The sequence below is a fragment of the Thunnus thynnus genome, chromosome 11, assembly GCF_963924715.1.
Source record: "Thunnus thynnus chromosome 11, fThuThy2.1, whole genome shotgun sequence".
Lineage (NCBI taxonomy): Eukaryota > Metazoa > Chordata > Actinopteri > Scombriformes > Scombridae > Thunnus > Thunnus thynnus.
Genome location: NC_089527.1, coordinates 32,058,588 through 32,202,766, shown reverse-complemented (window position 1 = coordinate 32,202,766; position 144,179 = coordinate 32,058,588). Strand labels below are relative to the sequence as shown.

Below are 144,179 nucleotides of genomic sequence, written 5' to 3'. Positions count from 1 at the left end.
AACATGTCATCTCCTGAGTCAGGTGAGTAATGTCTGCTCATGATGAAAAAAGTTCTTTGTTTCTTCAAAGAAGGAACACAAACTACAGTTATACTGGAACTCAAGTTTAAGCCTTAAGAAATCAGAGAGGGAGGAGCGGCTGTGGGACTAGGATGAGGTGACCTTTGACCTCTGACCTCTCAGCGGTGGAATAACCTTTGACCATAGTAAGAAGGAAATGCAGAGAGCTGCAGATGTGACAACAGAGCTCCATTCTGCTGTCCAACAACTAAACACAGCACTCTGGTAGTATGTGTGTGTGTGTGTGTGTGTGTGTGTGTGTAAGCCTCTTTATCATTAATACAGTTTGCTTTGTCAGATCTGGGACAAAACAGAACAATAGAGCTGAAACACTAACAACACACAGACCATTCTGTATATTTTACTGTTTCCTGATCCGTTTCTCTCAGATTTAACCAGAAAATGTCCAGAAGAGATTCTGCTGCTGCAGTTATGGAACATTATTGATTACAATGTGAGTGAACACAAACGTAAGCAGAAACCAATCTGTGATTAGAGATCATGCAGGGATACATTTATAATACATCATGCAGGGATACATATATGATGATGACAGCTTGAGCTATTATTTAAAAATATATTTAGAATTTTACTATTTAACTATTTTTTAATTAATTAATTTATTTTTATTTTATTTTATCTTATTTTTATTATCTGATCATATGTTTTGCATGAAAAATTCATGAGTACCTATAGCTGTACATTAAATGTATGGGAGTAAAAAGTACACTGTTACCCTCTTAAATGTAGTAAAGGTATGAAGTAGAAGATTACCATATGGAAATAGAAATGGAAATAAGTACAAGTACTTTTACATATGTATTGCCATTTTTACACTTTTTTTTATATGTATTGAACAAATGAGATATAACATGTTAATTAGTGAGCTTTAGATGTGTTGGTAGATGGATTTTGTCACCTTTGGACAAAGCAAGGCTAGCTGTTTCGCACTGTTTCGCCCTGTCTCCTTTATTGAACAGATAGACATGAGAGTGGTATCAATCTTCTCATCTAACTCACAAGACAGTGACTAAGCATAATTCCCAAAATATTTAACTTTTTCTAGTTGCTTTCCACCACTGTTATTAGGAAAGCTATGACTAAATGTTAGGGCTGGACCATGTAAATGTTATGCCATGATAAACTGTCACATTTTTTTCAGTTTCAGTAAATATAAGTTCAAGATTTTTTCATACATCAATACATAACATTTCATTTTATTTGTTTATTGGCTTCCTTTTTATTTTTAGCTACCCCAGCAGTGTGGCTCGAGGGATGATGTTGGTCCACCACTTTGGTTCAGACTGAAATGTCTCGACTATTGGATCCATGTTCGCCTTTAGGATGAACTGTAATAACAATGATGATCCCTGAATGTTCCTATAATGCCACAGTACTGTCAAAACTGTAATATGTCCAATGGGTTTAAATACTTGTAAAACTACTTACATTCCCATGTAGTGCTAATTAGCAAATGTTAGCTTGCTACAGGCCCGGTGCCAGGTTGAAGTGATTGAGGGGGCTGTTAAACATTGCGAGGGGGCAATTTTAAAAAAAGAAATTTCATTGATTAAAGTATGCAATAGCCTCAGAAAGGCAAAATAACAACAGCAGGCTACTGTTTCAAAATCAAAGAATACATTTATTAATCAGAGCACTCACATGAACGTAGCACTAGAAGAGAGCTAAATATTTTTTTAATTAATGAACGATTCTCTGTCAAAATCAGGAGGATGCCATGTCTGTGGATTGCTACAATGGGGGGAAAATTGAAATTATGGAAATTATGGCTAAAAGTTCTATTTACAACCAGGAAAAGCAACCAGACTAAGAAACTGAACTAAGTGGCATGTTCTGTCTTTCCATCCATCTGTCTGTCTGTCCGTCTGTCTGTTAGTCCATGTGTCTGTCTGTCTGTCGATCTCAATTTCAGCACAGCCCAAGCATACACCTATGCAAACAGCCTAAAAACTAGCTATTTTTCTATATATACATAAAGCTTAAACAGAGGGGACAAAAGATACAACTGAGGGGGCTAAACCACCTCAAGCCCCCTCATGGCAGCAGGCCCGGCCTGCTAACACGCTAAACTAAGATTATGAACAAGGTAAACAACATCAGCATGTTAACATTGTCATTGTGAGAATGTTAGCATGCTGACGTTAGCATTAACCTCACAGAACCAGTAGTGTGGCTATAGATTCTGGATTCATTAGAGTCTCACCAGATAAAACCTATGGACTTTTATTTTGAAAGAAGCAGCTTTATTGGCCAAGTATGTTTGGACACAAGGATTATTTTAAATGTTTGGATAAGGAATTTGACTCTGGTTTCCAGTGGCTCTCAAAATACTTACGTACAAATGATACACATACAGCTGACCTACAAAACAAGGACAGCAAGTTAACAAAGATATAAACATCATGGCTGTGGGTTTTAGGCTGGTTAGTTAATTTTTAGTTACGTTCACTTGTTCGTTAAATACAATTAAAACACTTGATGGATACTTTATAGGTTGACTCCTACCAGGTTTTTCTTTCTTTTCTTAAGTTTGATTGACACTTAACTTAAAAAAAGGATCTCTCTAAGCTGCCAAAAATAATACAGAATAAAACTCTGTCTCTGTCTCTGTCCTCTGTCAGAGTCTATATCTGCTCATTGTGTGAATGTACAGTATGTGTGTGTGTGTGTGTGTGTTTGTGTGTGTGTTTGTGTGGGTGTGCAGTATGTGTGTATTTGTGTGCTAGACAATCAAACATCCCCTTAGTCTCTCCCACGGTCACCATGGGAACTGTAGACAGGAAGGACGAATTTGAACTTTAATTAGACATGGTATTTATACACACAAACACACATACTGTATGTCCTGATTCATATTTCACATTTGACCTCAGTGTTTGTCAGTCTGTGTTTCTTTTTGAACTCTCATGACTTCATCACTCAGATGATTTAGTAGAACTATAGTTTTTCCATCAGTGACCCTCAGCAGGCAGTATAGAGGCCAAACGGTCTGTCTGCAGAAGAAAAATCATGAAATCAATCTGTTTTGTTTATTTTAGCTGTGAAGCTCTGAGCTCAGCTATCCTGTGAAATTTCATGTTTTTATTTGTATTTTGTCTGTCTTGCCTTTTAAAACACATTTAAAGAGCAACTACACGCAAATCTTTTTTTTTGGGCAATAAACTTCTGTTTAGTCTCAGATATAATAAAACAACAACAACAGGCACAATGCGCCACCTAAAGGATGAATTTAAATACAATAATTTTGGAATATTTGTGCGTACATGAACGTTTGTCCCAAGACACGTCATCGTCTGCGGACAAAGGTGAATGCACCATCCTCAGATTGTTAGATTTGTCCACAGCCTTTGACACAGTTGACCTCTGACTGATAAACTCCAGCACTGGGTTGGCATATCTGGGACAGTTTTAAACTCCTATTTATCAAACAGACAATGTTTTCTTTCTATTGGTGAAAGTACTTCACCTTCCACTTCTGTAAAATCTGGAGTACCCCAGGGGTCCATCCTTGGACCAATCCTGTTCTCAGTGTATGCTCCCACTTGGTTACATCAGTTGCACGCATGGCATGCCATTCCACTTTTATACAGATGATACACAAATGTATAAGCTGGTGAAGCTTGACAACTCCATCAGCATTTCCACTTTAAAAAACAGATTGGGTCTGAAGAAGGCTGACTGCAAGTCAGAGTTGTTGCTGAAGTCAAAGCTCGAATCCAGTGATTTGGGTTCAACTTTCTCCAGACATGATTTGTTGGAGGGTGTCTCTATTTTGAGCTTTACACTCTAAACACACACAAACATTTAATTTAAAGTCTGTCTTAAAACAAAAGCAGGAGCCCAAATGAACATTGAAACATGTTTTTCTTGCTGTAATCATTCCTCCTGTTCATACCGACCATTAGAGGATCCCTTCATAATGCACTTACAATGTAAGTGATGGAGGACAAAATCCACAGTCCTCCTTCTGTGCAAAGTCCCTCTTTTTGTTACTATACTTCCACCGCAGCTCAACAGGGAAACACTGTCTGAGGAAACACAAAGAGGGAATTTGATGCTAAAAAGACTGTAAATGTGTCAGATATCCACTTGATCCACTAACTCAGACTGATGAAGCCTCATATAAGCTTCACATCAACTAAATGCATTTTTGCACTAAATGACTGTGTAGACACACTGTGGATTTTGGATCCTATCACTTACATTGAAAGCACATTTGAAGAGGCTCTTTTAATAGCCAGTATGTACAGGAGGAACGATTACAATGAGGAAAACCTCTTTTTCTAAATGTTGTTTTAAGACACACTTGAAAAATTGTGAACCCATCCTTTAAAAAATGATTATGATGAATTTTGTCAGATTTCCACCAAATCTCCATTTTTGTGAAAAGATTTGTCTCATCAGAAGAAGATTTCAGAGCGTCATGTTTCTATAAGAGACGGTCTGTCTCTGTCTAGGACTCTTGCCCCTGGACAGAACAGCTGTTTTGCTCCAGAGGCATTGTGGGTCTGTGTTGCTGTGGCAATGCCTCCAGTTACGCCAGCTGTTCTACCTCCCGATGTCAACATCGCTACTGGCAACCATGTTGAAAACAACAACAACAACAACATCATTTTGATCAACATCATCTCTACAGTGAGGATACAGTTTTTTCATATACGTACAGCCAGATGATTCAGTTCATTAGCTTAAATTCAGGACAATCAACGTGTTTGTGTGTTTGTGTGTTTGTGTGTGTGTGTGTGTGTGTGTGTGTGTGTTGCTCCAGTCATCAGGAACCTCTGACATTGGAAAACTCTTTTCTTCCGAATAGAAACCAGCTGCTGTTATCAGAGTGTCCCTCCAAGGGTGCCAAGCTGACAGGAAGTGACCTCACTACAGCTCTAGTCTCTTATTGGAGGTCAGGATTGCAGCTCTGACCATACTGTTCGTCCCATTCCTGCAATTCTGCCTCACTTCCTGTTTGTTTATTTTAGCCAGGAAAATAAACAGGATGGAGTTTCTGGAAACTGTTACCATGGAGATTCTACACACACAAACACACACACACACACACACACACACACACACACACTGAGTGCAGCTGTCAGCTGGTTGAGAGGACGGGTCCTTGTTGTTTGGTAGATGAATGAACAGAGACAGACAGTGGAGATGTTGTTGGGAGAGCATTCAGCAAGCATCACATTTAATCAGATGATCTGCTCCACCCTGTGTTATAAAGTTATAAAAATAAAACAAACTGAATGAGTTGTATGTCCAGTGTATATATTAGGAACATATATTAAGAATCAGCAGTGTGGAGTTTATAGAACTACAAACAAATATGTGTCTGTGTCTGGTTTTCTATTGATCTATAGAAAAATAAAGACTCTTCTTCATTGACATCTATTCTTTGCAAACCTTAGAAGAGTCTAAAGCTCCATTGGGACTGGATTTATGTCTGTAGGGAAGGATAGTGATGACATTACCTGCACTGGTCAGTGATTATAATCCAACATGCCAACTAACCGACATACCGAGCCCTGTACAATATCAGGAAGATCAGACCTACCTGTCTGAGCATGCAACACAACTCCTGGTACAGGCTCTCATAATATCACACAGTGACTACTGCAACTCCTTACTGGCAGGTCTCCCTGCATGCACTCTCAAACCTCTACAGATGATCCAGAATGCGGTGGTACGGCTGGTCTTCAATCAGCCTAAAGCAGCACATGTCACTCTTCTGTTTATATCCCTCCACTGGCTCCAGTCCCAGTGTTATGGGCGGGCCGTGAGGGGCCAGGCCCACCCCTCCAGGAATTTGGAACTCCCAGGAGAAACGTTGTTTTAATGCATGGGCTTGCTGGGGCCCAAGCCCTAGGCCCAATGACATGAAAGGGCCCACAAGGCTCAGGGAAAAAAATAAAATAAAATTCACAGGGAGGAAAAAAAAAACTCCTGCCTCGTATGTACGTTTTTTGTCCATTTGTGGTGTCTGAATTTCACACCTTTAGTTTCCTTTTTAATCTTTCTGTCGTCTCGTTCTGTTTCCAAGAAGCTTCTTTAACCCTGCAGAGTTTGCAGAAGTTACTGTTATTCAGATTTTTGTGTGATGCTGGAGCAGGAAGTTAACTAGCTGATGTTTCAGTTTAACCAGTGACTGTATTAAGTGGTGACTTTCAGGGGAATGTGTTGTGGTTGTCGTGGTGACAGCAGGTATTGAAAACATGAACAGAACATGTAAGTGTCCTCCTAAAAGTCTTAAATTATTGTATGTTCAACACAGTAAACATTTGTCTAGTCCTTTTTGTATCACATTATGTAAATTAAATGGTGTTGCCAACAAGTAACATTCACATTTACCGGGCCCGTCCATAAAAACCAAATGCCTGGCCAGTTACTCTCCTCTGGCGCCACGACTAACTGGCTCCCACTTGCTGCATCAAATTCAAAACCCTGATGCTCACTTACAAAACAGCAACCAAAACAGCTCCCGCCTACCTGAACTCCCTCATTCAGGTCTATAGTCCTTACCGCTCACTACGCTCTGCTAGTGAAAGGCACTTGATACCAAGCTAGAGACCAGCTCTTTTGTAAACACCTTCGCACCTGATGGACTGAAAAAAAAATGTCTGTTTTTATGCATTCTCTGCACTGCCGGTTGTCACCTACGACCTATCGGACCTGAACTTCGTTTACTTAAGCTACAACAACGCAACAACACAAGTAAGCTGGCACTTAATTGCATTGTTCTCTCCTGAATAGATCCTTACTTGTGTTGTATTAACTCTCATGTGTATGTCACTTTGGATTAAAGCATCTGCCAAATGAAAAAACATCTTATGCATCCAAAAGTCTACTAGAGTTTTATGAATACATTTTAGTTCAGCTTTTCATTCACTGAAGATGTGCATCCTTGTAGAGAGGGTTAATGAGAGGTTAATGGTGGCCATATTAAGTGCCATCTAATACCAACTAGTGGGGAGAAGAAGTGGGATATAAAACCCTCCAACAGCGAGCCTGCATCAATGCTGACTTACTGAGCATGTGCAACGCCTTTGTGTTCGTCATGGAAGACGCCCCGAACAAATATTAAGTTCCGTGTGACAACCTGCACAAACATAAACTCATAAACTGCTTAGACAAACATAGACACTTTTGATATTGTCACACAGATGTTAAAAACTTAAAGGTTACATTATATTTAGGATCAAATATACCATTCTCTAGTCTAGAACACAGTAGAAGTGTTCATTTGATTGTAAAGTGTTGTATATTTACAGTGACTGTTGCTAAAACCAAGCAGCTTATAAACATAAGAGTGCAAAACAAGATGCTTACAAAGAAAAGAAATGCAACCAAAGAGGCTTGGGAGTAATTTTAATATTATAATATTAGTATTTATTTTTCTCCATGGGCTCTGGCCTACTGTGGAGTGAATGTAATGAGTCTGCCACCTCGCTGCCCACACTGTTACTTTGTATGTATCCTATTATTATAATGTTTCTGACCTAAACATTTTCTTCACTATCCTCTCTGACATATTGATTAACAGGTTCATTATTAGGGAATTGGACCTTGAGAGTGTTGTATCACCCAAATAAGCCACAAAAAAATGGGAGAACCTAAAAAAAATAGAAGCAAAAATAGAACCAGCAAATTACTAAACAAACCAAGAAATTTCTGTCCTTATTTGAAAAAAAATGGTGGAGAAGATGTGAGTTACTTTTGTTGTGAATGTTTTATTTGTATATAAAACATATATATATACTAATATATTGTAAATTATTAGTTTTTTGGGCATGGGAGATGGAGGCTCATCTTTACCTGTACAAAAGCATCACTATGCAAAGAGTGTAGTGATGTGGTCCCAAGAAATGTATTCTCGTATTTTTGATCATAAAAACACCTTCTGGAAGATCTCCTTCTCTCATCTTGCAACAGCTGGTGGATGATGGCAATCGTTGCTGCTCCTGAACATTGACAGTAAATAAAGATTTATTCTAAGAATATAAATAACCATATGCAGTCAATGATCTCAACAGATACTGACTGGAAACCATGCCGTAGAGAGGGAAGTTCATCCCAAACTTGGCGCTGTATTTATACCCTACAATTTAATGAAGGGAACTTCATTCTGCTGTGAGTGTGACTTTAAACAGAGTGCACTCCATGATGAAGTGGGAGGGTCAGCTTTGGAAAAGGCCCTTCCTGTCAGTCTAGCCTCATTACTAGAGACGGCCTTAGATTGCAATGTCACAGCAACCCTCTCTCTCTGTTGTCCAATCAGAGGGAAGCTTTCCTCTGCTCCAGAAAATATAGGTGAGAGCTGTGTGTGTGTGTGTGTGTGTGTGTGTGTGTGTGTGCGTGTGCGTGTGTGTGTGTGTGTGTGTGTGTGTGTGTGTGTGTGTCCAGGATGTTTTTCTCTGACAAAGGTCAAGGACTAAACTCTTATTTTGACAAGAGGTGAGCCTTCGTTGCTTTTTTTTAATGTGTTTAAATAGGAGAGGTCTTGACAGAGAGGATGACAGGAAGAGGGAGAGACAGAAAGAGATGAGCCAACATCTGTCACCGGGGGCAAGGAGTGCCAAAACACCCCCGCCTCACTGACGAAAAGCAAAGAGGAAGTACGGTACAGTCGCATGGTTACAACCAAAACCAGCTGAGAGGAAGCAGCAGTCAGTGTGGTGACCTGTGACATCTTACTTGAATCACTTAGAAATTGTGACTAATACAAATTTTCCAACCACAAACACGTTTCCTCAGAAAACTAAAAGCACACAAAAACCAAAACCCCCAACCTCAACTGTATACAACTAATATACAGTCAGTGTTTTGAGAACATGAGTAACTGATTATTCACATATTCCTTATTTGTATGTCACTTTGGACAGAGACATCTGCTAAATGAATGATAATTATCATTTATCTGAACCTCAATGTAAAATATCAGCCTATTTTTGTGCTGTTTAGTTTGAATTTTGAGTTTTTTTTACACAACTTAAAAATCAAACACATGAAGTGGGTGTTCACACCAAACGTCCATGTGTTAAAACAACACAGAGGGCTGCTGTGGTGGGAGCATGTTGCCTCAGGTACTGGTGAGACGTGAAATACAGTCCAGTTGGTGGTATCAGATCAGTGAATTTGAAGGGTTGTAGGACGCCAAAACACTGCACTGCTGTTTGTAGCCCTCAGAGACAGGATTTAATAACTCTGTAAAGTTATCACAGCAGCAATTACTGGTATTTCATTTCTCATCATTTCTCAACATCAGTAATCCTCCAGGAATGTGTGTATGTATGTGTTTAGCCACTGCAGCGCCTTTCTGGATAATGTCACGTTGTAGCAAAAGTTGAGCAATGTTCAACATTTTTGTCAGACTATCCTGAGTTGCTTTGCCAGAGCTCTTTGCATCTGCACCTCCGCTGCATCAACAGACTGCCCCCACTCAAATGAATGAGCTGGGCTGCGTTTTTTAAATCAGCCCTGCATTACAACAGTACAAGGGGCTGCGGTGGTGAGGGCGTTTTGTTATACCAGTGAGGCAATGAAATAGATTCCAGGAAGGTGAGTTGGAGTTACAGATGAATGCATCACGGCATCAGACACCAAAACACCACATAGCACTTTGTAATACTCACAGACAGGATTTTACAACTCTGAAAATTATCAGGGTGATAACTGTTTTATCTTTGAATTAATGAGAGGACTACATTTTTTCACACAGAGCTGATGTCAATATGAACACCCCCTTAGGGTCAAGTAATGCTACAAAAGAACTAGTTCATACGATATGTCATCTGACCACATCATAAGGCAAAAGTATTGAAGGCTCAGTGAAAAGCTGGACATCACAAAGAAGGACGAGACATTCTAATCGTTTAAATACAGGGATTTTCAAGACAGTCTCTCCTAAAAGGCATTTATAGTCTTGCACTAATTTGTACTCAAGTGACAGAAGTAGGTGTGTAATGAATGAAAAAAGGAATTTGAGAGAGAAGTTCAATCACTGAATGAAGTGAGCATGAATGTCGGACTGTCGGTTTCAGAACGTTTCAGAAATTGTCAGCTGCAGCCCCCCCACACCTTTCTGATGTATGAATGGGGGCTTTCTGATGGATTACAACATCAATGGCCACTTTAGAGTCCACACCCATGCTAGTGTCTGTGTGAGCCTGTACTTAGCATGCTAACATGCTAACAATGACAATGCCAGCATGCTGATGTTTAGCAGGCATAATGTTCACCACTATCGAGGGGGAAATAATCGCACACTAAACCCTAATGAATTTATTATATAAGTGACATTTCGACCACACTTAGGCAAGTTCAAATCAAGTGTCAGATACAGCCTTTCACCTGGTACTAATCCATAGTCAGTAATCATGTTCACAATATTGGTTTAGCATGTTAGCATACTAGTATTTGCTAAATAGCACTAAACACAAAGTACAGTGGAGGCTGATGCGAATGTCAGTAGTTTTGCAGGTATTTGGTTTTAAACCAAAATATTGGACACATTAAAATGTTGACCTGATGATGGTGTTAAGGGATCACAAAGGTTATTAAAGTTCATCATGAAGGGGGCTTGCAACTGGCTGGTTCTGGTCTCAGAGGCACTAGCCAGAGGACACACCTGGCAGTGCCTCCTTATCACCTGTCATCTACAGTTCTGGGGGTTTGACTGGCTCTGGAGAGAATCCCCACAAATCAAACGTGCGTGATATTTGTTGTAACTGTTCTCAGATTCTGTCACTGTGGACATTACAGCATTCAGTGGCACGTGATATCTGCTGTGTGGCCATAGCTGAGAGTTTCATCTGTATATATTTTATTTAGTAAGTAAATGATATACAGACAAGTAATGTGTCTCAGTTTGGCTTTTATGCTCGCCCCCCTCTCTCTCTCTGTTGCAGTTTTTTTCTCTCCCTCACTTTTTTCTCTGACTTAATTTCTAGCCAAGTCATGAGGCTTTTAATTGTATATTGGGAGGATACATAGGGAGAGACACAGACTACATCTAACAGTGGGAGACCTTCTGTGTTGCTACCTTTCCAGAGTGAGCACTCATGGGGTGTAAAGAGGCAATTTCATCTGTCAGGTGAGGCACAGATTCCAAGGAGTCATCCTGAAATGAGACACCACCATGAGGTGACCATGAATGTTTGCAGTAAATTTCATGGAAGTCCATGAGAAAGTCATTTGGAAAACAGAAATCTGATCAATAAATGAGATGTTGCTCTGGACCAAAGTGTTCATCTTGGGGCTGTTTGTGTGTGTGTGTGTGTGTGTGTGTGTGTGTCATGTGACAGCCATGTTGCATCCAGGTCACCATGTGATTTTGTGACTCCTGAAGGACAAATAGCAAAAAGAGGTCAGTCTCTACACTACAGTCTGTCTTCAGTCATGGGTTTAAGGTCCTGGAGGTATGTAGGTCACATGATAGGAAGACACACACGGAATGACACAAAAATACATATTTCAACCATCGCTATCACTCTGTCTCTGATTTGGACATCAGGATTATCAAAACAAAGTGACTGAGGGACTGATACCATTCTTGTCCAGACTAGACTCTGTTCAGTCCAGAGACAAAATGATTAAATATGTGACATTTCATCAAGCTGTCAAATTTTACTTTATAGCATCTTTTTATACACCACATGCTACTGGTAAAGATGAAAATGTATTACAAGTCAGAGCAATAACTGATAACTGACTGATAATGTGGCCAGAAAATGCTACAATAAAAGCTTCACCAAAATATACCCAAAACCAAATAAGGCAAGATAAACAAAGCAAATTATCCTAGCAAAGCAGCGGTGGTAAGGTGGCGAGGCAAAACGTGCAACCATACATCAAGGTCAACATGTCACAGCAATTGCAGCACCAGCAAACAGGCAGGAAAGCATCCTAACATCTGTGCAGGGCTCAATATTAAAATGACAATACTACACGGTACTAAAATGAGAAAACAACACCAAAAAAGTATTTTGTATTGCATCAATGAGGATGAGAAAGTTTAGACTCCCTGGTAGCAGCAGCTGTTGATCACAATGCAGACTGCAGACAGCCGTCCAGTGGGTCAGTCCTGCTGCTAATATTGGAATCTCCCAAACCACTGCGGGACCAGAGGGACAGAGAGGAGTCTTCCTTCAGAGGAAGGCCAAAGTTGCTGAAATCCTCAACATCACTCACTTAAGGGCTAACTTTCTGTCCAAGAGAGATGTAATTTAAATTCAGCATCTGGCATCTGGCTTTCTTCTCTTCACACAGAGCTGTTGGTGAGCAACATATTGGTACTGGGAGACTTAGACCATCTACATGTGATCGCCGGCAGAGAGAGCGAAGTAGCAGAAAATAGCAACAGCATTTTGATGATGATGTCACATGAAAGCCACCTGTGAGGGATGAAAAGATACGGCACTTTCCTGCCTTCTTACCTTACCTTAACCATAGCGGTGACAGATCAGAAAACAGTTTTATTTTTGCAATGGTGATTTGTAACAGTTTTGGAAGGCACTGACAAATGATGTCTTCCCACTAAGAGTGTCATCATTTTGCAGGGCACTTACAAATTACATATTTTACCGTTTCATTTGGAGGACTTGATGGTTGGGAGGACAGTTTGAACTTGTAAACACAAACAACCCCACAACATTTCAAGATGAGCTGACTGATATGGCCAGAAGCCTGAACTGAAGTAGATAAGATTATTTCATGATGAACTACAGCTGTGTGCGTTAGACACCGCCTGACAACACACAACGAGACACAGCTTAGAGGACAGACAGGCTGAGAAAACGGACCTAAGAGAACAGTTCTAGCACATAGCATCACTCTACCTCCAGCAGAGGTGTTAATGAATCAGCAACAGTTGGAAACCAGTCAGAGAGCTGCGGGAGACGACACAGCTGTTAATGAGAGAGTGTGTGTGTGTGTGTGAGAGAGAGAGAGAGAGAGAGAGAGGGGGGGTGTTCTGCAGTTAAAAGCCAAGACATCACACTGCAGTCTCTGTCCTCTTAACACTGACATCATCATCAGTCTCTGTTCTCTTAACATTGACATCATCATTTCCCGTCCCAAATAAGATGAATGAGTGAGTATCTCACTCAATGGAAAGAAACTCTTCAGAAACTTTTCATTTCATGCATTTTGTTCCAATTCATTTTTGAGGATTTACTTGTGGGTCTACAGTGGTGATGTGATTTCAAAAAGGTTATTCTGTAAAACTAATTCTGTAAACTAAAGAAGTTATGCAAGTTGTCGCAAATATGTATATATTTGTTATAGATGATGCAAACTGAGGTAAAGACAAGTGATAAGACGATTGTGTGTCTAACTTCAGTGCTGATGCCTTTAGGTGATTGTAGATCTAACTTCAGTGTTGAAGTGAAATTTAGGTGTACCATGTACAGTATGTATACAGAGTATATGGAAAGATGGTAATGGAAAGAAGTGGTTGTGAATATAGACAAATTCGCTGTCGGTGAGGCAAATTGAGGCAAAGATGAGTGATTAGGCTGTTGTGGGTCTCACTTCAGTGTGGAGGTTAGTGGATTGTGGGTATAAATTAACAGTTTAGACAGATCAGACAGTCCAAAGATGTGCTCAGACTGAAAGCGAAGGTAATTCTAATGCAGTGCATTTGCATACAAAGTCAATTGTATTTTAAGTTTAGTCCTGAAATATTAGAAGATTGTTGGTCTGACATCACTGTTGATGCCATTTGACAGTTGTGGATCCAACTTCAGTGTGGGTCTCACTCAGACTACATGCAATGAAAAAAATACATTGACTTTGCATACAAAGTCAATAAGGAACTGTGAGAGATTGTGAATACATACAAATTTGCTCCAGGCAGCATGACCGGCAGCAAAGACACGTGATTAGTTGATTGTGGGTCTAACTTCAGTGGGGTCTTTTTTTTTTTAGATTTTATCTTGGGCATTTTTGAGAGTCAGGAAACATGGGTAGAGAGAGGTATGACATGCATAACTGGAATCAAAGTGTGGACGTTGCGGTTATACAGCATATATATGTTTTAACGAGTAGGCTATCAGGGCATCCTCTAACTTCAGCGCTGATGGCATTAGATGATTGTGGATCTAACTTTGGTTTGGATGCCATTAGATGATGGCTTTTATCTTCATTAAACTGCACATTCTGATCAGTAAATGAACACATTATACTGGTTTATAATGTTTTTGGCTTTAATGCTTTATGAGCTTGCTGTTAAATTGTCTGTCAACACAAATCCAACTTCATTCCAGCTGACACACGCACACACATACACAGGAGATTCATTAGGGATGATGTGAACCCGTTATAACTTTCTTCCTCCTGAAACCACACACACCCACCACAGGAGGTCACAGAGAGGAAGCCAACAGCTGAATCCAACACACACATACCCACACAGACACACACACACACAGACACACACAGACACACACACACACACACACACACACACGCATAACAGTCAGAACCAGATCTTTTCCTGTCTGGCAGGGGACCAGAAAGGGACAAGGTCTTATGTATGCATGTGTGTCTGTGTGTCTGTGTGTCTGTGTGTGTACTTGTCAGAGATAAGCAGGTCAGGGCCGCAGAGAGATAAAATTCAGGATGAGACCCCCCTCCACATACACACACACGTACATACACACCCTGGCTCTAACGGCTGTTTGAGCCAATCAGATTGTCTCTCAGCCTTCAGCTCGTTAACAGACTATCAGTTTCCCTCCAGGAGAGATTTTAACTGCAGCTCATTAACATAATTAATTGGTGCTCGTTAGCTTAATGAAGCTGCAGATTAACAGACAGAAGGAAGTCCTCTGTGTTCATTTAAGACTGCTCGTAGAGCTCATGTGTGATTCTGAGGTTTTAATTCACAGCCTGAAAAATAAACTCTGTGAGAGTGTTCAAAACAGTTTAATAACATGACAACAGAACCTGACAGCATATTGTCAGTGACTGTGGAAAAAGTAAACAATACGTCAATGATACAACACATGACAAAAGGATGTAGATAGTAATCTTAATCTTGCTGACTTGATGTTGTCTATTGAAGGACAGGTTCACAATTTTCATGTGTGTGATCCCCTTCAAATGTGCTTTCAATGGAAGTGATGGAGGACAAAATCCACAGTGTGTCCACACATTTAGTGCAAACATACATTTAAAGGTTGATCTGAAGCTTATATGAGGCTTCAGCAGTCTGAATTAGTCAGATAGTGAAGTTTCATATCAGCCTCAGATAAACTTTTAAATACATTTTTGCACAGAAGGAGGACTGTGGATTTTGTCCTCAATCACTTCCATTGTAAGTGCATCATGAAGGGATCTTCTAATGGTCAGTATGAACAAGAGGAATGATTACAGCAAGAAAAACATGTTTCATTTGTTCATTTGGGCCAGCAGCAAGGAGAGATAGAGTGTGCAGCTGCACAGCTATCTGCCGCTGCAGTCTGAGTTGCTGATTCTTGAATTTCATCAACTTGCTGCTGCGGCTCACTGTGGGACGATGGCAACCACTGAAACCACGCTGACGTAAATTATACAGAAATTCATTTGAGTTCCCTGGATGAGAAAAATCTTCAGAGAACACAAACCTCAATGAAGATAAAGGGTTTTTACGTTTCGGAGCAACATCAGCTCTGAAGTTGCATTATTCACTCTGGGACAATAAAAAAATATTTGTTAGCTAAACTTGCTATATCAGTTGTGTCGTATTGCTAACCACCTCCTCTGTTTTAAACTACAACCTGCTTTACTTAGCTACATGATGACATTAGAGAAGGTGGATCGCAGCATTCTGTATCATATGGTAAAGGAGGTTATTAGGATCAGTTGTAGCTGGGTGCCATGGTGAGGGAGTTCCTGCTGTTGCCCAATCAAAATACAGAACCCAAATGTCACCTGTAACAGAAGCAGCAGTAACCACTCACTGTCTGAAAGCAACTTTAGGATCACATACTGTAATTTTTAAATGGATAAAATATTGTCCAGAATGTGGTTTACGGAGGAGCGTCACACTTGTTAACTTTTATCCAGTTTATGAGTTCTTCCTGTCTGAATGTACTGTGTGACTTTATCAGTGGTAATAAACCACTGTAAATGCTTCTGAAATGTTCTGCTTTGTCAAACTGCTCTTAACCAACATCTGTGACAGCAGCATATTTGGTTATTGATGGAATATTTAGCACATTAGCAGCATGGTAGGTCAATGTCGGTCTGTCGGTCCACCAATTTGATGCAGACTGAAATGTCTCAGTAACTATTGATTGGATTGCCATGAAATGTTAGCATACTGATGTTTGCATTTTGCCCACACATTTATCTGCATCATTTATATCATATCAATTGTATTACATTCATGTACCGTGTACTGTAATTGTAGATGTATTGAATCATCTGAGTTGTACTGATGTGAACATACAGCAGAGTTGTGTAGCTGGGAGGAGGGACTTACTGTATAACCACCAAAAAACAGATATGCATCTTCAGCGCACATCTTGTAGAGTATACTGCCGGCAAATATGTTACAGGCTGTCATGTAATCTGTGGTGTTTAATCACACAAGAGACTTTTGATCCATGACTCCTGCCTGGGGGGAGACAGAGGCACTGTCTCCCCCCAGGCAGCACACACTTGACCCTGTGGTAGTGCTATTTTTTACATTACTGTATCAAAACAACCCTTGTCTTGGGTGGTTTTCTAGACTATGGGCTCTGGGTAAAGTTAACCCCATATTTTGAGCTACAATGATTAGTCAATGATTTGATTGGTCAATCAACAGATTTATCAGCTATCAATCAACTGTTTTGATGATCGAATAAGCGTCATTTTTTTAAGGAAATATACAAAAAATGTGATGATGTAATGTTTTTCTTCATCATTCCTAACTGAATATCTGTGCTTTTGGACTGTTGATTGGACAAAAAAAAAGCTGTCACCTTTGATTCTGAGATATTATAAGGGTCATTTTCACTATTCTGACATTTTATAGACAAAATGATTAAATTAACAAAATAATCAACACATGAATTGATAATGAAATCATCATTAGTTGCAGCTCTACCTGTATTGTGTCTGTGGCTCGGTGCTATATTGACCTACATTTGTAACAGAAGCGTTGTGTTAAGGTCAAACTCAGGGAACAAATGTCCCTTCCCTTTCTGTCGCTCCATAACCAGCGACCTTCACATCTAATCAGGCACACACTACTGCAAATATGAAGCATACATCCCAGAGCACATTATCAAACTCTGTCAAGGAAAAAACAAAACTGTCTGACAACGATGACACAGATGAGGTGGGGGGCTGTTGATAAGTGGAGGTGGAAGTATTCAGATCCTGAAAGGAGCAATACTGCAGTACAAGGAAAAGTCATACGCTGAAAAGGTACTTAAAATATCTAAAGTAAATCGGCTACTTTGGATTCAGAACAATGGCCCCTGCGAGGGCTATACTAGTATGTATGTTGTATTATTACTGATGCATTAATGTGTAAGTAAAAATTCACTGTTGCAGTCTGTCAAGTGTTAACTATTTTATATTGGGCATAGTTTAATGGATAATAGTACATCATATTTTATGAGCTCATCCTATATTTTGCGTGTGAAATGTAGTGGAGTGAAACGTGCAATATGTACTGTATATAGTAGTATCTATATTATATAATTTGGGGTGTAGAATCTTCTTCCTGTTGAACAGCAGTATAAGTCAGACTGCACTGGCTGACCCTCAGAGGGAAGAACAGGTTGTCAGCGGGAAGTTCACTTCCTGGGGAGCACAATGGCTCTTGTTCCAGACAGGACATGACATCACCACCTAGGACTCTGGGACAGGAAGGGGCTGATGTGGGTGAAACTTTGCATCTCCTCCTGTAAAGTGGTGGACAGAACATGTTATCTCTCCATCCATCTTGTAATCCACATCAACAGAGGAACCTGGAACAGTGAGGATTCAACATGTTCATTGTTGCGGCTCCTGCACTGCAAACATGGATAGATGTGTTGTACATCATCATGTCATGTATTCAAAGTAATCCTGTTTACATTCATTCACTTTGTGAACAAGAGAAACAATCACAGAAACATTTATGGAAATGGTTTTACAGTTTTGTGCAGACTAAACGGAACTAAAATGTCTAATTTTAAATTTAAAAAAAGCATTATTAAATAATCAGATCAATAAATCTAACATGTAATTGTAGTGATTGAATAAATCTAATATTTTATTGTTCTTGTGTTTTTAACGGAGTGCATTTCAATTTTATCATAGAAAACTGTTTAATATTAATTGTATTTAATTATTTCCGGTTCCCCCAGAATCAACTTCTTAATTTTATAATGCTGCTTTTCATCCTCACCTTCCAGCCAATCACATGGCTCTGAAAAAAAGAGGGGTAACAACTGGACACTTACTCCAAGCCACAGAAGTTTCATGATGACGACGTTTCATGTTTCATGTTAAATTTTGTAAATTCAGCAGGTCTGTAATTTTCCTTATTACTGTTTGTTCTATTTAACTTCTTATAGAACGGTGTTAAGACACAATTTCTCTAGAATTTAAGGTTTCTTCTCTTTTCTCTAACTTACTACAATATTTTTGAACGTGTAGGCGATGAGGATTCTGATATATCAGATGATGAATCTAGTATTGTTATAAAAATTATGATTGCACTGTGTATGGGTGTTGCTATTTTACATAGATCATGATGAATTGTTCCTGTCTTGTACTGCAACTCTGCAACATCAGCAGACTCATCAGCTAAGGAAAGTTAAAGGAAGTTCAGTTTTATATCTGTAAAGAGGAAGATGTAGAAATTAAAATTCGTTGGAGACAGGATGAGACATGTCATCTGGGAGTCAGTTGGGCAAGATGGCTCCTGTAAAGGAGAACTGAAAACAGACATGATGTTATCTATAAGTCTGTATTTTGATAGATTAAGAAAAGAACTGTAACGCCCACTTAAGGAGTATAAAGCCCTGTTGTAGGTGCTCTACTGGGAGCCTTTTTCTTTGTAACCTCATCCTGTGTGTTGCATTGTGAACATTGTGTTCTTGTACAAGAAAATAAATTCTGTTAAGTTTTGATACTTCGGCTCCAGTCTCTATTGTTTAATGGTCATTAAGAAGAAACTTTTTGAACAAGTATACTGTTTATGGTGTACTGTTTTTTGAAGTATGGCTTTTGTATTACTGCTTTACTCTATGTACTTTATTGAATCATTTATAGTTTTGGGATGTTTATCACCTTGGCAGGTTTGGAGCACACCTGCCATAGACCATAGAGCTTGTCAGCCTTTTGGTGTCACATGATGTATAAATATGGATGTGTTTTCTATTTTTAAATACATTCGGACCTGACGAAGATCCAAGTAGGATTGAAATGTTGTCATTAAACTTTGGTGGCTTGGAGTAAGTGTGCAGGCATTACGCCCCTTTTTTCATTGATGCTGTTTTCTGATAGCCTTGCACCTACGTGATGTGTGTCCTATTTAATTACTCTCTTTGAACTCCAACTTCATATTCACCATATGACATCTTCTCATGTCACTCAGCGAGACAGTGAATAAGCATATTTCCCAAAATGTAGCATAGGGCATGTAGAGATCTATGTTTCTTAGATAAATAATGTAAACTTCCATATCACTGAGCCCTTTTCTTGCAGCTCCGTGTTCATTCATCTTCAGAGACATGAAGGAAACATAAGCAGTGGAAGCTGACCGCCGACTGCTCTCCATGTGGTATCATCTGCAGCTGCTTTTAAACGTTTGAGCTGCAGAGTCTCCACGCTGTCTTGACAAAGCAGCATAAATCCTGCTCTGTTTAGTTAAAAGTGTGAAGGCTCAGTCATCATTCTCTGCTCGTCCAAACCATAAAAGACTGAAAATAATCCTGACTGAATACACAGACCAAGACAGAAACACAGCCATCATACCTTAACTGTTCACAGTGACAAAAGTTTGCTCAAGTTGTGAGTAGATCTGATAATGTAAATGTGATAGCAACGGCCTCAAGTCTGAATAAATGCCTGAGTCACTCTTGTGTAAAAGTCATGACAGAAACAAGATTAAGGTTTCTCTAACACTTTCAACACGACACGAGTCTGAACTGAACGCCGTCAGATGAACATAAAGACTGAACAAGGTCAAATATGTGGAGAGATATTAAAGGGCAGGTTCACAGTTTTTCAAGTGTGTCTTAAAACAACAGTCAGGAACCCAAATGAACATTGAAACATGTTTTTCTTGCTGTAATCATTCCTCCTGTTCATACTGACCATTAGAAGATCCCTTCATAATGACCTTACAATGTAAATGATGGGGGACAAAATCCACAGCTTCTGTGCAAAAATGTATTTAAAAGTTTATCTGACGCTAATATGAAGCTTCAGCGTTCAAATGGGTCAAATCAAACAGATATCTTTCAATGTTATAGTCTTTTTAGTGCCAAAGTCCCTCTTTTTGTTACTATACTTCCACCGCAGCTCAACAGGGAAACACGCTAATAATAATAATAATAATAATAATAATAATAATAATAATAATAATAGTAGCTTTATTTAGACAGCACCTTTAAAAACAGAGTTTACAAAGTGCTTTGACAGACACAGCAAAGGCAGTACAATACCAAAAGAAAGACACATTACATAGAAAGATATAACAAGTCCAACATTAAGAAGAAGACAGTAGAAGACAATGAAAAACCATAGAGATGATAAAAAGATTAACACAAAATCACATAAAAGCAAGTCTGTAGAAATGGGTTTTAAGAAGTGATTTAAAAGAAGAAATGACTATAAATGTGTCAGATATCCACTTGATATGACTAACTCAGACTGCTGAAGCCTCATAGAAGCTTCACATCAACTTTTAAATGACTGTGTGGACACACTGTGGATTTTGGCCTCCATCACTTACACTGAAAGCACATTTGAAGGATCTTTTAACAGTCAGTAGGAACAGGAGGAATGATTACAGCGAGGAAAACCTCTTTCACTGTTCATATGGACACCTGACTGTTGTTTTAAGACGCACTTGAAAAATTGTGAACCTGTCCTTTAAATGCACATCTTGTTCACCTGATTAAGATCACTCTAATAAGTTTCACACATAAGAATCATCTTTCATACTCAATGAAAATAAGCTATGAAACACAGTGAATGAGACAATTTTATTAGGTTGTTGAGGAGTTTCTTCTCATGTCAGATCAGTCTGTAAGATTTGTTTTTATCGACTGATCTTGCAGTGCAACACAAAAAACAACAGTAATCAAACCAGCTGTCTCCTATACTACATTTCTACTTTGATCCACACAAACTGCATGGATGAATATATGAATATCCAGCAAAGCACTTAACATTCAGCATGTGAGCAAATTAATTAAGGCTTCAACTGCAAAATAAGTTTGAAAATCCATCAGTGATGCAGCTTTAGAGAGCAGAAAACATTCTTCTTCCTTCAGATAATTAAACTTTTCAACTCACCGCTTTTCATCTTCTCTTGCACACCATGTGCCAAATATCACACAAACACATGGCTCTTAATGGATAGATGAAGCCAGCAATGTTATGTATTCCATGTCTGGAAAGGGCTTTAGTTCAGAGCATCATAAGTTAAACTGAGCTTGTCTTACCTGTTGACTTGAATAAAGACATACATGCTGTGATCATGTGATTATTGTTAATTTTTTAATAGTATATGAAGGTATTTGCGGATCTCATTTTAGCTCAGGAGACATTTGACTGCATACAGAAACATGAAGAGCTAAAGAGTCTAAGTGTGTGAGTCACATCCTCTGAAGTGATGGAAACATGACTCTGTGTGTGTGTGTGTGTGTGTGTGTGTGTGTGTGTGTGTGTGTGCGTGTGCGTGTGCGTGCGCGTGCGTGTGTGTCCGAAGGCATCATCCTCAGTAACAGCTTGTGTTGCCTGTGGGACAACACACACACACTATAAGTGCTGCAGGCCTGTAGCTCATTACTGATTCAACATATGGCCACACACACACACACACACACACACACAGAGTAAACAGTCTAATTCTTCCGATCTTGTTATTAATTATTGTTGTACTGAAAATAAGACAGACTGATGATATAAACTCTGACACAGTTCACTGGACCGAGTTTATTTATGTTGAGTTTCACAGTTGGGACTCCTGCGTTGTTCTGTGAGCTGTGAGTTCAGTTCAGTGTGAGCCGTTTTCTGCTAACAGTAGAGGGGTGTTTCTTACATCTATGAACATTCTCAGTTACTCGGGTTGTAGTAAGTATTGCGTATTGAGTAAGTATTGAGTCACAAGCAGCTAGATCTGCTGTTTCATCCCATAAGATGGTCCTCCTCTCATCATAGAGGCTTCCTCAGTTCCCCTGACTGGTGAGGAGTCCCAGACATTTTAACCTTCTTTTTTTAATTCAGTCTATTTTGGGCACTTTTTCCATGTTTCCTCCCAGTCTGTAATGTCCAGTCCTCTCACACTGCCGTTCTTGTCTCTCTAAAGGCCCTCGTACTTCGAAACAGAGGCAGGCGCACACTGTTTATACTGCACTGGGTGTCTACAGACGTTCACGCATGTGCTGTTGGTGTGTATGGTCATGCATGGTTATGCATGTGTACATCCGCAAGCCGTCTGCAGATGACAGAATTTTCATCATGTGGGCCCTAATGGCTATCATATAATTTGCACATAAAGGAGTAATTTGACATTTTGTGAAATATACGTATTCATTTTCTTCACAAGAGTTAGATTAGAAGATTGATATGAAGCTACAGCCAGTAGCCAGTTTACTTAGCTTAGCATAAAGACTGTAAACTAGAGGAAACAGCTGGCTGGATCTGGCAAAAAGTCACAAAATCTACCCACCAGCACCTCTAAATATCAGAGCTTGTCTCCATTGGGAGCTCAGGGATACCTTCCTCTACAGTGTATTCTGTGACACACACAGGCCTGTTGACAGCATATACCTCGTTTCTCTGTCGGACATAAGCTCTGTCACAAATTGACATTTTATCCAGTTTTAAGCCAGAACACATTTTTTAGAATCTTGTCATTTTATCTTCGTGTTTTAACCCAGTATAAGGTTTTTAGTCATCGGATGTTTGGATTTTTAACTACATAACCCGACAGATTGTTCTGAGCATTGTTAGCATTGGGAGCTAACTAAGCAGAGGTGGACCTGCCAGATGTTGAGATGAGCTACAGACGCGTAAGTTCCTGTGACCTCCCTGTCAGCAGATCCTATCATCGGAAACCAGTCATAGGACTTTTAAACTACACTTTTAGCCCTGTACTGGCCTCCTTTTTTTTTTAATCTCTGCTCCCCAGCCACCATATCCACAACAAATGGCCCCACTTACCTCCCCGTCCGGCTGTGTCAGCTGTGCCTGCCTGGCCAACAAATTAACAGGGCTGGAGGGAAAAATATCCACACTATACCAGATTCAGAAAGCTGAGAGGCTCATGGACACAATCATCTTCGGTCCTGCACAAACGGACACACCCTGTACCTGAGGCCACCGCCCCCTGCCCTGCCGCTGAAGATAATAGAGCTACATCTCCCCCAGACCCTGATAACACCACTTGCTGCCCCACTGCTAATGCCCCTCCTCAGGCTACTCTGCCCAATGACTCCTGGACACGGCTCAGAGCTAAGCCTAAGGCCCCAGCCAGCTCCACGCCATCCCACCCGGAACCCTGGTCCCTGGTGGGTGCTTGTGGGGGGAGGCACTCCTCCTGTGCACCTTCACACTATGATATCCAGCTGGAGAACAAATATGATGTCCTCGACCTTCATGATTCCCCCCCTTGGGCGCAGCCTTCTCTTCCATCTCCCCCGCTGTCCCATGGGCCCAGGAGCTCATTGACGCCTCGGATCTCTCCACCATCCATACCTGAGTGCTGTGCCCACAGCAGGGCTCGCCGCTCCATGCCCCTCTTCACACCAGCGCCGCAGAGGGTCTCCTCCATGGGTGAATTCTCCTCCACCGACCGCTCCCCTTCCAACCACACTCATTACTGCAGATTAGATCGTGAGGAACTTGAGACTGAAGGGGGCTCACACACTGTCGTTTCCTGGCGCCACCACTCTGGACATTATGGACAAATTTCCAGACATTATAAAATCCCACCCTGAGGCTCATAAAATCATTATCCATGCAGGTACCAATGACATTCCAAAACAGCAGTCTGAGTTATTAAAGCAGGACTTTTTACGTCTTTTTAACACTGTAAAACAGTCCCACTGTAGTGTCCTCATCTCTGGCCCAACCCCCACCTGTGGCCGGGGAATGGGGCGGTTCAGCAAGCTGTTCAGTCTCAACACCTGGCTCTCATCGGTCTATGACTCCCACAGCATGGGCTTTATAGACAATTTTAATGTTTTCTGGGACAGGAGGCATCTTTTCGGAGCGACAGGCTCCACTGAAACAAAACTGGCAGCTGTTTGCTCTCCGCTAACATTTCATATAGATTACAGCTTACAGCTCACACCACCACATCTATTGACTGCAACTGTCTACCTGAGCAGTCCACTAGAGATTGATGTCCCACAGGTCCTAGTCAATATTGCTTTAGTTCCACAGCTAACAGTAATACTTTCAATTCAGTAATTCCTGTCATTATCACTGCCAGACATGACACTAAACAACATAACATCAAGCGAACACATAAACCACTATCTGTTAATCCGTCCCACAAGGAAACTTTGCCAGTGACCCTGAACATGGCACTTTTAAACATCAGATCTCTTTCAAACAAGACATTGGTGTCGTCCACACCAATTACAACAAAATTATTATTTTAGGTGATTTTAACATGCATGTGGACAATCAATCAGCTGGTTTACTACTTGGTATATCCTTTTATTCTACTTTTATTTTCTTGATTGTTTTCCTTTTTATACCCTACTTTTTATTTCTGGTTTTACTCACTTCAATACATGTCTTTCTTTTTAGTATTTTATTATTTTATTTTATTATTTTATATTTGTTTTTTTTCCAAATATTTTATCATCTTTTTTTCACACTTCAATTCTGTATTATTATTTTATTCTGCCATTCTGAATTTTCATTCTACCTCTGGTGTTTCTTATTGCAAATTCATGACAGTTATGATAGCGTTCCCTCATTTCCAACCAGTCCTCTCAGCTCCTCAGATGCTATGCAGGACAGCTGATTCTGATGACAATTTGGGATTTTAGAGGTTATATGTGGGACTATTTCTTTGCCGGATGCAGTAACTTTGTCTTCATTGGTTGAATGACAGACAGTGAAGACTCCAGGAAATAGTACTGGCACACAACCCCCCCATAAAATCACAATATGTCCTTTAACACTTCAGTTTTTGTTTGGATTAAATAAACAAGACATAACATGTTAATTAGTAAGCTTTAGAGATACTGGTTGGCAGATTTTGTTGCCAGGCTAGCTGTTTCCATCAGTTTGCAGTCTTTATGCTAAGCTAAGCTAAGCAGTTGCTTGCAGTAGCTTCATATTTACTGTGCAGACGTGAGAGCGGATCCTCATCTAATGCAAGAAATCGTTTTCTTGCATAAGCATAATCCCCAAAATGTTGAACTGTTCCTTTAACACTGTTGTCCTGTGGAGGCTGCAGACAAATCTGTTCTACCTCTTCTTTTTCGCTGCCCGTGATGAGCATCACTAGCAGGTGTACTCTAGGTCAATACTTGGAAGCACACTACAGTTGTGTTTTTCCCCATTTTTAACTTCTTTTTCAAAATGATGTCACCTCAGGTCAGGGAAGTGACAAAACAGTCATGTGAGAGGTGTGAAGATCACACAAGATCAAGGTGTGAATTGGTCTGAAACCACATGTGAACAATGATGCACCATCTCCACTGCACAAACTGACTGCAAGCCCACTGGAAAGGAAGTGATGAAAAAAGGAGAAGCTGCATGTTGCTGTTTTCTTGTGTTTCTTCATTCTTCTCGTCCTCCAAAAATGACAGCTTTCTTTGTTGCCACTGAATTTTGTTGAAAACTTAGACAAAACACACTTACAGGCTGCATGTAACTGTGACTGACTATGAGATAGTTCAGCTAATGATTACAATGACAACAGAGCACACACACACACACACACACACACACACACACACACACACACACACACACACACACACACACACGCACACACACACACACACACACTCTGAGGCCTGATGGAACCAATTAGCAGACGTTATCATGGCCTGGAGACGTCACAAGCTGTTCAGAACCCCCCCCTCCTCTCACCCCCAGGGGTCTGTGTATATGTGTGTGTGTGTGTTTGTGTGTGTGCGTGTGTGTGTGCGTGCATGCATGCGTGTGTATGTGTCATTGCCTATACATCACTGCTAAAATATTTACAGTCCTCTGTGTTTTACAGTTTATATTACTGACCTACATTCATCTTTGTGTGTGTATTTGTGTGTGTGTGTGTGTGCGTGTGTGATGTCATGGCAAACTGTCAGTGACCTCAGCCACAGGAACATGTCCATATAAGGCTGTAAACACAGAGCGCTTCACAGTACTGTGCGTCTCCTCATGTTTAAAATCAGGCCGTTTTCTCTCTGAGTTCTGATCTGTTTACCACCATTGCCAGGAAACCACCTCTGCATCTATTTAAATGTGCTCAGGTAAAAACCAAAAACTATTTATGGTTGGAGCCACGTGAGCATGACTGAAGAGAAATGACCAGGTGTGACATTCAGTTGGACCTAATGATGTCATCATGCCATTTGTTGGAGTACAGTTGACCTTCAGACTGTACACTGAATGTACCATAGTTCATCTGCAACTGATCGCAGATGTGGTTCAGGTGGATTTGAGTACAGTCACTTGGTTCAGACCTGGGTTCAGAAAGTGCCAAAGAGCTTTTCTCTGATTCAGACTGAACTGTGTGAAGGTCTGCTACACAACAGCATTTAAAACAAAATCTGTTCATTTCAATAAGGGTGTTTATATGGACATAAGTAACCAGGTACTCAAAAACCAGGTTACATGGTTAATCATGGGGACGGGTTGACATGCACTGTAATAAAAACTGTAGTAACTAACCTGGTTACTATACATGCAGCAGATCAGTATCCACATTTCTCCCCTATAGCCCCAACCTTATTTTGGAAGCGTAACTGATTTTAACTGTATTAGTGATTTAACACGCCGCTTCCTGACTTTTTATTAATGTCAGAATTATTTTAAATACAAGGATGCATCAATCTGTGTAATGATCTCTCCTTTCATCCAGCTGCTCCGCTGTGCTTTCCCTATCTGCAGTCTTTAGGTATGAACTGATTATAAACTTAGTTACATGACAGAGAAATCTGCATTTTCCAGGAGAAATCTACGTAGGAAAACCAGATTTCTCTAGTCCCTTGCCACAAATACGGAAACCAGGTTTCTTGTTTGCATGACAGTTAAGAAATCAGCTTTCTCCAGAAAGATATATGATATAATCTGGTTGTGTGTGTGTGTGTGTGTGTGTGTGTGTGTGTGTGTGTGTGTGTGTGTGTGTGTGTGTGTGTGTGTGTGTGTGTACAGACAATAAATAGTAATTTCCTTGCATTTTCAGTAATGTCAGCAGCCCCACCCTTTCCCCATCTCTCTCTGACCCTGCACAGTCTCCTCCTCCTCCCACACACACATAGAGACACTCATACACATACACACGTTCTATAAGGTGAGGACTCTCAGTGATATAATGCATTCCAAAACCCTAAACTGAACCTAAACTTAATTCTAAGCTGAACCCTAAAATCAAATCTTAACCCTAAAACAGCCCTTTGAAGGTCAGTCTCAAAGTGAGGACCAGCTAAAATGTCCTCACTTTGCAACAATGTCCTCACCCACAAGATATCAAACTCCAATTGGTCCTCACAAAGATAGATGTAAACACCCACACTCACCCCACTCTGGGATCAAAGCTTTGTATCTGGATCTGATCAGCCTGATCTGTGATCAATAGATGTGAAGACAGCAGGGATCAGCTGTCTATTAGCATTCCACAGATAACACACACACACACACACACACACACACACATACATGTGGAGCCAAAGACTAACAAACCATTAAAGAACTGTAATCTGCTGTTTGTTGATGGTTGTAACTGATTTGGTTGTAGTGTAGTGATCATTAGTTTCACTTGTTTTCACCAAACTGATACATTCATTATACATCATTTTAGGTTTGATTTAGTTTCCATTCATTTTATTGATGATTTATAGTCACCTGGTTATAAGTGGATTGTGAATTAAATTGTTTACTGTGTTAAAGATTAGCAACAGCGTAACTAACCTAAACTGAACTCAACTAGACTCAACTAAAGAAAATGTAACTAAACAACTAAACTAAACTAAACTAAAATAAATTAGACAACTACATTGAACTAAACATCTAAACAAAATTTAATTAGACATTTAAAATCTGGTGAAAATAAATTCAACTAGAAAACCAAAATACATTAAAATAAACTAAAATATAAACAGTTAAACTTCAGTAAACCAAAGATCTGAGCAAAAATAAAGTAAAAAACTGAACCAAAAAAAAACCCAAACTAAAAATGAAGCTAATCAAACAACTCAAAGTAAATTAAGCAACTATATCTAAAACTAAAATAAACCAAACAACTAAAATAAATAATTGAACTAAACTGAGAAACTAAATTAAAATGAAAATAAACTAAACTAAGTTGAAGTTTCCATTAATATTTATTTAAAAAGCAGTGAAGAATCTGTTGCTGCGTCTAACAGTATTCAGCTTGTTTGGCTTGTGCAGAAAGCTAATGAAACTTCTAATTTATTATTAGTGGCTTTGTTTATTTTGAGATACTTTCTGTCCTGTTTCCTGTTTTCTGAATTTGTTTTTTAGTATCAGATCAGACAGATGTTGCCGCTGACATCTGTGAGTTTGTGTTTCTGTTGTCCTGATGACTGCACCATTGTAAAATGACTTGATGGAGGCTCATAAATGTTAGCTGCTAACGAAGGATACACCCTGGCTGCTGCATTGAGAGAGTTGTTTTATTAATGCCGTTGCTACACAGAATCACTCCTCCACATCTGTAGAAAGTTGAAGTGACACATCAGCGTTTAGGAAACTGTAAAAAAGAGAAAAACACTTTATATGTGACGGGATATGTGTTGTCCCCCCTATTCGACCATCTGACAAGCACTTCTGACAGAGGATACTGGCCCCTAAGGGCCAACTTGCACCAACGTTGCAGGACACAACACAACCACAGACGACAGTCAGTCACAGGCACCCAATGACCTAACAACAAGTAACTGTTTGTGAAGTGTCAGGACAGTGAGAGAACGAGAGAGGGAAATGAAAAAGAACAGAGGAAGTGTCAGAGCTGTTGGCTGTCAACAATTCCACATCTGAAATCTACTAGCTGAACTAGCTGCTTATAGTTCTAGCAGTGCTAGCAGGCGTACAGTCACTGTATTCACTCCAGTAACTTGCTTTCTTAGATCTCCTCTGAGGTCCCAAAATCTGAAAATGACTCACATCTACACTAAGGCTGAATTCCATTCCACCCCCTACACCCTCCCCCTACCTACTCTGACTCTGTTTGTGTGTTCGTGTGGAGGGTCCGCCACATTAAGTGTCATTCCAAGCCAACTATCGTTAAGTGGGAGTGGGTTATAAAGCCTTCCACCACCAAGTCTGCTTCGAAGCTGGCTTATTCACTACACTCCTTGAAGATGCAGTGCCTTTTGTGTCCGACATGGAGGAAACTCCTCATAGCCTACCTACAAATGTGAGTGCCGTGTGATTATTTCAGAAGGAGTATTAAGTTACCCTACCTCAGACACAAAGTTAATACTGTTGCACACACATCACGGAATTAGAGTTTATATTGTATTTTGACTCCAACAAGGGATTCCCAAAGTTTGCCAGTGTATACCTACCCCTAAATAAAGCTCCTTTTACACAGCCTGTTCAAGGCAGGAATGTTGCGCTGTTATTCTGCCTCGTGTGTTACACTTCATGCCTCTGACTCTGGAACGCCAGCATGCTATCTAAAATCACACACGGGGGCGGCATTATGCTGGCTTTGTTTGGTTCAGTGTAAAAAAAGCGGCATAATGACGGATTTTCTTCACAGCAATATTGCAGGATGTCTGTATAAAAGGGACTTATGAGTACCTTCCATAGCCATCAATGTGACTCATTTCTAATTACAGCAGATTTGTCCTTCACATCCATCATCAACACTGGGACAGTCTGGTTAGTCACAGCTGGTTTAACCTCCATTCTGTCTCTCCTGCTCTTCATCATCCCTATTTCAATAAGCTGAACTCAAAGTTTAATTGTTCTTATTGTTTGGTTCTGTTTTAACGATGACTGCACCAGCAATGTGACAGCAGACAGCAAACAGAAACTCCTCCTGTGCTGTTGTGAAATGCATCGGTCAGAAAAGGTTAGAGGGGACAGGAAGTTCACATCAACATCAACGCTGCCTGAAAAAATGCAGCCGTCTCATTCATTTACATGGGGGTAGTCAGTTGACGCATGTATGTGATTGCCCAACGCCGTGACTTGCCGGATGTCATCATGTGCAACAAAAGTTGAGCCTGGTTCAACTTTTTTTTGCCAGATGACCCTGAGTTGTTTTGTCAGAGCCCTCTCCGTTGCTAACACTGCTGCATTTACAGACTACTCCCATTCAAATGAATGAGGGGGCTGTGCTTGTCACGTAGGTCTGAAAGTGGCCTTAGGCAGAGCACTGCTTTAAGCTGAATGCTGACATGCTCACAGTGACAATGGGAATGTCATTAGTTTTGCAGGTATTTGGTCATAATCCAAAGTATTGGACAAAGTGAAAATTTGAGCTGATGATGATGCTAGATGAAAAGCCAGGATATCACCAAAGTTATTAGAATTCATTGTGGGGGGAACATAAATGTGTGTACAAAATTTCAGGGCAATCTATTCAATAGCTGTTGAGACATTTCACTCAAAACCAAAAATGTCAGCCTCATGGTGGTGCAACCAAAGTCATTAGGATTCATTGTCTTGGGACGATGAATGTGTGTATTGAATTCATTGTAATCCATCCAATAGTTGTGATATTTCAGTCAGAACCAAAGTGGTGGACCGACCGACCAACATTGCCATCCCTATAGCCATGATGCTAAAAATAAACCTCTTAAGCTATAACATAGACAATCCATGGTCTCTCATTGGCTGCCAGGAATCTGTTAAAATCAACCGTTTGACAGTCTATCTGATAAGAGCTCTATTAGCAGTTGTCTGGTAAAGCTAGCCTAACCATGTGTTAAACTGAACACAAACACACTTCACAAACATTCTTAATGTAAATTTGGTGAGGACATGGTATAAGAGATAAAATGGACTCCCAGGTGATCTGATATCAAACAATATTGGAGTCAGAGGGAGAAACATTACTCTGCTTTGTGGGTTGTTTTTTTTTTAAATTTTAAACAACATCAGGACACTCAGAGTGAGTGGGAGGGTGGGAACAGTAGCTGGTCAGATTCCAACATAATAACTGTAGAGCCATTAACAGGAAATACCAACAAACACAAGTATGTGTGTCCAGCAAGGAGTTCCGGTCCAACATTCACCCAAACAATCTGTCTGCTCCTTAGACTTTATATACAATGTATGGTCTGCAACACAACCGTCTTTCTGTCTGGAACTATTTTTATCAGAATGGTGAAATCAGTCTGATAGTTGATGTAGTAGTTACATAGTGATGAGCAGAAACTTTTGACATAAAGTGTTTTCTCTGCTGAACAGGACAACCTGTTCTTGAGACTTAATTGTTTTAAAGTTATAATCTTGAATATTTTAATTTAAATAAATGTGTGTTAAGTCACTATCTATCACTGGATGAGGTAACACATTGGTGATTGAGCCTATGACCCGCTGATGAAAGCTCTTGCATTTGCAGTGTTATGATTATTATGAACCAGGTGTCGTTGGCGACTTTCCATGCAAATCACAAGCGGCGCAGTTAGTGACGCGTTTTCCATCATGCAGTGGTTGATCTGCCAGAGAGGGTAGGCAGACCTAATGCAACAGACTCGCTCTTCAATTTGCTTGTGCTAGTGTGACATCACACAGTGACTAAGGGTGGAGCTGTAGAGAGGTGACCTCGCTGTCTCTGTCTCTCTCCTCTGCTCCACTCTGTCTATCTCTGTGTCAGGGATGTAGAAATACTTGCAGGTCTGTGAGTCTGATGGAGCTAAGTACAGTCGTCCGTGGTCTGGGAGATTGGGATTGAGACCCAGTGTGGGAACCCTACTTTGCAAAATAATTTATTGAAGAACACTTATCTTAACATTAATTTTAATATCCTAAAATTAGAAGTTACACCTATTTTGACTTTTATTCAAATACAAATACAGATAATTTTTCTGCCTCAACAAATACAGATACAAATACAAATACTGAACTCTCTGCACATCTCTAACAGCAACACTGTTTGGATCTCTGTGAGTGAGGTCGAGTGAGGTCCAAAAACACTTCTGCAATTACCGCTTAATGCCATATGGTGCTGCCAGAGAGAATGAAACAGAGATCTTTGAGATTGCCGCTTTAAAGGTTCTATTTGTAAGAATCAGAAATTCCTTCTCATTAGTGACACTGATGGCCATTAAGCTCGATCTCTGCTCACTCCGGTGTGAGACTATTGCAAGAGGTGATGTCTTTTCCCTCGCTTACACGTCTCATAAAAACATGAGCAGCGTATGTCCACACTCCCATACACAAACACACACACAAAGGCTCCTGTTATTCTCACCATTCATCCCACAAAAATATACGTTCAATCAACCACCTGAAACTGACTCGACCCACAAACACTGGTAGGCTCAGCAAGCTGTGGCCAGGAAGCAACAAGCTGTGGTTTCGTTGACATTTGCGCTTATCATCACATTTGAGATACTAAATTAGAATTTCCCACACTTACTGAGTTGCCTGTAACAGGCGGGGAAATTCTCATTTCACTTCCGTTCACTCGTTGGCAATAAAAAATGATTACTATCTATAAATTGCTTCACAATTCTTACATATAGAACCTTTCAGTTGAAGAAAGTTTGATTTCTCATGTTCTGTTATTCTTTGTTCTTTTTTCTTTTCTTTTTTACTGTTCACTGATAACTGATAACTTTCTTTGAAAAGACATACATATACTCCAAAGTAAAGTAAGTGCATTGAAAATTCAAACATATCCTTTCTTTTTTTTCTCAGTCTCTCTTTTATTTACTGATGACTGGTCGAATGTCTGGAATGAATCACAGAGAAGTTTGAGTTCTCCAGTAACTCTTTCAGGACAAATATTCTTTGTCTGAACTTCAACTGAGCACAGCTTAACAACAGCTGTTCAACATTTCAAACCACTTATAAAACATTGTTTACTGCATTCAGACCAACTCCGAATTAAAACAGCTTAAATCACACAAAGTAGCTCTTCTGTAGAATTCATTTGTAGTGAATATCTAAACAGAACAGCTGAAGGATCAGTTCAGATCTGACAAACTAAATGCCACCACAGCATGCTGATACATGATGATAAACTGATGCAGGTCTTATTACACTTAACTACTGAGCTGTATGTCTTTAAACTTTTATTCTATAATCATGTCTCTTGTGTCTCTCCTGACATTTGTCACATCTCTTTTGACAGCTGAGCTTTTTGGAAAGTTTTTTTGTTGTCTGGGTAACAAACAGACAAAATAACCAGAGTCTACAGCCACAGTCAGTCAGTAAGTGATGGAGACAAAATCCAGAGTCCTCCCTCTGTGCAAAAATGTATTTAAAAGTTTATCTGAAGCTAATATGAAGCTTACGACACTCAGTGCTTGTCCACCTCAGTCACTTTTACATACTATCTAGCTGGCAGGTGTCTGTTTGGTAATCAGTACAGATTAAGGGTTGAAACCTGTTAACTGTAGTTGTGTTATGTTGTTTGTGAATCGGTGCCCCAGTCACACAGACACATGAGATTTTTCAGGCAGAGAGCCTGATAAAAATATTGTGTATTTTAACATCTTTATGTGATTAAAGTTTGGGTTTTTCACCTCTCCTCTAGACTGTACTTGGCCATCCTCTGGTTTGGACCTAGGAACTGCCAAATCAGTCCCCGCCCATCTGGACTCCTTCTATGTTCAAGTTTGTGGGGGAATGTGCAAAGTGTGGTATAGATGGAGAGGAGGTTCAGGAGAATAGAATAGAATAGAATAGAGTAGAATAGAATAGAATTCCTTTATTGTCATTGTACTGGTGTATACAATGAAATTCAGGTGCACTGCCTGAGTGGAGCTCAATATACAAGATAAGAATAAAACCTGTTCTCACACACACTGACAGACGTGCATTCAAATCCAAACATGCGTACACATTTGCCTACATATGCATATAAAATATCAGTATTGCACGGTATGAATTTAATATATAAGTAGAAATAAAAAGTATTGCACAGAGTAAGTGGCAATAATTCAGTAGTAGTACAGTATTGTATAGTAGGAGTTGTCTATGGGGTTCAGTGTGGTGATGGCTTTGGAGTAAAAACTGTTCATTAGTCTTGTGGTGCACGCTTTGATTGACCTGTAGTGCTTTCCTGAGGGCAGAAGGGCAAACAGGTGATGGGTGGGGTGAGATGGGTCCTTTAAGATACAAGGGCAGGCCAACATATGTGTTGGTCATTTTCTGGCCTGTTTTGATGAGTCTCTGCAGAGCCTTCTTGGCTGCCCAAACTTAAATGGGGCATCACAGTTGGTTTCTTGTTTGTTTCCTTTAATTCTTTTTTATCTTTAATTTGGGAGTTTCCAGTTATTATTATTATTATTTTTTTTTTTTTTAATTTTCTCCAGTTTTGTGTTTCAATTTTGGCCAAGCTGATATTCACTCTAAATAAACTGCACTTGTACTCTGGTGCTGAAAAGAAAAAAAAGAAAATAAAGAACTTAGACTGTTGAGCAGTTTAAAGGCCCCTTTTGTTTTGCCTGCACCGCTCAACCAAGCTCACACTTATTTTCAGAGAGAAGTTGACACTTTTTCAATGGGAGTCAGTTGGAGCATCAAGTTGCCATGGTGTTGCACTCAAAGGTACTTCCATATTTACCTCTATGGTAGTTGCCGCTTGGTTTAGTGCAAATAAGTAAGTAAGTAAGTATGTTGTCAACATGCTGAAGTATACATGCTAAACTGAAATGATGAACATTATACCTGCTAAACATGAGGTGGCTGTAGCTCAGGAGGTAGAGTGGGTTGTCCACTTATCCAGTCTGCATGTTGAAGTGTCCTTGGGCAAGATACAGAACCATGATGTGTGTGAATGGTTAGCTCTCTCCCCCTCTGATGGGCAGGTTGGGACCTTACTACCATGCAAGTTAGCATTCACACACATTCAGTGTATGAATGGGTGAATGTGACACGTAGTTTAAAAGCACTGCTACGCTGAAGTGCAGCCTCACAGAGCTGCTAGCATGACTGTAGCCTCTTACTGATATTTCAACACAGTGCTGTTTCACAGTTGTACAGATTGAGCTATTTTGCTGAATGACCCTGAGTTTTGTGAGGATTTTCAGCCACAGTCCGTCTGGCCCCCACTGCTTCACTGCAGGAGTTTCATTGAATTTACTGTGAAGGCAGCATTTTTTTCACACATTGCTGATGTTGGTCTGAACGTGGCCCCAATTATAGTTTTAAGTGTCACTTTAGCTGAGCAGGATTGCAGACCACATGACATCTGTGACGTCACACTGTGCTTACACTGTAATACTGGAATTATATTCATAAATATCTTTATATATAAATTACCTTTAAGTATCTACCTTTTGATGTTCGTGTTAGCCCATGTCTACTGTCACATCTGTCACATCTGTACAAGCTGACAAACACACGGACTGTTATCTATGTTGTTTTTTTTGTTTGTTTGTTGTTTTTGAGGCAGTATATTTGTTGAGTATTTGAGTGTTTCAGCGCTCAGACAGATTACAGCGCCACTGACTCCATTCACACTTTAGTGATAACTGAAGAGGAAACACCCCACGTGTACTGACAGACACACACACACACACACACACACACACACACACACACACACACACACGCGTGCACACACACACACACACACACACTCGTGCGCTCAGTTTAGACACTGCGGGGGTTTAGAGGAAACACCGTTACACACACACACACACACACACACACTCACCCACGCGCGCGCAGATGGAGGGAGGGTCTCCGCGCGCTCAGCTCTCAGTTTCATTGACTTCATCCAAAAACTCAGTTGAACTCTAGTTTTTACTGATTTTTCGTCTCAGTTTCTTTTATTCAGTTTGTTCTCAGTTGACTTTTCAGTCTGTCAAAGAATACCAGAGCCTCGTGCGCTGGAACTGACGGACAGCCGGACGAGACATAAAGAGGAGCAACAGGAGGTTTCATCAGCCACTCACACCGGTAAAATAAGGATTAAGTTAACGGAGACTTTAGAAACTAACTTTGGCTCTTCGGTTCTGTCTGTCGGCTACTGATTCAACATCTGCCGATACTGTCTGGACCCACAGTCTGACCCAGGATATCAGCAGTCTGACCCGGGATATGAGCAGCCTGACCGGTACAGTAAACCACCCATTAGAGCTGAAACGATTAACGTTAGTCGGTTAACGTAATAGATTGGGAGATGAACAGAAAATCAATGCCTGAGTTAATAATGGAAAGTTTTCAGACGTATAAAACATTAATCAAACATGTGGTTTTTCTCTTTCTTAATGTTTTTGGGCAGTCGGTCAGACTGAAAAATAAGTTTGTAGACATTTTAAAGACAGATCCATTCATTGATGGATGGCTTGATGAAAATGTAATCCATAAATGAACTGAGAAGAAGGGTAATCATTAGCTGGTGCCCTGCTTTTCATCCAGTGAAGTAAAAGGAATACTATAAATGTTCCATTTCAAGTAAACGTCCCGCTATCAAACTTTCACTAACTGAAAATATAGTTCAGGAGAGTACAGTCTACAGGGCTGGGCCATGAGGTTTCGGGGCTGGGCAAAATTTCTTTTATCTCAGTTAGTTTGTTCCCTCAAGTGGTTTCACATCTGAGTTATTCATAAATCTGACTGATGAATAAGTCTAAAGTTTAAAAATGACTGTTTTTTTTGAGTAATGTATTTGATTTTATAGAACAGTTATAAAAAGTTCAAGATCCCCTCCAGATATGTATTAAGATATCTAAAAATGGAATAATAATTTGTGTCTAATATGGTTTCCCCACAAAAAGTTCTATTTCCTTATTGAAAACTCTTAAAATCACATCCGCTCTTTCTCTCTCATTAAAAATCCAGAATCTATGAATATGCAAGTATTGTTCTCACAAGATGTCTCCTACTTCACTGAGAAGTCAGTGTATGGGCACCACAGGCTTCAGGTCTCCACATAGTTGCATATTGGACCACGCTAGCCTTCTAAACTTATTGTGATGTCACAAAATCATCTCATACCTACACGTCTAAAACTCAGATTTAAGGTGAACACAGAGAAAATTTCCACTTTCAGCAGATGAATGTGAAAACCAACCTCACAGACATCATTCTGCACAGTGAGGAGAACAACATCCAGCTGTGGGAACAAGAAGAATAATGCATTTTTGAGAGGAGGGAGACTTTGAATAATAATTATAATGATAATAAATAATAGTTTGATTAATGTAATAGCAGTTGCCTTAGATCTTTTGATTAACCTATACTCTTGAGCTCTAATTTCCCCTTTTTGATAATAATTATAACAGAGCTGCAGCACAAAGTGCTTCAGAAACAGGATTAACATGAGGCAGCAAAGTTCAAGAAAATGTTCAACAACAGCAAAAACTAAGTGAGTTAAAGTGATAGTTCGACATTTTGGGGAAATACACTTTCTTGCTCAGCGTTCTGGACAAACGGCATGAGTCAGCATCAGTAGCTGATGATTCCTGTTGGCTTCTCTAGATTTAAAGTTTGTTTTTATCTCATGTTTATTGATTGTTATTGATTACTGATTGTTGTCTCTCTGGTTTCCTGCAGTTTGTTGTCAGAGATGAGTCCCTCAGTGTGTCAGCGCTGCAGCCTGGTCCTGATCCTGGTGCTGGTTCAGGTCCTGGTCCTGGTCCATCCTGCTGCAGGATACAGTCTGGATGAGGACCACAGTCTGGAGTTCAGCGGCTCCCCCTCCTCCATGTTTGGATACTCAGTCCTGCTGCATCGTCACGGAACTCAAAGCTGGTCTGGATCTATACTTTTCATTTGATATTAATCTGTTATTGATCCTCTATTGATCTGCTATTGATCCTTTACTGATCTACTGTTGAACCCTTCTTGATCTGATTGTTGATCCTCTATCACTCCTCTACTCATCCTCTATTGATCTGTTATTTATTCTCTATTCTTCCATTATGGAGTGACTATGAGTGACATAGTTTATTGATCTACTATTAACCCTAATTTGATCTGCTATTGATCTACTACTAATCTGGTATGGACTATTCATCCTCTATATATCTATTATCAATCTCATGTTGATCCACTATAGATCTGCTATTGATCCACTTTTGATCCACTATTGATCTGTTGTAGAGCAGCTATTGACAATTGATCCACTGTTTTTCTGCTCTTGATCTGCTATTGATCCTTTCACTGACCAATTGTTGGTCCTTTATTGAGCCCATATTTGTCCTCTCTTAGTCTTCTTTTGATATGCTATTAACCCTCTTCTGATCTCCCATGAATCCTCTATTGATTCTGTATTGATACGTACACTACATCTCTATTTCTTAGAATGGCAGGGGGACGCTGTCCATAAAGTTACACAGTCATGTTGTATTTTTGAAACATTTATGAATTTCAATATCACACATGAAGTTCAGAGTGTGATATTAAACTCCTGGAGGTCTGGGCTTGACGATCTCGCTGAGTGTGGGAAAAGCCAAGTGACCAACTGCACTGAGGAGAAAAACAAGCACCCTGCTTCCCTCACCACCCAAGGATAAAAACACCCTGAGTGCTATTATTACCATAAAGGGCTGAACTACATTTCAAAGCATTATGGGTGCTCATAATGTTGATGATAAATCTCTTCAGTCATGAACTTTGACATTTAAATGGTAAAGAATAATTGACTACTGTTCTTATAGAACTGTAGACAACAGTATATTTAGACCCATTGAATTATCATAGTGATGCTTTATTAGTTGCCATCTTCACAGTAGGACTGTGTATGTGTGTGTATGTGTGTGTATGTGTGTGTGCGTGTACGTGTGTCTGCATGCTAATTAGCCATTTCTTGTCAATGACAGAAGCTCTTTGATGCTTCTCACACAGACGCCATTCAGACACTGAAAAGTCATACACACCCTGTCTAACTGCCTCTCTGTCTCTCTCTCAGGTTGGTGGTTGGAGCTCCGGTAGCAAACTCATCTTCTCGTCCATTGGTTCAATCTCCAGGAGCTGTTTATCGCTGCAAAATCGGCGCTAATTCCCGCAAATGCCAGCACATGCATGCTGGTGCGTTTCTGTGTGTCTGTGTATGTGTGTTGTCAAGCCTTTTCTAAACCAAATGTCCAAGAGCACATAGTTTGCGCAAGATAGAGCAAAAGAGTAAGAGCAGTATATAAAACATTACTCATCCTACACAGCAGCTAACTATCGTCGCAGCCCAATGTAAACCATGTATCTCCAGATCCTTTATTTCTTAAGCAAAATAAACAATTCATATAGAGGCACTGCTTAGGAGAGTGCAGCTGCACTTAAAATGAAATACACAAGCCTTTTTGCACAACGTCGTACTTGCACAGTGAAAGCCCAGTAAAGCTGTGTCTAGACCAACAGCAGCATTGTGTTGTAGTACACAGCCTCCTTCAATTCCACTGGGTTGCTGCTGCTGCAGCTCCAGAGGAAAAAGTCAGGGAAATCTGGCAATTTTTTTTTAATCCTTGCTCAGTTTTGCCACAGTACAGAGCAACATCTTCTGGCAACATTGACCAAGTATGTGCAAGAGCACACAGAATCTGGAGTGCCTCATAACATGTAGCTTGTGGCATTGAGCTAATTCTGCCTTTTAACGCACAATCCTGGATGGAGGATAACATGATTGTTGTTGTTGGTGTCATTCGGTGTCGTACGTCTTCAACCACATGGATCTGTTACTTAGACTGCACTTCCTGAATCATATGTAAAGACGGCTGACAAATGAAAGGAAAACCTGGTTCAGGTCTGAATGCTTGACCCCTACAGTGAGGGGATCTGGTGGCTCTGTTATGCTGTGGCATGTTTTGGGTCCACTTGTCCTCTTTGAGGGAAGGATCACTGCAAATCAATACAAAGTTGTTGTGAGTGATCACCTTTATCCTATGATGAAACATTTCTATCCTGATGGGAGTGATCTCTTCCAGGATGACAATGCCTCCATCGGTAGGGTACGAGGGGTCACTGAATGGTTTGATCAGTATGAAAATGATGTGAATCATATGCTACGGCCTTCACAGTCACCAGATCTCAACCCAATTAAACACCTATGGGAGATTTTGGACCAATGTGTTAGACAGCCACCATCATCAAAACACCAAATTAGGGAATATCTTCTTGAAGAATGGTGTTCATCCCTCCAGAAGAGTTCCAGAGACTTCAGAGACATGCTGAAGCTGTTCTGGCAGCATGTGGTGGCCCAACACCTTACTAAGACACTTTATGTTATATCTACACCAGTAACTGAAGCAACGCATCCACACCAAGGTAGCCCCTTGTGTTTATTGGATGCAGTGGTGTTGTCGACCTCTAGTCTTGGCACAAAAATCTTGCTTTGCTCCTGAGACGTATCCATGGCAACTCAGCTGTCCACTATGTTAACTAACTTAATACCTGTGAAAGCTGCATGTGTGAAACAGTGCAAACAGTTGAATTTATGTGCATGTGTGTGTGTGTGTGTGTGTGTGTGTGTGTGTGTGTGTGTGTGTGTGTGTGTGCAGACATGCGGGACTGTGGGAAGACATGTGAAGCAGAGAGTGATCATCAGTGGCTGGGAGTCAGTCTGTCCAGACAACCTGGAGACAGTGGAGGACACATCCTGGTAACATACACACACCATCAGACATATATACCTCCACTGAAGTGTAACAACACATCAAGGTGACGGTGCTACCACGGATGAGCTGTGAAGGGTCAGCTGGGGCTGGTTATGTTTCCCCCTCATATTGATGAGTGATAGTGGACAGTAAAGATAATAGGAAGCAGGTAGAAATATGAACCATAACTATACTGCAGCTATTGTGCACATTTTCCCACTTTTTCAAAAGAGGATGAAACTTCTTTATGTGGCAACAGTGTGGAAGCTCAAAGCCTCTGTGTGGATGTTTCCCCAGCTTTGTTTTATTCAAAAGAACATAAAATCTAGCAATGCAGTGTTTGGTCTAGATGCTAATTAGTACAAAAAATGCTCACTATTGGAAATATTACAAGATTATGAAAATACCAAAGCAACCCAAACAGGGAAATGTAGTTAATCTAGTGACGTATTCCCACACACTGTTCGTGTGATATGCATGAGAAGGCAGCATAACATGCCTGCTGGATTTTGTGAATCAGAATATTACTTGTACAGTATATTGAAACACACCTCTTTGTGGTGCTTATCTAAACACGTGTCCTGCATTATTAATTGCCATGTTGCAAACAAGTTGTTTGAGAGTACCAGGAACTTACAGTGCTAAAGTTTTGGTTCAGAAATATGTCCCCAAAGCAGATGGAAAACAGTGGTAAACAAAATCAGAACACATGACAATGGCTATACTGAATTTACAGGTCATTAAGTTCCTGTTCCTATATGACAGCGGTTGCACAGGCCTGTGCTGCTAGGAGACATGCTGTCCACTTTCGTGTTGTGCAACTGATCGCAGCATATCATAGCCCTGTATAGCTTATGTTGACAACTTTTCCCCATTTTCAACAAGCCCACATAACATTGGCTATACCATTAGTGATTTCAAATGTCCATCCCTTTCCAGCATTCAACATTTGGGGTAGAATGAAAGTGGAAGCTACTTAGCCTAGCTTGCTAACGGTAGCACTGTTTCCTTCTAGAAATGACTTTTCATTCATGTTATTTCAACACCTGCTGAGTCATCTGCAGCTCCTGTGCACTCACTGCTGTGTTCGTCCTACATTATTAAAAGAAAATCATAGGCCCTCGCTCTTTCCCACTCGCTACGCAAACATACTCCTTAACGGAGCCACGCTACCAATAGTTTCCCAGGCTACGACAGAGGTTGACTCATGTACCGGAACAGCGCTGCACAGAGACTCCCAAACGCTATTGATTTCAAATATTATTTCAGATAATATTATATAATATTATTTTGGATTTCGGATATCAAATATTAAAAAATATTTTTTTTGGCCTGGTGGGGGTTCTTGTTGTGTCATTATGGAGAGACACAGATTCAGTAAACGTTCAGTACGTTCAGTAAACGTTCAGTACAGTTAGACCCAGCAGTCTCCATTAGGTTGGGTCTGTCCCTCCCGCTGCAGGAAATAATGGATTACTCCTGGAATGCTATTGATGTAGCACTTTCCTCCTTATGCAAATAACACAGAGATTATTCGACCAATGAGAATTTAGTCGGACGAGAGCATATCGACCAACTAATTGACCAGTCGACCAGCAGACTACAGCCCTAGTACGGACCCTTGTGGATATACGGAAAATTCATCATGTGGACCAACACATGCGCTCACAGCCATTATGGAACATTTACAGTATGAAACTGAGAGCTAAGCCTTTATTTCAGCAGATAATGTAGATGAAGCCAGCAATGGTAAAGATTTCCATGTCTGAAAGGGACTTCAAATTTAGTGATCGAGCAAAACTATTTACAGTACCGACTTTGATTGTCTCTACAAAGGGAATGAAAGATTATTAACAGGATTATTTCAGGTTTAGAATAATCACACAATGGGGCTGATATGTTTGACACACACAAACACACAGTGTGTCTGTCACAGGGACATGGATCATGGGAATAACTGTGCTGCTACCTTGTGATTGTGTTATTGCCAGTAATGACCCCATGTCACATGTTTGTGTGTGTGTGTGTGTATGTTTGTGCTCAGGCGTGTGCTCACCGCTGGAAGAACGTCTACCACTCAAAGAGAGACAATCAGAACAACAAGCTGCCTAACGGAGTCTGTTATCGCTACGGCAAGGATTTGACACTTTTACAGCCCCTTACCCCCTGCTACAGAGGTACACACACACACACACACACACACACACACACACACACACACACAAAGTGATAATAAGTATGGTCTAAATTGGTTACTAGGAAGCTTTACTTAGAAGACTTTCCTCTAACTAAATTGATCAAAAAAGGACCCTTTCCCTCAAATTGTTCAGCCCTACTAAAGAGGTTATTTTTTTAACTTTAGTTGCCTATTTAGTCACAAATATTTAAAGGGGCACTCCAACAATTTTACAAATGGAGGTCAATTCACTTGTCATGGTTAGTCCCACTCAGCCTGTGATAACAGTCATATAATGCCTTCTGTGGATCAGGAGGAGCTTTGGGATATCTCAGATTGGGCTTGTGACCTCATATATATAACAGAAAGCCTGTGTTACAAACTGGAGGTGTGAGAGTTCATCAGGCAGAAAGGGTCTAATGAAAAGACACTATCCAATTGAATTATGGGAAATGTAGGATCTGCTGATTCGATTTCGACCATTCTCTCAATAGTGTGTGGTCTGCAAGTCCCTAACATTATGTAAATGCAATGCTACATTTCTTTAATGTGAAAGATAAATCATTTTGGTGTGGATGTAAAATTAAAGTTGAAAGTGAGAATTGAACCTCATGATCATACAGTGGTTTTATATCAAAAACGATGTGCTGCAGCACAGACACAAAACATGAAACAATGTGTCACTATACAAAAGCTTTGTGACTGCAAAAATACTCCTCTGTGGTGTGTGCGTGCGTGTGTGTGTGAAACCAGCAGCTGTTCAGCTGTAGGAGGAAAACATTTGGACATTTTATCTTATTATTTGTTTGTTCACCTTCACCTCTCTACCTGTCTACCTGTCTGTCTGTCTGTCTGTCTGTCTGCCTGTCTGTCGTTCTCTATTTCTGTCTCTTCCAGACCACCAGAGGAAGTTTGGGGAGGATTATGGGTCATGTCAGGCTGGTATTTCCAACTTCCTGACAGAGGTCAGTGGCACACAGATGGCAAGCTTCTTTCAAATCCAACTTGTCTTCACTATTTCCACCACCTTCACTATTTTTTTTTTTCTTTTCCAAATCTGGAACCTCTGGAGGCCATCTGCTCTTTTATTGTTCCTCCTCATGATGTTTAAATGTAGAAATATACTACTACTTGAAAAAGAGAACAAAGACCATGAACGTCCTGTGTCAAAATGAAAGCACATAACTTCCATTTTAAAGCAACTATTACTATGATACTATTCTGAAATTTGTCTCTCTCTTTCTCAGGATCTGATCATCATGGGTGCTCCGGGGACATCTTATTGGACAGGTTCAGTTCTGGTCTATAACACGTCCAGCGGAGGCATTTCAGTGTACCTGGACAATGACTCTGGAGTCGTCAGCTTTGGAAGCTACCTGGGTAACTGATACACCTGCAACTACTAGCAATGTACACCTTTATTTGTCCTAATATCCACTGTAGCCAATGCTGATCATAGTAAAATGTCTACACAGACAGCATGTTAGCAGAGCAGAGGCTTCAGTCTGTCTGTGTCTACACAGGATGCGTTCAGGCACAGTACTTACAGAGCTGAAAGTAGGAAACAATAAGTATATGTAGTTTGACATCCTGTTCACACAAGCACCGACCTCCTGTCTGAAAGAACAGCAAGACTTCAACATTAATCACTACAGCTGTCTACTCCACTCACACCTTGCCTGTGTTTACATGCACAGCTGCGACCAGAAGTGTCTTTTTAGGCTTAATGTGTATTTTTTCATACTTACACACCTAACTACAGTGATTGTTTGTTGGGCTCTGGCTTCTGGCATTGGCAGAAGGTGAAAGTTATGACGGCGATCATTTTACTGTAAAGAAGAACTGTGGAAAAGTTCATTTGTGCATCTCTTTATGTAACTCTACTCTGTGGTCCTATTGGGATTTGTGTAAAAATCTTCAGGCATGAAAGAACAAATCAGACAAAATGAAGATGCAATAAAAACTAGTCTACACAACAAGATATGGAAATATTTGTCACCATGTGGTCAGCAGATCAGTTCTAAATATTGCATTGAGCAATATTGCAAGAAAGATCAGCCACAGTGAGCTGAGATGATATAGTCATTATATCAGTTTTAGTTTAAGACTTTTCACAGAATAATTTATAGATGCAGCTGCAGTTGTTCTGTTTCCTTGCACCCCTCCACACTGCTGCTAGAGTGACACTTCCTCCTACCTGACTCTTTGTTCTGAACATGTTCAGGACAAAATCTGAGATGTTGTCACCTTTCAGTACTTGTCACCTTTCAGTACTTGTCACCTTTCAGTACTTGTGCTGAAGCGGCAGCCGAGCAGAAAGGTGTGATGTTTCTCTACAGGAAAGAAAACATCTTCACTGTTCTCACAGTGTCAGAAACAACACATAGACACTGATGATACGCAGTTTAACTCACTGACCAATACAAATCAACAGGAAGTTACAATATCGAAGCTGGAGGTTTGAAAGCAGTGGTTGAGGCTGTGCGACTGTCTCCCACACTCATCTGGTGTAAATGAAGTTACTGCTGCTGTGCTGCGTGCATCAGTGCACACAGCCTCTTTCTCAGTTTGGAGATGCACTTATTGTTTCAGCTGCTGTGGGATGCTGCAGCCAGCTGTGATACACAGCCAGCTGTGGGCAACAAACAGGATATCAGCAAGCCTCCTGATGTTTCTTCGAAATACATTCAGTGACACCTGAACTACATTATTGTAAGATTGAGCCATTAATCTAACATGTTTCAGACCTGCCTGAGTTACATTAATAGCTGTATTTTGACATTTGACATTTCAGTAGATTATGTTAAAGATGTGAAATACTAGAGAAGTAAAAGAAGCAAAATACATGAAAGCTGGTTTGTGATTGTGGAGAGCTCTGTGTGCGTGCACCTGATAATTAAAGAAACACAATTTGAGGCTTTTGTGCTCTCTGCAGTTTTCATTATGGACCAATCTGTGTGCTGAAATGTAAAGAAAAGCTTGAAAAACTGGAAACTGCTCTACTCACTCAGTCAGACGCAAAACAAGGGCCAATTGTGCTCAGTTGCAAACTTTATGGGCGTGTTTGCGCCAGCATATCTTTAGCACAAAATCTTTTGTGAATAGGACCTTGAAACGGGACAGATTGAGGGTGCAAATGCTGATATTAGTGGGCGCAATCCATTCTTTATGGATCTGGCCCAAAGTCTTAACCCTTTTTGGTCACATTGTATCATTCAACCAAGAATGTAATTTCTAAATTTTTTCAAAATATTATTTTTGTCATTTTCTTTGTGATGTGCTTGATAAAATATCTCTAAACAGTGATTTTTTACTGTCCAGCTCTCATATACATGCTGAATAAACATGCTGATTCATTCATTTGGGTTATATTCAGTTATTACTGTGCACTCACAGCGACATTAAAAGTACAGTTCTACGTTTTGGGAAATACATATATCTGCTTACTTGCTGAGAATTAGAAAAGAAGATTGATACCATTCTGATCTGTACCATAAACATATAGCTGGAGTCTGTAGCTGGTTAGCTTAGCTTAGCATAAAGACTGGAAACAGAGGCTGTGTCCCCTATCCCTCCCTTGTTCACTCATTCACTACTCACAGAAAGTAGTGTACCTGCCATGGAGACAACTGTATTTGTTCCATTGTGAAATTTTTGAGGGAAATATATAGTGGGTAAAATATGTGTCACTGTGTCCTGCTGCTTTCCAGGTTACTCTGTTGGAGCCGGTCACTTCCTGAGTCCCGGTAGTGCGGAGGTGGTGGGTGGAGCTCCGCAATACAACCAGAAGGGCAAGGTAGGACCTACTTGTATAGTTGTTTACCTGTTGGACCAAATCTGAATGTTTGTTTGTGTGTTTTGGAGCAGTCTGAGTTGTAGACATTTTTCTTCAGTGGTGTGTCGTTGAGTTTTTGTCGATATTGTGTTTTGCGATATGTAGTTGTGATGGCTGAGGTTAGAGTGTGTGTGTTTGTGATGTGCAGGTCTTCATCTTCGCAGTGGACAACAACATGCTGCGGGTCGTGTCTGAGGTGTCAGGAAAAGAGGTAAGAAGTCACGTAGCATTAGCATCCTCCATTCAAAACAATGGAATACCTAGCATGTGTGTCTGTTTGTGTGTTTGCGTGCAGCTGGGCTCTTACTTCGGCTCCAGTGTGTGTGCGGTGGATCTGAATGCTGACGGTTTGTCAGATCTGTTGGTCGGCGCTCCCATGGCAATGGGTGTCGCCAGGGAGGAGGGACGAGTCCATGTGTACATCAACCAGGGGGAGGTGAGCGCGCACACACACACATGCACACACTCAAACACAGATTTATACACTCTATAGCCACAGCTATATTATTCTGGCATGAAACAGTGAGTATAACTTCAACTTCAATTGTTATTATCCCTGAAGGGCAATTCATCTTGGGACAATTAATCTGGGATCTGTCTGTGGAGCCAACATGGCCGACAGTGTGATCAGGTTCTGCTGTCCATTGCTGTGACCCAGTTCGATCGTACATACTAGTTGCAAACAGCATATACTACATACTAATTGTCAAAGTATGCTGTTTCTACAGTTGGTCTACAACAAAATCAATGTCAGTGTTTACTTTACTGTTTTGTACTGACAGGTAAAACAAGACTTGTGCGTCGGCATAAGTCTTACGTTACTTCCTGTCAGTACGACTTTATGCCACTGCTTATTAAACTTCACAGACAGTCAGTGAAATCTTGTTTGAAAGATTTAATACTTATTTTCTGTTTTCTTAGTGGTTTCTAGAGCTCTCTCACTGCCATCCATAATTCGTGTTAATTTCTTCCAGCTGTGAGCAGCTCCTCTGTTTCATTTGTGCATTTCACTGTGGGAAAACAGAGTCCATCAGCAGCACAAAAATCAATAGATTTTCAGTCTGCATACCAAATGGCATTTTCATGCTTTTACTAGAGATGATAGTGGTGATATGTCTGGAAGTGCAGGGAGAGAGAAGGGGAATGACATGCAACAAAGGTCCCCAGTCAGGCTCAAATAGGGAACGTTGTGGTTCATGATCGGGGTCTTAACCCCAAAGCAACGGGGGTGCTCCATGCATACTGACTCTCAGTCGTATCATTATTCCAGTGTGAACTCACTACATACTCAAAACCTGCTTAGAATTAGTATGTAGTGTAGATTTGGGTACTGCTTGTAATTCCTCACAAATGGATTCTGTCTCAGGCCAAGCTGTTGGAGGCGGAGTTTCACCTGACTGGCAGCAACGCCTACGCCGCCCGGTTTGGAGAGTCCATCGCTGACCTGGGAGACCTGGATGATGACGGTTACCCTGGTAATGATCACACCTGCACAGCCTGACTTATCAGCTTTTATTATGGCAAAACCATAACACTACTGCTGCTACTACCACTGACACTACTACTAATACTACTGCCAATAGTACTGCAATGCTTCTACTTCCTTAATACTTACTTAATTGCTACTACTGATATTATTAAATAGGGCTACAACTAGCAATTATTTTCATTAGTTAATTTTCTGATTATTTTTTAAGTTAATAAATTTATTGCTTTGTATCTAAATGTCAGAAAAAAGAGAGAAATCCACATTATTTAGTTGCTACTGATACTACTGAAAATACTACTACTAGTACAAGTGATACTACTAACAACTACTGTTGATACTACTACTACTAACATTACAAATCTTGTAGTACTGTTAGCTTCAGGAGTAGTAGTAATCACTGTCTTGCTTAAGGGCATCTCAACAGTGGTTATTACAGAGGTCCAAGTGCTGCTCTTTTATTTTCTGCACCGATCTAATTCCTCACCAGTTACTCTACTATACTACTTATAATACTACAATACTTCAACAACTGCCACTGCTGCTGCTGCTGCACTAAACAACCAAACACACCCACTGTTTATGTATTTTAGGTTTCTTACTAAGGAGGCTCAACTCACCCACTCCGGTAACAGTAACTGCTACTTCCTGATAACTAAGAAACATCATTCTGAGTTTTAAAATAACGCCCTCACACACTCACAGACCCCTCACCATCTGTGTGTGTGTGTGTGTATGAGGAGGGTGGAGGATGTTATTAAGTTCATTAAAACCATAATGACAAACTGTTCTGCTCTGTAACTGAACCTGCCCTCTAATCTGCCAAAGCTAGATAAAAAGGCTGTGTCCGTGTGTGTGTTCCAGTAGCTGTCTCTTTGTGAAAACACCGAACTTTCAGACCTTCACATCCTCAAAGGATTCAGGTTAAATATTAAAGGACCATGCTGGTATTTTCTCATGTTTATGTACTAATCCTGAATACTGTCATGCTGTGGAACATTTTCCAGCAGGGCTGTTGCCAGGATTTTAGAAATATTGATGCCGTGACTCAAAGCCCTTCTCCAATACGCCCCTCAGAATATGTGGACCTGACGCTAAACAGGAGTTCTTTGAAATGTATAATTACATTTACTTGGAACCTGAGATGTTAATTTTCAAGTCTACTTTCTTTTGTTTTATGTGTAACTATACAGTGACTGCATGTTTGGATGTGAGTGCTGCCAAAACGCAGGTGACACTCAAACGGAGTACTAACTGCTGCTGCTAAAATGCTGCTCATGTTAATTCATTTTAATGTGAGCCCCCGCCCCCCCCCCCCCCCCCCCCCCAGAATTCGCAGAAGAAATACAAATTACATGACCTTGGTGTCCTCAACAGTAGCTACAGCCCTGCTCTCCAGATAGAGTTCAGTCAGCTGAATGTATGAAAATATAGAGCCAGGCTAGAGGTTCCAGTTTTTATGTTTATGAGAATGGTATTGATCCTCCCATCTAACTCTCTGCAAGAAGGTGAATAAGCATATTCCCCAGTTTAGGTCAAATCCACTTATACAGCACATCACACTGCAAAACCATTTCCCGAAATGTCAAACTATTCCTTTAAATCCAGTTGTCATATTAACCCCAAAAGGTATGAGTTAAAATATTATTTTGAATGTGAAGTGTGTGCTAACATGACTATCTACCTATGACATCTGAGAATTAATAATTGTCTGCTAAAAACATTGTTTAGCTGTCATCAAAATAAAAAAATTGATGAAATAATCCCACCAGACAAACAGCGAGCAATCATGGCTGCTATGAAAAGAATCATGTGAATTTGTTACTTGCATTAGAAAGGTTACTTTACATCAGCTGCGTTTTTAATCTCAGATATCAGAGTGAACATACCAGCCAGAATTTCTCTTTTTTCACATAAAAATGTCAGTGATCAGTTCTGCAGCAAGTTTCAAGTCTCTCAAAGTTACTTTTCACAGACAAAGCAACATAAACCATATTGGTTGCTCGGATGGAATGAAATCAATTTGTAGGGAACAGGTTGAGGTTAGACTGATGGGTTAGTGAATGGGGTCTGTGAGAGTCCTCACAAATACCGTAATACAAATGTGTGTGTGTGTGTGTGTGTGTGTGTGTGTGTGTGTGTGTGTGTGTGTGTGTGAGCGTAGATGTGGCAGTTGGTGCCCCACAGGAAGACGATCTAAAAGGAGCCATCTACATCTACAACGGCAGGAAGGAGGGAATCTCACCAACTCCATCTCAGGTACAAACACACAGTTTTTCTATGCAATGAGGGATAATTACCAACATTAAAGGTGTGCTCACTTTCAGTGTGATCTCAAAATAATGTGGTGTAAATTATCTGGATAAGATTATTTCCAACTGATCATTTGACTTCCTGTGTTTCTAGACCTGTTGGATTTGTCTTTAGCAATGTGGTCCAGTTCTCAGCTATTAACTTCAATGTTCTACTGATAGAAATGATTGACACAACTTCAAAAATAAGACCCAAGCTACTGTATAATAAACAATGTTCAAATGAACCTTGATTATGTCAGAGTGCAAATTACATGTATGTAGTCTGTCAGTATGTGGCTTGATAAAAAATGTAAACATTTAAAGTTTTTGTTAAACATGTTCTTATATATGTAAGAACTTTGAAGCAATTTACATGTATAAATCGTTTTTTATTGCCAATGAGTGAACGTGTCGTAACGGAACTTAAAAAATTTCTTGGTTGTCTGTAACAGCCTGTGGACTGATTTCTATGTGAAGGACCCAGGCCGGATTTACCATGAAAATCCAAAGAATGTGACATTTTTGTGCACTCTGGAGTGCTTATGTCAACAAAAGACTGGCATAATGACACAACAACACAACAAAAATGGTGCTAGAAACGCCCTGAAGATATTAGCTCTCCAGCTAATGACACAGCTAGCTGCGTCTGTTGACCACAACACATTTCACAACATAACACCCCAGCAATGACAAGTTGACCACTCCCGAGTGATAGCAGAACATAGCTTACACCTTTCGTTTTTTCTGTTGGTTGTTCAAGTGTGGCAATAAGCACACATTTCAAAACCGCAGCCTGTTGCTCCCCAGCCACAGCTACTGGTGTTTAGTAAACACAATTGGTTAAAAAAAAAAGTTGGTGGTTTGCAGGTCTGGTAAGGTTTGTGTGGTTGATGATGGGGATTGGCTCTCACCAGCCAGCCGCAACTGGAGCCACAACGTGGGGGGGGGGGGGGGGGGGGGGGGGGGGGGGGGCTTGAGAGATGCTTTTTCAGAAACACAGTGAAGAAAAAGACATCACCTGCAATTGCAACAGGATGGTGACTACAGCTCACTTAATGGTCATTGTCGTCACTAATGAGAAGGAATTTCTTATTCTTACATATAGAACCTTTAAAAAAGTGTGGATACAGCTCTCATATCTGTCTGTTAAATATCAAGCTACAGCCAGGAGATGGTTAGCCTAGCTTATCACAAATATCTGAAGCAGGGGAATAAAGCTAGCCTGGCTGTCCCCGTAGAAACACAACATAGTTATTACACTTCAGTTTTTATATATATATATAGCTAATTCACTAAGAGCTAGGCTAGCTATGTACCTGTTTCCAGTCTTAATGCTAACCATCTCCACCTGGCTGTAGCTTCATATTTAATAGAAAGATATGAGAGTGGTATTGATCTTCAATCTAACTCGGGGCAAGTAAGCAAACAAGCATATTTCCCAAATCGTTGAAAATTGTAAGATTCTCAATTCCAAATCGTTATTGTTCACACAGTAGATGGTTCCTACCTGAGTCCACTACTGTGTTGCACCTGTCTGTCAAACCATCTATTCTGTGATATCCAACATGTGTTGTGTTTTCAGAGGATTACTGGATCCACCCTGGGTCATGACCTCAGGATGTTTGGCCAGTCACTGAGCTCTGGCATTGACATTGATGATAATGGCTACAAAGGTAAGCTGAACTGTCACAACCTTTTTCCTGTGTCACATCTACTGTATTATACATTTCTGCTCTCATTTGATTTGCTGTAAACCAGGTTAAATTCTCCTTGTCTCTGCAGATGTGGCGGTCGGTGCATTCCTCTCTGATTCGGCTGTGGTTCTCAGGTAAAACAACACTGCAGGACATAGATATGTTCCGGTTGTAGTAGTGTCATTTTTTCAGAAAGGTGCACAGGAAGCAAACATTCTAATTTTAGCTCATTTTGAAGGAAATGATACTTCAGGGGAAGCAGGACATCCGACAATTGGCTAACCAACAATTTCACAACATCTGCTGAAATTATTGTAGATGAAAATCCTCACTTAGAGAAAAGATTTGCTAAAAGCAAATTAACGATTGTAAAAATAAAATTATCTATTGTTTTCAATCCAGGTATAAAATTTATAAGAAGGCATATCATTTCAGACAGCTGCTGATGCTGTGATCATTTTTCTGAATGTGTCCTGTGTGCTGTAGAACCCGTCCGGTGGTTCGGGTGGAGGCGTCTCTGACTCTGCCTGAGCAGATTGATCAGCGGCTGGCACTGTGCAGAGAACACAAGACTCCAACTGTCTGCTTCAATGTTACCGTCTGTTTCAGTGTTAGCTCCAAACACTACAGAGGAGCTATAGGTAAACCCAACCATCAAGTATATAAAACTCAAGTTCCAATTTGAGCTCCAACCTGCTTATGTTTAAAGGAATAGTTTGACATTTTGGGAAAGTCAGATAAGAAGATTGATACCGCTCTCATAGTAAATATGAATGTGTATATGTATAGTAAATAGGAAGCTACATGTCCAGGAGACAGTTAGCTTATGATAAAAAATGGAAAAACTAGTAAATACCACGTGAGAGTGGTATCGAGCTCCTCATCTAACTTTCAGCCAGAAAGTGAAATGGCATATTTCCCCAAATTTGTAACTGTTGAACTTACTTTTATAGGTTAATCCCACTTTACACAGTGCATGACACTGACTTAAGACCATTTCTCTCCTCTTCTCCGCAGATCTTCAGTATAATTTGACCTCTGACCTCCTCCATAAGCCATCCTTCCCTCATCGTTTCTATTTCCATGGTAATGGGTCGTCCAATATCACAAGGGGTCATGTGAGAGCACGACATGGCCATCTCACTTGTACAACACACGTGGCTTTCCAAAGGGTAATAATCACAGACACACACAGACACGCACACACATACAAACACAGACAACTGCACACACAGACACACGCATGCACACACGCACACACATGCAGAACATACAGTGAATAAGTTTCATATGGGATCAATACATGTTAATGCTAATGTTCTCTTCCTGTTTTATATACCCACAGAAAGACGTGAGGGACATTTTTACTCCTGTGCAGTTTGAGGTTTCCTACAGTCTCAAAGAGACAAAAACCCACAGAGCCACTTCTAAAACCTTTCCTCCATTAAAACCCATTCTGCAGCAGAGCGCAGGACACCTCAACACCATCACCAATCAGGTACTGGCTAGCACTAACACCAATCAAGTACTGGCTAGCGTTAACACCAATCAGGTACTGGCTAGCACTAACACCAATCAGGTACTGGCTAGTGTGAACACCAATCAGGTACTGGCTAGCACTAACACCAATCAGGTACTGGCTAGCACTAACACCAGTCACGTACTGGCTAGTGTGAACACCAATCAGGTACTGGCTAGCACTAACACCAATCAGGTACTGGCTAGCGTTAACACCAATCAGGTACTGGCTAGCACTAACACCAATCAGGTACTGGCTAGCGTTAACACCAATCAGGTACTGGCTAGCACTAACACCAATCAGGTACTGGTTAGCACTAACACCAATCAGGTACTGGCTAGTGTGAACACCAATCAGGTACTGGCTAGCACTAACACCAATCAGGTACTGGCTAGTGTGAACACCAATCAGGTACTGGCTAGCACTAACACCAATCAGGTACTGGCTAGTGTGAACACCAATCAGGTACTGGCTAGCGTTAACACCAATCAGGTACTGGCTAGCTCTGTAAATGGAACCGCGTTCCCACACATGCGCAGTGTTATCTGCCTCACACAGAACTACTTCTGGAGACTGAAAACATGATCACTGTTATTAGTCTTTGGAATTGTTTCTAACTAAACTAATATACCCAAACTCTTCGGGGCCAATGAACATGTCACCCAGAGCAACAGTGTGGATCACTGACATGGCTTTGGACACACACACAATACTTGTAAGTAGGATGAGTACATTGTTGGTTTGAATATAGAAAATCTCCAGACATATCCTTTTTATGAGTAAGTAATACAGTACTCGCCTAACAATAGGGGTTAGCAAAAGGAGGATGTGAAAGGACTTATGCTGTTTACAGTGTAACGGAAATAAACAAAACTCTTGCCGTTTTGCTCCGCACAGGATTCTGTGGGGCAGGCGGAGTCTGGGGCAGTTTCCTGTTTGCGAATAGCAATCTGCAAATACTTGCATACATACGAGGGGGGACCCAAAAATTCTCAGAAGCCATCCATAGCACAGGAGCAGGGTGTAGATGTCAGATTTGCCGCTGGGTAGCATATGTCTACAGCTCGGTGAAACTAAAAATGGGACTAAAAGGGAGAAGATTCTCAACTGTGGAAGAAATCCAAGAGTTTTTTTTCTGTGATAATGTAAATATAGCTTATGGAGTTAGTACCACCACCAGAAGTTAATATAACATATACAGAGAGGATATGAGGAGTTTGTATATTATAATTAGTTATTTTGTTTGTGCTGTAAGTTAATATACAGATCCTAACTCGTTATAACTGCCCAGAGTATCAACTCTTTAAAGGTCTAGGCTATTAAAGGTACAGTGTGTAGAATTTAGTGGCATCTAGCAAAACAGACTTGGCAGAAATGGAATACAGTATTCATAGGTATGTTTTAATTAGTGTATAATCACCTGAAAATAAGAATCAATGCGTTTTCGTTAGCTTAGAATGAGCCCTTTATATCTACATGGAGAGCAGGTTCTCATCCAAGGAGCCCGCCATGTTGCACCACCGTATTTCTCTGGACAAACCAAACACTAGCATTTTCCGTGAGTTTTGCAGCCACTGTAGGTTCTCCTACACGCTTGGAAGAGGAGGGGGAGAGATATTCAGTTGGTTGCAATCTGCAACCTCACTGCTAGATGCCACTAAATTCTACACAATGCACCTTTAAAATGCAAAAATGATTAACAATCTATTCATTAGTAAGGCAATACAGGGTGCCCTGGTGGCCTAATGGTTAAGGTGCATACCATATAAGTGCTAGATGCCACTATGTTATACACTGGTCCTTTAACTCCTTTATTACTAAGTATTTATCTTTTTATACAAGCACTTTGTGGTGACTATTAACTAGAAATGAATACTTGCCTCCAGTTAAATTCTAGGTTGGCTTATATTTACTCATATGCACTGGTTTACTTATATGTACAATTACTACGAAATATACCATTCTGTATGTGTACTGTTCTAAAGAATAATGATATAATTAACCCATCATTTCCTGATGGAGGAAGCTTCACTGTCACATCTTTCTGTTTGACATCAAACTGATCTGTTCTAAAGGGAAGGAAGCCGCTAATCAGATGTCAGCTCCACCACAGACACTGATAATGACTTCCTGCTAATCCAGATGTGTTTACAGCTGCACAACCTCATCTGCAGCACATTAACCAACATACTTCCTCTTTGTCTCCACACCATGTCCCACTGACTCATAACAACAGAGGAGGAAAAGTTAACATGTAGGAATGTGCAGTGCGAGGGTGGGAGGTAGTCATCAGTGCATTGTTCAACATATATAAGATGGAGGTCGCAGGAGCTGACTGTAATGTCATCATAACTGCTCTATTCAGTATGATTGATGTCATCCATAAATTCTCTGTGTCTTTCTCTCTTTCAGACACAGTTTGCTCGTTCCTGTTCTATGGTGAACTGTTCGACTAATATGCAGCTGTCAGCTCAACTCGTGCTGCCGCAGTAAGATCACACACACACACACACACACACACACACAAACACACACACAGCAGGGATCTTTGTGTGATTCACAGTGAAAGAGAAAGACAGAAAAAACACCAGTTCTCAGCTCAGCAGGATTGATGCCTGTTGTACTTTATTAGTCCAGTTAGAATATATAAGTCACACAGAAGTGATAGGCTTCTCTTGCATTGTACTATCCGTACAATATAATCCAAACTAAGCCATTCAGTTCTCCAAAAATGGGTAACACATGTTGCAAATTAGCTGCTGGCTAATTGATGGAGATTTATTTAGAGCAATGATCTTGATCTTAGTTCTGGCTGGACCATGCTGTCATTCTTTATGTGTTTGTTGTGGCTGGGTGATATGGCAAAGAAGTGTATCTTTTCAATAGTTTCACATCTTGGGGAAATATGCTTATTCAATTTCTTGCAGAGAGTTTTATGAGAAGAACGATACCACTCTCACATCTGTGTGTTAAGTATGAAATAGCAGCCACGAGATGGTTACCTTAGTGTAGCATAGCATAAAGAATGGAAACAAGAGGAAACAGCTAGATCTGTGCTTACAGGAATAGTTTGACATTTGTGGAAATACACTTGTTCACTTTCTTGTTGAAAGTGAGTCAGCCAGGTTAGCTTAGTTTAACATAAAGACTGGAAACAGTCCCGGGGAAAACAGCTAGCCTTGCTCTCACCAAAGGTCACAAAAATCCCTCTAGCAGTACCTTTTAAGTAAATTCTATATAACGTGTTAATTAGTGAGCTTTAGAGCGGCTGCTAGGTGGATTGTGTTCTCTCTGGACAGAGGCAGGCTAGCTGTTTTCCCTTGTTTCCAGTCTTAATGATAAGCTAAGCTCAGCCTTGTCTCCTGGCTGTAGCTTCACATTTAACACAGACATGACATGACATTTCTCAATGACATAACGAATGTGCCAACACTAGAGATGGGTTTTGAATGAGAGTACACCTAGGACACTAAAACATTCAGGATAGCAGCAGTCCACAACATCTTTACGTTTAAGCTTGTTGTGACTGTTGAGCTGTCTGTTGTGTGCTAGTCTCTCCCATCTTTTTAATAGACTTTGGTGCCAAAATGCTAACTTAGCCTATTCTGCCTATTTGGGAAGTGGGCTGTCTACTCCTAAAGGACTGCCACATGACTGGTTACAAATACATTTGTATATGTGATGTGATTAGCTGCAAGTAAGTTGTCAAGCAATGCAACTTATAAACAGTATATCAAAGTTTCTCATTTTCTTATTGAGGAAATCTCTCTATATCTGTGAGTGCTTCTTGTTTCTATTGCCCAGTCTAAGTGTTGTTGTTGTCATTAGTCAGCAGCAGTATTTTGCTCTTGGCTCTGGACGGACTATCATGTTGAACGCCTCGCTGCTGAACTCTGGAGATGACGCCTTCCTGCCGCAATTGATGCTCCGGTTCCCCGACAACATCCACTACATCAAAGTACTGCAGAACGTGAGTTTAAACAGCCTGAGTAAGCTGATTGATCAGTTTTAAAGTCATAATTTTTATGATTTCAGTCCTGATTGATTTGGCAACACCTGCGGTTACTGATGGTAACAGCAAGTACGGTTTAATACTACAGCAAACACTTGTTATCAGAAATATAACAGAAGAGCAACTGGTGTATCTGTTTACAGGGAAGCCAAATAAAAGAAATCAGTCATTCTTTTTCCATTTTGCTATGAACAACCGCAATCCGATATCATGCGGCAGGCGGCCCACGTAGTTTCCACAAAACAGCAGGACACAGTTAAAAGTGTTACTTTGCTGAGGAGTTGGAGACGCAGCTCTTTATCTAACAACTCACTGTGGCTGCATCTTCACGTTCCACATCTAAAACTGATCTGCTGTCAAAAAGTGCCCAAAATGACACATGTGACCACTTCACAATAAGAGCCGCCTTGGCATTTAATGTGTAGCAGCAACAGAAGCTTAGCATTAGCAGTAATTTGATACAGTTCTGATGTGGCTGTAGGAGAGTTAACAGTTAACATCCAGGCTGATATCAATGAGTGTACACGGTGGACTCTGCCACTAACAATGAAAACTACTATATGAAAAGGAAGTTACGGAATCTAAATACACGGAATAGCTATTCTTTAAAAACAATGACGACCATAAACACTAACAAAAATGAGATTTGATTTCATGACAATCTTAAGGATTATAACTTTAACAACACAAATAAGTGGTCAAATAAAGTACACATGAACAAACTGTGTGTGTGTGTTTGTGTATGTGCAGGAGGACAACATGGTGAGTTGTGATGTCACACAGGATGTCAACAGTACAACGGTTGGCGTTGTTTGCAGTGTTTCCGGCCTCGTCCTCCCGGCCCACGCCCAGGTAAACATCACAATCACACACTGTTATTTAAAATACAGGCAGCTAATACTGATCCTCAGCTCAGTCTAACTCCAAACTGTCTGCGGTGTAGAGGTCAAAGATCAGATCCACTGTGTCTGTACTTTTTGTTCTCCAGCTTTTGTCTCATCAGCAGGTATTTGCTGCATTTCCTTTGTCACAGTATTTTTCACAGTGAACGTTGTGAAAGAAAATGTCGAAATATCTGAGTTCCTCTCAGAAAAGGACAGAGGAGCAATTTTAAGGCATAATGTAAAAAGTTGTTGTTTAATATGATCATGTTGATTCAACTGGGCAAAACAGAAAGATAAGTTTATAGTGAAGCAGGGAAATGCAAAAATGATCAAAATAAATCTGATATTAAATGATGATGAAAACTGAGATATTTAAAAAAAAAAAAAAAAAAACGTTAGAAATCACTGAGTTTCCTTTTTCTTGTAGATCAACATCAGCTTCCTATTGGATGTTAACCAGAACAGCACACCTGGTGACATCATCATTCGCACCAACACCAGCAGGTAAGGACACGCCACCTTCTCTCGTCCCCAGAGATGAATTAAGTACTCAAAACATTTACATGAGCAACAATTTTAAGTACAGAAACATTCACATTTAGTATCAAAAGTTAAATTGCTCATTTTGAGGAATGTTTTAAACAGTGTTACATTGTTGTTGCAGTTGTTTTAATCTGTTGAGTCAGAAAACAAACTTAAAGGGAAATTTTGCGGGAAAATCAGGACTGAACAGAATAAAATCCTACTTATCTAATTATTCTACTTATTTGATCAATTGCTGTATTTGGATGGATGGAATGTGCAGGGCCCCACGTGAAATTGAATTATTATTGAAATACATTTTTAACAAGATGATTTTTCTGAGGTTGTATTCAGTTTGTCATTTTTCGCCGTGCAGACTACAAAGTTATATAAAATAGTTGCAATGATTCAGTCCATCTGTGACATTTGCAGGTTAATTGGGTTAAATTTATTTCCTCCTCAGTGACAACTATGAGTGGGAAGACTATCTCCATGACAACTCGGTCAGTCTACTTCTTCCTCTCAGATATGGAGTTAACGTCAACATCCACGGGTGAGTCAGCAGTAATACGGTACTATTACTCACTTTCCAATTAAACGTTACTGCTGTTGGACATGTGGGACATGTGTTCCTGTTGAGGCTGCAGATGTTGCAAGTAAAACTGTCTGTCTGTTTGCAGTTTTGTGACTCCCACCTCATTTGTGTTTGGAGACGAAGACTTGACTCCAGTCAACTGCTACACTGAGAGATTCAACTACACTTACAAGGTACAAATCCACTCTCAGCCATCCAGCCTCTTATCCAGCTCAGGTCGCAGTGGCAGCAGACAAAGGAGAATAGCCCAGACGTCTTTCTCCACCGTCACATCCTGCAGCTGCTCTTTCAAGTCCAGATGGGAAGTATAATCCTTGTCTGCCCTGGCCAGCATACTTCCACAGGAAGACCTCCTGGAGGTATCCTAATCAGATGCCCAAACCACCACAACTGGCTCCTTTTATCATGAAGGAGCAGCAGTTCTACTCTGAGCTCATGACCATAGGTTAGAATGGAACCAACTGGAAAAGGCTCAGCTGCCTTCTTCATCACAACAGTCCAGGACAACACCTGCATGACTGCCAACGTTGCACCAATTCACCTTCACAATTTATTTCACTTGGCATAGCAGCTTGCTTCCTATCTTAAGCGAGTAATCCACTATTTCCCAGCAGAGTAGCATGGCCTTAAGGTGTGTTCAGACAGAAAGACAACTGAATTTATCATCTTAAAGCCAAGAGAATTTTCACCAAATGTCATTCGTGCAAATTTGTAACTTGTACAGTCCATGTTCATCGCCCCAAACAGCCAACTGTACAGATGTTAGCTGTAAGCTAGCTAGAAATGGATGCACCGACTTTGTGTGTGTGTGTGTGTGTGTGTGTGTATGTGTTTCTGTTTAGCTCAGACTCTGACCCATCTCAGAGCTCGGCAGCAACTCATAAAGCGTGGGGTGAATGCATATTTTCACTGAAGTTGAAATATTTTCACCCTGAATCAATTCATCTTCACTTCAGTTTGAGCCATTCTGGGTGACTTGGCTTCTAGTTTTGTCTTTCCGTTGACTATATATGCAATCACCACGTCTCTAAAATTTCCCTCATGTTGTCTGAACACATCTGTAAAGTTGCAGGTGGTTGCCGGGACTGAGAAATACAGCAGGACTGAATATTTGGCAAAAAGCAGAGAAGCTATCCTGAAGTCACCAAATTGGGTGTTTTCTCCTCAGCTGTCTCTTAAGAGTAACAAAATACAGCTTCAGCTCACTGAGAACAAGCTTGACATGATGCCAAGAATGAAGATACAGCTCTCACTCTGTTTATACTAGGATAGATTGTACAGCACTCCATATTGCTACAGTACCGCAACCCCTGTAGTCCAAAAATACATGTAGACTTGATGGACAACCTCTCATGACCTATTAAGTATCTCTGTAAATCATCATGCTGTCTGCTAGTTCACTGACCTCCATGTGACATTGAAGAGGAATGTCTATAGAGACAGACCAACAATATCCAGAGCCTTCAGCATCTCTGGATAAAATGAGTTTGAGTTAATGAGGTTGACTTTCTTCTCTCTGTCTCCATTCCCAAATGGTTCATGTCACCCCTAGATAGAGAGTACAGCCCCTATCAGGGAGTTTGGTTCCATAGTTGGCATTATTGAAAGGAGGCAAAGAGTCACATTACATTTTCTAATGTTTTTTCTAATGTTATCTGTTCTCTCCCTGTCTGTCCATCTGCAGGTGTTAAACTCTGGTCCCAGCAGGTCAGTAGATACTGTGGTTGACATCATGCTGCCGAAGACTCTCACACCTTACCCACACAGACTTCTGCAAGTGGTCGACTGGCAGGTACATGGCACTGCTTCTCCCAGCAGTATCAGTAGTGACAACAGAACAATCAATAATATAACCCTTTCAATTTTTTTTATGGATTAATTGGAAAAATAATCAGCAAATGAATCAATGATGATAGCAATTATTAGTAGCAGCTCCAGTACCGTATGTGTGGTCCCTCACAGGTTTCTGAAAGGATGTTATGAAGTCTGCAGTTTGGAGATCTGGTTTACTGATTACCAGCATCTTTGTCAGTAACTGGAGCCTGTGTTGGTGAGGTTAGATGAGCAAGCAGAAACCACCATAACTGAGTGTGATAGATTGAGACGCCTCAAACAGTCTTCTTCATACAACAACATCATCTACTGAGACCTGAAGTTGTTGCAGAACAAAGTGTATAGAAAGCTGCAGTCCTGACGTCATGTCCGGGTTAGCGTCTGCTCCGCTAGCTTCTATAACTCAGTGAAATCTCTCATTCAGCATTTCTTTCATCAGTCTTTCTGAAAACAATGAAGCCTGTTCCTGGGGTTTACTTTCCATCCACTACAGCACTTGCTATTAGAAATTGAAACATGTGTGATGTTAGTTAAATGATTACTTTGCAAGCATGCAAAAAACTACAGCTTCCATGAAAATTTACAGCCACAACAGTGTGGTTACTTTGATCATCATAACTTGGGTCTCCTCCATATCCATAATATCCACCAACACTCTCTTCTCAAGACATTTTTCAACTTGTTAGCCATAATCTTTGCTCTTTAAAAAGTTGTTTGCTCCTTTGTGTTCTGCTGTTATTACAGACATGTCTGAACTGAGAGCCATACACTTTCCCATGGACTTTCCTCTTTTGAAAGCCTTGACGTTTAATCTGCAGTGGTCTAGTAGCTAATGAGAAATGTTCATTAAAGGCTGCTTAAAACAGAAATACTGAATAAACAATGATGTTACTTTTTTTAAAGACATTCCCGTCCTTATGTAGACATATAAAGTGAACCACATGACATACTGTTGAGTACGGCTATGTTAAGATTATGTTCATGTTATGGATTATTAGTCATTTGCGCTATTACAAATGTCAGTGGGATTTTGAATGAAGTTTTCCTTCTTCTGGAACAGAGCCTGGAATTTCTGGTATCACTTCAGCTCGCTACTGATTTTGTTCCCAGACAAGCTGGGGAGTTTCCCGTTCACTTGAGAACATTCAGAATTTTCTTGGAGCAGCATCTAGTGGCCGTTAGAGGAACTGTAGCTGTAAAATTCATTAAACGCTAAAGTAACTTTGAAAAACTGATGCTGAGAAACCACAGCAAGGTATTTATCAAGTATTTCAGGCCAGGAAATCACTCTTAACTGGCCAAAAATTACTATTTAAAGTATTTGAGGTACTTTTGGTCCTAATTTTAGGACAAAGAGTAAAATCATTCTATCAACCTTCTTAATGTAGGAATCACTAACCTGTTAGTAGTCGTCAGGAGATGGCAGAGAAGGCAGAGACATTCACTGTCATTCACTAATGGCAAAGACATTGATAAAAGATTTGGTAAAAACTGAATAATGTTCTGGTGGACCTGCTGCCTGTTCAAAATTGCACAAAAGGTGAAACACAAGGCAGTATTACTGTTGTAAAACAATACGGTTGAATAAGGCTGATAGGATCATTTCACACAGCATTTTAAACTGTATATACATTTAGCCTATTGTTTATGGCCCACAAGTGGCTTGTCAGTGTTTACTTACAATAAAAAAAAGCTATGGGCTCTTCATTTCTTGTGGTAACATATTTTCCTCATATATGCTTTTTTTCTATACACATAAAAAAGTGGTGTTTTTTTCTGCATTTCAAATGCTACCATGGTTAAATACTTAAACCCCCCCCAAAACACTCTCACACTCTGTTTTTAGTCTTCATGTTGACTTTCAGAGACTCCTAGTAGTGATTATGAGATGCTTGATGAACCAGCAGATTCCAGGCTTCACACAGATTTTTTGGACGTGGGGGTTTTATTACTCTTTAAGGAATTTGAGTATTGGCTTCAACACTCAGCCATGGTGGTTGCTGATTGGGAAGTGGTAGCAGTGGTGGTTGATGTAGTATTAGCAGTAGATGTAGAAGTTGTGGTTATAGTAGTAGTCCCAGCACATTTATAACATCAGTGGTACAACAGTGTGCAATATTAATACCTACATTCTCTCCCTCTGCAGTCGTCTCACGGTGTGTGTTCGATCAGTGACACAACTATTTCAGTTATCGAAGACTGTGACGTCCCTCAAGCTTCCTTCATCAAACAGCTTGTCTTCTTCTTCTCCTCCAGCTCCACCCGCAAAATGGTAAACACACACACACGCACACACACATGCACAGAGCAAATAAAGTCCAACAAATGAATTCTCTCAGAATAACATAATGCAATACTAGACCAAAGTTTTCACTGGTAGTTACATCATTAGTACAAACATTGCCTCATTGATTAAAAAGTCACAGATACAAATCTGTATCCATAACAACTTTAAGAGAGAAGTAAGAAGCATCCAATCAACAGTACATCAATGCACCAACTTCACTATACACCGACATACAGTGTACAGTATGACCTTGAACATTTTTGTTCGCGTGTGTGTGTGTGTGTGTGTGCAGTTCTGTGTCCATGGTCATGATCTGTGTGAGCGGTTGGTGTGTCGTCTTGGTAACTTGGAGGCAGGGAGAGAAGCCACCATCCAACTGGAGGTCAAAGTGAACCCTGCTGTACTACGGCAAGCTCCGGTAACACAAACACAAATTACAACTGAATCAGAGCTTGTTTGAAACACACTTAAGACTTCACTTCAGCTGCACTTTTCTTGGTCTCTGACTCACTTCAACGTATCTGAACACCAGTTTTCACTGACTCAGCATAATGCTGAGGAGGGATGGGGTTTGGGGTGTCTTACCTTGACTGTGTATGTAGTGTGTTTGACTCCTGCAGCTTTTCACTTAACTGATCCAATATGAAAAAACTCACTTAGTAAGCTAATCAGTAATCAGCACTTTTAATTTGAAGGCTTTTATTAAGAAGCTGCAGGAAGTGTTGAATTTGCACTAACAACTTAACAATGTTAGAAAAGGCTGTGCTTGCTCTCTCTCTTGGTCTTCCACAGTGGTTTTAACCACACCAGTGACATGACATCAAGGGAAGACATTATCATTCTGTCAGTCCTTCCACCACTTTGGTCCAGACTGAAATATCTCAACAACCATTGGATGGCTTGGAACAAAATTTTGTACAGACATTCATGGTGGCCAGAGGATTAATCTGACTGTTCCTCTAGTGCCACCTTGATGTTGACATTTGTGGTTTTTGAGTGAAATGTCTGAACAAATATCGGATGAATTACATGAAATTTGGTTCAGACATTCATGTCCCCCTCTGAATAAATTGCGACTTTTCAGTCTAGAGCCATCATTAGGTCACAATTTTAATTTGTCCAACACTTAAGTTTATGACCAAAAACTAATGACATTTCCATCAGGCTTAGCTGCACTTTTTGTTTAGTGGTATTTAGCAAATGTTAGCATGCTAACATGCTAAACTAAGATGGTGAACATGGTAAACAGAACAACAACTAAACATCAGCATGTTTAGCATTGTCATTGTGAGTTTATTAGCGTTCTAATGTTAGCATTTACCTCAACCACCGTAACTAAGTACAGCCTCACAGAGCTGCTAACATGGCTGTCTTGTTTCTACTGATGCTTCACTATCTGTTTTGTTATTTTAAATTTGTTTGACTTTTAAGGCAGTAAAAAACATAACCAAAATGTCTTACATTTAGAGTAACAGATGAAGACAAAAACAAACGTCTGTCTGCATGTCTCTGTCTCAGGGTCGTCAGGGTATCATGATGTTGGAGAGCACAGCAATGATGTCATCTCCCAGAGCAGATGCTCACACCACCGTGATCCACGAACAACCTGAGGCACAGGTATAACACTCTGCATCCAATCGCAATCCAAAGCTGAACCGATCAAAACAAAGATCTTACAGCTCAATAAAAAACTGTAGAGTGAGTCAGACTGGACCACCATCATCAGCAACTCTCTCCTCATCAAGGTTTCTATTTCTGAACTAGATAATAAAAAAATAAGCAACTTGCATTATTTTTGCAGCTCACACAGTACCATCAAAGCCTTATGGGAGTTGCAGTTGTTGAATGTTAAAGTAATCCTAAAGTGCTGTCCTGTATATTCTAATTGTTACTAAGGATCATGTATTGTATGTTGTACATTTCAAGGTGGTGGTTGAAGCTCATTTTACCCAGAAACCCTCAACAATGGTGAAGGTCTTCATCATCGTCATCAGTTTAGTTTTGGGTATAATGATCCTGGCTGCTCTCATCTGGTGTCTGTGGAAGGTAAATAATTGTATATATAATAATAATAAATATCAACTTGTCAGTGCTCTCTGGTGGACAATCTATGTAATGGTGACACTGTTTCTAAATTACCTCAAATCTTTGGTTTTTCTCCTTTGCAATTTCTTGTTGCTAATATCTGTGTGATAATATTTACTGTGCCAGTGCATCAGCAGGGCTCTCATGTAAAGATGCTTCGAATGTGAACAAGTTGCTTTACTTGTAAAACAATACCATTTTTCATACGCATGCCAATATAATACACTGATAAACTGCTGTATATCGCACATTTCTTGACTTTATGTGACTTTATGTCTCCCTCTCCCTCCTGTGTCTCCTTGTCTGTCTGTCTCTGTCTCTGTCTCAGGCTGGTTTCTTTAATAGGAGCTTCCAGAAGACAGAGGAGTTCAACAGAGACAGCTGGGACTACGTTCCTAAAAGCGACAAACGCGAAAGCACTTCCTAACCACCTCTGAACATGACCTCTGACCATAAGGTGGAGTTCCCATGGTGACTGTGCAACAGTTTAAATGACATATGTGCTGATGGATGCCATGAAGGGAGTGCTGTGTAAGAAAATACAGCAATCCAATTTGTCCAAAACTATAGAAACTATTGCAGATGAACGTCATGGGCCAATGAAATGTGTTCCCGCTGTGTCAGAAGGTTTGACGTTACGCCCACAACAAGGCAGCCCAGCTAGTTTCAAAACAGACCTTTGTGAGTGTGACAGATGATAAAATGTCTCAAGTGAACTTCTTCTGAACATACCTGAAAATGGCCGTGACCTTTGACCTTTTCAACTAATGTGCAACATGCCTGATGTGCCTTCACAAATACAGACCAGCTAAAAGACTTGAAAAGGCTGCAGCAATGAATGGAGGATCAACAAAAAAGGGAAGTGAAACAATCAAATGTGGACCAATCAGAAGGCCTTGGGCTAGCTGGTTGTGACATCATGTTATTGATGACCTTCATTCTGACTCTTTTGGAAAAAGTAAACCAAAGGAAGCAACTTTCTGGTGAGCCTTGATCTCAGGGGATGGAAACATAGCCTCTGATTGGCTCATAGTTCTCTGGAGAACCTTCCATTTGTCTGTGTACATTTTGTTTTCTACATTTTTGTTCACCTGCTGATCAACACTTTATGCACTAGTGACACACACACACAGACACAAAGCAGACTCACTGGTCGTGTTGCATCATGTGATGCCTGTAGCACACACACTGTTCAGACAGAAGTAGCAGTAGTCAAGCTGTGGCAGCCGGATGGGCCAATCCAGGGAGCAAATGAAAAATTGCTGATTTCTGGAGTGTCGACACACGTTGACGCTGGGAAACAGGACAGTGGCTCATCCTGAAGCAGGGTAGTGAGCTAACCTGCAGCAACATGCATCCTGCCCCTGCTGCATCTTGGGTGTACAAGAGGAATCCAAAACCTAGTGTTTTTTAATGCACATGGCACAACATCTGTGCATTTTTCACTCTGGGCTCATTTGGGTACTACCAGAGTTTGATAAACACATGGTTACTGTTCTAATCTATTGTCTGCTTAGTCTGTTTGTCAGCAAATCGCAGCTGTTTAGGAAGACATTTTGTTGTGTGCATAAAAAAACAGAGAACAATGTGCAGCTGGGCAGAACCAAATGAGCATAACCGAAGACAGCATGGCTGCCCATAAGGAATCGCAAAAAGTTTTTAAAAAGTGCTTCTTTTCATCTACACTCTCAGAAACAAATATGTGATATCAAGTTGAGCTTTAATGTTTATCACTGTTCATTGTTTATCACAGACAAAAACAGTTCAGCTGGGTCTGAAATCACTCCAGTACATTTACTGTCCATCATTATCAGTATTTGAATTGAGTTTGAAATGTGTTTTACAGAGTAGTGTCCATGGTGTGCACACGACTTTCTACTAACAATCCCAGAAATTGCATTTTGTTGCATTTTACAGATGCGAAAATTACGATTGTGCTACTCTACACCTGTGAATGATTACGGAAAATAATGATTCATAAGTGTCTGAAATCTCAATTTACTGCTCAATATAAACTACTGAATGTCTATATAGAGTGAGAATGAGGGAGGGATTTCAGACACAGTATAAATATTCCTGTGTCTTGATAACAATGCAAGAATGCCACTATCATCATGACATACACACATGGATGTTCTTATTGCACTCGGACTGTACCACACTTGAGATGAACTCAGGTGGTTTCTTGGTTCCACGCTTCGTTCACGGTATTCATTTTTTGGGGGGGAAATTGCTCCAAGATTCAAACTGACCTGCCAGCATGAAAGCACACGATAAGATGCAACCTGTTGGGTAACAGAGCCAGCATCACATTGAGCCACAGGGTTGAATAATGGAAGACTACTTGAAAATCAAATGTGTTGTTTTAATTACTTGTATTCCACAGCTACTATGACCAGCTACTACCTTCCCCTGTCTAATTAGTTCAAATGTAAGTCACACACACAAACACACACATAAACACACACGGATGTTTTTAATATTTTAATTATTGAGTTTTTGTATATGTGAAGTTCTGCACTGGAGAGTCTCACTGCTTTTATCATCACTTTTTTATTAAAATGAAGAATTTCTTATTTAAGCAACAACTTGTATTTGTTTTTTTCTGATCATGATCATAGCTGTTACTCCAAAAAAATCTGCATTATCATTAAAAAAGACGAGCTTCCATATAAGAACAGCCATATTAAGTACAAACCGCTCTGGACAGTAAAAATTTTTTTTTTTTTTTTTACAGTCTGTGGACACATTGGGCTCATCCAGTCTGGTTCTGCTTGTGTGCAGCAACATGCACACATCTGCAGAAACTAGAAGCAGAACTTCCTTAAAACTGTACTTTTAAGGTAGTTCTGCTTTCCCTCACAGAGTCAATAAACTATGTTCAGGTTTGAGCTCACAAACTAAACAAAGATGAATGTTTGTGTTGCTGCAGCAGAACCAGAGACTGGACAAGATAAAACAAAATGCAACTTATAATAAAAAAAATATTCAACTCAAATGAAATCAAAGTCAAGTCATGTGAGAAAAGCTGATTAAAATACAGTAAAATGTAAACATGAATTTGTATATAAAACAGGAATCTTTATCTTCATCAATCAGTTCCAAAAGTTATAAATCTTTACATTGTAAAGCACAGTTAGTGTGGAGTTAAAGGTAGCTGACAAGTTACATCACTGGTTGTTAAAGCTGCACGAGTCAAGCAGCCCAAAAAGAATCTATTAATACAGCTTTAATATGTTTCGTAAACAGGAAGCTGCTGCTACTTTTATGTTTTTGCTATTTTGTACGAAACTTCTACATTAGTTCACATCGCCATGGAAACGAGGGCACTGTTGAGTAATTGTGGTTACCATGGCAACATGCCTCAGTCCCACCACACACACACAGCGGCGCCCTCTGCTGGACTCAGATGCAGCTGCAGGAGACGGTCGACTCAGCTTCGTCCACCTCCTCCCCGTACAGAGTGATGAGCCGCGGGTGGACCCTGAATACAGCACACACACACACACACACACACACACACATACACATACACACACACACACAATGATGTGACGTACTGCGATAAAAGTGTAAAATGATATAAGAGTTAAAGGGTCAGTTCACCCAAATGACAAAAATAAAAAACATATTTATACACTTCCATCTCATTGTATTTTTGGTTTCATTTGTCAGCTGTAATCAAAACAGGGGGCATTGCAGTAACATGGTATGTGGCTTAACCAAACCAACCAAAACCAACAAACCAACACACTGTCAACAGCAGAAATGTGGCTGAGGTCTCTAAATATCCAGAGCAACAGGGACACTGTTTCTGGAGAGAGACATCACTGTTGAAGTTGTTTTTCAGGCCAGAATAAATAACCAAGACAATAATCATCTCCAAACCTGGAAAAACAAAACAAAACCTATCTGCATGGACAGATACCACCAGAGGGGAAATGTTTTATTTTGGTATACTGAGCATCATACCTGACCAGCACCTCATTAGCAATCTCCACCAGCTCCCCGTCGATGTTCCAGGGGAAGGCGGCTCCCTCTGATTGGATGATGGGTGCTGTTTTAGATTCACCCTCCTCCTCGCTCTCCTCTTCGGACCAGCCAATCAGCGACCGGGGGCGGATCCTCACTGCTGACACTGCGTGCGTCTCCACGAAGGAGAAGCTGAACTGCAGATGGACAATCAAGAAAGTCAGACTGACAAACCAATATATGAGCATCAGAGCAGACACAGAGAGGGGTGTGTGTATGTGTGTGTGTGTGTGTGTGTGTGTGTGTGTGTGTGTGTGTGTGTGTGTGTTTGCGTGTGTGTGTCTTCGCAGGTCAAAGGTCACTTGAGGAGGACAGAAAAGCTTAAGACCTTTGTTAAGCAGCTTGTTAATGTGGAGCAGTGACTGTGTTTCTTCCTGTTTACTGTCCTCTTCTGTCTCCACTGCAACACCCTGAAGCTCCAACAGGTGGCAGCAAAGACCATCAGACACGAAGACAGACAGACAGACAGACAGACAGACAGACAGGTTGTCTGTCTAATGCTGAAACAGCCAAACATCAACCTCAACACTGCAACTGTCAACAAAAACTACATTATTAATGGGAAATAAAGCACCAACTGAAAACTAATAGACAGAAAACTAGTCCCCAAAAATAATCAGAATAAGTTTTTTTTTTCAATCTTCACATTATTCTTTTTACATGTACTGTTAGCTGGTGAAATGTTAGCTCATGTATTTGCAGTGTGTAAACTGGCTATGGTGATGTTAGAATCAGTCATATTCTGCATTCAGCAGTGTGTTGTTGGCTGTGGTGGAAGAGCTTTTACTTAAATACTGTAACAACCTACTCCACTACTTTCAGATGGAAATATTGTACTTTTTATTAATCATTCACCAGATAAGGATTTAACATACAAAACACAATCAGCTTATAAATATAAATATTGATTGTATATAAAGTAGTTACTTTTAGATCCACTTCAGCCAGCTGCAAAATTAAAATGCTGATTACATGTGAATGTATCTTAAATAATAATATAACATGTAATAACATGATAAACTACTTTTATTATTGATACTGTAAGTACATTTTGCTGATAATATTCATTTATCTTTACTTAAACCTGCATTAAGCATTCAGCAGACGTAGAGCAACATTATGATGATTATGTTTGTTTCCAGCTGATGGATGTAAATCCAGTATTCATTCTCTTTTAGCTCTGTGTTTGGTCTCCTGAGAAAAAGATCTGGCTCTTTAGCTGCTAAATGCTCCACTATGTTCACCAGCTAGTCTCTAACTGTGTCTGTCTGCTGTTTGCAGGCCTCATGCTGCTGCTGGAAACAGGTCATTTTTTATTTGATTTTGGTAACATTTTATTGGAAATTTTCCTAGTGATTTACAGGTAGTTAACATTAATTTTTAGGACATTTTACAGAGAAGGTGGTGCAATTTGGTGCAAATTATAAGAAAAAACTGAAAAAAGTGTCAAATGTAGTTTGACACACAAAAACTACACACTGAAAACTAAGTATTTTCTGTCAGTTAAAGAATTAAGAGTCTAATTTCTACGTATGAAGCAGCACCAACGCTTTTTCTGTTTTCTCTTATAATTTAAAAATAAACTTAAATACCTGCAAATTACTCAGGAAATTAGTATCAAATTAAAGAACCTGTGTCCATTATTTCTTCATGGCTGTTAGTGTTCTCTGTCATGTGGATGAAGATGTGTCTGATGATGCTGAGGCAGAGGGGATGTGTCTGACTCTGGTTTCAGATCACACTTGTGTAAATTCTCTCAGTTTTCCACCTGACAGGACTGACTCAGGTGAGGTTCAATGTCGATGGTGCAACTCAAACTGGGGTTGTCATGGCTACTGTACATGTCTGGTGCTCCATCAGGACATCCCGTCTCGTCTTGTTTGATGTTGAAATGTCCATCAGGGCGGAGGATGTGGGTCAGTGAGTAAACAGCCTGTTTACTCTGCAGGACGGTGAACTCCTCATTGGCAGTATATTTAGAAAGTGGGTTAGTGTGCAGTCTCACAGGCCAGGCCAGGCTGAACCAGGCTAATCTACTCACTAACTAGTCTTTTTTTTTTTTGCTCTGTGAGAGGTGGAGCTTAAGGATGGCGAGGTCAGGATGGAATAAATTGGAACGTAACCCACGTAGCCCAGTACCAACCTACATTGTAGAAATAATGTTTTTAACAGTTTGTCCTGAAAGTAAATACCGAGAGGACGTTGATTGACAGCTGCTCTCACCTGTCCACTAGAGCTGCTGTATCTCTTCAGGTGTTTGATGAACTCTGACCTGGAAGTGTTTCCTACTGCGATCAGGGCCGCGCTGCCATTGGCCAGCCTGTTGCAAACAGGAAGTGGAAGAATACATTCAGCAGCAGAAACGTGGTGAGATAACCTACAGTGTGGTGCGTACAAGGTCACAGCACAGCTGACTTTAACATGAACTGCTCATCATGCACCCCTGTACCTGGTGTTAGGAGCCAGTCCTTGAGGTGCATGTGGACTCAGACAGGGGATGGACATGATGCTTATGCTGAGATACAGGCCCTGATTGGTTGTCCAGGACTCCTCCTCATCTGCACCGACCATTCAGAGAAAGAGGAACAGCAAACAATGAGAGAAATATGAACCAGCTTTCATCTTCTGTTCAGAAGGTTTCCATGTAAAGACAAGTTCTCACCTGACTCTGAGTCCTGGTCTTTGTCCTCGTCCTGGTCCTGGTCTCTGAGAAAGAGATGATGTTGAAAGTGTTTATGATAACTACTGTTGTTGCTGTTATATAAGCATATATATTCATTATTACATTTTTACATTTTTAACTGTTTCCTATTTTACCTCCTTCTTTTTAAATGTATTTTAATATGTTAACTGTGTTCATTTGTTAAGAACTTTGAGCTCATTTTGTGCATGAAAGATGCTATATAAATAAAGTTTATTACATTATTATTATTATTATTATTATTATTATTATTATTATTATTATTATTAGATAATGATAATAATAATAATAATAATAATAATAATACTGCTACTAATAATAATAAACTTTCTTTTAAACTTGCAAGGCTGGCTGCATTCTGTACTTCCTAATAGAACCAATGTCAGTTTTAATATCGACCTAAAACTGTCAAAGTGTGTGTGTGTGTTTGTGTGTGTGTGTGTGTGTGTGTGTGTGTGTGTGTGTGTGTGTGTGTGTGTGTGTGTGTGTTTGTGTGTGTGTGTGTGTGTGTGTGTGTGTGTTTCTCACAGATGTTCAAATAAATTCCTGTTTGACTTCTTCGCTGGTAGAAAAGACAGCTGACAGTCCTCTGGTCTGAGGGAGACAGAGAGAGACAAAGAAATGAGAAAATAAATTTGATGTCAGAGTTTGTGATATCCTTTTTAAAATCCATTTTAGTCCATTTTATATCTATAGCTAAAAAACACACATTTATGGATTTACATGGAGGCAAAAAAGGCCTGTAATCATTGAATGAATATGTTTATGAGTGATTGAATACCTAATTGGAAAATGTAACCACTGAATTTACAGCATTGTAATATTTTACGTTGATAAACAACTATCTGAATTTATTCTCCTCCTTAAAATTTCCAGAGGGTAATGTTTTGGGTTTTTTTTTTGCAACTTCAAAAACTTCACAAGGTTCACAAATTCAGATTCTCATCTGAACTTGTCTTTCTTGGATCATGTGACTGACAGAATTGAACCTGATAGGACAGAGGTCTGATAGATTCTATACAATAAGTTCAACTGATTATCCTGATGTTTGAATTTCTCATCTTGAATTTTGGTGTCTGAATTTCACCAACACAATCTGAGCAGATCTGAATTTGAGACACTTGCGTTGTGAATAATGGACACTTGAATTTTCTATCTGGATCTGTGAACCCTAAGAAAACATATCAACTTTCAGACCACATGAATTCAGAAAGATGGTTCTCAAAAACATATATTTCAATACTATAAATGCTACGTACATACACTGGTGAATAAATATCACTATTAGGCATTCAGTTGCTTGTAAGATTCAAATCCTTACAGCTTGTCTCTTTACAGCATACAAGGAAAATACAAATGACTACAAATGTATGTGTCTATATGTTACCTCAGCCTAGCCAGCGTCTTCACCAGAGCGTACTCTCGTCGCCGCGACGATGGCATCCACCTCTTTTTCTCCGCCCTCGCTAAGCTCCGCCCACCGAAACCAAACATGGCGGAAAAACCGAAACGCACCAGCTGCCCGAGAGAGGAGAAGCTGCACATGTCCACCTGCTGCAGGTGACCTGAGAGAGAGAGAGAGACAGACACTGATGTTTGGGGGAAAAATCCTTGTTGATGATGAATATTTTGATCCAGAATTAAGAATTATGATCCATCACACACACATACACACACACACACACACACACACACAGCCTGTAAGAAGGCCAAGTGGTCATATGGTGAAAAGCTTGTTAATATTCATGAGGAGCTGCACTCCAAATATGGGCAACAGAAAGAGGTCAGGAGTATGTGTGTGTGTGCATGTTAATATATCTCCTAACTTTAGTCACTGGAAACAGAAAGCAGAAGAGTGACCAGTCTCTTGTTGTATCAGTCCAGTGTGTGTTTCTGACTGTACAGTTTTAAAGATAAAGATAAAGATTTTTTTAAAAGAATGATTGTAACAAGCAGTTTTCCAAAGAAGATGACTCTTCTTTTCTGCTGAGCTACTCCTTGAACTGCGTCCATAATGTGACTAATTCTTCATTGTTTAGGCACTTCCTCCTTCCAGCTGATGTAAAGCAGCTTCCAGTGAATGTTTTAATGTTTTGTTTGTGGCGATGTTATGATGATGAGTTTACTGTAAAGAGGGAAGTTGGATATTTCATTTCCACAGAGGGACCGCTACCAGTTGCAAAGCAAGGGTCACATGATCAATAGAGGTAGCCAAAAGTATAGGTGGGCCACTTTTTTAGTAACCTTGTTTGCTATCTGTACTGTAAAGAGCAACATACTCTGCTGTGTCAAATGGTGGAAAGTAACCAAATATATTTACTCAAGTCATGTACTTTAGTACAATTTTCAGGTAGTTGTACTTCACTTCATTTCACTACATTTACCTGACAGATATAGTTACTAGTTATTTTACAGATTAAGATTTTGCATTTAAAATAATGATCTTATAAAATACAAAACTTTTAAGGCCAAAAACAATGATTGCAGACAAGATCAAAAAATCAACACAAATTTGTGCGGCAGAACTTCATTTATTATCTTTTCATACTTCATTATACTTCATCTCATGACCCTTCAGATTTATTTTGTGTCCCATTGGAGAAGCCTGTGTGTCTTACATTATACACATCATAAATGCAACATATAACTTTTTTTTTTAATCAGATTTTTAAACTAACATGCAAGAATCCCTCCAATATCAAGTTACTTCATTTCTGTTTCACAGTTCTGCTATCAGAGAATTTTTCACATTTTCAAACTCCTTCATGCGTTCTAACTCTGTCCCAGCAAGAGAAACATCTGACACCTTCCACAATGAACAAACATGGACTCTGCATTCAAGGCTGTTTACCGTTTATTCCTACAGACTATGAATGCAGCACAAACCACAGAAGCACCTGGAACACAAAAAAATCTACCTATTAACCTGATTTCACCACCGAGACCGTTCAACAAGAAGCTCCATCAGCTAGCTTTCAGACGGACACATACACTGTCTCTCTCACACAACACACACACACACACAGTGTGCCATCTGGTCACATACCTGCTGTAACCTACTGAACTACTGTCTCCCCACCTGTCTGTCTGTCTGACTGACTGCCTGTCTGTCTCTCTGGATAGAATCTGATTTCCTCACCATATGGCATGCTGTCTGTGTGTGTGTGTGTGTGTGTGTGTGTGTGTGTGTTGTACAGGATTAAAGCTGAGACAGTCAGTGTGTCAGTGAGATCTAACCTGCAGTGCTTCCTAAAACGGGCAATCATTATGTATTTTTTTGATTTATTTATTGACGTAGAATCATAATTTTCTGTTTATCACCTGATCCTGATTGAAAATATCACCTGCTTTGTTCACAAACAACATTGATTCACAGCACATGTGCAGTTTGGAAAAATGTAGGTTTTCAAACTGAATGTAAAAATGTTTTCACAATGTTTTCTCAAATCAGATAATCATCACTATTTTTTTCCTACATTTTCTTTATTTCTAGTTTTTTTTTCTCCAATGTTTTCATGTTGCTATGATGATTCTTCCACATGTATAAAGTTAATTCTCATATATTTGTATTAGGATTAAGATTTATATGTACAGGTTCTGTCCTCTGTAGCTGAACAGCTATGCAGTGATCGCTTCCAATAAAGGCTGAAGACAGCAGTTTTTCTATGATGTTTTTACTAGAAGCAAATGTGAAACAGTGAAAACAGATTTGGACGACAAATTAGGGTCTCAGCACTGTTCACCAAGTTATATTTTAAATATTCAAATAGAATTCAATTGAATACCGTTTTCATGGTCATACTAGAAGAAGAATGAATGAAGAAGAATTAAAGAATGACTGAAAACCAGAGGGGACAACAAGGTCTACAATTATTTATCAGGTACATGAATTTATTGACATTTATATCACGTTTTTGTCAGTTGTATATGACAATAATTCCTAGTAATATAACTGTAAATTAACATGACCTGGACCCAGATAAGTGGCAGAAAATTGATGGATAGATTAACCAATTACAAAATAATGAATTAATTTAAGATAATTTAAGTTTTTATTCTAATTTACTCTTGCTTTTTATGAGAGGATGAGCTAGAGGATGTTGCTACTGTAGCTGCAGTAATGACTGTGTTTGCTGCAGGTCTGATGGTGCTGACTGAAAAGGATTAAACTGCTTCCTGCAGCAAAATAACACACATTTTACAGATGTAGAACTTCTCCCAACAGCCCACAACTACATTAAAAACAAAGTCATAACCAATGTTCCTTTCTATGGCAGACAAAAAAAATATTATGGACCTTTGTAAAAATGACTTTTTAATAATATTTAAGGCCTTTTTTTTGAGAGGAACTGAATTCAAGACCTGCAGATACCCTGCATATTTACGGATATTGATTACAAAACAGAAAACAGATGAGATTATATAAACAAGAGTTATGCCCAAAGGTATTGTAAAAATGAATTTGTTCAGTAACAAGGAAACTGGATTCATACAAAATATTGTAGCAACAGACTAACTGTCAAATAAGTTACATCATCTCTCTCGCAGGAAGAAACCAAGTATCACCAGTAAAGAGCAGCATTAATAAGTTCCTTTAAGAAGTACAATACAAGTACTTTATCCACATGAGTAAAACACAAAACATCAACAGTTGACCCAGCAGTAAGTTAAGACTTAGCGCTATTTAGAAAGTTCTCTTAGCAACACATTAGCCTCAGACAGCTAGCATAATGGCCAGCTTGGTTAACGGTAAACTGATAAAGAATAAATTAAATTGCAAGTCAATAATCAGAAATTGTCTAATAAATCCAAAAAAGTCACTTTAGATAGATAAAAGACAGCTCAATATTTGCTTAGTCACAAATCTGACATTATGGTGGATGTAACAATGTCAGTTAAACTGCTGTAGAACTACAAACACAATATTCAACTGAAACCAGCTGCTAGTGGCAGAATACTGATTTTCATGTTAAATCGCTGGCACCACAGGAAACAACTGGCTTTGTCCTGTTTTTTGAATTTTTCCATTTTTATAAAGATTAAACAGACAAGTTATTCATGAGCTTTAAAGGTGCTGGTAGGTTGACTGTTTTTTTACCCGTAGACAGAGATAGGCTAGCTATCCACTTTCCTGTCTTTATGCTAAGCTAGCAGGCTGCTGCACCATGATTGTTTAGACATAAGAGTCGTATCAATCTTATCTCTCAGCAAGAAAGCACATTAGCATATTCCCCAAAAAGTGTAACTATTCCTTTAGATAGACTGAAGTTAATTATATACCCACCATGAGCAATCTGGCAGTTAGTTTCTCTGTAAATTGATTAATCGTTTGGTCTTAAATTATCAGCAAATAGTGAATAATGTCTACCAAAACTCCCTAGAGCCCAACGTCAACAGATATATTTGTCTGCCCAACAGTCCAAAACTCCCTTGAAACAGAGGAGGATTTAAAACGGCAATAATGGACTCATCACCTTCACTGAGTTCATTAGTTTATCCTATCAGAACACTTACTAAACCAAGCAGAGTGGGATCATAACAGTTTAGGTATGTTCAGCTGGTTGAATCATAGTCACCACCTGTAGTCACCTGTAGTCCGTGGGAACAGCTTCCTGCCTGGCAATTTTAACTGTTTTCTATTGTTTAGTAATTAGTCTTATTAGTGCCACTGAATACTCCCATCTGTCACACTCACTCACACACACACACACACACACACACACACACACACACACACACACACACACACACACATACACACAAGCATACACACACACAGCTTCCAGTATGAATCAGTGTTAATGAGCCACCGTTTTACCAAAACCTGTCATTGAAACAGCAGCCTGCCCTGCTACCAGCTGATTGGGCAGCAGGTTTACCTGAGAGGAGGCGGGGAGAGGCAAAGGGGGCGGGGCTACAGTGAGCAGTGTAACCTGTGATTTAGAGTGAAACTGATCCTGCTGTTAGACATCTGTCTGCACCCTCCCTCGAGTTCAGTCCCACCGTCTGCTTCACTCTGTCTGTGTTTGTTTTCTTAAACTGGATCTCTTTCAGTCTGACTAACCATCAGCCAATCACATCAAAGCTTAACAAGAACACAAGCTCCTGATTGGCTCCCTGTGAGTTTCTTAGATTAAATTGAAAAACAATGGCGTTATGACTGTAGATCTAGAGCCCGTAGAGCCAACCCAAGGTGACACGATTATAGAGCTTGAACATGTAGAATCCACTCATGAAGAACAGGTTGGACCCACTCAGGATGACATGATTATAGATGTAGAACCAAACCAAACTATACCAAACACTTAGATGTAGCTATAGATACAGAACAAATAGCAGCCACCTGACAGTAACTCTAGAACACATAGAACCCACCCAGGACAATTTGATAAGAGATCTAGAACCCAGGACAATCTCAGTGTAGACCCAAGACAACATAACTACGACTAACAGGATCATGCGACTGTCGATCCAGAACAAGAAGGACCCAACCAGGACGATTTGTCTATAGTTCTAGAATCCACCCAGGATGATCCCAGTATAGACTTAGAATGGAAAGAACCCTCCTCAAATGATGTGGCTATAGATATAGAACAGGTAGAACCACAAGGACAATGTGACTGTAGATTTAAAACAGACAGAGCCCACCTAGGATAATGTCACCGTAGATTTAGAACAGGTGGAACTGACCTAGGATGATGTGACTGTAGATCTAAAGCAGGCAGAAGCCACCCAAGATGATGTAACTGTATATCTAGAACAGGTAGAACCCACAGAAGACAACATAACTGTATATCCAAAACAGGTAGAACCCACCGGGATGATTTGAGTATATATCTAGAGCAGGTAGAACCCTAACAGGTAGTACAAGTACCCACACACTAAATCAAGCTCCCTTTAACTTTATTAGCAATGTTTCAACCAACTACAAGTCTTCCTCAGGCAAAGAAAAGAAAGAACCCTTACAGGACTTTCTGAGTGTAGACTTAGACAGAACAGAACCCACCAAAGACAACACATCTGTAGATTTAGAATAGTACAAGTAGTAGTAGTTCCAGCAAGAACAAGGACAATTCACCCAGAACCCAGTGCACCCAGGATGAGACAGGTATAAATATACAACAGGTAGAACCTACACGGGACTAACTGACTTTAGATGTAGAACAGGTTGAACCAATGCAAAGTGATTTGACTCTATATCTAAAACAGGAATAACCCACTTAGCATGATGAGACTGCAGATCTAGAACAAGTAAAACCAACCCAGGATGCTCTTATTATAGATCCAAACGAGGTAGAACCCAGCCAGGACAATTGGAGCATAGTTCTAGAACCCACACTGGCCAATACGATATAGATCTAAAAAAGGTGAAAACCACAGAAGACTACATGATAATAGATCTAGAACAAGCAGAACCCATGCAGGACAACATGAAAATAGAGCTAGAAGAGGTAGAGCCCACCTAGGACAATGTGACTAAAGTTAAAGTTACAGGATGACACAACTATAGATTTAGAAAAGGGAGAAACCACTATTGCCTATGTTACTAAGGACATAGAAGCAGCGGAACCTACCCAGGATGATGTGCAGGGCTGCAGTGACTGGATCTCTGACTCCATGAACAGAACAGGAAACCACATCTGTAGATCCTGTAAAGACGGACAGACAGACAGACATCACCTGTCCAGCAGTTCCTACATAATTTAGATATACATGCTGTGGATCTTAAATACCAGTAAAAAGTTTGGACACACCTTTTTGTGTGTCCAAACTTTTAAGTGGTACTGTACATGATACGAAGGCGTGTCCTCTCTTACCAGCAGGAATGATCCCCAGTGGCAGCAGTGGTTTCACTGGTTTCTCTGGAGAGTCAGCGTCCAGCTGAGCCCTGAGGACTAGAGCATGACACAGCTCTGCCACTGAGCCGTCCCCGCCAACACACACCACCCTGACAGACAGGTGGAGACAGACAAGTTGAGACTGCTTTTCAAGACAACTGCCATACCAAAATAAAATGAGCCTCTGAACTGTTCTTGTGAAGTTGAAGACATTTCACTAATCTTAACTTCTGAAGCCAGACAGGAAATACAGTGACGACCCATGAACTTGGTTTATTTCGGCGGCTTGAACTGGTGTCCTCAAATAAATGTTGTCAACTTAACAATAAAAGTCCAGTGGATTGTTTTACTTTGGGACAGAGACATGTAGATAGGAAAGTGAAAACACTCATTAAACTCAGATAATCAGTAGAAGCTCAGTGCTTCAGTTTCAGGTCAAAATCAAGTAAAAAAAGAAGAGGCAGCCTTAGTAGTGATAGAAAACTGGTATCTAAAATGACATGATATAATCTGAAATGTTTGTTGTTCAGGTCGAAGGTGGCCAAGATTTGTTTCATTTCAAAAGGCATCAATAACTGTCAGGGCCATAGCTACCATTGAGGTAGTGTCCTCTGTAATATTTATGGAAATTTGAGGGGTTTGATGACCTTTCATTCTAAAATGACACACATACTGCACTTGCTGGGACTTTAAATACTAAACAAATTAAATGGATTCATTATTCTCAACCAGAATTACATGCATGATAGTGAAGAAGACTTAAGAACAAACATTTACACCATAATATAAAAATTATTATGAATTATTATGAATTATTATAATTATTATTATTATTAATACAATTATTATGAATATTATGATTAGTAGTAGTAGCAGTAGTAGTATTAAAGATAGTGGTAAAAGACTATAATAATCTAATCATAACTTGATTCTTTGACATATATGTCCATGTTTTCAGAAGGTTCATCTTCAGAGTTTGTTTGCAGTAAATGTGAGGTAAACAGACTCCGCCCCCTCCTCTTCTTCCTGTGTATGGGATTACCTGAAGCTCCAGTCACCACGGTGACAGCCAACCTAATTGGCAAATGTAGGTTTCAACCAAATCCTCACCAGAGCAGCCTCACACACACACACACACACACACACACACACACACACACACACACTCAGCAGCTAGCTTAGCAACGCTGAGCTAATCTTTTCTAAGCACATTAAGCTTTATGAGGGCTGAGCACAAAAGCTGCTTACAGACACACACACACACACACACACTCACGGCCCATCACAGATAGATGAGGAGAGTAGTTGTTGTTTTGTTATTTGTTTCATGTGTTACTTATTTTTGACTTTTATTAATATTATATCAGTTAGCAGTTGGTGTTTGACCTCTCCTGTGTGTGTGTATGTGTGTGTGTGTGTGTGTGTGTGTGTGTGTATGTGTGTGTGTGTGTGTGTGTGTGTGTGTGTGTGTGTGTGTGTGTGTGTGTGTGTGTGTGTGTGTGTGTGTAACCAGTCTGGGTCACTGTGTTTTAGTGTCGTCATGACAGTAATAGTAAGTCAATTATCTGTTGAGTTGCTCAGTTGAGTCTGTTAAGGAAGGATGATGTCACAGTTTGATCATTACATGTTCATTTCTATGTAAACATCACCTTCCATTTAAACACTAGGCCATTCATTTTATAACTTAATTTAGATTGAACATGTTAGACTTAATCTCCCACTGTAATAAACTGGAATTACACTCTAAGTGAGACTGTTTGATATTAAATTTAACCTTAATGTTATCTTTAAATTTTTGTAATTGGCCAGTCACTAAACCGCTCCCCTGACAAGTAATTGTCCAATCATAGTTGAGCAACTGTAAAACTTTAAAACTGGCCTGTCAAGTTTTAGATTTCTCCACATGCTGAATGTGCATGTGGCACCTACATTTTGTGGGGTTACAAGTTACGATAAAAAAAAAAACCCATTCACAACTAGCATCCACTGTGTAGTATTATTTCCCCACTAACGTTAACACTCTCCTGCTCTTTATTAGATTTGGGGAAGTCCTCCAGACAATGTTACCCAAGCCAGAGTTACATTGCTCATCCTGAAAGCCTGTTCACTTGTAAAGATAAGTGACACTATTTGAAAATACAAATTATATGTAAGTATGTAGGCTAAGCAGGCAAAAAGGGTTATGTTAAAATAGTCTGATCTTACATTTTTCCTTATCATACTGTGCCAGGGTTATATAAGCTTTAGCCCAGTCCTCTACAAGGATATCATATATGTAGCCATCAAGTGCTTTAGGACCCTTTTTGTAGAGTTGTGAAGTGTGACGGGCCACTGGTTCCAGAGCGTTTCTCCCCACACTGTATTCCTATTACAAATTTTCCTTCAAATAGTTTCCTCAGTGTTACTGAACATAGAAACTCAGGACTCTCCTGCATAATGTAACGATCCTATAGGTTTATATTATGACCACTAGTTTACATTATTTCAACTTTGTTTCTGAGAAATCACATTTTGTCCGTCATTTTGGCGGACAGCTGAGATTAATTACTTAGTTTAAGATGCCATCATATATCACTTCCTTATTGAACTGGTCCTATAGTCATCATTCAACTCATTCAAGTGATCGACTAATGCTCGAGGTCCTGAGTGCAAACACTGAATTTAGGAGGATTGCTTTTAGTTTCTCTGCTGAACAACTGGAACACTTGCATACATTGAACTTGACACAATTGTACCTATAGATCAGTTTAAAACCATGATTACAGACTACTCCACTCTTGAATGTAACAGTTTTTAATCAGTGTTTGGCTGTGTTCTGTTATTGTTTGTTTATTTTCTCGTTGGTTGTTTTTTTTTTTGGTGTAATTATTCTCTTTTGAACACTCGACATCATTGAAATGAGGGCATGTCCTCAATTATCTTTGGGCTTAAATAAAGGTTGTATGAATTAATTAATTACTACAATACCCATGAGCCTTGGCAGCTGTTGCTATGGAGATGAAGCCATGAGCGTGAATCAGAGTGTAATGAACTCAAAACACTTTGCTGCTGAAGTTGTAAACAAAACAGCACCATAGTTTCTGAATTCTCTCAAAAGTGACCCTGAGATTAAAACTGAGCTGATTCACTCTCAGTGTTTTCTCAACACCGTAATCTTTAGCTTCCACCTGCTGTTAGAGGTCATAGTTAACTTCTGCCCCCAAATTTGTATGTACACAGTCTTACACCTTCGACTTTTTATCAATGAACCAGATATTTTATAACACAGTTTGAGTTACTAACATTGTCTATGGGAAAAGTGAATGGGTCTTTTACTTCCAGGACACAATATTTTTTTCCCAGGATAGCGAAGTCATGACCTGCCCTACTCTGCCTCTGATTGGCTTACCCTGATATTCCTACCCAAACCCTAACCAGTCTCACTCCTCATGTCTAAACCTAACCAACCCAACCAACACAGGCAACGAGCACTAGCCAATCAGAGGCAGAGTAGGGCGGGTCATGACTTCGCCATCCTGGCAAAAAAAATTGGCCTCCAGGACCAGGGGCCCCCAAAATAGCTCATCCTACTTCACAACTCTATTAGGTTTTTATTTTAAAACAATGAATCTTAAAACAGTAAAAATTCAACCAGACACAGCATTTTCAACCAAATCATGGAGCTAAAGTGAGCTTAATTTGCTAGATAGCTACAGCTAATCAAATCTGCTGGCAACGGTTGTCATTTCAGCAGTTAGACATGAGAAGCTACTTTTGTCAACCACTGACTGAAATCAAGGACCAATTGTTTCAAGTAGTAAATCTGCCACCGTTGTCACTGTTGTTGGGGTTTATTGGACAGGACAGTACAGAGGCAGACAGGAGTATGACATGTAACAAAGGTCTCCCAGCTGGAACAGAACTGTTACTGTGAGATATTGAGGTCATGTGGTACGCATCTTCATCATTTGGCTGACAATTGCACTGTATGTGCCATGCCAGAATGGAAAGCTTGACAAACACAGCAATGGTAAATACTGGGGGCGGGGCTCAGCTTTTTTCCAATAACAGTACTTTTTGTGGTAAAATGGCAACATACAGTCCAGCTGTGTGGTAAAAACTCAGGGGGAGATTTGCAAGTAGAAGATCATGTGTACTTTTAAGAGGATATATTGCACTTTTTAAAATCACAAGGGAGAGAGAGAGAGAGAGAGAGAGAGAGAGAGAGAGAGAGAGAGGGTATTGAGACAAAGAGACAAGGTGTGAGAGGCATATAGACAACTAACCCATCATATTCATCCAGCTTGCATTCCTTCATCACTGAGAGAGCATGACCCTTCCTCTCTGTCACTGGAGAGAAAGACAGGTAGAAAGAGAGGGAAAAAGAGAGGGAAACAGATGGAGAGACATTGAGATGGACAGAGATAGAGTGTTCATGCATGTGTGTGGTCACATGTACAAAACTGTGTTCGATGGCTGCCAAAAAAAAAAAGTGGGACAACGGATATCACACCATCTGCTGAGAGGAGAGGAGAGGAGAGGAAAGGAGGGGAGAAGAGAGGAGGGGAGAAAAAGAAAGGAGAGGAGAGGAAAAAAAGAGAGGAGAGGAGGGGAGAAAAAGAGGAGAAGAGAGGACAGGACAGGAGACAAGGGGAGAAGAAAGGAGGGGAGAAAAGAGAGGAGAAGAGAGGAGAAAAAGAGATGAGAGGAGAGTAGAAAAAGAGTGCAGAGGAGAGGAGTGGACAGGACAGGAGAGTAGGGGAGAAGAGAGGAGGGGAGAAAAAGAGAGGAGAGAAGAGAAAAAGAGGAGAGGAAGGTAAAAAAAGAGAGGAGAGGAGATGAAAAAAGAGAAGAGGAGAGGAGAAGAGAAAAAGAGAGGAGAGGAAAGCAAACAAGGAGAAGAGAGGAGAAAAAAAGAAAAGAGGAAAGGAGGAGGAAGAAGAGTGGAGGAGAGGAGCAGGTTGTCTCCCTCTGTAACAACAGATGGGCTAAGCTCCGCCCTCTGTATCAGGTTACCTAGCGACCAGAGACTGCCATTAACTTTGACCTTTGGACCTTTGCCACATACACACACACACACACACACACACACACACACACACACACACACACACACACACACACACACACACACACACAGATTTCCCATGGTCTCCTCTGAAGTCAATAAAGAAGAGATGTAACTGTTTTTACCCTTACAATACATGTGAGGTGCGACATCATCCAAAAATCTTCCGTTGCCCCGCCCACTGTCAGTCCAAAGTATAAATAATTATCTCAACCTAACATTATCACGCATCTTCTTATTGGTTGCTGATCAGCTGGGTAGACTAACCTGTGATGTCAGTGCGGACCTCAGCCATCTTGAAGAGCGGAGCCACATGCTCTCTGTAGATGTGAACGGCCTCCTTCTTGTGACTGCTGGGGTTGATGAACACCTTTACATACCTGGGTCGACTGCTGAACCCTGCGCGCACACACACACACACACACACACACGCACACACACTTTAAATGTTTTACAGGATTCAAATATTTTCAGAGGTTATACACATTCTCTGACACATGGGTTGTGGGTTGTTGGGTCGTTAAGGAAGGTTTTTTTGGCCAAGGCTGCCAAACACCAGTATGTTATGATATTAATATTTCTGTTAATGTTAGTGACATTTGTAACTGGGGACTGTCAGTTCTTCAGAAAAAGCTTCATCCATGTACAGGTCAAAAACAGCCCATCTTTAAGACTAAAACTTCTCTCTGGCTTTAAGTCATAGTGTATATTGCTTATTGCTGTCTTTTAATATGCATAATCTACATATATGTATATCTCATGATCTGTTTTGTAACATCTCTAACATGTTGGAGATGGATGAAGCTTTTTCTGAAGAACTGACAGTCCCCAGTTACAAATGTCACTAACATTAACAGAAATATTAATATCATAACATACTGGCATTTGTTGCATCAATTCCAAAACCAAACTGGGGTCAGTCTATGTGATCATTGAATTCTCCCTTTGAAAAAGACTGAACTGAGCTGTAGAGAAACACACATGATGGCATACGATTGGAGGATATATGTGTCTTTGAAACAACTTATATGCCTAGGAGAACACTTCCAAGTAAAGACTATATTTAAATGTCTTCACTTCACTGCACTTGCAGACCCACAGATTCCTCTGAAGTCTGTCAGGGGACTTGGGTGCACACTTAACAGATTTTGCTAATTGAATTACCCACAAATATATGCAAAATGGATGTGATGCTATACTTTTTTAAATCACTTACACAAGAGGAACATCAAAAACCTTTATATAAATGTATCAAAGTATGATGAGACATTACTTGTATCATGTAGGAACAACATTTAACCATATAATATCACAGAAATATGTAGAAGAAAAGAGATTCAACTGAAATGCATTCATTTCATAATATTTCTAAAAGTGTGATGGTATAAAAGCTGTGAAGTGCAAGACCTGTCTTATCAGCTTTGCAGTCTTGCAAACTTGATGATGACAGTGAACATGTCTACTACTATTCTAACACCTGGAGGAGCCATGTTTGATTGTAACAACACTAACAAGCACAGAGTGTGTGCGTGTGTGCATGTGTGTATGTGTGTGTGTGTGGAGGGGGGGGGGGGGGTTATGTGGTAGGTATCCACACACACACACACACACATACACACATGACCCGCTGTACAGCTCATCATTAGGCAGATTTAGAGACCGCATTATAAATCCCCATAGACCAGCACAGATCAATATACACACACACACACCAGCTCCATTATCCAGCTCACTGCTATAATCTGCTCCCAAAAGGCCGTGACCTCGCCCTGTTAATGACCCCATACACACACACGCAGTGCACCTCCTGCCATCGCTCCACCCCACGGCTCTATCCAAGTTGTCAGGAGTTGCTGCGAGGAGCTGCCCCGACATCCTCCTCCAAACACACATTTAAATGTCTTCACAAAAGAAAGAAAAGTTTAGTTGTAGTCTATCGTGATTTTACAATTCATTGATGGTTTGGTCAAGTTTAATGAACACAAACTCCCCGTCCACTATTCGTTATTTTCTCTACAAAAATGCTGATTGCGTGAGCTTAATAAATCCAGTGATCCTCCCTTAAATGGATATGCAATTTAGAGAGTTAGCCTACACCTTGCAAACACTAGCTAAAATGACGCAAACTGTGACTCCAGCCTGCAGTACCTGTTTGACAAACACAGGTGTTTGGGACAGAATGTGTCACATCTAGGCCTGAAAAACAGGCGCAAAAGCTTCAGTAAATCTGGCCCGCATTGACTTTCAACACAGCACTGTATTAGGATGACATCTTTACCATCAGTTTGACAAAAATTTGCTTTTGAATGTGTGCAGATTTCAGCTCATCAGTCAGTTTGTTCTAGAGAACAGGAGCAAAGACACTAAACCCAACACTCAATGATACCAGAAAGTGCTGAAGCCCTTAATGTAAAAACTGTTTGTCCTTCCTTGTGTCTCTGTCTCTCTCCCGCTCTCTCACACACACACACACACACACACACACACACACACACACAGAGTCTCATAGGAGATGATGTCATTCCATTTGTTGATATTTTGCAAAGCAGAACAGCAGATAGACAGATAGATACAGAGAGATCAAGTATCCATCAGATCACTTCCCTGCCTCGGACAGCGTCAGGTTGCTATGGCGCTGCTAAACCGTTACCATGGTAAACAATCCTGGAGTTGTCATGGAGAAGTGTCTAGTTTCTGACAGAGGACTGAAGACTGAGCTGCTGCATGTTGTTGATAAAAACAGATCAGGTTTTGTGCAGACTCCATCTGGGGTCAGTGAACAGTAGCAATCAATTAAACCCTTTAAACATCATAATTAATCAGATTCAGTGGAATGATACAGTCTACAGATCCTTAGCAGACATGAGACTTTGATCAATTTTGATAATTGATTTATCATTAGCTCTTTTTTAAGCAAGAACTCAAATCATTCTGTGGATCTAGCCTCCTGCACATGAAAATTTGCTGCTTTTTTTGTTTTATATCATTGTAAATTGAATATCTTTGGGTTTTGGACTGTTGATCAGACAGAACAAGACATCTGAAGACGTCATCTCCAGCTCTGGGAACAACCTCCATCAAAGGGAGTCCAGCTGTGGCTAGTTGTGCTACAACAGATGCAGACTGTTAAGATTTACTCTAACTGGGAATCCACATCAGAGGTGAGATGTGAGCAGCGTGTAAGCGTTATGAAAGTGTTCTGTCCGTTCAATCCATACAGACGCCAACCTCCCTTCAGCTGTCTCTGTCCACAGAAGCAGTTGCTGTCAGCAGAAGCTCCTGGAGAGCTGAGAGGACAAACTGCCTTCACCAGGTCGACTGACAGTAGAAACTAACTCAACTAAAGTAGTTTTCATGTTGGCTCCATGGGAAGAAATCAACAGTGTTTGTATTTATAGGTTCATTGATTTTATTGCCTATAGTGAAATGAAGGCAGGTTCATAGCCACACAGAGCCTTGATCAATCAATATAGAATAACATGTTCAGAGCATACAAGCAACAGGAGATTTGTGTGATTCTAACAGATTACGCCTCACTAAATGTGCCAAAGGAGGAAAAAATAGACTCGGAGCATAAAATAACGTTGGGGATCCCGGGGTGACGTATATGAGATGACTATATCTTGGAGTCGGTGTGGATTGATCAAATTGAATCATATCTGCTCCCTGAGATGTGCAAGTGACGGGTGTTGAAAGCACTTCTAAAAATGCTCTCCATGTTGACTGGCCGTAAAACAAGTTTTTGAGATGATCTTTCTCAAATTTACATTTTTTTGGAAAGCTGTAGGAAGCTTGAGTGTCTTTTCCCAATCAGCTGTGTTCTTGACAGGCTGTGCATTACAACAGAGGTGATGAGTAAAATTCATTATGTGTGTTGCATTTGAGACCCAGGCTGATAAATATCAGGATTTCCCTTTAAGAGATACACAAAACACAATGACAGACAACACAATCTTATCCCAAAAGCTGATAATGAACCAGACTGCTAATTTAACAAGCAGACCTGCAGTTTTTGTCAGAGGTCTTACATGACAACAAGAGAAGAGTCAACAGCCAAGCTGGTAGCTGAGAGGCTGGACTTAACCCTCAGAGACCTGTGGGGGCGTCTACGCCATCAGGTTACATTACTGTCTTTCAGAGGCTGTAGTGGGCTCAGTTTTAAAGCTAGAGTGACACTGGTATCATATGAAACTAGACGACCTAGGGCATCCATTGGTACAAACCATGCCATGCTAGCTTGTCAGTAAGGGGGCTAAAAAATGCTCCAAATTTAGGCTAAATTTTGGCGAGGGAAAAACTGGCGCAGCCATTTTCAAAGGGGTCCCTTAACCTCTCACCTCAAGATATCTGAATGAAAATGGGTTCTATGAGTACTCATGATTCTCCACTTTATAGACATGTCCACTTTATGCTAATTCTATGCAGTTTTTTTGCAAAAACCATGCAGTTTTTTGCATAGAATTGCATAAACTGGGTATGACTGGAAAGCTGAGACTCTTGGAGACTCGTGGATTCAGTGAGTCCAATTGTATTCATGTGTGATGATGTTAGTCCACACAGTAGTCATTTCACTGTAGTGAGACCATTTTTTAAACTTGACCTCAGAGTGTAAAATGACATATTGTGACTCTAGGATAATCACAGCCTCATCAAACTTTACGACCACAAACTAGAGACCTCAGGCATTCAGAGGATGTATGGCTTCCCTAGGTATGTCGAAAATAAGGGGGTTTCTGAGCAATTTCAACGACAGAAGTGCTTGCCAAAAAATGCAATTCTTGCAGGAATCTTTAAATGTCAAAAGTTTTTGATACCAAATAACAGCATGAATTTTCTTGGTGTCTTATTGTGGTATTTTGGAGGTATTTTTGACTATTTTCATTAATTCTCAAGTGGTCAAAAATGGTTAAATTTTTCCTCAAATCTGTGTAACAAATGTTATCAACTTAAAATTGCTGCAACAATTTATGAGGCATAATTGACCATGGGAATTGCCATCATATACTTCCATCATAATGTTCTAGGCCCCTATACACAATGTTCATTACAGATTTATTACTAGAAAAACTTGCATCTCAAATTAATCTTCAGGCTCACAGCTTTCAGATGATGTATCACCACTTCTGTATGTCATATACTGTTGACCTGCTATCTCCCTGTAAATATCCCATCCCCCCCTAAAAAAGACAAAAATGGATCTATGGTGGGTCTCCAAGGGTTCAAAACAGCAGGCTTTGACTTGACTGCTATTACTAGCATGTTAATATGCTCACAATGACAATACCAACATGCTGATATTTAGCAGGTGTAATATTTACAATGTTCAGCATCTGAGCTTAGCGTCTTCTAATGTTTGCTAATTAGCAATAAACACAAGGTTTAGCTGGGGCTGATGGGAATGTGATTATCTCGTAAGCAACTTTTGAGTTGCCAGGTTGCATTAAAATCAGAGTAGGGTGGGCGTATGAGTGTGTGCTGCCGTACAATAAAGTTTGTTTCCTGACAAACTAATAAAGCCTTAAACCTTAATATGAAAGACAGATAGAGAGGGAGACAGGTTACTATCATCATGTCATCACTATAGAAACACTCACTTAAAACACACTTCACCAACACACCTGTTAATATGTAACACAGAGCTACACACACACACACACACACACACACACACAGCCATAAAGCAGTTTATAGAGGCACACACTGAAAACTCTCTTCTGTTAAGAGAGAAACTAGAAGAGACATATAAGGCGGGTTTCTATCCACCCTTTTTTATGCGCTTTTTCAATTTGTGCATAAAAAAACATGAGTGGAAATGCTGGGAAAAAAAGGTCAAAATATCACAAAAATAGTTTTTACGCTTGGATGAGTTGGAAAAGTTTATGTGTCAATAAAAGCAAAATGCAACAAAGTGCAATGGAAACAGATTTAGTATATGACTTAAATGTCCCTGAAGCTTCCGCCCCGCTGGTCAGCTATCAATACATGTCTGTATAACTGACACAGGGCTGTTATCAAAATGCTTCCAAAAGCAAGAAGCTGTGATGTTGCTGCCCATCATGCTCTCCATCACCAGGATGTCTATCATGTTGTCCATTGCTTCTTCTTACTTTTGTGGTTTCCTGCACTTGATCGGAGAATCAGCACCACCAACTGTTTACTTTCATGCACTCAAATATTAATACCTGTAGAACAGAAGTGGATGGAAACGCATACTAATTCACATTTACTTTGATTGATTTTCTTGAAAAAGAAAATTGATTATAGTCACTGAGTGGCCACTGTGTGATACAGCAGGCTGTGTTGATAACATGAATTGAGTGTTGGGTAATAAAGTCCTCAGTAAAATGAATACTGTTGTGTTATGTTTATTTCTGCAGTCTTTGTTCTTCCTCTGTGATGTGTCAGAATACTGTGAGAAAAGTTATTTCCATGAGAAAAAAGTTATACTATTAAAATAATAAAGTTGCAGTTTTATTTGAAAAAGTCCTATTATAAAAAAAGGACAAAGTTGTATTTTTCTTGTCTGTTGGATGTTTGTGTTTATTGGCTTCACAGTGCGTTAAAGCTGTCATTTTGACCTTATGACACCTTACCGTACCACTTGACTGAACGCTTCCACCAATTTCACTGTGTCACTGTGAACCCAAACTAACAGCTCTGAAAGCACCCAGGAAACTGATGTTGGATTGACAAGACAATTGATTTGGGAGGAGTCACGGTGGCACTTGGTGGACTGGGCGAGCTAAGTCTGGCGAGCATCGTTGCCTCCATCGGCCTGTCAGTCTGTTGTACCGTTTAACAACTGCAGTCAATCCATCCCACCGTCTGACTGCGTGCATGGAAACAGACTCTATACAGCATCTCTGTTCGCCTTTTGTCACTCGGACTGCCATTCACTCACTGCACAGCATTGTGCAGCTGCTTCACACAGCAAACAGCACAGAATAACACTCTGGAAACAGGAAGTGTCTGCTCTCCGCCATTGTGCAGCTGAATGTTCAGACCTGAAGGTTAAGAAGTGGTGGTGGTGGCGGCAGCAGCAGGACTGCCCGCTCCGCGCCGCAACGATTCGCACAACAATACACTTTTCACACTGACCTCTGGCTGGAAAATAGGCTTAATGTCCACACAGCAGCAGAGCGACCGACTTTGGTTACCTTCCACACACACACACACACACAGCCTCCACTGCCGCGGTGTGTAAAGTCACAAAAGCCGTCAGTTTGATGTGCAGTGTGACCATGCAAGCTGACACACGACCTGCGAACTATTCACATGTGTATGTGTGTGTGTGTGTGTGTGTGTGTGTGTGTGCGTGTGAGGCCAAAGGCAGATACTTAAAGAAGTTGTGACTTTGCTGCAGGGCCTCATGGGTAATCTGGTTTGATGGACAGACAGACAGACAGACAGACAGGTGACCAGCGATAACGTGTCAGACTGATGCCATGGTGACAGGACGATGGTAGCGTGTGTGTGTGACCTTTGACCTTCCCATTAATGAATAGCTTGTAATGTCTCTGTTGGATTTAACTCGCACACACACACACAATGCAAGTGTGTGTGTGCGGGTTAAATCCTTACTATTGTGTGTTAAGTGTCAGCCAGGCACCACCCACTCCAGTGCACCAAGGAAACCAGCGTCTGGGAACTTCAGTCTGCAACAACATCCAGAACTTTATTAAACGGGTCCTGTCAGGAAGTGGCTGTTTTGCTAAGTTACAAGTTGCCTGAGTTCATGCAACTTTACCTTCTTTACAGGAAACATGTTGAAGTCAAACTGAAATTAAGATTAATTTTTGCTAAGAAATCAGCAGTCTTTTATACTTATTTGGTACAAGTTTTATTTGATTATCATTAGTTTTCTCCAGGAGATGTGAATTGTTGGTTCTGACTGACAATGTCAGTACTGTAGTGTGATTAATGTAATATCTGTGTGGACGGGCATAGTCTCATTTTACTGTGGGCAGTAAAATAGTCTGACAGTTAACCATACTATTGATAATAAGGCAGCTAATCAGCTTTGTCATCAACGTTGTTAGCCGGTCACATTTGAGCACTCCTTACATGACTCCATGTCATAATTCAAATCACAGGTTAACATACAGTGGGCCCTATTTTAACGATCTAAAGCGCACCGTCTGAAGCGCATGTTGCAAGTGCATTTAGGATGTGTCCAAATCCACTTTTGCTATTTTAACAGCGGAAAAATGGTCGATGCGCCAGGCGCATGGTTCAAAGGGGTTGTCCATAGTCTCTTATTTAATCATGGGTGTGTTTTGGGCATAACATGCAATAAACAAATCAGAGTGTCATCTCCCATTCCCTTTAAGAGCCAGGTGTGCTTGCTCCTCAGCAGATTGCCATTATGATGGCACATTTGCCAAGTAGTAAGAAGGAACGCTTCTCTGCAGAGGAAACGGATCTGTTCGTATGCAAAGTGAAAGCACACGATCCATAATGAGCACACTGGCCCCTGCTGCTCCTGGACCCTCCCGTGGCCCCAGACCACCAGTTTAAGATCCTGTTCATTAATTTGTTACGAATGTATTTTCGTTTGGTTTTTTAAAGAGTTTATTTTTTTAATTACATCTTTGGTTTCTCTAAAAATCATTTTGTTTAGTCATAGAGTAACAGGTCAAATCAGCAGGGGTTCACTTGTTGAAAGTATGGAAACCTGATCAATATACTCTCAAAAATGTTAAAGAATATTTGTTAAATATTGTTCATAAATTAAATCATTAATTTTAATCATGTAAAGAATCATCAACACAGTTGTCAGGATTTGATCAGCTCTCCAAGGTGCTGATCCTGCTGCTGGCAGCAGCTAGAAGCTGTGCAAATTTATGTGTTGTGTTATGTATTCAGTGTGCAGGATCTGCCGATGACTCAGCAGGTATATGACATAACCAAAAAGTAACGCCGAGTGGCAATCAGTGCTAACATTAGAAAGTTAGGCTAGCTAGGTTCCACTTTCCACGGGGAAGGCTGGCTAACTAGCTGACTAGCCTGCAAATTGGAAGGCATACTGGCCTTGCCTGCTTGCTTCCACTTTCCTAGTGGAATACAAACTTACAGCATGATGGCTCCTCCTAAATGAAGTGTTCCAAAGGTAACCCAGAGGCCTGAAACTTAAGCCTCTTTCACACATAGTTCCCGGTAAATTGCTGGAATAACCTTTCAGCCATTGCTGGTGATTTTCACTATTCACATATGCAGCTACATTCAGGATTTCCATCTTGCAAGGGACAGATGGGGCCTGAAATCCCTGGATCCCTGGAATGTTACTAAGTCTTGAGGTAAGGTAATTGCCAGTATATCAATCCCTGCTCCCATTCACACATGACCCTATGCAGGGAATGTTCCTGAACATTTCAGGGATAGACTGCATATGTGAAAGGGGCTTTACGCAGTTTCCACAAATATGTCCAAAAACCATTGACTGTATATAAATATGGACGTCATGACAGCTCCCCAAAACATCTCAATTGCCCCCTGGTGGCTGGCTGCAGTATAGGTCATAAGACCCGCCCCCACCATGTTAGTGGATGGGACATGAGCCAAACTAAAAAATCAAAGTACACAACAAATAAATTATTCCCAAACATGGTTTCTGTCATTTAAGGTGGTTCTTATCTCACCGATGTTTGTCCAAATACTCATTTTTCTGATAAGTTTGTTTTTAATTAGTTACTTGATGGTATAAAAAGGGGGTCTGACATGATGATTGACAGCTGTGACATCCGCTCTCAAACCTCCAACAGGTGGTGGGACGGCTGAGGGGGCGTGTTCCGTGGGTTGTCATCCCGCCGCCCGACTCTACTAGGCAGACTCTGGCTCCAAATGATGTCACACAAGCAAGATGGCAGCTGCCACAAAGGAGATATTTTGGCTTCACTTTTGCATTACGGTAGGAAGTGGAGACGTATCGTCCATATTTATATAGTCAATGCCAAAAACCAGAGAACAGAACTCCCTATGCACAGCCAGTATTTTCAATCAGGTACTGGTCAGTCGTAGGACCATCTTAGGTGAAGATCAAAATCAACCACCCCACACTGAAATGACTTTACTGAGATTTTATTAGGAGCGAATAATGCATTTAGTCTGTAGCTTCTTCAGGTTCGCTCAGCAAAAAGCTAATGCTTTTGTCCAAAAACTTGGACTATCTTCTTTTGATAACGGAAAATCATTAGCAATAGTTGCATATGTCCTTACACAAAAGTGACAAGAACTCAGTTCAACTTTAAACATGATGAAATCTACAGACAAGAACACTTACTTCATAGCAGACAGTATCACCATAAAAAAAGGCTTTACAGTGAATGTGTTAGCAAACAGCTGCATATTTAAACCTATTTATATTCATCCAGCAACATGGAGCAACATCAGCATTCATTTGGAGTCATGTTTGTGTCCCTCTATTTAATGTAAATCCAATATTCACTCAACTGAGAAAAATATCTGGCTCTACCACTATGTTCACCAGCTAGTCGCTAACTTTGTCTGCTGCTACTGGAAACAATCAATGAGAGTGATGAGAAGTTTGATGTCAACCTCATGTCTATGGTTTTCCAAGTTCCCAAACTGCAGTGATGTTGTGAGGTAACAGATCAGTCCGATCAGCTGCAGCATCCAATAAATAACTGATATCCAATAAGGGGGCATGTCAGCTGGTTAAAGACTTCCATGAAGGCTGCAGGACAGCCTTCAAGAGGGCAAACCGGAAGAACTTCTGGTTTAAGTGAGGATCGACGAGTGAGGAAATGACAAATAAGAGACTTGAGATGTACCCATTATTTCCCAACATCAGTGGTGGACCTCACTGATGTTCCTGTGGATCAAATGGGAGCAAATCCTTGCAGCCAGGTTCCAAAATCTGGTGGAAAGTCTGAAGCCAGAAGTGGAAGCCTGTCTCGCAGCTGATTAATGCCCATGGTGTTGGGATGACATGTTCAAAAATAACATACAGGTGTGATGTTTGGGTGTCCATACACTTTTGGCCATGTAGCGTATATTAGCTATAGTTTAAAGTCTCTGCAGATTGGTTTTCATTGTGAACTAAAGTGAACTAGACGTGTTGATGTAGACAGTACTTTAGCTAATCTCTCTCTCAGACAACGTGATTCAACTGCTGACAACACTTTACTGAGTACTTCTGAATGTGTGTGCCCGTGTGGTTGTGTATAATCTGTCTCTGTTCCGGGGGATTAGCAGATTAGCTCTCTTGTCTGATGTAACTGTGACTCACCTCATCAAACTGAGTGATGAATAGGCTGATATAAAACAATGAAATTCTAATCTGAGCAGCTAGTGCTGCATCTGTCTGAAAACTAGTTAAGCCTCAGTCATGATAAATGTATACCTCATGTATTCAGGTTGGATGTTTTTTCTTATGTCAATGGAAGCCATCTATAGAGACACAGTAGACCAAGTTGACTTTGCTTTATATTTCATTATGCCTCTTATGGCAGCAGTGTGACTGTGTCTGTTAGGAGCAATGTTTCCATTACCTCTTTCTGTCCGTAGAAAAATATTACTAAGTCCAGACTGGCTAGCTAGCCAATGCTAACTGGAGTTATTGGTGGATATTAATCACTTGTACTAAACTCCTAGAAACAACTGCAGTAATTTGCTATTTTATTTCAGCCGATACAGCATTACTGAAAATGACGGATTCAAAAAAATAGAACTGAGCTGCACAATATGACACTAAGAGCTCTGTAAGCATGCTAACATGGTCACACTGACAATGCTAACATGTTGATGTTTAGCAGGTTCACCATCTTAGTTTAGCGTGTTTCGCATGCTAACATTAACTAACAAGGAATAAAGACAAACTATATCTGAGGCAGATGGAAAGATAATTACTTGTGCAAGCATTTAGTCATAAATCAGTAGTATTGGATTATTAAACTAAAAATTGAACTTGATAATTGCGCTAGAGGAAAAGTCAGAGGATCACTAAAGTTACAGTTCATCCAGAGCTGGACATAAATGAACTAAATTTCATGGCAGTCCATCCAATAGTTGTTGAGAAATGTCACTCAAAACTGCAAAAGTTAACCTCATGGAGGCGCCAGAGGAAAAATCAGCGGATAACCAAAGTCATTAATCTCGGGACCATGCACTGTATGTCTCTGGTGCACCGACCGTCATTGCCATCCATACTGCTGGCATGCCTAAAAAACTATATCTTTGGGTTCTGCATCACCCTAATCTAGGACTAGTGGTCTATCGATCTATCTGATGGGCAGTTTAATGCAGACAGTGTCAGACCAGAATAATAGTATTACTCAAGAGGATGTGTGTGTGTGTATGTAATCATCTTACAATGTGACCCTAACAGAAGTACTGAGTCATGTTTCCAGTGTAGCTCAGCTCTTATGTAACACAGACAAACTGTCACTCTTACTATCAGCATGTCAGAGGTTTTTCTAAATAAGTCCATCAGATTCAGAGGCCCCATGTGATATCTGTGGTTTAAGGGTCAGTTCACCCAAATACAGAAACATTTAAAACTAATGTCACCAAATGACATTAATTAATACTATTAAGACAGATAGTCTGTGTCTGATTTGTCAAACTGAATATGCGCAGCAGTTTTTCTCGCACTGGCCCTGCCTGCGAGTTCCCGCTTGGTCCATAGACTTTACACTGGGTTGATGTCACGCTTTTCTAGGCTCTAGAAAAGTTTTATAAATATAAAACCTTCATGGATTCAATTATTATATTATAATATAATTATAAAATCATAATACAAAGAGTAATACTACATCTTATTTGCAGTTTAAGCTATCCTGTCAACAGTTTTATAGACATCTTCTTTATAATGGAGGTCTATCTACTCCCTCCAGTCTCTCTTTTTTCCCCTCTCCTCTCTGTACATTAATGAAGTACATACATAAAGCCCTGTGATACACGCTCAAGTTGACATTTTCAACTTGACAGACACATATTTGCGACACTTTACATTACCCGGGGCAAATTCACACCTACTCATGTCTTTGCATTGACTTTATATGTAATCGTGCCACATGAAAAATTCACTTTGCATTCTGTCTGAACACAGCTTTAAAAAATCAGGTGTCTTTCATTAAATTTTAAAATAAATGATCATTTTATTAAACAGTGGTGCACAACTCTGGCCTGAAAAAATGGTTTTACCCAAGTTCTCAACAACCAATCAGACATAATGAAACTCACTTTTTGAAAATGGACTCAAGCTCAAAAATAAGCTCAAAAGTCCCAATTTCTTCTGTTTAGATTTCCCATCAGACTGCATGACTATCTGAGAGTGTGTTACCTGCGAGCAGCTCCTTCAGGGTGTTGTACCAGGTGTGTGTGTGTTCGGAAGAGGCGTTGTGGAGGTGCAGCGTGTCCTCCTCCAGCCTCCTCCCTCTCCTCTTGCAGCAGAACAGCGCCATGCCCAGCACAGCTCCCCCCGACTGCTGACCTGCCGCTCGCCGCCGCTTCACCTTCACAGCAAACACATCCTGAAGCAGCACCACATCTGGCTGCACCACGCATGCTTCCCCTGCAGAGAGAAGAAGAGCTCATCTCATCACCTGAACACATCACACCTGACTGTACAAATCATCCTTTATGAATTACTGCTTACTATTAGCGACAAGGCACCAATAATCTTGTGTAATAATAGTGTTGAGTTGATCATTTTGAAAGAAACGACACAATAACGGAAAAAATGGTGACACTGATGGGAATGTCATTTGTTTTTCAGGTATTTGGTCATGATGAGAGACACTATCAAGACATTTTACTAAAATCAAAAAATGTCACTGTGGCACTAAATGAAAAGTCAGGGGATCACCAAAGTAATTATGCCTCAACCTCTGGAAACCATGAATGTCTGTACAAAATTTTGATGTAAATCCATCCGTGGTGGACCAACCGACCATGAGACCGTCATCACCATTACTAGAGCCACGCTGCCATTGCTGCTAAAAGTGAGTGGCCTGAAGGGTGGTGCTGTGAAGTCTGGCCACACCACCTCTTGTTTCCTGTTGTTGGTGCTTGTTAGCAGTCTTACACAGAGTCAGGTGAGAAGGTTGACATCACTTTAATCTCTATTTGTCCAGCACAGAGATAGGTCAGGGACATGTTTAGCCTAGCTTAGCACAAAGACTGGAAGCAGGGGGAAACTGTTCTTTCATTGTTTTACCCACAAAGAGAACACAACTCTGACAAAAAAGTTAATGTGGCTGAATGTTGACTGAGAAGGTTCATCTCTCTGAAGCAAATTTCACTTTTTTTTTTTTTTTTTTTTTAGAAATTTACTGAAACCAATGGCTGCAAGGAAGGAAATCAATGAAAACATTAAACCTGAAAGTGAAAAAATATTAAAATGTATCTTATTAACGAACAAGCTTTTCACCCATCTGTCCTGTAATCAGCTGGGTTTAGCTGACAGTAGAATTAAGACAGAGGTCAAACCTGGTGACCACACTATGAAGACAGGACTTTTGTGCTTAAAGTTATTGGTCAACAAATAGCTTCAATGCTAAATGCTGCTAAAACCAAAATCTCTTCTTTTATCATTTCTATTTAAACACTTGCTCAACAAACAAGATGTTAAAAAAAGATTCTCATTCAAAATGGCTCCAAAATCCAAAGTGAATTATTTCAAGTTATACAAAGTAACCTGAATCTCTCACCTCAACTCACCATTAGCTGCACAGCAACAGAATCTGAAACTTTCTGAGTGGATGTCTCAGATGTTTCTTTCTTGTATCTTGTTAGCTAGCTTTGAATATTTCTATTTGCTTAATACAAATGATACAACATGTAAAGCAGACAGCGTTGGAGCTGTTGGAAGGTGTCTTATTTTTCTGCTTTGATGGAACTAGGCAAGCAGTTTCCTTTGTTGCTTCCAATCTTATACTAAATTAGGCTAAACACATCCTGGACCTTTCTCTGTAATGGACACAAAAAGATTAAACTGATATCCATCTTCTCATCTGCTCTGGGGATAATGCCATAGAAGTTCCTAAATGTCCCTTTGAATAATTCCTCCTCATACAGTTAACTTTGTTAGCTGCAACTATCAATGATGATTTCCCTAATATTGCACTGTTTCTTTAAAACTGCTGCTGTTCACTCATCAGTCCAACGTCTTAATTTATAATTTTGTGAATAACATATCTGCTCACTGATACCAGCGTAGTATTGCTGGTCCGTCTGTGTTCACATTACATAATATTATTAACTGCATTACTCACTAATCCATTGATCAGCAGAACATACAGTAGCACCTGTCAAGCAATCAGCGTAATCAGGGAGGAATTCTGAAATCTGATTGGTCCTTGTCAGATTAATCATCCAATCCTCTGAGGATAGTGTCAGCGGAACTCAGACTCAGAGTTACATAACAAACACACACAGACTTGATCCATAACATATTTGTTATTGACTGATTTGATACAGAGCGAGTTGTGCTGCCAGTCTGTCCCAGTGGCCGACCATGGTACTGCAACTTGTTGTCCCAAGTCACCAAGAAAGCATTTTTGTCATTGACCAATAAAAAGCCATCTGTAAAACTGTTGACAGGATGCCTGCAAACAAAGTCAGTTATTACTTTTTGTATTATGAATTTTTAATCCATGGAGATTCCAAATTGTGTAAAACTTTCTCGAAGCTTAGTGAAGTTTGCTTGTACGCATGTAAACATTACACAGCACACCAGCTCAATCAACTCATTTTAAAGACAAGTGAAATGAAAAATACATTTTGCAAGTTCTAATTCTTGTGTCTCTGTGTTATTTGTTAATTGTTATCTCTTCTTATATACCAAATATATGTCACAGCCAATCAAATCTGAACAATCCGATCAAATTCCTCTTGAAATGACACCCCGTCCACATCTTCTGTTTCACACAGACACACATCACATAATGAAAGCTAAAGACGCTCTAACTGTGACCAAAACCACTGACTCGTTCATAGACCCTCACTAGCTCACTCCATAATTATCAGTAATCAGTTGCACGACCATTGCTTTTTCATCTATAAAATGCAATAGAGCTGCAACTTATGATTATTTTCATGAACCAAACAGTAAATGTGCAGTAAAACCAAAACTAGGAGCTAAAATAGGCTAAAACACAAAAGTTGGATCCATTGTTTTCCTCTGGCATACATCATGTGTCAACACAATGTATTGTATTTTTGTATGAAATATGCTATAAAAAATAAAGTCTAATAATAATAATAATAACATTATTGTTATTATTATCTCATTAAAGCAAATTGAAATTGCAAAAATGAAACGAGAGAGACAGATTTTCCATCCACCCCAATGAAGGTGAGTCTGATCTAAGTTGGCAGAACCTACAGAGCTACTGCACAAACACACACACACACACACACACACACACACACACACACACACACACACACACACACACACACACACACACACACACACACACACACACACACAGATACACACACAGTATTGCCTGTCACAGGTAGCATGTTGGTTGGTTCCAGATGGAGATGAATTTCCAATCATGCCCCCACTGGCCCACTGTGCCAACACACACACACACACACACACACACACACACACACACACACACACACACACACACACACACACACACAACAGTATATATATTATGTTGGTATTATTAATATCATTGTGAGGACCTTGTACCGTATTCACTGTATGGAGGCATCATCTTCTCCTTATTCTAAACGTTATACTAGAACCAGGTCTGAACCCTAAGATAAACAATTAAACATGTAGGGACGGCACCGCAACACAAACACACACTCAGTGGCAGTCCAGTCTCATGTGACCAGGCCATGTGGCTCACTGTGGGGAGTTATGGATCATCATTTAGAAACACACACACACACACACACACACACACACACACACACACACACACACACACACACACACAAACACACGGGCTGCAGCGCTGCATCACTCCTCGTAGTCATAGATGACATTGATTGTGTAAACTGCTCTGTAGTAAATTGATTGTAAAGTGATCAGTTGTTGTTTCTTCACACTTCTTACTGGTCCTCAAACCTCCAGAGATACTTTACTGTCTGTAGGAATTTTTAGCTCTCCACCCAGAAAGAAGTAAAGCAGAGTGTCTCAGTTGCATTCTAATACTAAGGCTGAGCATGTTGCATGATGGTTTACTGTCTACAGTGGTGGCACTGGGAAAAGTTCAGTAAACTTGAAGATAATATGAATACAAAGTAAACTTGAGTTGTCGAGGTACATGGGACAGTTAGAAAAACACAAATTGTAGATGGTAGTGAAACAGCTCCTGGAAGATTTTGGAAAACAAAAGAAATATTAAATTTTTGCAGAAGCATGATTGTGTCCTTGTATTTAAGTTGAATTGTTACTGGCATTCCAAAGTCGCAGTTTAATCAAAACCTGCGTGTGTTCCATTATCGTACAAAACAGTAAAGTACTTTGATTTCTTTTATACTTACTGCCAACTGGACTGGATATCATTTGAAATTATTGGTGCAACTAACAATTATTTTGTTATCAATTAATCTCTTGATTATTTTCTATTAACTGTTTAATTTTTTAGTCTGTAAAATGCCAGAAAATTGATAAAAATTCCCAGAGCCCAAGGTAACATCTTCAAATTGCTTGTTTTGTCTGACCAAAGATATTCAATTTATAATGATCTGATCATTTTGTTTGGTAAATGCCTCAAACAATTAACTGATTATTGAAAATTCTGCTGATTGTTTGACTTTAATACTACTGCAGGTACGATTACCAGAGTTTTGGTATACTGACTGACTGTCAGATCAGGTCTCACCTCCCTGGCATACAGACATACAGACAGACAGACAGGCTGCTGGGTGAGACAGGATGAATTCATGTGTAGAAATAAACAACAACAGCTGATCCATTTCTATAGAAATATCTAATCAACACACACACACACACACACACACACACACACACACATCGTGCTGACAGGCTGACTGCGTGTGTGTGTGTTTGTGTGTGTGTTAATCTCCTCACACTGAGAGACTCTAATAACCCCCCACGGGCTGAACCAACTGCTCTCTACTACTGCCAACACACACATACACACACACACACACACACACACACACACACACACACACACACACACACACACACACACACACACACACATACAGTGCTGGCTTAATGACATTAGCTTGGATGAAATACAGCAAAACAGATTGGCTTCAACCACACTGTATTTACACCTTCATCCTGCTCCACTGACCAGTTCTGTCTGAATGGATTTCAACCAAAATCTAACACACAACACTGGATATTACCAAAATAATATCATCATAATCATCACAATAATATCATCATATCACATATCACTATACCAAAATATTACCACAATATGAAAAAAACTGTGTTAACCTACAGAAGATTTGTCACACTGTTAATTCCAAACTGGAGGAAGCTCCTTTTCAGCTCCTTTAGTTTCATACTCTTCTCCTCTCGCAAAATAAAAACTAGTTGAGTTTCTGCTACTCCCAGTAATCACACAAGAAGGAATCTCTTTCTGTCAGCTTCTGCTGTGATCAGAGCTGCAGGAAGTCAACATGGCTGAGAGACTGTATGAGAGATGCTGGTGGCCCTGCTCAGAGGAGAGGAGAGGGAGGAGAAAGACAAAAAAAAAAAAGATGATAATTCACAGATTCCTTAAATCCATTACTGTACGTTGGATGAAGAGAAAATAATAATAATAAATATAATGCAATGCACTGTGGGATTGTAAGCAGAAAAAAGTGGTGCACATGCCATGGACACCTCATTCCGGTGTGGGGATGTTTGAGGACACTTTACACAACATTTACACACTAAAACTGGTGGACAGTTTCATGCAAATAGTAAATATGGAGTGTTCTCACACAGCTCTTGAGTTCGTCGTTAAATAAGGAAAGCATTTGTATGCATTTCATTCATTCATTCATTCTTAAGAGGCAGGTGCTGAATTTGTGGCATTCGACAATTTTCTGGTACTTAGATCAAAACAAAATGTACAACCGGTCCAGAGACATCATATGAGTCAAATACAGATACAGTCGTTACAAAAACAACTCATCTGACCTGAAATCATAATGCTTTCATCCACACAAATTTCAGGTTTAAATGGTTTAACCGAAATTAAGACAACTTCATGTGAAATTAATTCACAATATCATCATCATCATGTCCATTTTACTGAGATTTTATTGGCGTATTTCAGCACAGCAGCTTCTGTATTTCAGTAGTAAACAGCTGCATCACTTCTCTGTCCAGTATCATCCTGTGTTGCAGCTCACAGTCTAACATCACCTTCTGTCGGCTGTAATATTCTCTCCTCTAATATATCAGTCACATGACCTCCTTTCATATAGTCATGGAGTCATGTTTTTTTTGCATCTAACTTCATGTCAAAGCATTTCCTCTTTATTTCTGTCACAGTACAGTGCTGATCTGATGACATGTCGTCGGCAGTTTGATTTATATTTTCTAATTGTTTCAGCTCAACTAGTACAACTACTGACACTGATAAATGTGTCTGCTCATTCTGACAGCAGGACTTAAAGCTCTACAACCTACATTTCTTGTTTTTACTCTTTGGTAACATTTTGTGTGAATGAAACTCACCCACAAATGCGGAACACGTAGTCTTATATGGCAGTTTTAGAGCAGTTGATGATGCTAACGATCAAATCTCACGAGTGTGCAGCTCCTCATGAACAGGTTCATTGATGGTGGTCAGTAAATTTCACTGTCAACAAAGAGTATGGCAGCAGATTTCTGTGGACTGTCACGGTGTTGGTATGATGTGTACAAGGTGAAAAATACAGTCTGAATTGTTGAGAGTACACAAACAGTTCAAATCACCAAAACTGAAGTCACAAGGATCTAACACAAGCAACGCACAACCCCTCTGTGTGTGTGTGTGTGTGTGTGTGTGTGTGTCCAGATGTCATGTTTCAGGTGGTCTCAACATGACAGAACTTCTCCATTACAGCACCAGCTGCCTCGACAGAGACACAGTCTGTCCTCCTGTCTGTCTGACATCGGCGGGATAACCGATCACCATGACAATCCCGTCACCATGGTAACTGACCTGTGGGGGTCTCCGGTGTGATGGGGGTCCAGGTCATTCTGGTTCGGGTGAGCAGGACGTCATGACTCTTCTTCCCCAATTTGAAGATCCCGCGCAGCACAACACACTCGCTGACACAAACACACACACAGAGTTAAATATCAGCCAATCAGAAGTCTGAAACTGACATATTTATCAATGAAGCGACTGATAAATCAATCAGTAAGTCATGCTGATGTTATCATCGGTCTTTGATGTGTCACAAATGTCAAACTGTTTCACTTCTCTCACTGATTCTCTCTGATGTCAGTGAATCTGAATCAGACACAAAGTAAACAGGAGAGTCTGACACTAGAAGGCTGTTTTCACATTCGTCTGCTGCACAGGGAGATTTCTCTGTGCTCACCTCAAACCTGAGTTAAAGATGTGTACCTATGAGCATCAAATCAGTGGACGAGTTGGTGTACTTGATTAGAGCTTCAATGATTAATGGCTTAGTTGCCAACTATTAAAATAATTACTGTTTTTATGTCATTGTCATTTTTTAAGGGAAAAAACTCACAATTCTCTTTACTGCTCTATGACAGTAAACTGAATATCTTTGGGTTGTGGACAAAACAAGACGTTTAAAGATGTTTTTCACCATTTTCTGACATTTTATGGACCAAACAACTAATCAATTAATCAAGAAAATAATTGACAGATTAATCAGTGATGAAAATAATTGTTAGTAGCAGCCCGCCCCTTGTTGTATTTTGCCATTGGTTCGATTTCTTTCTCACTGAAAAAAAAAATCATGCAAACTAAAACGCATCCCTAAACGCCATGTGAGAACATTCACTCCACTCATCGGTCAGATGTGTCAGGGGTGGAGCAAGGGTTTCATATGTCTCAAAACATGTCTGTAGGGGAGCTTTAATATATTTAATAAAAATGCAATAATTTCTTCTCTTTATCTTCCTTGTGTTGTTCATCAGACATCAAAAATACAGCTGAGGTTCAAAGGTCATTCTAGCCCAGTCTGGACGTCTATTAATATGCAAATAATCAAATAAACTCTGTTACATTTATCTGAAGGTAACATTTTACACATTTATCATGAAATACATGTGGCTGTTGTCAGTTAAAATGCTTGTGTTAAAGAGCTCTGACAGCCAACCTGTTAGAGTCAGTCATGTGATCCTCTGACAGGACACATCATTTTACTTTTACTGCAGGATAATTAACTTGAACTTAGTTGTTGTGATTTTGATAACATAGCTGTTCTCTGCTCTGATTCAGTTTGTTATATGGACCAATCAGAGAGCTGGTTCTGTGTAGAACCTGCATGGAGCACACCTCACCTCTGCTCCTCTTCCTCCTCCTCCTCTTCCTCCTCCTTCTTCTTCTTCTTCTTCCCGCTCCGTTTTTCTTTCTTCTTCTTCTTCGTGCTCTCTCTCTGCTTTCCCTGCAGTTCCTCCTCGGACTCCGACATGTTTACGGACTCAACCGACGAAAAAACAAACAAACAAACAAAGGCGGCGGTTACGAGTTTGTTCCTCTCTGGTAAACAAAGCAGCAGATGAACGTGTAGTAAGCTGATCACCGGCAGGTTACGGTGTATTTCCGGGGTGTCGTCGCTATGGAGACAGCTTTACCGGACTCTCAGCTCGGGCACGCGGCGGATTCACCGGTGCGCGCTCCTGCGTATAGCCTCCATCCAAGCGGGAGCGCGCGCACAGTGAGTGGACTCTTTTGATCAGTTTATGATCGATTAGAAGGTCATTATGATTGATTATGTCAGCCTCTGTTCTGCTGCTTGAATCAGCAGGTTGCCAGTTTGATCAGTATGTGACTGCTGCTGCTCTCTATGAGGTCAGGATCATACATCCATACTCAGTGGTGGAAGAAGTAGGGTAGGATGGGGACGGTTGCAACACTTTTTGCATTTTTCTTAGTTATTCTGAGACTATTGCATTTGAAGAGAAGAAGTCAGGTGTTGCAACTGACCCCGTACCTGAGGACAGTTGCAATGGTCTCCAGGCACGGTTGCAACATACATTAAAATGCATTAAAAATGTCCTCCTTAATTTTTTTATTTTGTCATATTAATCTGAGTATTTTAACAATGTACTATATCACAGTTAATTTGTTTGTTTGGGTAAAGAGGTCTGCCCTATGTGTGGCTGTTGTTAATCTTACCATGTTAAATGTTAATTCCCTTTCAGACACAATGTGACAACAGCACGACTGCACTCTGAAACCCATTATTTCCAGTGGCTTGTGCTGCACCACGATGGCTTTTCACTGCATCGAGCAAAGTGCAGGCACAACACTGCGAGCTCTCAACCGAAGTTCAACCAGGTATTAAGAATTAGACACTGTTGCAACCGTCCCTACCTTACCCTACTCAGATTCTTTACTTAAGTAAAAGTAGTAATACCACAATGTAAAAATACTCCATTACAAGTAAAAGTCCTGTGTTTAAAATTCTACTTAAGTAAAAGTACAGAAGTATTAGCAGTTAAATTTACTAAACTATTAAAAGTAAAAGTTCTAGGCCCTTGTGACCGATATATTCAATTCATTTAATAAAGTACTTTGTTAATACTGATGCATCAGTGTGTATATGCAGCATTTTACTGTTGTAGCTATTCAAAGAGGAGCTAGTTTACACTACTTAACTACAGTTTGGTCCAGTGGTTCCCAATCTGGGGGTCGGGGCCCTCCAAAGATCCACATGATAAATCTGAGGGGTTGTGAGATGATGGTAACCCGACGTGCCAGATGGTTTGTTACACAGAACCATCTGAGAAGTCATCCTTGGAAACTGTTTGGAAAAGGGCAGGCACTTTCAAAAAATACTTTACAGGTGATTGGATGAACCTTCTGTCTCTCACCGTCTAACATTGCAAGGCAGCTGGATTTGCATGATCATATGAGAATCCTCATAGGATACTGATTGGTCCAAGCCACCAGTGGTTCGGACACAAGCGCGTAACTTGAAGCCTGACAAGATGGGTTCTCACATGTTCTCGTGATCTTGTGATCTCGCGAATCCAGCTGCCTCGCAAGGTAAAGATGATGGGAGAGGAAAGAAGAAAAAACAAAGTTCTGATACACAAATTTGGATTCACTCTTCAGACTTTTATCAAATCTTTGCTTCTTTATGAAATATTGGAGTTTTAAGTTATTTAATTACTGGTTTAATCTTAAACAATGTATTGTAATTTATGAGCTCATCATATGTCATTTCACGTACAATTTTAATCTGAAAAGTAACCAGTAACTATAGCTGTCAAATAAATGTAGTGGAGCAGAAAGTGCAATATTTCCTTCTGAAATGTAGTGGAGCACGTAGTGTACAGTGGGTTTTTCAAGCTTTTTCTCTGAAAACAGCTGCCTGCTGCGGCTGAAAACAACACTATGAGAGCGCTGAGAATGAACCAAAACAGTAAAGTTGTAGCTGGACATATAAACAATAAGCTGACACCTGCCTACAGGTCCGTGAAGCCGAGGGGAGCTGCAGAGTCACTGATAATTCTCTGTAGGCTCATCACTACAAGCCACAACCAACACATTACACACTGACATTTGATACACTTATCATAAAAATATTGATTATAGCCTCGTTAAGGATGTTATTTCCAAACTTTAACTTTCATTGTCTATTATTTTGCATTACATGCTTAATGTTATAGAGAAACACTTAAATAAAAGGAAATACTTTTCTTACCACTAGTAGCGCTATGGAGCAATGTTTCAACGAGCTGGTTCCTGTTTGATTTTGTCGTGCATGTGCATGAGACTGACACAGTACACGCTCCTGATGATAGTTTCACACTATTCCACTCATCAACAGTTGATAGCAGTAACATGCAAAGAAACGTAGCAACGTATCTACAGAGGCAGAGATGAGAAGCTAACTAGCTGTGTTAACAATGTAAGATTTAAAATGTTCAAAAATCAGCTTTGAAAATGTTTTATGGGGAAGAAAATGCATCCAGCATGTTTGCTAGAACTAAAGGATACACAATATGTTTTGGAAAGAAACACTGAATTTAAATTACTTTGCTTACAAGAAAACTCGAAAGATTTGAAACCAAGATTTTCAGGGGCTTTAATTTTATTTTATGTATGTGTTACAAGCATGAGTTTGTTGGTTCCATTGGTTCAAGACGTGTGAAGGAAAAGCTCAGCATTTTCTTTCAAAGACTAAGAGGAAAAGGTTGATATAAATTTCATTTCTGTATGTCCAATACATACGTACCTGTAAAGACTCACTAATGAACATATTATATCTCAAATGTTCGTACACAAAGAGAAAATCCATAATGTGAGTTAGTAGTTTCAGGGGGAATTACATCCTGCGACTACTACAGAGTCTAGTGCAGTCCCTGTACACTACAAGTATACACTTTAGTATTTAAAGCCTTGTTGTCACATTGAGGTTGCTATGTTTGGTACCATTGTGCCTGTACAGAGACAAATAAGAAGAACTCCCGCACACTATCTCACCCACTGCTGCAACACCCATTAAATCACAAGGTTTCAGTCTGTCTGACCTTCATCAGTTATGTGTAGGCCTATAGAAAAATATTAAATCAGAAGGTCATAACATTACATTAAGTAGAAGTTCATCATTCAGTCTATTGTTAGACAGAGTCTGTAATAAGAATAACCAGAAGGCCTCTCTTGTACAGAGACTAAAACTAAAACATGCACACCGACCGTTTCTGGCAACCCCACTACAGCAGAGGCGCTGCACAGTACTACTGTGTGGATGAATAAACTGATGACCAAGCTATAATAAACTTATGACCAAATACCTGCATAACCAATGACATTCCCATCAGCAACACACAACACACTAAACTAAGATGGTGAATATGGTAACCATAACACTGGCTTAGCATCAGCATGTGAGTATTGTTACTGTGAGCATGTTAGCATGCTGACATTAGCATTTGACTCAGAGCACTGCTGTGCCACAGTACAGCCTCACAGAGCAGTTTTGTGCTATTTGAACACATTGTATTATTGTTGTGAATTTTAACAGAATCAGTGGAGGTATCTTCATGGGCACCTGTGAGTCCGTCCTACCTGTATTGTCCCTCTCTATTCTCCATTATTAATTATTCTCTCTCTTCTCGCACTGTACCTGATTATTTTAAAGCCTCCAGTCCAGCCTCTCCTTAAAAAACCCTCTATCAACCCTGCCCAGTAAGAGAATTATAGACCGATCTCCAAACTTCCTTTTCTATCCAAAATCCTTGAAAAAATTGTCACTGACCAACTCTGGAACCTGGTTGAGGATCATAGAATCTTTGATAAATTTCAATCTGGCTTTCATCACAAACACAGTACTGAGACAGCACTATTAAGAGTAACAAATGACATCCTCATGCACGCTGACAAAGGTGAATACTCCATTCTCATTCTTCTTGACTTAACTGCTGCATTTGATACCATCGACCATACCATCCTACTTGATCGATCGCATAACTGGTTTCATTCATACTCAACAAATAGATTTTTTAATGTCTGTGTTAATAATCGTGTATCCTCCTCCTTAGCTGCCCTCCAGCGTGGAGTCCCTCAGGGTTCCATCCTTGGGCCAATCCTGTTTTCATTGTACATGCTCCCTCAGGGTCAGTTGTTCAGCCGCTTTCATGAAATATCATATCACTGTTATGCCGATGATACTCAGATCTATATCTCTGCCAAACCCAATAACTTGAACAAACTGTCCTCTTTCCATGATTGTTTAGCTGCTACCAAAGAGTGGATGACCCGAAATTTTCTCCATCTAAACCCTGATAAAACTGAAGTGAAGCTGCTACTCAGTTTATTGTCCCACTTCACCCGAACATTAAATCCACTGCTAAGAATCTCGGTATCATCTTCGATAGTATATGACATTTGAACATCATGTTAATAAGCTTGTCCAGTCCTGTTTTCTTCAGTCAAGAAATACTATATTGACCCCTACCGTTCTTGAACAATTAATCCACACATTCATTTTCTCCAGGTTAGACTACTGTAACTCCCTCTACACCTGCCTCAGTCAGTCTTCTCAAAAACGTTTACAGTTCATCCAAAATACAGCAGCTAGACTTCTAACCAGAACTAGCTGTAGGTCCCACATTACCCCTCTTCTTGCATCCCTCCATTTGCTTCTGGTAAAATTCAGAATAAACTACAAGATCCTGCTGATTACATATGAAGCACTCCATGACCTCGCCCCTAGCTACACTTCTGAGCTCCTTGTTCCCAATTCCACTTTATGACCTTCAATCCTAAAATCTTCTATCTATCCCCCATTCAAACTGCAAATCAAAAGGTGACCGCGCATTTGCATTCTTAGCTCCAACTCTGTGGAATCATCTTCCACAATCTGTTAGATCGGCTGAATCCTGTTTTAAGTGATGCCTCAAAACCCATTTGTATTGGCAACTCTTTCTATAGACCTCCCTTCTTGTTCCCATGTCCTGCTTTATTTCATTTTGGTTGATTTCTCTCTGTGTCATGTTTGTCTGTTTCATTAATCTATCTGTTTCAATTTTGCATGTGTATGTGTCTGTGAAGCACTTTGTAACTGTGTCTTAAAAAGTGCCATATAAATGAAAGCTTACTTACTTACTTACTTACTTCTTCTTAATAAGGTTAGTTAGTATAGCACTGACCGTTGAAGGTGTCCTCATACATGGTTTTAACAGACACCTTTCCCTGGCTGTGCTATAAAGTCCATATATGAGCTATAACTCAAACACACACAGCATGTGTGTCGGTGACAGATGGATGAGTTTAAGCTGCATTAATCAGTGTTATGATCAGCCCACAGACTGAAGCACAAAACCTCTATCACTGCTAATACTACTATTAATACTGCTAATACTGCTCTGAGAGTACTCTGAGTGTAATGAGATGTGTCCACATGACATTGTACAAATAATCTCCAATAAAAAATACAAAGTTAATAGCTCAGCTTTTTTCAAGCAATTTAAATTTGGCGTTAGATCTCTACATGTATCTGTCCAGTATCTTGACATTAATTCAATTTAAAACATTTGAAAACACCATTTGAACAGGATGAATCTTAATGCTGCAGTCTGACTTTCTCTCATTGTTATTCCACTTTAAAGGGAAATTCTGGTATTTTTCAACCTGTGTTCCCTGGGTGTTTACCTAGTTCCCTGTGCAGTGAGCCATAATGCTGCTACAGATGTCTAGTTTCTGTGTTTACTTTCATTGTCAGACACTTATAATAGCAATTTGACTACATCAGTGGTAAAAACAAGCACTTTTAGTGGACATACTTTGACGGGCACAATTGTTCCCAAGTATTACATTGCAGCCTGTTTAACAGCTGCCAGCTGAAGCGCTCTCACTCTTTGTCCCCGTTAGTCACTTAGACCCAAAATGATGGCAATATATGGTCCATGTTAAAAGATATCGGAATTTCCCTTTAACAGACTAAATGGTGGGATACGGCCACCATATTGCTCCTGGTGACTGACACACACACACACACACACACACAGCAGGACAGCAGTGTGCATGGAGGGGTGCTCTCATGCATAAACGAGATCATTTTCATAAATTAAAATCTTGCCTGCAGAACGAACATCTGTGCCCTTCACACACACACACACACACACACACATATACCCACACACACACACACACACAGACAGAGTAATCCTAGGTTTGTCCTTCAGTCGGGTGATAATGGTGTTAACATGTTAACTGGGTTTTCTCTGTAAGGAGATACTGTATCTGTTTTCTCCTGATGTGTTTAGTCGCATACTTTAAATAACAGTGTTGTCATGTCATACAGAAACCTTTTATCCCCTCTTATGAAAGATTTGAGTCTTGAATCTGGTTTCAGCTGATTTTTTATGGTGTCTGCAGGTTTGTGAGCTGGTTGGTGAATCATCTTAAACTGGGCAGACACTGCACAATTTTATTAATCCTGTCATTGGCATTTATAATTTACACTAAATGTTTTATTCAACTGTTTTGCATGGTCAGAACATGACTTCTGCTAACATTGTACGGTTCGATCAGCCAGTCATGGTGTGGGTGCTGGAACTGAAGGTAAACTTGGTGACCTGATCTGTTTAATCCATTGACCACACTCCAATAAAGAGTACAATCATATTTCCAATGAAGTTTTATTTAAATGAGACAACCTTGTCTTCAAAAAAACCAAAAAAAACAGAAAGGCAGCATTACTTTGCAAAATTCTACTTTGATTGGAAAGCAAGAATTTTGGTCAACAAAAAAAATAGTGAAAAATATCCGTCACAGTTTCCCAGAACCTAAGGTGACGTCTTCAGATTCCTTGTTTAGTTCAACCAATGGTCCAAAACCAAAAGATATTCAGTATTTCATTGAAGACTATAAAAACAAATATTCACATTTGAAAGGCTTGCTTTAAAAATGACTCAAAGGATTGATCGATTACCAGAATAAGCGCAGATCAATTTTCTATCAATCAACTTGTTGATCAATCATTTCATCTCTATACCAGAAATCCATCCACTCGTCCAACAGCCACATCGATGATCATCCAGGCAATTAATCAGGCATTCCAACCCCACATACTGAACATCAAATGGAAATTCAGCTGACTCTGATTAGTCAGGTTCAACCCATTTGGGGTTAAATTTGGCTTTGTCCACTCTAAAACCATGGTATGACCAAACCTGGAGAGGTTATATGTGACACTGACAACATATTGTGTTTACTAACTGACATTGTTCAGTTTTTATTATCTGTTTCTATCTTTTATGTATGAATGTCTTTTTAGATGGTATGAATAAAGTTTAATTTGAAGTGAATTTGACCAAAATGAACTGAAAGAGACTGCTTACAGCCTCAGTAATAAAGATGAACTGGACTAGATGGAGGTGTCTTGTTGTTTTGTCGTTGCAGCAGCAGATGAACAAACTCTCGCAGGTGAATCACATTGAAATCCTTTTAATAAAAGGCATTTATAAACATCTATGTTATAAAATATGAACAAGAGTCACATGAAATGTTAACAGAACGCTACAGGAACGTTATAAAAAGCAAAAAGTAAAAACAGCATGAACAACATGAACACTTCGGCCCAACACCGGTCCAATGCTGGCCCAACACTGCCGCACACACTGACCCAAAAATAGAGAAATCTTTCAACATTTGGAATTATCAGCTGAGCGTCGCTCAGGTTTTAAGAAAATTGCATAGTTTCCTCCAGATTATTGCTTATTGATTGTTGATTAATTTTAAGTGATAATACGGATAATAACGAGACATTCAGAGAGCGTCTCCCGCAGGATGAAGCGCTACAAAGAAGGTTACATCATCAATGTGACATCATCATCAACGTCACTGTCCTCGTGACCAAAGTGAGGAAGTCATAGAGCCTGATGCAGACAGAAAGAAGACAAGACAGAAGAAAAGAAAGAAAGACAGCTATGAAACAACAGAAATACACAGAACTGTCTGTCTCTCCATATAACGGTCTCTCTGTCCGTCTCTCTGTCTCCATCAGCCTCTGAGTCCTTCGTCCTCCTCTTCCTCAGGAATCGTGGAAGATGGCGTTCAGCTGGGCATTCATCAGCCGCTCATGGTGTGAGTGTCCATCAAAGCCCATCAGCCCGTCCACCTGCAGTTCCCCGCACCGGGGGTTGGACCCCCCACCGCCATAGATGGCAACGTGTCCCCCACCTCCTCCCCCTCCGTAGTGCACGCTAAAGGAGAAACCCTTGTCGTAGTCGGAGGCTGTGACGGCCTCGTGTTTGAAGGACGAGGAGAAGTTCCCGTTGATGCTGAGAGGTGGGCTGAGGGGCGGGTCAAACGCTGGGCCATCCGACACCAGGACACCATCAAAGAAGGGCTCCAGCGGGCCATAGGGCTGACCTTTGACCTGGTGGAAGATGTGGGAGGGCTCCATGGTGCCGTAGGGCGGGCTGGGCAGGCCGGCCGTCAGCCCAGGGCTCTGGTAGGAGAAGTGTCCAGGATAGGCAGCGGCGCCGGTAGGGGGAAGGTGAGTGGGCAGGTCAGGCGTCTGCTCAGGCAGGAAGGTCCGAGGGTTCAGCTGCAGGCAGCCTGCTACCAGGTTGGTGGTTGGCTGAGACAGACCTGAGAACAGAAAGACAACATTCAGTCAATACTGATCAATACATACAATGCCTTTTAATACCTGCCACTAAACACTACTACTGTTAGTAGTTGTTAATGACTGTCAATAAGTGTAATAGATATTAGTGCGATTGTATTAAATTGGTATATCAATTAAAATATGAATAGCTGTTAATACCTGCTTATTTTTGTCAATAGGTTTTCATACCCTATTAAAAATAGTAATACATGTTAATAATTGTTAATATATTTTAATATCTGTTAATAAATGTACATGTTAATAGAGAAAGTCTGAGCTGAAATATGGTTGCAAAGCTTCATCAGAGGACCATAAATTTAAAAAATCTACTTTAAAGCCACTCAGGCTCAAAGCTCTAGTCAGACAAAGAGAGAAGATAAAAACCATCAAAGGGAAAAGACAGTCTTACACCTGTCAGTGATCATGCCCAGCACTAACCCTGACAACACGTGTTTACCTGCAAACTGTTAAACACAGTTTAATGAGCCGGAGCAGCATGAGCTCAACTCATAAAAACCTCCAGTCCACGAAACACACTCAGCTGTGACATCACCATGTGAAATATTTTATGGCTTTATGGTTTATATAGAAATATCTAACCAAATATAATTAAAATTGGATTTTGGGTGGATTTTTAGAGATAATCATTGATGTTTGGTACATATATGTGACATATCTGGATGTTTGTTTTTTATACATCAAACAAAATATAAATGTGACTAAAATCAATTTGGCCAGACCTTAGCCCTGCAATACTGGACAAAAACTGAGCCAATTATAACTGTGCCATTTCACTTTCAATAAAGCACAGTTTTAAGGACATCCCAAGAAATCTTATGAGAACATGTTGCTTCATTAAGGAGGAGAATGCAACCTCCACACTAATGTCCACTGAAAAAGCTCACAACTAAAAATAAGTTTTATGTCATTTTCTTTTTTCTCTCGTATTAAAAAAATTTTGGTTCCGGTTTTTACATTCAAGATACACTGTATACTCCCTGATTTTAGGACCCAGTAGCATCCCTAACTATGGTTGTAGGGGGTGCTACTGTTAGCAAAATCAGAGAGTATCAAATTTTGGTGGGTTTTACTGACACTTCAGTGTTAAAAAGCCCTCCTGGAGGACACATGGACATGATTTTCCCTTCACATGAATTTTGTTGAATCACACATCAGGCCCCAGACTGAGTCAGGGTCTTGGTTGACCCAGTCCAGTCTGTTGTAAGGTGATGCTGACCTTTGCAGAGCGCCTGGACGAAGCTCATGAGATCAGGCGCCTTGCCAGAGCGCAGGATCTCGCTCAGGGCCCAGATGTAGTTCTTGGCGAGGCGGAGCGTCTCGATCTTGGACAGTTTCTGGGTTTTGGAGTAACAGGGGACGACTTTCCGCAGACTCTCCAGAGCGTCGTTCAGCCCGTGCATGCGATTCCTCTCCCGAGCGTTGGCTTTCATTCGACGGACTTTAAACCTGCAGAAACACAGAGCAGATTAGATAGAAATAATCACATCTGTAACATCCTAATATTGTTCACCAGTATCCAGGAATCACTTGTGAGTAAGTGTATGTGCAGATACAGTATTTGTCTGCAACTGGGAGTTATTAGCATGTAGCATGTCGAATAAAGATGAATCTTTAGAATCTTTATCAAGATTTTAGGTAACCTCAACATTAATTTAACTGAACCGTCCGTCAGCGGATTCACACTGCAGAAAAAAATTAATCACTTGTATTTCTGAATTTCCAGAACTGTAAAATAACAAGTTGAACTCATATCAAGACCAGATAAAAATAGATTTGCTTGGTGAAATGTAAGCATGCAGACGCAGCTAACTTCTTACAAAAACACCACTGTTTCTGAAACGGAAGCATCGACTGCTAGCAACATTAGCATTGTAGCTTGTAGGTTTTTCAAAGTCAGTCTGCCAAGTAATCAGAAGACATGATGGTGGTGCTGTTTAGTACAGCACCACCTGAGGGGTAAATCACTACACCACCCAACTCAGCAAGTGCAGCATAAGCCACCCTTGTTTTCTGCTGTGATGTAAATACACCTTAAAGCTGCAGGCTGGAAAAACTAAACAATGAGCTGAAAGATGCTGTAAAGCTCTGCAGAGCCGGGTGATAACTCTCTGTGGGTTTGTTATGATTGACCTCTTTCACATAAAAGTATTCCTGTTGATTAGCCGTATTCAGTTTTGGTAAGATTTTATGTCCCATTAGAGGCAGGGCCTACAATGCAACAAAAACCAGCCACATGGCATAGTGAGGCATCACATCAGGCACATCATAAAGACAGAAGTGAGAGTTCGGGAGGCTAGCAGGGGAGTCTGGGGAGTGAATGTGATCAAATTGCTGTTTCTCTGGAAAGTTGATGCAAGAAGATGCTGGGAAAATAGGACAGTGGTGCATCCTGATATGTCAGTGCACATTGATGTTGGTGTGTGATGATAATGTCAGTCCAGTCAGCACTTTGGTCCACAGTGAAATATCTCAACAAGTGATTTCCATGAAATTTACTGATGCATTCTTGCTCTCCAGATGATAAATCCTATAATTTTGGTAACCTCTCCTGACTTTCCCTCTAGTGCCACCCTCAGGACAAACTTTGAAAATACTATGTGTGTTTTTTTTTTTTTTATAAATCAGAACAAATTTTTCAAATGTCAGCTGAGGAAAAAGAAAACAATATCCACACCTCTGCATGCGAGCCTTCGTCATCTTCTTCTTCTTCGGCCCTCGCCTCTTGGGTTTGCTCTCCCCATCCTCCTCCTCCTCCTCTTCCTCCTCTTCTTCTTCTTCCTCTTCGTCCTCCAGACGGTGGAAATGATTCTCCTCCTCCTCTCCTCCTGCTCCTCCTCGCTCTAATTCTCCTTCCGTGGGGCTGAGCAGCTCCTGTTGATCCTCCGACTCCACTGACACCGGCTCCTCCCGCACAGACCTGGTCATGATGCTGATTCTCTGTCAGAGAAGAGATATGTTCATTAGAAAACAATAAAGCACTCCTGCATAGAGTTTATTATGGCATTATTCTCTGTATAGACAAACCTAGTAGTAAATAGATTCCTGATTGTGATCTGTAACATATTCTCTCAGCTGTTATTAAGGTTTTGGTAAATTATTCACAAGTTATAAATAACAACCGCATTTATAATTTTTCATATTTTGATGAGGGGGTGGTATTGACTTTCATATAAACATTTTATATCATATCTTACAGTGACAGCATATTTTATTGTAACTTGAATTTATTTTTTTGTAATTAAACTTAAATTAAAAAATAAAAATAAAATTGTGTCAGTTAAAAGGAAAATGTCTGAACTTTTTGCTCCAAAATCGTTTTTTAAATTTAGGTTGTTGTAGATTTTGCAATATTATAATTTAAAATTTAGTCCACACATTTATGTGCTTCTATAATAATGATAAGATTTATTCCCCTGAGAGCAGACCTGGAGTTCTTTGTTCATTTCTCTGTGTTCACTTTATGTTTTCCAGCCTGATTTACTCATGTGTATTGCCATTGCAATAAAATAGAGCATAAATACATTTTTTTAAAAATCTAATAGAGCTGCTGTGATTCCTAACTTGTGTGAAATTTTAAAAAAAAGAGAGAAAAAGAGCTGATTAAGCTGTTTAAATGAAAAATGAGAATTTACGAGCTGTAATTCTGATTGATCATCGTAATCTAAAAACATTTTCTTAATATGTGTAAGGTTGTATTAGCGGGTTGACAGAGTGAGATGGTCCTTGTGTGTTTGCAGTGAAATAGAAGCAGCTTCAGTCTGTTGAGGATGACTCTGTGTGACCAGCGAGAATATTCAAACGTCCCGCAGAGTCCCGTTATGTTAGTTTTCTTTATAGAGGATAAAAACACACATTTTTCTGCACAGGGCTTTAAAATCTTGTTAGATATTTGAAATTTAGTTTGATATTTACCTGTTAGAAAATCACAACACTGTCGGAAAAATAGAAAATTTAGAGACAAACTGCGTCAGATCAGAGAAACGGTATCATCTCTTTATTTAGTTCAACTCTTCAAATCTGCGTCTTCCTTCATTGAAATTCAAAGTTTTTATCTGTTTAAAAGACGTCAAAATGTCAGATAAAAATTCTGTAAAAGTGAAAGAAAATCTGTTGTTTTTACGTAAAAGTTTTATGAATGATTTCTGACAATGTTTTCTATACCAGCAGAGAAAATCCTCAAAACTGAAGCAGAAGATTTGATGCCGTCATATAAGACACCGATAAAACCACCGTTTATTAAAGAAGTGAGCTAAAAGCTTTTCAAATAATACTAATAATACTAATATGCTAATAACAATAGTGATATTAGGATAATTGACCCTACGCTGACGAAGCCAAACGAAATCCGTTTTTCTTTCATTCCAGTTTTCCACTGTCTGGTCCCGAGGATTTAACAGACAGACAGACAGACAGACAGACAGGTGGAGGTGAGACAAGTGGGGGTAAGCGGACACACCAGACTAACACAAATAAACAAAATAAAACAAACATTCAAAAAAATGTATTAAAAAAAGTGATGGAGAAGAAGGATGTTTGAGTTAAAACCTGCTGAGCGGCTGAGAGCAGACGGCTAACAAATGAAATAATGAAATTAAAAATAAATAAATAAAATAAAATGAAAATATAAACACTCATCAGATTATTTAAAAAATGATTCTTGTTTTATTTGAGACGCAACTGATTCAGTGTGATACAGATGAGACACATTATTCAGTTATTGAATCACTGTTGATGACTCTCAGTTCAATTTGCATTAATAGATTATTAATTTGGTAGAAATGAGCTTTTAATGATCAGATTTATCAGCCTGAATGTTACATTAAATATTAAATATCTGAGGAACCAGTCAGAGGAGGAATTCATCAAACAGATGTTGGTTATTAATTTTTTTTTTAAAAAACCTACCTGTTGTGATGAGGCGCTGTCCGTCAGATCGCAGGCATTCCGCGCGCTCTGTGTGCGTGACTGTGCGTGACTGTGCGTGATCTGCTCTGAGCTGTCTGAGGTGTGTGTGTGGAGTGATGCAGCTTTTATACTCAGAACGCACAGTATGGCGGTGATGGTGGGGGTTAATTAGCATATCGAGGCCCCACCCTCCCGGCACGCGCCATATGGTGCGTACGTCATTAAAACGGCCCCGGGGATCACGTGACAAATCTTCCATTTGTATCAGCCAAAGATTCTCTCTCTCTCTCTCTCTCTCTCTCTCTCTCTCTCTCTCTCTCTCTCTCTCTCTCTCTCTCTCTCTCTGAGGAAAGTTGTCCATCTGTCACCTCATGCACACACGCATGCGCGCACACACAAACATCAAGATGAAGGTGTGTTGTGTGTGTTGCTTATGTTTGAGTGGGTCTACATATGTAAAGTTTTACAATAAATGATTTTGTATTTGAAGAAGAAGAAGACGATGATGATATCTATGTCAGATCAGGAAATTTAAAAAAAAAAAAAGTGTGATCTAGATATTTCAGGGCCGGACTCACAGGGGCTGCAGCTCGGCCCCTGGAGGTGAGGAGGGACCCACAGAGAAGAGGGAGAGGAGATGACTTAGTTGAGAGTTGCAGTAAGGCAGTGATTGGTCAGCTGTGTGGAGGTGAGAGAGGAGCCAGGGTTTGAACTTCTCTCTCCTTTTTCATTCATCACAAAACTATTTCTGTCACTTTTTAATGTGAACTGCCTTCGGTCACATGTCTGGAAATGTGCACTGTTATTCATGTAGCCTGTTAGCTATATCTACTGCATGTTTGAAAAAGTCAACAGATACTGAAGAAGAGTTGGAGGAACCCGGTGGGGCAGGGCTTATGGTTCATCATAGTGGTCCACTGAGTCAGACTGCCCGCATCAGCTCTGACCAGTAGGAGAGAAGCAGTGGACTTTGGACCCGGCTGTTCTCCAGTGAAGAGGTTGCTATGGTAATGATAAAGCAGTTGCTAGGAGGTTACCTGGCAACTTTAGAGGACTGGTGTGTCTGTCCATCAGTGTGGATCTTCTGACAGCTAATGGTTAACACAGAATCAATCTCTCTGCCCCTCTGTTGTTCACTTCAGGATGAATGAATATAAAACTGAGGAGTTTCATCAGTTGATCATGTCAGATGTAATTCTTTATTATGAAGTCAGCTACATTGGTTTTAATGGATTGTGAATATAATTATATGAAAAAAAAAATACTGTTATTGCACAGCACTCTCTCTGGTTTAAGTAGCAGACACACATGTAGACACAAAGAGATGAAATGAAGACAGATTTGATCAGAACAGCGTTTTAATGTGATTTTATTCTTTTATTAATAGAATTCAGTTATGTTATGTCACACTTATGGACAGGCAAGAAGAAGCTTGACAAGCTTGAATGAGCCTGAACATTTCCAATTTGACTGTTTTAACATCTTCATATGATTTAATAGTAAAGGCAGAATTAAGACTTTCAGACAAAAAGTGTGAAAATAAATGTCAGCAAGGTGACAATAATTCATTTCTTTTGTTATTTAAAGAAAAGTGAACAAACAGCATATTGGCAGGCTGCTGAATAAGAATTATTATTCTATACTGCAGGCTGTGTATGTGTGTGTGGAGAAGGTCAGATTACCCTATTCATACAAAGGAAGCAACCAGTGAAAACTCAACACACACACACACACACACAAACACAGCGAGAGAGAGAGAGAGAGAGAGAGTAGTGTCAGACTGCAGAAACATTTTTTTAATGGTTTTGAGTAACTTTTTCATCATTTGGATTCACAGTCAAATTATTTAATTACCTGGAATAGAGAAAATATATTTTTCTTCTGTTTTCCTGTTTCAAACATGACTATTTTGAACAAACCTGTAACCTTATGGTCTATGAGCCTTTTTTATAGTCTGATTTCATTCTACTGAAACTGCTCTCACCAAGCTAGTCAGTGCCCTGTTGCTCACCTCAGAGCTCAGCTTCTACTCAGTTCTAGTTCTGCTTAATTTAAACATCGTGTTTTAAACCACTGATCACAAAATTATGTTGCGTCATCTGGAGTACAACGATGACATCACTGCCATTGCACTTCAGTGGTTTCATTCATACAGTACTTAGCAGGACACACAGTGTTATTCACAATTCCTCTGATTGCCGTGCCCTCTCCTGTGGAGTACCCCAAGGCTCCATCTTAGGTCCGCTTCTTTTCTCACTGCACATGCTCCCACTTCTTCTGTGAACTGAACGTAAATTTCCATATTTAAGCAGATGACATCTGTATTTATTTTCCCATCCTGCCTGGAGATCCAGTCTATGCTCTCATGGTGTGTATACAAACATAAATAGAAAGTAGTAGGCAGTCTCTGGCCTTTGATTGATCTGTAGCTCTGTGGATATGTTACTTTGAGCACGTAATCTACATACTCCGCTCCAACTGGACGGTTGTTTTCTAATGTAGCCACCATACTAATCAACTAACAATGTCAGTGAGATGTTTCCACATGTGGTCCTTCTTTTTAAGATACTGTTGGTTTGTTAAAGACACATCATGTTGGAGAACTGAAGTTGGAGATGGTGAAGATCAGCAAAGTTTTTTCACATAGTGGAATGGAGTGGTAAACAAATCTGTGCTTCAGATTCCACAGGACTCAAAACGAGCGCAATTGCATCAGAGGACATTAACAGAAAGTTGAGCCTTTCTCAATGATTCCCTCTAGTATAACTGTGTGCTGTGTGAGTCTCTACAATGCCAGGGCCCATTCAAAATGAATAGCAGCCTATCGCTGTCCCAGTTACGGCCTGTCAGACTCAGTTATTACTTAACTACAGTTAAAAGGGATTCAGACCGAAAGCAGACCTGTGTTAAAACAACACATGGGGCTGCACTGAGTGTGGTGTTATAAAAGGTACCAGTCAGACAAAAAAATACATCCGGGAAGTCCAGTTTGAGCACAGATTTGTGTTTAAAGGCTTATCAGACACCAAAATGCTGCACAACAGGATTTTAGCAACTACTTGATCTTTCATTGCAGGGTAAACAGTAGAAATACTAAGTTCACATTACAAAGTCATTCACCAAGAATATGTGCTTTCATTCTTGTTATTGGCCAACATCATGATATCAAGTTGCATTCATCTACACTGGACAAACTATAACATGCTCCAAAACTCTTCATTAGCACCTCTCTATTTGGCAGGACTCCTCAGACCTTACGTTCCTCCATGTGCATCTCATTATTCCTAAGATTAAGCAGCAATCTATTGGTGGGAGAGCATTTTCTTACTGTGCTCCACTGCTGTTGAATATTTGACCTCAGCTGATCATGGAGGTAAACATTTTTAAACTAAGACTACTTACTTAATTTCACCCTCCTAAAATTGACTTTTACAATAGCTACTCTTTTCTGGTTGTTGTTCCTTATTGTTTGAAGTGTATTATATTTGATATATTTTGTGTTGTTACTATCTTCTCCATCTGTTATTACATTTTTCATTACATTTTTACTTTTTTGTAAAGTGTACTGAGACACTGTGATTTTACACTTAACACTTACTTACTTACTTAACGACATCAGAGAACATGAATGACTCACATTACATTGTTTGACAGTATTAGTGGCTGTATTTAAAGATCAGTGTATTATATTTTGGTCGGTGTCTTTGGCTGCTGTGTCAGCTGCATTTGGACCAATAGATTTCTGATGGCAGCAGATCGTCTCAGTACAGATGATCAGCAGTTTAATGGTGTTTGGTTTCCATCTAGTGGTTAAATGTGGGTACTGTAGGTAAAAGCACAGGACACCGTCGTCCTGTCTGTCTTTCTTCTCCTCATCACTCTTCAAATATTTTTCAGAAATTTCTTCCGCTGTGAAAACCTTAAATTTCATTGTTTATTTATTTGTGAAAAAAGTTAAGAATGAACATATTTATCTTGCCAATAGTGTATGTGATTGTGTTTGTGTCAGTGGGGTTGAAGTTGCATTTAAGTGCTTGTGGGTATTATAGTAATACATTTTGGAACTGTTATTGTTTGGTTTTTTGTTGTTTAAAGGATATTTGAGTTTTTTTAAATCATATTGTTTGTTCTTTCAGTTGCTGTCTGCAGCAAACCTGACATTTCTTTTTTTTTTTTTAGTCACTCAACCAGTGCTGTGATCCATGTGAGATATTTATAAAATAATATCATTATGAAATATAAACAAAATACAAAATGGTCCTCAAGTTTTGGTCTTGGTTAAAAGTAAGACTTGGATGAGAAGCTAAAAGTAACTTTTAGTAAAGTTTAAAGGACGGCTTCACAATTTTTCAAGTGTGTCTTAACACAACAGTCAGGAGCCCGAATGAACAGTGAAACATGTTTTTCTTGTTGTAATCATTCCTCCTGTTCATACTGGCCATTAGAAGATCCCTTCATAATGCACTTACAATGTAAAATCCACAGTCCTCCTTCTGTGCTAAAATGCATTTAAAAGTTTATCTGAAGCTAATATGAAGCTTCTGTTTCCAATTAAGTCAAATCAAGTAGATATCTTTCAACGTTACAGTTTTTTTTAGTGACAAAGTCCCTCTTTTTGTTACTACATAAGCTTCACATCAACTTTTAAATGCATATTTGCACAAAATGACACACTGTGGATCTTTTAATAGCCAGTATGAACAGGAGGAATTATTACAGCGAGGAAAACCTCTTTCACTGTTCATATGGACACCTGACTGTTGTTTTAAGATAGACTTAAAAAATTGTGAACCTGTCTTTTAATGAAAAGAAAATGCAAGAAGAACATTGGTGGGTACCCACCCAAATTTAATTTAAAAAGTTAACAAGTAGAGTTCATCGCTTCAAATGTCTTGCCTTTAAAGTTAGGTAATTAATACCTAATATTTCCTGGTGTCTAATACCACCAAAACCAAATGTGGTGAAACATTACCTCTTGGATAACACTTAAACCACTGAATGTAAAAAAAAAAATGGATTGGGCTTGTTTTTTCCACATTTCCTGTATTTCTTAATCTACCAGACTAGACGGCCATCAGCTGTTGCCAGTTTGTTGTGGCAGATTTTTTAAAAATTTCTAAAATAATACTGATGACGTCACCTGGATTTGATGACAGTCCTAAACCCACACATAATACAACATTATTTGTCAAACCACCGCAGAGATGGTTTGACATTGAGAATCAGCCATGTGAGACTGTGGTTGTAATCTATCTAAAAGTCATTCGTTGTGATGTCACACAAACCTGATGCAGCTCTGCTTGGCTCTGCAGAGACTTTTCTTCCCCCTGCTTTGGCAGGAGCAGCAGCTTTAGCTGGCATCACTGCTCTGGCTTTTTCCAGCATGGCTACCACCTGGTCCTCAGAGACATGCTGAAGGGAAATGAGGACAGAGAGAAGTTCATTTTTGCAGACAGTACAGCTATGAATCAGTGTTCACTGTATGATCAGGCACAGACCTCTGCTAACTAGTTTATGGAAAAAACAATATACTGAGAATGCCATTCATCATACCTTGAGTTTCCCACTAGCCTTATTTATCTTGTCGTAGCCCAGGTGCATCATGAAGGTGGGTAGGGTGTCCTAGACTTTCTTCCTCGTGTCTCTTAGAGCTGTTGGGATGCACAGCATCAGATCCCCAGATACTGTCCTCAGAGTGGGCAACTTCTCTGCTAACCAGCCTAACACCTGGACGATCAGGGGTGCCATGGGCGGAGTTGGGACAATTCTAAGGGCCTGTGACTGACAGGGGCTCTAAGAAATTATTAGAACATTAGGTCATTTTTTCAATATTAAATTATTAACCTATTATCATTAATAGAATATTTTATTTACAATCTGCAGTGGAGGTCTCAGAGCATCTCAGATCCATTTTTCTAGATCTCTAGAGCAAGCAGTGAGGCTTCACCTCTCATCGCCTTCTCTCTGGACTCAAACTGTTTGGGTAAAACCTTCACTACTGGTTTCAAAGTCACTATCTTTGATCCAAACTCACTGAAGGAAGATATAACAGACAGAGTCAACAGATGGTTAGTATGCTGGATGCCACAAATGGTTCTATAAGAATGCCAAAGATAATGGACATCCTTTGGATGATCTCACAGAGGATCATTTTGTGTGCAGGGAGCTTGCGGTTATGGGAAATTTTATCTAACTGGATCACTGTCTACCATGTCTACTGATGTGACTCAGGGTTGTATTTTATGCATGCATCAGCCAAAAGCCACCGATGTAACATTTGGCTTTGTTTGTCCTAGTTTGGTTATTATCTAGCTAGCTCTCTATTATTAGCTGGGTGGAGAGCAAAGCAAAGCCAACATCAGTCTACTAACACTGGGCAAGGTTTCATTTATAGATTAGACTGCACCATTAAAAAATAGAAAATAAAAAAGTCACATACTTTTGACAGAATCATTTTCTTTATTTGTTTCTTTTGTCACAGTGGATTGTTTAATATATTTTGATACAGCTTTTATTGCACAGGATTTGAAACCTGTTCAATATTTTGATTATTTGATGATGTCCTGTGGTTGTTAACTTGTTATCTCTGGGATGATTATAGAATTTTCAATCAAATCCTTTTGTTTTGAGTTTTCAAGTTGTAACTTGCAGTTAGTTTCATTTTGATCTTATATTCAGATGTATTAAATAGAACAGTCATCAGTGATACTAATGGTTACACCTGTGTTTTTCCTGCTATGAGACGTTAAACTTAATGCAGTGAAAAGGGTTTTATTGTTTTGCAGGTAAATGTTGGGTGAGGCAGCTGGGAGCACCTGAGCCCAGTCGCTTCTCTTCTCTCACAGAGACTCTGCACGCACTGTGTTCTTGTTTCTTTGTCCTGCTGTTGTGCAGCATGGTCACACCACATTCCTCTCTCTTCACTGATCACCACATCCATTTCTTCTACGTGTTTGGGAATACAAACACATCCTCTGAGCCTCTTATTATTCACTGTGGTCTATGAGACAGTCACACTGGCTATTCCTTTGCGCTGTGGCAAAAAAATTGGAATATTGTTTCTATTATTTGATCATTTATACAGTGAACAGAATGTCTCAGAGCTCGGTCAGCTGACACCCAAAAACAAATCCATGTGGTATCCTGAAAGCCTGCCATGCTGGTGGAAAAGACTCCAAGTGGAGCTGCTGCATACTGTATTAAAAAGATCCACTGACAGACCTCTGACCGTAAATAACAATCAGCAAGGAATCAAGTTACTCACTTACAGGAGAGTGCTCTACAATGAGTTACACAAAGCCTCATAACAAAGACAGGGGAAAGATTTTTTTCTTTATCCTTCCCTCCTTTAAAGGGAGTTTATTATCTTTTAAGGCTCATTCCACACATGCCAACACTCATTCCAGACTTTTTAAAAATGAAAATTCCTGTTGCAACCATGACTTACTTCCCAGAAACATGAGTGTTTTCAGTCAACGCCAGGACGGCCTCCAGGCCTTTAAGCTGAGCCACGGCATTTGAGCCAATGACAAACTTCTTTATGAATCCCAGCTACTTCCCCCACTCTGGACTCTTCTCATCTTCTATCCTCTGGAACAACTTCAGAAGATTTTCCATATCAATTCAGATGGGCTTTCCACACCTAGATAACAGCACGAGAAGGAGTATACAAAGATAAATTCACATCAACTCCAGAGAGGATTTCTGGCAGTAGGATGGTGTATGTGGAATTGAGTCAAAATAAAATACAGTGTGTGTGTTCATGGTAATGAAGGAACTTGTCCCCCATTGCAATATTCAGGCTCATTAATGTGTTTTTAATAGTTTTTGGACAACAATGAAGCTCTGTGGCAGCCCTATCTGTTTACCATCCAGGCAGAAGGTCAGATGCTACTGGACTGTATGAAGCAGTCTAACATTCAGCCAATCGGGAGTCTATTTGATGCAAAGCCACTGTAGAAGCATATGGTATGGTCTTCTTCAATTTGTGTATTAATTTAATCCCAAACTTTAAGCCTTTTGGAGATAAGGATCCAAATACAAATAGATATGAAGTAAGCAAGCCTGTAAGAAAGATCAGCAGGCAGAAACTGTTCATGTGCATGTCACATTGAATCTATGAAATCAATATGATTTTGTTATACTGTACAATAAGGGGGCATTTCCAGTAAAGATGAACTGCAGTACATACCAGCTGTTTATTAGGGACCGTTAGCTGGTCTGGAAATCTATATGGCTTTATTTTGTACTATCATTCTCTGATGACAAGGCAGTGGAGTTTGTCTTTGGGGGAGACAGTCCATTGGATGAGTTGGATGTGACAAACATCTCCTGTCATTATTTGACTTCAAGGAAATATTTTTATACCGAGTGAGTTGAAGTAAACTGCAGAGAATGTCACTCATTTCTGGTCGATGGGAAGCTTCATCCACTCACTGTTGTCCCCCCTGGTGGATACTCAGGGGGTGGGCTTCCCCAGAGGTACTCAACTAGAAAACAAAACAGCATTATCAACACAAAACAACATTCAGTGTGCTGCATCTGTAGTTTACTTCTGGAAGAACAAGTGAAACCTAAAAATCTACAGACATTCTGGTGTCAGCACAGCATTGCTTTATAACAAAAAAAATGCTAATTTCATCCGAAAAAATGGCTTTTCAACATTCAACAACACTAAGACTGCACAGGAGCCAGTTACACTCTAATAATTATAACTGTTTTGTCAAGATAAAACACAAATACAACTGGTCCTGCATCTACTGTAACTGCCAGGGGGTGCAACTTGATCCACATCATTCACATTATATATTCTGCTGCTGTAAACAAATACAGAAAATCTATTCACTCATCTACACTATGTACAGTATGTCATCCACATTAGTGGTTTTTCAAACTTTTTCCTGGTGACCCAAAGAAAAAGTGGAACACATGTGATGCAGAGTCAGTATCCAAAAATGGCCAAAAAGCTGGTTGTGAATGTCTGGTCAGAGTCTGTTTACTTATTCACTGAGCAGATATGTGCTGCTTTTAATCAAAATGTTGACAGTTTTAGACTGTATGTTATTCAGGCTTGTTTCTTGTACAGCTGCTTGTGTTTAGTCAATGCTTAACATTTGAGATGTTTGACTTAATTTGTTAAGTGAAAAAAGGTTTATAAGAAATCATGTTTATATAAAAATAATATCCAGCCAGTCAAATATGCATAAAAATGCTGCCCATATAAAACAAAACATATAAAAACCTAATATCGGCCAATAATATCAGCCTCAGTATCAGTCTGTTCTACTTACTTACATAACTTTACAATATTTTCAACTGTAGTGCAGATGCCTTGAAATTAAAAAAAATATTTCATTATAAAGCTTGACTCTAATATTTAAAGATTCCTTCCAAACATGTTTTAAGACATATAATAATAATAATAATAATAATAATAATAATAATAATAATAATAATAATAATAATAATAATAGGCTGATATGGTTTTTCCATTAAAAATTAAATTACTCAGTCAAAAAAATTCTTACAATTACATTTACATTTGAATTTTCCTTCGGGGATCAATAAAGTAATATCTATCTATCTATCTATCTATCTATCTATCTATCTATCTATCTATCTATCTATTCTCCATCTATCTATCCTCCCTCTCTCACATTGAACAATACAGAAATTATGACTATGCAAATATTGCCCATTTCATAATTTTAACGGCTGGGCACAAGATGATGGGATTGACATTTACACTGGTTGTGATGTCACAAATCCTGTTCATGGGTACACACCTTAAACTTACATTTAAGATGAGCACAGAGAAACTTTCCCCCTTCAGCAGATGAACAAACTCTGCACATACATCATTCTGCACAGAGAAGCTCACACATACAGCTGCAGTAACAATAAGCACAACACATTTTTGATTGACTTTAAATATGTGGACAGCAGAAAACTATCTTAGAAAGATATTACTTGGATGACACTAAGCAACATTTTTACATTTATTTAAGAAAGAGAAACAGTGTAATCCAACATATGGGTGGCAGAGTGACCTCATGGCTACACAAACAGTCCTCTAGTTCAAAGTGGCTGCAACAATCTGTACAATGTCAAGTTGAGTAAAAATGCTTCACCAAAGATACTTTGTCAGTTTTTGTTAAAAGAGTCGCCAACTATATCCTGGAAAGTTATTTCTTCAGTTGCAAACTTACTCATTCACATGCACTCACCTCTACGTGAGAGCATAAGCATGTGGGCGTTGCTGTGGGTTCATATTTCATATTGATCCAACCCAGTCTGGTAAACAGGCTAAAAATATCATCCACCTCTCTGCAAAATACTGTCAGCTTTTTGTTGTTGTTGTTGTTGTTGTTGTTGTTGGGTTTTTTGTTTTGTTTTATACATATAAACTTGGCAAATGCAGCCTTTAAAATAGTTTATGGGTACACTGGTCGCCAACAGTACCCTGAAAAACTTGCAAAACTTGGATGACTTACATTGCAAGTACATTATGAAGGGATCCTCTAATATCCAGTATGAACAGGAGGAATGATTACATCAAGAAAAACCTGTTTCAGTGTTCATACGGACACCTGACTGCTGTTTTAAGACACTGTATGATTGTGAACCCAACCGTTAATCACTAGGACATGATGGTTGACTATGCTGCAGTCCAGCAGGACGCGCTGCTGCTCTGCTCCAGCCTGCTGAGGACACGCCCCCTCCTCCTCCTCTCCCTCCACGCTGCTGCTGCTGCGGCTTTCAGGAAGCGGAAGCAGGAATGTTGGAGTATTTTCAGAAAAGTTTGGACAAGTTTGACAGTTTGGGAGCAGAGACACAGACCGCGGAGGAACATGACGGTGAGTGACAGGACGTCTCACAGTGTTGCTGATAATAATACTGCTTATTACGCTGCTGAAGGCGATGATAACACTGTGGACACGTACGCTGCTGTGCAACACAGCAGGAACAGCTGAACAGGATAAACAAGTTAGTCCGATTGTAAAAATGAAACGTTTAATGACACATGATGGTGTGTAAAGAGAGCTCGTTTTTATTAGTGTTTAAGAGTTACCGAACGATGTTTACAGTTCATTTGAAAGTTTCAGACACGCATCGACAAGATATGGCTTCATTATTTTCACTGATATCGGACTGGTTTACTGTGTGTGTGTGTGTGTGTGTGTGTGTGTGTGTGTGTGTGTGTGTGTGTGTGTTGATAGACAAGCTCTGGGGCGCTTAAGTAAAAATTTCTTTGAAAACACTGAGTTTTTGCAGCAGAAACAGTGAAGCTGGATGTTAAAAATCTTGTGTTCAGTCTGATTAAGAAATCCAAAACCCAAAGATCTACAATTCACTGTCACAAAAGTCTAAGAAAACCAGAAATAATCATGTCCAAGAAGCTTGAGCCAGTGAATTTTTGTTGTTGCCATTTTTGCTTTGAAATTTATCAAAATAGTTGCCCATATCAATAGGCTAATCCATTAAGCTGTATAGTCAAGCAGTGTGTCATTGCCACCCCTTAATTGTCCAGGTTCTATGTGTTACATGTGTCTGTGAGCTGTGAGCTGCTTAACAGAAGACCGGGTTTCTTTTCCTCAAATAAATGTAAGGAGGTAAAACACTTGAATGTTGGAGAAAAGTCATAAAAAATGTAATTCTCTCTTAGCTTGTGAATCATCTCGCCACCCCTCAGGTTTACTTCGCATATTCATTTTCTGTGTACGTGCAGAAATGATTAATGATTGATTGATGAGTTGATCAGTAGAAAATTAGCTGGCATATATTTTGATAATCCATTATAGTAATTTATCAAGCAAAATGCCAAATATTTTCTGATTCCAGCTTCTCAAATGTGAGGATTTGCTGCTTTCTCTGTTTTTTGATTAACGCTGGGTGTTGGTCTGGTGGTCACATGTTTGAAGGTGTCACCTTGGGCTTTATGATATTATTTTTCACTATATTCTGACATTTTATAGATCTAGCAATTAAGCAATGAATAGAGAAAATAATAGTGAAATTCTTGCATAATGAGAATTAGTTTCAGCTCTGTGGCTGTGTTTGCAGTAAGCCCCTGCTGCCTCCGTCTCCTCTCTGTATGTTTGCCAGTTCTCTGTGTTATGACTTGTGATGCAAATCAGTTCACTGTTCCAGTGTCAATACTGACCTCATAACAGATCTGAGTAGTCCGGACATGACCACTCTACATTGTTGTAATATTGTAGTGCTGAATTGAATAGTAGTTTGACTGTTCAACGAGTCACCAGACAGAAAAGTAATCAAAAAAATGTTCAGTTCTCATTATAATCACTTAAAGGATAAGTTCACTTTTTTCATGTCGGTCTTAAAACAACACACAGGCTCATATGTACATTAAAAGCATTACTGGTCACTATAATTGTTTCTCCTGTCCACACTGGCTGTGATGATCCTTCCTGTGATTCCAATGTAAGTTATGGGAGAGAAAATCCACTGTCCCCATTGTGTGTATTCTAATGTTTCACCAAAGCTTAGTTAGACAAGTGTTTTTTTTCCAAAAGTTACAGTCTTTTTGCTATTGAAGCACAAAGAGGGAATTTTATACTAAAAAGACGAAAATGTCGTCTTGATTTGTCTAACTCAGACAACTGGAGACTCATACTAAAGAGGACATGTCATGCTTTTTGTGGTTTTCTGTTATTCATATCCTGTTATGATGTTGGATATCTATGTTAAACTTGGTTGAAGCTCCAAAACTTGAGTTTAGCGTATGTAGAAATGCTGCCTGCCAGTCAAAAGTCAGGGCTTCAACTTGCTCTGAACACTTTGTTTTTCAACTGATGCCAATGCGCTGATGTCGGCTCATCACAGATGCCCATAATCGGCTGTCTGTTCCTTAGCTTTGGTTGCTAAGGTTGTTGCTAAGGTTTTTTCACATGTTGTCTGTGTTGCCCACTCTCTGATTTCAGATCAGGTTTCGGCTCAAACATGTATGGATGTTTTTGAGAAGTTGACATTTCGAGTAAAGAAGGAGAAAAAGTGGTGAAATCTAATTTAGTTTGTTTCATGGTTTGTTGACGTCTGGAGCCGGTGGAAGTCTCTCCTGATGGTCAGCTTTCAAGAGCTGGCCAATCAGAACAGAGTGGGCTCATCAGGAGGCGGGCCTTAAAGAGACTAAAGGAGCTAAAACAGCCTGTTTCAGACAGAGGCTGAACTGAGGGGCTGTGTAAAGGGTCAGTATGAGTTTTTTGAACTGTAGATTATGCAAAGATATTCTAGTAAAGCCCCAGATTAAAAATATAGACCTTGAACTGTGCAGAATATGTCCCCTTTAACTTCAGGTTAACTTTAGAATGCGTTTTTGAGTGTGGACTGTGGATTTTGTCCCCCATCACTACACTGGAATCACTTTAGGATCTCCATGCAACCAGTATGGACAGGAGGAACAATTACAACAACTCATATGGGCAGGTGACTATTGTTATAAGACAGACTTGAAAACATGTGAACCTAACCCTCAAGGGAATGATTCAACATTTTGGGAAATACACTTATTTGATTTCTTGCTCAGAGTTCGATGACAGATTGATACCACTCTCATGTCTGTCTGTTAAATATGAAGCTACAACCAGGAGCCGGTTAGCTCGGTTAGACTGGAAACAAGAGGAAACAGCTAGCAGCTCTAAAGTTCACTAATTCACATTTTATGTCTCGTTTGCTTAGTTTGTAAAAAAAAAAAAAAAAAACTGAGGTGAGATGCAAATTGTTTTAACAGTTCTGTAAAATTACACTGGTGTCAGAATGACAAACAATGGAAACTGGAATAATATCAGGAGATAAAAAGTGGGATGCAGTGGATGATAATGATGATGATGATAGTGGTGATGGTGACAGTGATGATGCTGATGATAGTTGTGTGTGGGGCTGCAGGTCGGTCATGGAGCTGTTGTGTATCAGGTGACAGCAGCTCAGTCCAGCCCTCCAGGTTCAGGTCTGAGCAGGTCATGTGACTTCCTGGGAAATTGTTCCTTTTGTAACATGATGATATGGGCGACGGTTGTCTTTTCCTGATCTTAACGATGCAGTTTAATTCACTGACTCATTTTTCATCAGTGGTGGAGGAAGTATTCAGTTCCTTTGCTTAAAGGATCACTTGAGACAGTGTTACGTGCTGCTAGTATAACACACTCGAATTTCCGTCCAAACTTTTGTCGAGTTGCGTTGTGGGCAATGTAGTTGTGACAAGGAAGAAGAATGCACGGATGAAAAAGACGATATATGTGGTTCTGCTGCATTGATTTTGATTTAAAGGAGAAATGTCCATCATGAGTCCGACAGTGTTATAGGAGTGCAACGCTAAACTGGTGGAGAACTTTTTAAAGTAAAAGTCATCTTACTTCACTGTAAAAAATACACAACACTATTTCTAGTATTATCAGCAAATTCTACTTAAAGCATCAATAGTAAAAGTACTCATTATGAAGCAAATGTTTATTACACATTATATTATTTTATCATTAAAGACACATATACTGTATGTATCTAGGCTAATTACTGCTAAACCTCTGCTTGTCAGTTTAATGTGTCATGCTCATATGTTTTACGTAAAATTAGAATATTCAAATATCTGATAACTCCATCTTTCAGGTAAATGTAGTGGACTAAAAGGAACAATATTTCCTTCTGAAATATAGTGGTAAAGTAGCATACAATGGAGATGCTCTAGTAAGATAGTACAAGTGCCTCAACTTTGTACTTAGTACAACACTTGAGTAAAGGTGCTTAGTTAGTTCTCACCACTGCTTGTCATATGTGTGTCAGCTCAGTGAAATAAACAGTGAATGACTGTGCCAAAGGAAAGCATCTCTCTGATGCTTTATGGCGTCATTAGACTCATGGTGGCTATTGATCATCAGTGGTCATAAATCCAGATAAGAAGGTAAAGCCTCTGCTCAGTGTGCTGTAACAATGACATAAGTATGATGTAAACAGGCCGTGTCCTCTCCCAGTGAGCACTGATCACTGTCTGTGAGATGGAGGCTTAAGTGTCAGCTCAGCTGGAGAGTTCGCTGTGTTCAAGCTGCGGGAAATAGACTGTAACAGTATGATTTCATTCATACAGTCATGACCTCTGAGTCTGGTTTCTCTCAGAGTCAACAGGTTAACTTCTGCTGGATGCTTACAGACAGACTGGATATTCATACAGTCAGTGGATCAGCTTTTCTCAAAGACATTCAATTTACAATGACATAAAACAGAGAGAGAGAAGCAGGAAGTCATCACATTTGAGAAACTGGAATCAGAACATGTTCTTTTGCTTGATAAACAACCTCATCATTTCAGCTTTTTGAAGTGCTTTTAAATGTGGTTATTGAGCTTTAATGAAGTCTAAAAACCTTTACCTATTGACCAAATGTAGCCTAGTTTGACCTGAAAATCACTAAATCTTTGCATACTGTGAAGCAGCACAGTGAAACAGCAGCATTTTAGTTGTGTTCACACTAATGAGAATACATTTGAAAATCGGTGCACCCATATACACTGATCTGCTGTTTTCTACCAGTAAAAACAGAACTTTTCCAAAATGCTGATTTAGTGTTTCAGTATCAGATCACACTATCCACCTGCTGTCACTGACAAAGTCATGTTGGTGATTCTGTTAAGATGACTACACCTGGGATCAAATCGCGATTTGAAAGAGTAGTATTTTCCAATCACAGGAGATGTAGAACAGGCCTTTTTCACTTGTCATAGAATAACCACAGGTGATACTAATAACATTAACAATTAAGAAGAAACAACTAAACATCTATTTTATGAATGTCAGTAGACATCAGGATTCTAGAAAACCAATTTACTTTAAACCAACCATTCAATGAAGCTGGAAGCCAAGGATCTAATACTATATTATGAAAACAAAACCAGAAAGTTCAACAGGCTGTCATTTTATTAATTTTACTGGGAAAATTTCATATCCATATATCCAAGTTCTTGAGGTCATGCCCATCGTCTGTCCAACTTATAAACAATAAGAAATGTGCACATACAGTTAGTATGCTCCAGGAATGTTTGAAAGGAATCTGATTTTATTGCTTACCTTTTCTGTTAAGTTATTTTTATTTATTTCTATTATTACTTTTACCCCATATCCTGTTACTATGTTGAATGTATCAACCAATTGAAAGTGAAGTCATACCTGTTATGTTATCTTTATTTCATAATGATGCCTAAGTGTTTTCTATTGTCTTAATGTCACACATGTTGCAAGTGGCAGCTCTATAAATAAAAAGATACAGGGTGTGCTTCTCAGTCTGCCACGATATCAAAAAACAGAGCTGTAGACGTTTTAAAGTGATCCATTCTAATAATAGACTGTATTGTAACAATAATGAAAGCAGTAATGCTGCATTCACATGGATTCACTGAATTTATTCTTTTTTAAAGACCATTGTTTAGAATTCAGTGGCATCTGGTCGTGAGGTTGCAGATTGCAACCAACCGAATACCATGGTCCTTTAAATTAATATATTTTTTTTTAAAAAGCAATTCTTTAGTTATTAAAAAGAACCAATAAGAGTATTAATAAAGAACTGGGCCAATAAGGAGTATCGATATTAGTAGTAGTATTGATTAAATCCTAACGATACTCATCCCCCTGGGATTCAGGGTTGTAAAACCGTCTGTTCTTTCAGTCTGTGAAGCTAATGTTAACATTAGCTAAAGCAGCTACCAAGCAACATCAACAGTATCTATTGTCAATCAAAACATTGTGAGATGCGACTAAACAGCAGTTTATCATTATTTAGTGCAGTAACTGACCAACTTTTCACTGTTATCAATAAATATAAAGCAACTTATGTATGTCATGATTATATTTCACAGTTAGTAATGTCAAGAACACCACAGATGTAATAAATGAGGGCTAAATTGGTTGTTTTTTCTTTGAATAAACAGGCAAATTTATGTTTATGTTGACTTTTCTCTGACTGGTTTTGAAAAAAGAATATATTTTATCTGATTCTATTCATGTGGAAACAATACAAATTTGTGATTATGCTCGATAAAAATGTCTTGTTTAATACTATTTAGACAGTAAATACAGGCCGATGATTTAATTGAAAGAAAATGATGGCAGTGTAAACAGAATCACTTCGCTCTCAATGGATCTGTGGTCAGATACGTGCCTTTTGTCGAGGGTGTTGAATAAATGTTTAGAGATGTGAGGACATATGTTTGATTCTTTGTGCTGTGTGTGAGGCACAGTATCTAACATTAAAGCCCCGTCTGCTGTAGGTTGTTGAAATTTCAAACTGTTTATGGATGTTACATTGGTTTACTGGACTGTTTTGTGGGGGTGGAGCCTAATGATGGTGATGTCAGTCTTTCAGTTTGCCCAATAAGTTGGTCTCAAGCAAGATGTCGCAACAGTCTTTCAACATTTTTGACCTCAGAGATTCTAAAGTGGTTTGGTAAGAAACGTACATACATACAAAACATCCATCTTGTTTGTTTCAAAGAAGACTATGGGGCGCCTTTAATATAAAAATATCCAGCAATCTTTTAATGACAATTTGAAGTACTTGACAGCTTTTCATACTTCACACATTCTGGTCTGTACTCAAAAGTCAGATACCCAGCCCTTTCTATGGATGTTGTGATGTTTTTTTCACCATGAAAACTTGTCAACCTGAAATCCTTTGAAACTGACAGAATCCAAACACACACAGCTTCTGTTCTCTGTGAGGGACGGATATGAGGGATGCATATTTGTTAAAGCCTCCTTTAAGACTACAGGAGCAGAGTGTTTGATACTGATAGATTCTGAGGATGTGATGAGGGTGAAAAACAGTTGACCGGCTTGTCACTAGTACTCATGTGTTCACTTACATATGATAAAGACTCACTATCGGCACACAGTCTGCGTGTGTTGTTGTTTTCTAACATTCCAGTTTGTTTTGCATTTGGAAGAGTGATCTAAAAATAAATCTATCCCTCCCTCAACCCCCTATCTCCCTCTCTCGGACAGGAAGTCATTCTGTTCTTCATTCTAAACACTCGTTTCCTGTTTCACACGTTCTCATTTAGATTTGGCTGCATGCTCCACTTTTTTTCTCCCTCCTCCTCTCCATCATTGTTTCTCCATCTGTATTTTACTATGTTTACCTCTGTGCTTTAGGTTTCTCCTCATCATCTCATTATCTTTTTGGCTTGACTTCATCAGGGGGCCCTGCCCTATAAACGCAAATGTCTGTCCCTAACTGACTGACTGATGAAGTTATATCATTGGTTGGCCTTCAAACACTCAGTTGACCAATGGTGTAACTTCATTAGTCACCTCAGCTGAGTGTCACCACATCATGTAGCCATCATTTCAAACTCAAAGCCCTCTAGCATTTCATACACGGTCTTGCCATAGACTGGGTTTTGACCTAGTCTTGTTGCTATGTTGATATCATCTTGTTCATGTGTTCATATGGAGTTTGATTTCAGTAAATTACTCTGTGACTCATTCTGCATGTTAGCTATTATTAGCAACCATGTAACCAAATGACGCACAATATTATTATATTGCTGTACATAAACTGTGATCTCGTTCCTGTTGGTATGAACAGTCGGCTGCTGGGACTCAGCCAGCAGTTTGCCTGAGACTGAGAGAATGAGTTTTTTCATGTGTGTGTGTGACAACAGGAAAGCTTGAGAACTTTACTCTAACTGAAATAAACAACTTGGACCAGAAAGAATGCTGCTAATATTTATTTTTATTAACAATTAATCTGTTGATATTGTAATTTAATCTACAAAATGTCAGAAAATAGTAAAAACTGTCCAAGGTGAAGTCTTGTTTTGTCCAACAGTCCCAATCCTGAACATACTCAATTAAGAATGATATAAAATGGACACAAGCATCAAATCCTCACATTGGAGAAACTGGTGCCAGAGGATTCTTTTTGCTTTATAGTTCTCTTAAATGACTGATTGGAAAAATTGTTGTCAAGTTATTGTCTTGATCAAGTCATTCATTACTCAGATGAGACTACCGGGTAAGAGTTCATGTATTTACGGAGTTTAAAACTTTCCAAGTTTTTGGATTCTAACATTTGCTAATTACCTCTAAACTCAAAAGTACTGCTGAGGTTGATGGAAATGTCATTAGTTTTACAGTAGTTGATCATAAACTAAAGTACTGGACAAAATTGACTTAACAAGGACACTCCAGGAAAAGTCAGAGAATCACCAAAGTTCTTACAATTCATCTTGGTGTTTGAACTAAATTTTATGTAAATCCATCCAATAGTTGTTCAGAGATTTCACTCAAAACAACCAATGTCAACCTCATTGTGATAATAGAGCAGGGTTACTCAAATACAAGTCTTAGAGGTCCACTTACCAAATTCCCACCACATCATAGGTCAAGTAATGATGCATTAAATGATGATATTTCAGTACAAAAACTCCAGAAGTCTGTACATGAATAGCATTTCTGTATTAATGGGAGAAGTGACATCTTCAAACTTGGGCACAAAAGGTGTGAAGGCCAGGAGACACTAGTGTAAATGTTCATTAGTGAGTACTTCACTGTATTCATTGTTGAAAATGTTTGATTTTACAATGATTCTGCTGGAGTGTTGATATGACGACTTCAACTGATTCAGTTTTGTGGTTCTTACCTCCTTGTTTTTTTGGGATAGTGGTGTTTAAAACAGACCTGTTTGGTGTCATAGTGGTGTTTTACAGTACCACTCTTCATAATGGCCACTGTTTCATTGCAAATCAAGAACAATGGTCTTGTACTTCCCTCAGGCGTATATCTCAGTCCACTTATCCTTAAACACAGTTTTTCACTTGCAACCTTTCTTATTTTCAACTGGAGTTCCTATATCTGACAACAACCTTGCTAACTGCGGCGACTATCAACTAGCTGCATGATGGCAGGTGATGGTATGTGATAGTGATGTAGGCCTATCACTTAAAAGTGGTCCCTGTCAGGTTGTGGTTAAATTTTGTTCACGGTCCAGATTAATTCCTATTCGGTCTGGATGTGGACTGGAGTTTGTCTGTTGAGTATGTATGCACTAGAGCAGTGGTCTTCACTACAGGTCTTCACTTTGCATGGGAGCCATACTGGCAGGAGACAGTCAATAGGAGAGCCACGTCTGTTGCAAAAACACCAAAAGCCACCCTAACCATGAAGTAAATCTGCCTCCTAATTTGTCATCCCATGACACACAATATATAATGCAGCCAATACAATCTGAATTGAACAGGTTTACCTTAATGGGATGAGCGGAAGCAGGCATGCATTTCCTTGACTTTCTTCATGTTATATTTGGAGTTTGTTGTTGCAATCCTGGTGAATTATGTGCATTAGCTGCATTATCATAATTATTAACTGTGATGCAAGCCACCAATTAAAGCTTTGCAGGTTGCGCAATGAGTAACACTGTGCTAGAGATCACCAAAGTCAGTAGGATTCATCCTCTGGGAACCATTAATGTCTGTACAAAATTTCATGGCTGTTCTTTTTGACAGCTGTGCGTGTGTGTGTGTGTAATCACAGCTGGTCTCAGTGTGGGTAATTTGGTCATCAAAATAAAGGCCTGTGCCTGTCTCTCTGTCTCTCTCTCTCTCGCTCTCCCCAGGTGTGTTACCTTTTGCTGATGTTGCTGTAGAGTCGTCAGTCTTCTCTGACTGACCTGAACCACACACACAGCAGGCAGATATGGAGAGTGGAGCTCTGGGAATGGACACCAGCACTGGTACAGGTGGGTTTTCCTATTTGCACACACACACACACACACACGTCTGATGAAACACTGACTGTTTTGTGTGTGTGTGTGTGTGTTTGTGTGGGTGGGTGGGTGGGGCAGGGGTTTCTGTAACTGTTAATAATACAATACAAGTGAATATGAATCTGCCCAATAGTTTCATGGCAGTCTAGCAGTGGATAATATTTTGTTCTGCCTCAAAATTGACTAACTTCTTATCTTGGTTAAAATGTAACTAATAGCCGTTTTCGACCAAACATTTCCAGGAAGTATGGAACCAGAGGAACTAAACCTTTACTGTATTTTATGTTTCCACTGCATCAGAAGAGCCGTGCCGATTAGGCAAAGTAGACCGGTGAAGGAATAATAAAACGTGAGCCACTGAAACACAGTGTTGTCATGCTGTATTTTGTATCTACTGTATAGTACGCATCACTGGGTTGGTTTGAATGGGTATACTATCATACGCAAAATAAATGTATCTCCTTGTTCCTCCAGCTGTAACAAAGGTTAAGTCCCTGAGTTCCTCTAAAGGTTTTTGATCCCCTGGAAGTTACAGCAGTGGAAACAACCTATAAGCTATATAAGCTAAGCTACCTGAGTTACTGTAACTCAACACATTATAAGCCACAATCGATACTCCTAGCTGTATATTTGGTTGTTACTTTGAAGCAGCTGCAGGAAGTGCTTTGTTTAAATGGAAACAAACAAATTGGATTCCATAATTCTTTCATCTTTCAGTATTACTTTGTCCACATGACACATTGTGCTCAGAGGGTTTATGTCTTTGCTGGCAAATGATGATGTTGGTCAGCCTGTACATCTGTTCAGCAGGATCCTTCAGGATCAACTGCAGGCTGAACGAAGGATGCTTTTCCTTCATGTAACCAGGTTAAAGTCTTACCGAGGTTAAAATCTATTTTTCAAAAGAGGCCTATCCCAGAAGACAGCGTAAAAACCTACAGACAACAACAACATGCTAAGAAAACTGCCGTACATGACACAAAAGAGCATTAAAAATATCAAGTTAAGATGCATGTACAGGTATTTGAGTTTTTAAAAATTATCAATAAATTACAAACAAAACAACAAGACCGCTTAAAGAAAAAAGCTGTAAAATGGACAATTTCAATCCTGTTTTAATGACCCCATGACCTTTCCTCTAGAGCCATCCTTAAAAGACAGGTTCACCATTTTTCAAGTGTCTTTAAACAACAGTCATGTGTCCATATGAACAGTGAAAGAGGTTTTCCTCGTTGTTATCATTCCTCCTGTTCATACCGGCTATTAAAAGATCCCCTTCAAACATGCTTTCAGTGTAAGTGATAAAGGCCAACATTCCACAGTGTGTCCACACAGTCATTTTATGCAAAAATGCATTTAAAAGTTGATGTGAAGCTTGTATGAGGCTTCAGCAGTCTGAGTTAGTCATATCAAGTGGATATCTGACACATTTACAGTCTTTTTAGCATCAAATTCCCTCTTTGTGTTTCCTCAGACAGTGTTTCCCTGTTGAGCTGCGGTGGAAATATAGTAACAAAAAGAGGGACTTTGGCACTAAAAAGACTGTAACATTGAAAGATATCTGTTTGATTTGACTCATTTGGACGCTGAAGCTTCATATTAGCTTCAGATAAACTTTTAAATACATTTTTGTACAGAAGGAGGATTGTGGATTTTGTCCTCCATCACTTACATTGTAAGGTCATTATGAAGGGATCTTCTAATGGTCAGTATGAACAGGAGGAATGATTACAGCAAGAAAAACATTTTTTTGTATGTAATTACTGTATGTATTTATATTTTTTATATATACTTTTCTTTATACACCTTAAGGAGGGTACCAATGTAACTTTACTCTTTTATGGCCGGTGGTGGAAGAAGTACTCAGATCCACTGTGTCTACTTAAGTAAAATTACATAACAAAATGTAAAATATCTGTAGTAAAAGTAGTGGTTTGGTCCCTCTGACTGATATTTTTCTACTTAAATACTTTAATTTGTCCCCCATCTGTAGTTTGAACTATTTTATATACAGTTAACTAGTTTAGTCCAGTTGTTCCCAACCTAGGGGTCAGGCCCCTCCAAAGGGTCACCAGATAAATCCGAGGGGTCGAGAGATGATTAATGGGAGAGGAAAGAAGAAAAACAAAGGTCTGATACACAAATCTGTTTGATTTTTTTCTCTAATCTTTGATTTTTGGGTAAATATTGGATCATTTGAACATTTATTGAAATGAAACCTACCTTGAATGAAACCTTGAAAGTTTAGAGGGAAAAATTTTATTTTTGGTCTCCCT

The 144,179-nt window shown here is 39.8% G+C and overlaps 4 protein-coding genes across 7 annotated transcripts in view; 2 read left to right on the top strand and 2 right to left on the bottom strand.

Moving 5' to 3' along the window:
• Positions 1-36,275: 36,275 nt before the first annotated feature.
• On the top strand, positions 36,276-68,957 carry itga4 (integrin alpha 4). 2 transcript variants are annotated; one of them, XM_067604490.1, is made up of 29 exons: positions 36,276-36,516; positions 38,116-38,313; positions 39,473-39,591; positions 41,052-41,152; positions 43,192-43,324; positions 44,221-44,288; positions 44,571-44,703; positions 47,034-47,119; positions 47,307-47,369; positions 47,454-47,594; positions 48,525-48,633; positions 50,809-50,903; positions 52,521-52,611; positions 52,721-52,766; positions 53,119-53,273; positions 53,650-53,804; positions 53,978-54,130; positions 56,564-56,640; positions 57,980-58,121; positions 58,914-59,015; positions 59,475-59,551; positions 60,033-60,122; positions 60,250-60,337; positions 61,849-61,956; positions 64,144-64,269; positions 64,577-64,702; positions 65,803-65,901; positions 66,211-66,330; positions 66,698-68,957. In XM_067604490.1, exons 2-29 carry the CDS (start codon positions 38,129-38,131, stop codon positions 66,794-66,796), a joined length of 3,087 nt encoding a protein of 1,028 aa, XP_067460591.1. In that variant the 5' UTR covers positions 36,276-36,516; positions 38,116-38,128; the 3' UTR covers positions 66,797-68,957. The 2 variants fall into 2 exon arrangements, with proteins under 2 accessions (XP_067460591.1, XP_067460589.1); XM_067604488.1 differs by having other exon boundaries at positions 36,276-36,673.
• On the bottom strand, positions 68,829-108,445 carry cerkl (ceramide kinase-like). Of its 2 annotated transcripts, none has more exons than XM_067604491.1 (14): positions 107,424-108,445; positions 106,102-106,211; positions 99,291-99,521; positions 86,255-86,386; positions 85,206-85,269; positions 80,920-81,050; positions 80,677-80,751; positions 74,490-74,667; positions 73,631-73,696; positions 73,064-73,107; positions 72,851-72,959; positions 72,625-72,721; positions 70,342-70,538; positions 68,829-69,853 (listed from the first exon to the last, which is right to left on the bottom strand). In XM_067604491.1, exons 1-14 carry the CDS (start codon positions 107,552-107,554, stop codon positions 69,775-69,777), a joined length of 1,644 nt encoding a protein of 547 aa, XP_067460592.1. In that variant the 5' UTR covers positions 107,555-108,445; the 3' UTR covers positions 68,829-69,774. The 2 variants fall into 2 exon arrangements, with proteins under 2 accessions (XP_067460592.1, XP_067460593.1); XM_067604492.1 differs by having other exon boundaries at positions 106,102-106,207; positions 107,417-107,508.
• A 6,583-nt stretch (positions 108,446-115,028) lies between these two features.
• On the bottom strand, positions 115,029-121,351 carry neurod1 (neuronal differentiation 1). Of its 2 annotated transcripts, none has more exons than XM_067604487.1 (4): positions 121,139-121,351; positions 118,908-119,170; positions 117,450-117,679; positions 115,029-116,193 (listed from the first exon to the last, which is right to left on the bottom strand). In XM_067604487.1, exons 2-4 carry the CDS (start codon positions 119,156-119,158, stop codon positions 115,631-115,633), a joined length of 1,044 nt encoding a protein of 347 aa, XP_067460588.1. In that variant the 5' UTR covers positions 119,159-119,170; positions 121,139-121,351; the 3' UTR covers positions 115,029-115,630. The 2 variants fall into 2 exon arrangements, with proteins under 2 accessions (XP_067460588.1, XP_067460587.1); XM_067604486.1 differs by lacking the exon at positions 121,139-121,351 and adding an exon at positions 120,558-120,682.
• Positions 121,352-131,867: 10,516 nt separating this feature from the next.
• itprid2 (ITPR interacting domain containing 2) overlaps positions 131,868-144,179 on the top strand; it is a 51,557-nt gene continuing 39,245 nt past the window's right edge. The window contains exons 1-2 of the mRNA XM_067602601.1: positions 131,868-131,994; positions 141,754-141,876. Of these exons, the coding sequence (XP_067458702.1) occupies positions 141,834-141,876 (43 nt within the window). The 5' untranslated portion in view covers positions 131,868-131,994; positions 141,754-141,833. The remainder of the gene's footprint in view (positions 131,995-141,753; positions 141,877-144,179) is intronic.

Excerpts from the sequence above, each read along its gene's own strand:
- itga4 (XM_067604490.1), top strand. The coding sequence starts at position 38,129 with ATGAGTCCCTCAGTGTGTCAGCGCTGCAGCCTGGTCCTGATCCTGGTG. Across the intron at positions 44,704-47,033 it reads CAGCTTTGGAAGCTACCTGG|GTTACTCTGTTGGAGCCGGT; the intron begins GTAACTGATACA and ends GCTGCTTTCCAG. Across the intron at positions 64,270-64,576 it reads CCAGCTCCACCCGCAAAATG|TTCTGTGTCCATGGTCATGA; the intron begins GTAAACACACAC and ends GTGTGTGTGCAG.
- cerkl (XM_067604491.1), bottom strand. The coding sequence starts at position 107,554 with ATGTCGGAGTCCGAGGAGGAACTGCAGGGAAAGCAGAGAGAGAGCACG. Across the intron at positions 80,752-80,919 it reads ACTGGGGATCATTCCTGCTG|GATCTACAGATGTGGTTTCC; the intron begins GTAAGAGAGGAC and ends CCGTCTTTACAG. Across the intron at positions 73,697-74,489 it reads AAGACGCTGGCTAGGCTGAG|ACCAGAGGACTGTCAGCTGT; the intron begins GTAACATATAGA and ends TGTCTCCCTCAG.
- neurod1 (XM_067604486.1), bottom strand. The coding sequence starts at position 120,593 with ATGAAAGAAAAACGGATTTCGTTTGGCTTCGTCAGC. Across the intron at positions 119,171-120,557 it reads TTTCGTTTGGCTTCGTCAGC|AGAATCAGCATCATGACCAG; the intron begins GTAGGGTCAATT and ends CTTCTCTGACAG. Across the intron at positions 117,680-118,907 it reads ACGAAGGCTCGCATGCAGAG|GTTTAAAGTCCGTCGAATGA; the intron begins GTGTGGATATTG and ends GTGTTTCTGCAG.